The 140,643-nt window shown below is 51.5% G+C and overlaps 5 protein-coding genes across 8 annotated transcripts in view; all 5 read right to left on the bottom strand.

Annotated features, from left to right (window-relative positions):
- Positions 1 to 26,424, bottom strand: part of ITGAE (integrin subunit alpha E) — a 61,921-nt gene extending 35,497 nt beyond the window's left edge. The window contains exons 1-5 of the mRNA XM_040244444.1: positions 26,340 to 26,424; positions 10,202 to 10,322; positions 1,904 to 1,995; positions 392 to 459; positions 1 to 50 (exon numbers count right to left, since the gene is read on the bottom strand). The exon at positions 1 to 50 is cut by the window's left edge and continues 68 nt beyond it. Coding sequence (XP_040100378.1) covers positions 1 to 50; positions 392 to 459; positions 1,904 to 1,995; positions 10,202 to 10,322; positions 26,340 to 26,373 — 365 coding nt within the window. The 5' untranslated portion in view covers positions 26,374 to 26,424. The remainder of the gene's footprint in view (positions 51 to 391; positions 460 to 1,903; positions 1,996 to 10,201; positions 10,323 to 26,339) is intronic.
- A 9,884-nt stretch (positions 26,425 to 36,308) lies between these two features.
- NCBP3 (nuclear cap binding subunit 3) lies at positions 36,309 to 61,734 on the bottom strand. The gene is made up of 13 exons (XM_040243727.1): positions 61,519 to 61,734; positions 59,494 to 59,559; positions 57,516 to 57,621; positions 49,940 to 50,065; positions 47,728 to 47,856; positions 47,439 to 47,515; positions 46,590 to 46,698; positions 43,895 to 43,994; positions 43,463 to 43,566; positions 41,341 to 41,629; positions 39,781 to 39,935; positions 38,284 to 38,445; positions 36,309 to 37,456 (listed from the first exon to the last, which is right to left on the bottom strand). Exons 1-13 carry the CDS (start codon positions 61,693 to 61,695, stop codon positions 37,221 to 37,223), a joined length of 1,836 nt encoding a protein of 611 aa, XP_040099661.1. The 5' UTR covers positions 61,696 to 61,734; the 3' UTR covers positions 36,309 to 37,220.
- Positions 61,735 to 67,003: 5,269 nt separating this feature from the next.
- On the bottom strand, positions 67,004 to 96,127 carry CAMKK1 (calcium/calmodulin dependent protein kinase kinase 1). The gene is made up of 16 exons (XM_040243728.1): positions 95,969 to 96,127; positions 87,802 to 88,203; positions 86,856 to 86,903; positions 86,041 to 86,094; positions 85,589 to 85,640; positions 85,204 to 85,337; positions 84,743 to 84,779; positions 83,889 to 83,910; positions 82,577 to 82,665; positions 78,535 to 78,734; positions 76,648 to 76,701; positions 75,855 to 75,928; positions 73,890 to 73,977; positions 73,560 to 73,688; positions 71,238 to 71,341; positions 67,004 to 69,001 (listed from the first exon to the last, which is right to left on the bottom strand). The coding sequence occupies exons 2-16, from the start codon at positions 88,159 to 88,161 to the stop codon at positions 68,929 to 68,931; spliced, it is 1,518 nt and encodes a 505-aa protein (XP_040099662.1). The 5' UTR covers positions 88,162 to 88,203; positions 95,969 to 96,127; the 3' UTR covers positions 67,004 to 68,928.
- A 4,344-nt stretch (positions 96,128 to 100,471) lies between these two features.
- P2RX1 (purinergic receptor P2X 1) lies at positions 100,472 to 119,133 on the bottom strand. The gene is made up of 12 exons (XM_040243731.1): positions 118,686 to 119,133; positions 107,802 to 107,949; positions 107,458 to 107,529; positions 106,906 to 106,975; positions 106,582 to 106,678; positions 106,189 to 106,269; positions 105,805 to 105,946; positions 103,320 to 103,447; positions 102,792 to 102,882; positions 102,321 to 102,386; positions 101,914 to 102,015; positions 100,472 to 101,798 (listed from the first exon to the last, which is right to left on the bottom strand). Exons 1-12 carry the CDS (start codon positions 118,820 to 118,822, stop codon positions 101,733 to 101,735), a joined length of 1,200 nt encoding a protein of 399 aa, XP_040099665.1. The 5' UTR covers positions 118,823 to 119,133; the 3' UTR covers positions 100,472 to 101,732.
- Positions 119,134 to 124,656: 5,523 nt separating this feature from the next.
- Positions 124,657 to 140,643, bottom strand: part of ATP2A3 (ATPase sarcoplasmic/endoplasmic reticulum Ca2+ transporting 3) — a 34,542-nt gene continuing 18,555 nt past the window's right edge. Inside the window, exons 12-22 of one of the 4 annotated variants that reach the window (XM_040243721.1) lie at positions 140,579 to 140,643; positions 138,930 to 139,148; positions 138,239 to 138,574; positions 136,411 to 136,631; positions 135,279 to 135,481; positions 134,620 to 134,705; positions 130,112 to 130,245; positions 129,548 to 129,665; positions 128,905 to 129,022; positions 128,535 to 128,636; positions 124,657 to 126,055 (exon numbers count right to left, since the gene is read on the bottom strand). The exon at positions 140,579 to 140,643 is cut by the window's right edge and continues 61 nt beyond it. In XM_040243721.1, the coding sequence (XP_040099655.1) occupies positions 126,036 to 126,055; positions 128,535 to 128,636; positions 128,905 to 129,022; positions 129,548 to 129,665; positions 130,112 to 130,245; positions 134,620 to 134,705; positions 135,279 to 135,481; positions 136,411 to 136,631; positions 138,239 to 138,574; positions 138,930 to 139,148; positions 140,579 to 140,643 (1,622 nt within the window). In that variant the 3' untranslated portion in view covers positions 124,657 to 126,035. The remainder of the gene's footprint in view (positions 126,056 to 128,534; positions 128,637 to 128,904; positions 129,023 to 129,547; positions 129,666 to 130,111; positions 130,246 to 134,619; positions 134,706 to 135,278; positions 135,482 to 136,410; positions 136,632 to 138,238; positions 138,575 to 138,929; positions 139,149 to 140,578) is intronic. The other 3 variants (XM_040243724.1, XM_040243722.1, XM_040243723.1) reach the window with 3 other exon arrangements.

The raw sequence follows: 140,643 nt of genomic DNA, 5'->3' as shown, positions 1-140,643 counted from the left end.
AGCTCTGAGCTGAGGCTGCGGGGCTGCCGGGTTGGCACTTGAATGCAAACCTGGTAGAACAGGGGAACAAAGAAGGGGAAAGCCAGAGTCACCCCTGACCCGGGCCACGGCCACACCCCCATGCCAGAACCCAGAGCCTCAACCAGGCAGGGCCCAGAACAGCCTGCTCACCCCTCCCCGGGGGGAGGACGAGTCAGTGCCAGCATCAGTGTGCTGGGCCACACAGTGTACTCAGGTCAGAGCCGCCACCAGCCCTGGGGTTGATCAGTGATATAGCTGGGCTCAGCCCTGAGAATAACACACCAGCCAGGACTAGTATCCACAGGGGTCAACCACAGGGGTCATCACCAGCTCCCCGAGGCCCTCCATCCCCTATGCCACGCACACTCACCAAAACACCGTGGTGGTTCCGGACAGCCGTCACACCCTGGTACCTCCCCTTTGGGATGGGGACATGCTCTGAAACAGTGAAGCCCAGGTAAGGGGGAGGGATGCTGAGAGGCAACCCAGAAGCCAAGGCTGAGGCCACAGGGCCGTCTTGGTCAAGGCCCCATGAGGACCAGCTGGCCCCTCAGAGCAACCTCTAGAAGCTGGATAGAGGAGCCTTCGAGGACAAGCCTCTCCCCCAGGCTCCTTCAGTCTCATTCAACACATGCCCCATGATGTCTGCTCTATGCTTGGCCTGTGACAGGTGGTGATAGGGATCCAGAAACACTGAGACCTCCTGCTGGTCCTGAGGGGCCCCTGGGCTGGTGGGCGGGCAGGTGGAGAAGCAGCAGCTGGTGTGTGTGTGCAGCACAGGGGGAGGAGAGCAAGAGGCTGAGGGACTGGCCGGAGAGTCCGATGAACCCTCCCCTCGCCAGGTCCCGTCCCTGGGGAATCTTATTGCCCCACAACCCCAGGGGCAGAGGTGTAGCTCCTTCCCCTCCCTCCCCACTGTGGACCTCAGCAGACTCTCATATTTGAGTCACAGGATCACTCAGCCACCATGCTGGACCATGTTCCCTTCTGAGGCAGCGATGGAGGCTGTTCGACACAGGGCCTCCCACATAGTCTAGGACTCCACCCGACACGGCTGAGCGGTCATCAGCAAAGATGGGCCTTCAGCTGAACTGGGTGGGATGGGGAGTGTTTGGTCAATGAATGAATGAGGTCCATTCCTTTGTTCATTCAAACGGCATTATTGAGCACTTAATATATGGCAGGTCCCATGCATTGGGAAAGACCCTGATGCTGGGAAAGATTGAAGGCAGAAGGAGAAAGGGACAAAAGAGGATGAGATGGTTGGATGGCATCACCAACTCAATGAACATGAGTTTGAACAAGCTCTGGGGGATGGTGAGGGACAGGGAAGCCTGGCATGCTGCAGTCCATGGGGCTGCAAAGAGTTGGACACAATTTAGCGACTGAACAACAACATGCTGGATGACAGGATGGCCACAATTAGACGGGAGGGGGAAGGGTTGGGTCCCACTGAGGTGCAATGAGGTGGGGCAGGTTGGGTTTTGGAATCAAGTGGAGTTGGGTTCACATCTTTGGTACTACCCAGATATGTGATGTTAGTCATACTGGAAGCCAGAGGCCTTCTCTGAACTGTAGCTTCCTCTTCTGTAAAAGGCTGTGGTTTTGAGAATTAAAAGTACACGAAGTACATAACAGAGTGTCAGGCGACATGGTGAACACTCCATACATTTTGGATTTCATTTTCACTGTTAGAATTGGGTCTGGAAAGATGGGTTAGGGGTTAGGGTTGGATAGGGATGAGATTGGGCACCAGGGTGGAAGGCTTGTTGTGGTGGAGGGACCAGATTAGGTGGGGCCGGGGCTGGAATGATTGGCTTGGATGAGCGGGATTCCTAGAAAGGAGGTCCTGGGAGCATTCCTTGGAGTGGGGCTGACTTACCTACTGGTTGGCAGTGGAGCTCATCCTGGATGAGAGAACACTGATGCAGGGGCTTTGCTGTTTGGCTGGTTCTGGGGCTGGTGACCAGGAGCCTGAGCAAAAGAGTCTAGCTTGTCAATGATCCCTTGTCTCCTCCCCACTGCCCAGGCTCAGTCCTTCTGTCCAGAGACCCACAGGTTCCCCATCTGCAAAACGATGGAAAAGACCAGACCAAGACAGGCAGGCAGGCTCCCCAGCCCAGGACAGTGGATCTGCATTTCAAGGGAGGCACAGGCTGTAACCTTCACATGGTTTCTAGCAGGCAATGGCTAAATACCTCCCCTCTCTGCCTGCTGGCCCACCTGACAGACATGGGGTGATATTGGTGGTAAACAAAGACTCTCCGCTCTTTGATGGTGGTGGTGGTGGTGGGGGGGCACCAGGAAGCCACCCGCAGCGCAGTTGCTTCTGTTGCAGGCAGTGCTGGCTTCCTAGCGGCTGCTGCGGGGGGCGGTCTGCCCCCACCTGGCTTCAGTGACCGTGCTTCCTGAGAAGAGCATTCTAGTGCCCCTCTCCCAGGGGCTGGTCAAAACTGGAGGTTCTGGGCACCTCGGCCTGGTTAAGGCAGCCTCAGGACACGTGATTCCAGATGGCAAACTCCGCCCCCTACCCAGAGCCCAGAGAGACACAGAGAGAGTGTCGGCCTAAATATTCTCAGAGTCCATGCCACCCAGGGAGATTAAGAGCTGCCCCACAACAGGGAGGTCTCTCTGTCTTAAGGGCTGTGAGTAGAGGCCACTGGGGAAGGGTAACAGGGAAGCAAGTCCAGGGTTTTACACCAAGGGCAATGCGAAGCCACAGAGGGCTTCATGAAAGGGAACCACACGCTTATACAGGTCACGATGAGCTACGGGGGGCTGGCGTCCAGAAACAAGGTTGCGTTGCCACTTCCTCACCTCTTGTTACTTGACATGTTAGGAAGTTATGAAAGATATTCACTTTATCTTTCACGTTGACAGGATAACAATAAAATCTATACTGTGTGTGCGCCCTCCCCAGCTTATCCCAAGCTGACTTCCACCCCGATAGGACTCCTGTCAAGGTCAGCGGTGGTCCCCACATTGCCAAGTCCAAGGGACACTTTTCTGTCCTCGTCTTCCTCAACCTCTCAGCAGCCCTGGACTTAAGGGCCCATCTCCCCCTTGAACCACTTTCTTCTGGGTTTCCCCTGACCTCCCTCACTATTCCTTCTAATCCTTGGCTTGTTCCTTTGCTGTCTGACTTTTAAATGTCACCTGGGCTGGGTGGGTCCCTGTATTCCTCACCACACACTGATCAAGCATAGCTATAGAAAATAGAACAATGACCCTTCCACTCCCAGAGAAGTCCATGTCCTAATCCCCAGAACCCACAAATAAGCTACTTTTTATGGCAAAAGGCACTTTGTCGATGTGATGAAGTTAAGGCTCTTGTGACAGGGAGTTTATCCTGGATTATGTGAGTAGGCCCAATGTAATCAGGCTTTCCCGATGGCTCAGCAGGTAAAGAATCTGCCTGCAGTGCAGGAGACACAGGAGATTCAGGTTCAATCTGAGAGTCAGAAAGATCCCCTAGGGAGGAAAATGGCAGTCTACTCCGGTACTTTTGCCTGAAAAATCCCATGGACAGAGGAGACTGGTGGGCTACAGTCCAAAGCATCGCAAAGAATCGTACATGACTGGGCGACTAAGCATGCACGTCAGTGTAACCACAAGGGTCCTTATCAGAGGGAGGCGCTGCTGGCCTTAAAGATGGAGGAGGGGGCCACAAGCCAAGGGATGCAGACAGTCCCTCGAAGCTAAAATAAGTGAGGGTACAGATAATTCTCCTCTTGAGCCCCTAAAGGAACAAGGCCCTGCTAACTCCTTGATTTTAGTTCAGTAAGACACGTGAAGGACGCTGACCTTCAAAACTTTAAGATCATAAATTCTTTTTTTTTTTTTTTCTTTTCGGCCACAGGGCACGTGGGATCTTAGTTCCCTGACCAGGGGTCAAAGCTGTGCCCCCTGCATTGGCGAGGCAGAGTCTTAACCACTGAACTGTGGTTTCTGTACAAATGTGTACTGTTCTAAGCCACTTAAGTTTGTTGTGAATTTTTAACATGTTTATTTTGGCTGTGTCGGGTCTTAGTTGCTATATGTGGGATCTTTTGTTGCTGAACATGGACTCACTAGCCGTGGCTTGCAGACTCAGTAGATGCCGCACACAGGTTTAGTTGCCCCACAGCATGTGGGATCTTAGTTCCCTGATCAGGGGTTAAACTCTTGTCCCCTGCACTGGAAGGTGGATTCTTAACCACTGGAGCACCAGGAAAGTCCCACGTTTGTGGTGACTTTGTTATAGCAGCCCTAGGAAAGTAATAAGTAACCTACTGCCCAAAGTCTAACAGATCTCTCAAATTTAGAATGTCCAAAACAGGACTGTGGTCTTGTCCTCCTGCGCCTGAACTGAACCTTTCCATCTCCCCGCCACAGGTGCATGTCACCCCTGACCACCACGTTATGGAGTCCGAGGCCTAGGAGGCAACTTGCTTCATTTTTTCACTCATACCCTCCATCAAATGCATCAGTAAACCCTACTGGTTTTTCCTCCAAATTATATCTAGAAAACGTCTCTTCTCTCTGTTTCCCCTGCCACCATCATCTCGCCTGATGTGTAGTAATAGCCTCCTAACTGTTATTTCTTTTTTTAAATTCAGTCTTATAAATTACACCACATCACTCCCCTACATCAGCAATCTCCCTTGCCCTTAGAAAGAGAGTCTGTCCATACCCCTTGCTGCAGCCAACAGGGCCTTGCACCATCTAGCATCTTCCCCAACCCTGAGACTCCCCTCCGGCTCCTTCGCTCCTCAAGCTCTAGCTCCACACTGGCTGGCTGCTGTTCCTAGGCTGCCCCCAGCTCTTTGCTGGCTTGGGCCTTCTGCCTTGCTGTCCCCTACTCTCCCCAAACCTGGCCCATTCTCATTCCTTGGCCTCGCTTAACTGTCACAAATGCTTTCTCCAACCAGCCTCACATCACAACCCAGTTTCTCTGCTTTTTATCACTCCATTAACTCCCTTCCCAGAACTTGTCCTGTTTGATGGCATCCTGTTCACTTTTTTACTGTTTACTATCTCCCTCTCCCCCTAGATGATAAGTTCCCCAAGGATCTTATCTATCTTGTTTGCTGTATTATTTAAGGCACCTGGAATGTGGTACAGAGCAGGGGCTTGGTAAATATTTGTTGAGTGATGATTGAATGACCGTCCAGGCAGCAGGTGAGGGGGCCAGTTTAGGGTGAGGTTGAGGAGGGCTGCATGCAGCTCAGCTCTGTGAGCTTAAATCTGAGTCCCCAGATTAGGTTGCCTGCTCAGCAACCTTGCCTCTTTCCCAGACCCTGCCTAGCCAGAGCCTCAGCCCTGGGCCCAGAACCTTATTCTCGCTCCCACACAAAGGTGGGCTCAGAACTGGGCTCTGACCCAGACCACATTTTGGTGGTGAAGGTACAGCCCTGAATAGCCTCAGGCCTCCTTCCTCCTTTAGACCTTGGCACAAGCTGTTACTTCCACTTGTGGTGCCTTTCACCTCCTTTTCTTGCAGAAGAGTCATCCTAAATACCAGCTCCTCAAGAAGCCTTCCCAAAAGAAGGAGCACCTTGACCCCTTCCAAGCCTTTTTGGAAGCCCCCAGTCCTGGACACTTACGCTTATCCCTGACTTTTGTTCCCGCTTAGACTGTGAGTTCTGGTGGGACTACCATGTACAGTTGCACAGGTTGCACACTGCAGAACCCAAGGTTGCCTTTCAACCATAGTCATGCAGTGCCGTGGCCTGGGGCCCAGTCTGAGCTGCTGCTTCTGCTCACCCCTTTAACCAGCCCCTCCATAGTGCGTGGTCTCTTGATCTCCAGGTTTATCTGCCAAGAGACTGGCAAACTAAACTCTAACTGACTTTACCATCAGCTGATAGCCCCAGAGACCCTATTACACCTGGGCTGAGCGCAGCCCATCTCCTACCTTCACCTAACTCTCACTCAGAGTCTATTCCCATACTTCCCGGGTGAAGTGAAAGTGAAGTCACTCAGTAGTGTCCAACTCTGCGACCCCATGGACTGTCAGGCTCCTCCATCCACGGAATTTTCCAAGCAAGATTACTGGAGTGGGTTGCCATTTCCTTCTCCAGGGGATCTTCCTGACCCAGGGATCAAACCCGGGTCTCTAGCATTGCAGGCAGATGTTTTCACCATCTGAGCCACCACAGGGGGAAAGCCTTATATATATCCCAGTCCACCTGCTGCAGCAGCCAAGTCCATGATGCTGCGAGCTCTGGCTCTTACATCTTACATAGAAATGACATGAGGGAGAGGGGACACATCCTTGCCCAGGGACCCCAGCTGGTTCCTCTGTGGCCCAGGCGGCCAGAAATGCATTTCCTGCCCTGTGAGCAGCCCGTGGTCTCAGGTTCCAAGGTTTGAAACCCTGAAGTGCCTCCCACCACATCCTCCTCCTCTGCATGTTCAAACCTGTGAGCCCCTCTCTGCTTCAGCAGGTGTTCAGGGAGGTTTTCTTGAGCCCAAGAGGGCTCTTCCCCAAGCCCTGGGGTGGGAGGTGGGGTGGCTCAGAGCCTTCTGCTCTGGGAACTTCAAAGACCCCTCTTCCGCTGTGGCCTTTTGGCTTGGCTTCTGAGAGAAGGGGGTTAAAGTCTGTTGGGCCTGAAGTGGGTGTGGTGAGGGCCTTGCTGGGGTACTGGTGGGAGAGGGGCTGGGCAGAAGACAGTCACAGATAACTCAGGCTGAAACCCAGCCTTGACCTTGATGAGCTGGGGGAGCAATCAGAATGTCATGCACTGCAAACTTTGTTAAAACTGAACGCTGATCCAGTGCAGAAGCCATGATCTAGCAATTCCACAGCTGGGCACCCTGGTGCCTGATAAAAAAAAAGATGCCCAGTGAAAGAAAATGCAGAGCTGTGCTGGTTGTCATAGCCCAAGGAAACTGCCAGAACACCTCTCATCAGCACTGTTCCCACAAGGGGAAACTCTAGCAATGACAATGGGTACCACTGCCACAGGCAACATTGATGAAATTCCTAGACTGGGTGTTGAGGGAGAGAAGCCTGACCGTATACCTTGTTTATGATACGTTCAAGAACAGGCAAAGCCAGTCTATGGAGACGGGGGAGGGGCTGGGGGGGGAGGGGGAGGGCACGTGGGGACAGGGGTTAACTCCCGCCCAGGATGTGCCTGGTAGGGAGCGCATGGCTGTAGGGGGCTTGTGGGGGGCAGGTCCTCTTCTGCCTCTTGTATGGATGTGGCTCACGTGGGTGGCTCACTTCGTGAACACTCGCCGAGCGGCACACTGACACCAGGTGCAGTTTGCTGTGCAACAGTGCAGCAGTAAATTTACCAGAACAAAACACAGCAGTGCTTACCTTTAATTCACCTTCCTGAAGCCAGAACATTCCTAACAACCTCACCGCCCTCCCTGCTTCAAGCCCCTCTGGCTCCCCACACCTTCGGTGCCTTCCTCCATCCAATGCTCATTGTGCTCGGCCTCAGCAGCCAACGCCTTCCCAGCTCCCTGACTTGCTCAGGCTGGCTTCCAGATTTCTGCCCAAGCTGCTCTCAGCCCTGACACCCTGCTCTATGCTGACTCCCTCTCCTATGTCTTCTAATTCCTACTCAGCCCCTATGTCCCAGTGACATTGCATATCCTCTGACTGAAGGACACACGTGGCTCCGTGTCACCAAAGCGCCTGGACATCCCCACAGAGCACTTATCCTTCCTCCCAACTGACCAATGGGTCTTTTTCCTGCAAGAGCCTGGGAGCTTCCTGGGGGCAGGGACTCTGTCTCCTCTCTCTTATGCCCCAAGCTTTACCTGGCCCTGAGCAGCTGCCCCATAATTACTGCTGAATGAATGAATGAGTGAATGGGCCCTGTCCTCACCACTGAAATCTAACGGTCACCAGCCTCTTCACTGGACAATGAGGAAACCAAGCAGGAGGTCCAAGCCTGCTTGGCTGGTGTGGTCATGGCCCAAGTTCAGGGCTATGAGGCTGCCTCAGGGGCCATCACTGCCCACCCATCCTCCACCAAACAGAGCTCCACTAAGTCCGACCCCCTGAGCAACTCTGCCCCAAAGCCGTCTGGACCCTGGGCTCATGGCTCAGGTGTGTGGGGTGAGCAGGAAACCCTGGACCACTGACCAGAAGCAAAGCAACTGAGGTGGGGATGAGGAGTTAGGGAACCAGCCAGGGGCAGCTGGGCTTTAGGGCAAACACAGGAAGGGCCCTGTGACCATCACAAACAAGACAGGGCGAGGAGAGGCTGCTGTAGATAAAGAGGTACAGCAACGACAGGCAACAGGAACCTTGGGTGAACCCTGGCCTCAAGACAAAGCAGCTTTAAATGGCATCTCAGCGACCACAGGGGACGTTGGAGGGTGTGTCGTGACCCTCGACTGCAAAACTTCTAAAACCAGACATATCTCTACATACCACCACTACCTCCAGCTGCTTATTGTCTATCTTCCTGAGCATAAGGATTTGTGTCTGTTTTGTTCACCACGGTACCCTCAGGGCCTGGCACACAGTAGGTGCTCTGTATGAATGCTTGTGAAAGGACTCTGGTGGTCCAATGGGTCCAATGCAGGGGGCCTGGTTTCGATCCCCAGTCAGGGAATCAGAGTCCACATGCTCCAAGGAGAAACCCCACATGCCGCAACTAGAGACTCAGTTCAGTTCAGTTCAGTCGCTCAGTCGTATCCGACTCTTTGCCACCCCATGAATCACAGCACGCCAGGCCTCCCTGTCCATCACCAACTCCCAGAGTTCACTCAGATTCACGTCCATTGAGTCAGTGATGCCATCCAGCCATCTCATCCTCTGTCATCCCCTTCTCCTCCTGCCCCCAATCCCTCCCAGCATCAGGGTCTTTTCCAATGAGTCAACTCTTTCCATGAGGTGGCCAAAGTACTGGAGTTTCAGCTTCAGCATCATTCCCTCCAAAGAAATCCCAGGGTTGATCTCTTTCAGAATGGACTGGTTGGATCTCCTTGCAATCCAAGGGATTCTCAAGAGTCTTCTCCAACACCACAGTTCAAAAGCATCAATTCTTAGGCGCTCAGCTTTCTTCACAGTCCAACTCTCATATCCATACATGACTACTGGAAAAACCATAGCCTTGACTAGATGGACCTTTGTTGGCAAAGTAATGTCTCTGCTTTTCAATATGCTATCTAGGTTGGTCATAACTTTTCTTCCAAGAAGTAAGACTGGCATGGCCAAATACATAAATATTTTTAAAATAAATAAATGCTTGTGGAGTGAAGGGCCATGGTATAAATCATCCTACAGCCTGCCTTCTCCATTTTACAATATGTTTCGAGATTGACTCGGTTCATAACCATTGCACTCAATTCATTCATTTTACCAGCTTTTGGTATCACATTAGATGATTCACACCTTATTTCTTTCACTTTCTGATGATGCTTATTTCAAAACAGCATCACAATCAATACCTCTACGAGTATCTGAGAATATCCCTGGGGTTGGTAACTAGGGGTGGGATCCCCAAGTCAAAGGCCATGTGCATCCTCAGACCTGCTTGATACGGCAAAATGATTCTCCCAGGAGATGATACCAACTTGCATTTCCACAAGTTCCTCCTTCACCACATCCTGGCCAACAGAATGTTGTCAGACAAAATGCTTTGCTTATCTACTGGGTGGGTATGGATGATATGTTTAAAATACAAAGTGATGTTTATTGATCTTAAACTTGGCCATAAATTGTGTCAAACCCTTAACGTGCATTAACTCAAACAGTCTTTGCAACAACCCCCACTGCAGAGATGAGAAACTGAGGCTGGGGGTTGAGTATCTTGCTATAAATACAGAGTGAAGCTGTCACCCAACCACGGCGGCCAGACCCACAGCCGGCCTTGCTTGTAACCACTACGCAGCCTGCCTCATAATTTCCATTAAAAAAAAAATATTTTTTTTGTCACTGCCCAAAATTTCTATATTGAGCATGTGTTACTTTTGTAAGAGACAAAAGAGCCTTGATAAACTGTATTTTAAGAGAGGTAGTTAGTCTCCCCCTCCTCCACCCCAGGAGAGGCTAGAGTGAGGTCAGGGGCCAGCCTGCGAGGACTGACCCTGGACTCATGGCCTCTCCCCTGCATGCCCTTCTGAAAGAGGTTCTCCCAAGCTGTGGAGTGGGGCGCCACAGCCTTGTCTTGGGCCTTCTCCAGCTCTCCGAGGACCCTCAGTCCTCACTGCCCATCCCCTATCTGCCTACCAGGTCTGCTTGGTGCTGGGGTCCTGATGCAGAAGGGAGCTAAGCACATAGGGGGCGCCGCCCTCGGGAGTCACCCAGGTCCGGACCACGTCCACATTGAAGGCGGCTAGGGGAGCCAGGCCTGAGGAGGAAAAAAGAACAATTAACAGGAGAGGCATCGTTATTCCATCACCTCCTGCCATGCTATTATCCCCACTTTACAGATGGGAAAAGCAGAACTCCCAGGGATTTGGGGTGTTTTTTGTTTTTCATAAGAATGGGACTGGAACACAGGCACATCTAACCCAGAATCCTTGATCCTCCAGCTAAACCAAGCTGTGTCTGTACCAAGGATCTCTGCCCCAGGAGGTCTTCTTTTTTTCCCCCCTTTGGCCATGACTTGTGGCATGCAAGATTTTAGTTCTCTGAGCGGGGATCAAATTAGTGCTCCTTGCAGTGGAAGGGTAAAGTCTTAACCAGGGACAGTCAGGGAAGTCCCCCGCCCCCCCAACCCCCACTCATCAACCAAGGGTCTTTTTCCATAGGAATAGGACTGAAATGCAGGTGTGTCTGACCCAGAACCCCTGACCCTCCTAGTAAACCAAGCTACGTTGGCACCAAGGCCCCCTCATCCAGGAAGCCTTCCTTGGTTCTGTCCCAGAGCACTTCCCACCTTCTTACACCTCCCATTGTTCACTTTTTGTACCTGCCTCAGAGCACATGCTCATCACTGCGTCACGTACCAAAGGTAAAATAGACTGTGGGCCCAGTGGAGAGGATCTGCTTACATTCTGCCTACATACACCTCCATCAGTTGACCCAAGAGAAAAGATACATCCTCAAAAATACCTATTTGTAACAGTCCCAAACTGGAGCAACCCAAATGACCATCTGCTGGGGAATGGATAAACTGATATTTTCAGACAATGAATACTATTCAGAAGTAAAAAGAAACAGACAGTTGACATGCACAACAAGATGGGTGAATCTTCCCTGGTTGGTCCATTGCCTAAGACTCTGAGTTCCCAATGCAGGAACCTAGGTTCAGTCCCTTGTCAGGGAACTAGATCCCACATGCTGAACTAAGAGTTCCCGCAACTAAAGATCCCGTGTGCTGCAACTAAGACCAGGCACAGCTGAAATGAATAAATAGAGAAAAATAAATATTAAAAAACTGTAGCAAAAAATATTGCCTGGAGTAGTGAGAGTAGGGGTGGGAATTAACTGAGAAGGGGCAGAGAGGAGCTTTTGGGGTGTTGGAAATAGCCTACATCTCTATAGGCATTTGGATTACAAAGACATGCATTTGTCAAAAATACATCAAATGATCCACTTACAATTTGTGTGGCTCACTATGTAAATTTTACCTCAAAAAAAAAAAAAAAGAACCATAAGCAAATATTGAATTCTAGTTAACATGTATGAAATGTTTAGGGATAAACTGTGCTGATGCCTGCAGTTTACTTTGAAATGCATTAAAATGTGAGACAGCTTGATGGGTGGATAGCTGGATATATTTATGGATGGTAATTTACATAGAGATGGATATAAATAAATGTTTTTTATATATATTAATTACAGTTGTCAATATTTTGTTGTATTTGCGCTATCACACATATTTTACATATATGTGATATACAAAAATATATATATTGTAAAATCTGTACATTGTCAAGTTGTTAGGGGAAGCACACCGATTGAAACCGCCCACCCTGGCCAGGTACCATAGTAACCATTCACATGAGTTGTTTTATGCAGGAAATCCTGGTAAGGAATACAGAACTAATAAGCCACCACCAACCAGAAGAGTTTGGAAAGGTCAAAAGGAGACACCGCATGTCCGTCCACTTCCCAGAATCCCTCTCGCTAGCATCCATCTTGGCTGAGTGATGCGTGCGCCACCAGGAAAGACTCTGAGTTAAAATGATTGGCCAAAGACCACCGGAAACAAATCCCATCACCATAAAACCCGAGACTGCAAGCCACACGGCAGACCTGTTCTCCTGGGTTCCCTTACCCTACTGCTCTCCACCCGGGTGCCCTTTCCCAATAAAATCTCTTGCTTGGTCAGCATGTGTCTCCTCGGACAATTCTTTTCCGAGTGTTAGACGAGAGCCCGCTCCTGGGGCCCTGAAGGGGGGCCTCCTCCTTCCTACAACAAAGTCTGTCATATGTGGTTGTCCATTGCACAAGTTTTTCAACTTTTCTGTATGTTTGGAAATTCTTCACTAAAAATTTTGGGGGGGAACTTGGGAAGGCAGAATTGATATGGATAGATTGCTCCCCAAAGAGGCTGTGCCAATTTGTACTCCAACAACAGAATGGAAGGCCTATTTCCCACAGCATTGCTTGACTGTGCAGACCTCTTCATCTTTGTTTTAAAAGAGTATCTCAACATTTTCTTCCAAAACTACTTAATTAGGAGTGAAGTCAAGCCTCTTATTATAAGTTGTTTTCTGTCTATTTCATGTACATTACCCATCTTAAAGAGGTCTTTATTGTTTTCTTTTTCATTCTTTTGGGCATACAACATAGCATGTGGGATCTTTAGTTCCCTGACCAGGGATTAAATCCACAACCCCCACAGTAGAAGTTTGGAGTCCTAACCACTGGACCACCAGGGAAGTGTTCTTATTTAATATGCAAGAGCTTATTTTTCCCAAAAGAAATTGCCAACGTGTTACTTAGCCATTTGTTCGACTTCCTTATATTTTTTCCCAAACCTACGTTTATTACGTAGTCAAATTATTTTTCCTCTGTCACTTGAGCTTTGAGTCATGCTTTCCCACCAGAGATTATTTTTTTAATTTACTATTATTTTCTCCGGTATGTTATTTGTTTCATTCTTTTATGCTTACATCTTTGATTCATCTAGACTTTTTTCTTTTGGCTGTACCATGAAGCTTGTGGGGTCTTAGTTCCGTGACCAAGGTTCAAACCCATGTCCCTTGTAGTAAAAAAATACAGTGTCCTAACCACTGGGCTGCCATGAAAGTCCCTAGAGTTTATTTTTGCATATACCCAGCTTTAATTTTTCTTCCCCCCAAATGAAATTGTCCAGCGTTCCTTCTCAAATAGCTTATATTATTCCCATAGGTTTGAAATACCACTTTATCATTCTCAGAATTCTCACATGTAATTTGGTATCCCCAGGGACTCAGTTCTGCCCCACTGACCTCACTTTCTCCTGCTTGGACACATTCATTAGTCTCCTGACTTTCTCTTTCCAGATTTGTCCCTCCAGGTACATCCTTTCCATACCAGTAGTCAGAAAGAATTTTCAAAGGCATAGTTTGACCATGCTGTGCCACAGCTTAAAATTACAGTATATGTTTGCATGGAAAAAAAAGGCAAAGTAAAGCTCAGTCTATAGACTTATCTGTTCAAATACTGCTCAGTTAACAACTTTTTGTCACAATGGCTCTTGACAAGCTACGCCACTTCTTGAGTTTTGCTCAATTTTTTTGTTTTTGATTTGGCCACACCCCACAGCTTGCAGGATCTTAGTTTTCAACCAGTGATTGAATCCAGGACCACGGCAGCTAAAGCACCAAGTCCTAACTACTGGACGGCCAGGGCGCTCCCAGCTATGCCGCTTAAAAAAAGGACATTCCTTTTTTTTAATGTTGATACGATGATTTTTTTTCACCCCTGAATACACCAAATAAACATGCCAAAAGGAAGTGTATTCTGATGTTACATTTTCAGGCAAAAACATATGCACCAATTTACTTACATGAGAGTTTCTAGCCCAACAATATCATAGGAAACAAATCTGCATCGCTTGCCATGTTTGAAAGTGTGAAAGTGAGAGTGAAGTTGTGTCCGACTCTTTGCGACCCCATGGACCTTAACCTACCAGGCTCCTCTGTCCATGGGATTTTCCAGGCAAGAGTACTGGAGTGGGTTGCCATTTCCTTCTCCAGGGGATCTTCCAAGCCCAGTGATCTGAATCTGGGTCTCCCACATTGCAGGCAGATGCTTTACCATCTGAGCCACCAGGGAAGCCCCAGGTTTGGGTAAACCTCTTATACTGTGTTTTGCATATGCATGCCCATCCAGGAGGCTGAAGAGACAGTGTCTTCTATGAGTCTACAGGCTACTGAGTGCACAAGCTATTTCCCTGTGTCTTGAAGTGATTTTAAGGTTTAGTATTTATTTTGGCCTCAAAATATTTCTCTGTGATTTTATTTTTAAAGGGAGTTTGAATGTAAGATAGCCATGGGTCCCCACAAAGTTAAAAAAACAGTAAAGAAATGGTACAGAAAGGAAAATGTGCTTTTTCAGTAATGACCCCCTCTCACCCATCCTCCACCACTCAACCCTAAGTCTTCATTTCCTCCTCTAATGAGGACAGCAAGCCTTCATTACAATAAGTTGTATCTAGAAATTGTAATTTTATATTCAAATTATTGGGTTTTTAATATACACTTGTTTTGTTTGTAAATTTATAAATTTTTCCATCATTAAAAGTTATTTAGATATTGGGGTGGCTGGAATGCATCACAGTTTTTCATCTGAAAAACTGATGGAAGTTTTTTTTTTCCCAGTTAATGGCTTTTCACTTGGCATTAGAGATTTTAGGAACAAAGTAAAATCCTTAAACAACAGACAGGTATAAACTATTCTTTTAACTAAAGAAGAGAAGGAAATACAAAGTTATGACTATGTGGTTCTTCACTCCCTAAGGGAGATATAACCATTTAAAATATGTATGTCTCCAATAACATTACTTCAAACTATATAAAGCAAAAATTGATTGAACTAAAAGCTTTAACAAGTCTTTCATAGGTACAAGAGCAGACCAAAAAAAAAAAAAAAAAAGGAAAAAACCAAACCCAGTAAGTATCTAGAAGATCTGAACAACACAATTAACAAACTTGATATAATTGACTAACAGATAATATTATAGCCAACAATGGCAAAGTAAACATTTTTTTCAAGTACACATGAAATATCAAAATTGACCATAAGTGTGCCGGGTCATAAAATAAACCTCAGTAAGTTTCAACGGATTTACATAATCCAGAGTATGTCCTCTGACTATAGTAGAATTAAACTGGAAATCAATAACAAAGAGAAAGCAAGAAAAATCTGAACTTCTTGGAAAATAAGCAATGTACTTCTAAAGAATGTAAGGTCAAAAATGGAGACCTTAAAATATTTTGAACTGAATGAGAATTAAGATAGGACAAATCAAAACATGTGTGATACAGTTAACAAAGTGCTTAGAGGAAACATATGGCATTATATGCATATGTTTTTTAAAAAAAGAAAAACTGAAAACTAATTATCTAATATTCCATCTCAAAAAGCTAAATGAAAAGCAAGTCAAACTCGGAGAGGAATACAGGAGGGAATAAAGATATGAGCATATCAGTGAAATAGAAAACTAACCTACATAGAGAAAACCAAAGCTTGGTTTTTAGAAAGAGTGATAAAACTGATAAATCTCTAGCAACACTGATTAAGGAGGAAAAAAAGAGAGAGAAAGAACATAGAAATTACCAATATGAATGAAAAGACTACATCGGAACAGAGCCTAAGACATTTATGAAATAAGAGGATAGTATATAAACTTGGGGCTTCCCAGGTGGCTGTAATGGTAAAGAACCCAGCTGCCAATGCAGAAGATATAAAAGAGATTCGGGTTCGATCTCTGGGTCAGGAAGACCCCCTGGAGGAGGGCATGGCAACACACTCCAGTATGTTTGCCTGGAGAACCCCATGGACAGAGGAAACTGATGGGCTACAGTTCATAGCCCAAATAAAGGCAGCCAAATAAATAAATAAAATAAAATTGATTAGTTAAAAAAAAATCCTAGCAAATTATTGTGGGGAGGGGGGAGATGTTAGCAAGCCATTTAAAAAATGTATGTGAAAATGCAAAGGGCAATATAATTATGACTGATTCGAGTTCTAGGGCAGAAACCAACACAACACTATAAAGCAATTTTCCTCCAATTAAGTAATGAATTAATTTTTAAACAAGGAAGACAGAGCTGACATTTTAAAAAAAAAAGGGAAGAAAGAAAGAAACACAATGGGAAAGAATAGTCAGGTACTCTTGAAGAAGAAGAAGAAAATTTTTGGATTTATCATTTATCAATATTATTAGAAATTTATAGTCATTAAAACAGAATTATATTGGCATGCTGCTACTACTGCTGCTGCTAAGTTGCTTCAGTCGTGTCCGACTCTGTGCAACCCCATAGATGGCAGCCCACCAGGCTCCGCTGTCCCTGGGATTCTCCAGGCAAGAACACTGGAGTGGGTTGCCATTTCCTTCTCCAGTGCATGAAAGTGAAAAGTGAAAGTGAAGTCGCTCAGTCGTGTCTGACTCTTCGACTCTTCATGATCCCATGGACTGCAGCCTACCAGGCTCCTCCATCCATGGGATTTTCCAGGCAAGAGTACTGGAATGGGGTGCCAAGGATAGACAAATAGATCAATGGAACAAAGAGTCCAAAAACATATGGTCACTTGATTTAGGACAAGGGTGACAGTAAGGCGTCACTTACTCTTTTACAGTAAGGTGAAAGAATGATCTTTTAAATAAATCGTGCTGGGTCACTTGAATATCAACATTGAAAAAAATTAATCTTGACTTGTGTTAGACACAAAAAATCAATTCCTGATGAACTGAAGATTTAAATGTGTGTTTAGATGGACCATATATCTAACTATGAAAAGTGAAAAAGAAAGCTTTTAAGAGAAAACAAAGGACCTTGGGGTAGACAGATACTTTTTAAACAGATGACAAAAAAACACTAGCTATAAAGAAAAGCATTGATAAGCTGAACTTCGTTAGGCTTAAGAACTGTTTATCGGAAGACATCACTAAAAGAGTAGAGAGGCAAGCCACAGAGACAGAGGAGATGTTTGCAATACAAGCATCTGACAAAAGATTTATGTCAGAATCTGTGAAGAGTTCCTACAAATCAATATGAAAAAGGCATGTAAGCTAACAGAAAGAAGGACGTTTCACAAAAGAGACTATCCAAATGGCCAGTAATCATATGAGAAGTCTTCATTAGGCTTCACAGAAAGGCAAACTGAGATTATGTGATACTGAAACAATGCAAGATTTTATGGGTCCTTGCCCCCCACCCTGACACCTCTGCCTGCCTTTTGTCTGTGGAAAACTTTAGTCAAAGAATAAGTTTTATCCGAGAAGCGAGAAATGCAGAATCAAGGGGAAACTGACAAAGGAGACTAAATAATAAGAACGTAGTCATTAAGCATAGTCAAGGACCTTTAATTCTTTCTCAAGGACTATAGGTAATGCTCTGAGCCATGTCCTATGAGCTGTCTTCTAGACACACCAGGCAGAGAAGTTAACTACACGATGACCAGGCTGTACCCAGGACAATTCCTGCCACAGTTCCAAGAATTGGCCACAAAGAAATGAGAACAAACGGACCCCGGAACTGAAGATTTAACTGTACCTAAAACAATGAAGATGATACTGGTCAGACCACTGATGACCAATTTGAAGATGACTATCAGAGCTGACTGCAGTTTCTGCATGTAGCCACCCCCAACACCCCGTTCTTCTGTCTATAAAAGCTCCTGCCCCACTGGTTGCCGGGATGGTGGGGAGGGGATTGGACTTTGGACAGACATCCACCTCCCCCCACCCTCCAGCTACTGGCTTCTGAAATAAAGCAAACTTTCCTTTCCACCTACTTTGCCTGTTTACTGGCTTTTGAGCAGCGAACAGCCGGACCTCACACACACTCTTTCGGTAAAAATACCACTACATAACCACCAGAATGGCTAAACCGAAAAAGATAATACCATGTGTTAACAATAATGTAGAGCCATTAGAATAGTCATATACTGCTGGTGGGGGTGTAAATTTGTATAACCCCTTTAGAAAATCGTTTGGCTATTATCAACTACAGCTGAATATATGCATAACTCATGACTCAGCGATTCTAGCCTTAGGCATAAATCCAATAGAAATATGTTCATAAATTCATGAAAAGACATGTACAAGAATGTTCACAGCCTCACTATTCATAATAACCCCAAACTGGAACAACCCACATATCTATCGACAAGCTGCAGTATATTCACCAATGGAATTACCCTACAGCAACAAAAATAATTGACTACAAGGTGGGTAGATCTATAAACACAATGTCAGATGAAAAACAGTGGGGACGAAACAGAACATGTATAATTTCATTTAAGTGAAGTTCAAAACAGGCAAACTAATCCATGATATTAGAAGTCAGGAGGACAGTTACCCTTGGGGGTAAAGTAATGACTGGAGGGTCCACAGGAGGTGTTTATGGATGTTGGTAATATTCTGTTTCTTGAAATGGGTATCAGCATGTGGATTTGATTTAATTTGAAAATTCACTGCTCTGACTTTGCTCGTTTTTGCGTGTGACTTCAAAAAACAGCCTACCTTAAAAAATAATAATTGCAGGAGTGAGAAGGAATAAATTAGGAGTTCAGGATTAATACACTGCTATACTCCAGTATTCCTGCCTGGCAGATCCCATTAACAGAAGAACCGGGAGGGCTACAGTCCATAGGGTTGCAAAGAGTCGGACACGAATGAAGCACACATACATAAAATAGATAAACAACAAGGATTTATTGTATAGCACAGGGAACTATATATATATTTAGTGTATTGTGATAGCCTATAAAGAAAAAGAATGTATATGTGTAATGTCTTATGGAAAAACCTGAAAGAATTTTTTGGCCAACCCAATATAATGGAATCATTTTGCTGTACACCTGAAATTAACTCAATATTGTAAATCAACTATGGTTCAATTTAAAAAACAATAATAATTGCAAGTGTCTGAAACACACTTAATATGTAAAAATTCCAGGGATTCTTAATGATACTTAAAAGACAGTTGTTGTTGTTGTTCGGTCGCCAAGTTGTGTCCAAGAGGAAACAAAAATGAAAGAAATCAAAACACTACATTGTTCACCATCAGCAGTGAAATGAGGGCATTGTCCCCTAACTCTGAAAATCGACTATTAAAGGGAAAGTATTAATCTTCTTGCCTTTCCTGTATGCACTACATTTCAGGGTCACCAAACAGTCTTAGTTGGTGAGAAAACGTTCTTTAAGGAAAAATCATTACCAACAAATGGGGAAGGAATAAAATCATAAAAACAGAATTTTGCAGAACATCCCTGGGCAATCCAGTGGATTTGGATTTAAGTCTTAATTTGGAGTTACGTTTTCAGTGCAGGGGGCACAAGTTCAATCCCTGGTTGGGGAACTAAGATTCCACATGTAATGGAGTCAAAAACAAAAAAAAGCATATAACTTTGCAAGTCATAATGAAATACAACAGTGAATTCAGGCCACAATCATCAATGGACGAAACCGCTTGGATGAAAGTTTGATCGAGCACCTCACAATTAGACTGACACCCCCAGCCCACTAGTTCATCTTAGCGCCCTTAAGAGTGGGTCCCCCAGGCATGTGTGCCCCCTTGTGTGACTCCCCAGGGAGAATACTGGGGCCCAAGACTCTGCGTTTCTAACAGCTCCCATGTGATGTCCAGGCTGCCAGTCATCAGACCACACCAAGAAGCAAGTCTTTAAAATACCTCCGCAAAGGAAACTGGAAAAAGGAGCAAGCGAAATGCAGGAAAAATGGCAAAATCCTCCTGATTTTTTGGACTGGGGTCCTTAACTTGTGGGATCTAATGCCTGATGATCTGAGGCGGAGCTGATGTAATAATAATAGAAGTAATGTGCATAATAAATGCAGTGAGTGTGCTTGAATCATCCTGAAAACATCCCCTCATCCCAGCCGTCCATGGAAAAGTTGTCTTCCACAAAACCAGCCCCTGGTGCCAAAAAGGTCGGGGACGGCTGGTATAAAGTGTGTTCGTCAAAAAAAGTTAAACCTGCGTGTAATGAAGGCATTAGCCCTAACTGCCAGGTTCCAGGAAATAAAGGGGGTTAAAGGACAAATCACTCTGAGAGGAAGCAAACACGCAAATCTTTCATGAAAATGTGTTGTGCAGGACAAGCGTCCGAGCTCTGCAGTAAAGCAAAGATTTGAAAAAGACACACAGATGCCCAAATGAGCAAGGGGGTCCCTCTAGACTAAGAAAGGCATAGCAACCGCACATGATATCTGGGCCTTGTTAGGTTCTTGATCTGAACTCATCAACTGTTAAAAATAGACATGTGGAGACAGTCGGGAAGATTCGAATACAAGCTGAGTATTAGCAAAAGGAGAAGCAGGAGGCAGAGGATGAGAGGGTTAGATGGCATCACTGACTTAATGGACATGAATTTGAACAAACTCCAGGAGATAGTGAAAGGCAGGGGAGTCTGGCATGCTGCGGTTTATGGGGTTGCAGAGTCAGACACAGCTTAGCAACTGAGCAACAACATTAGACATTAACAAAGAATTACTGTTCATTTTGTTAGGTGATGAGAACATTGTGACCGTAAGAGGATATCTCCTATACTTTAAAAATTTGTATTGAAGCATTTGAGGGTAAAATGACTGATGGTGGGGATTTTCCTTCAAATAAAGCTTCCAAAGCATGAAAATGCAAACAGATCACCCAAGTATCTTCTTCTAAAATGCAGGTTCTGATTCAGGATGTGAGGGAGTGGGGCTGAGATCCTAGTCTAACAGGCTGGTAAGTGATGCCAGGCTGTACCTGGTCCCAGACCAAACTGTGAGCATCAAGGCTTTAACATACTTTGGTAAAGCAGACAGGAAAATGACAGGTGAAATCAGTGCGGCAGGTGTGACAAGACCTTGATAGCTGTGTCATCTGGGTCATGGGCATATTGGGTTTACTGATGTCATTTACTTTTGGCCACACCACTCAGCATATGGGACCTTAGTTCCCCAACCAGGGACTGAACCCGTGCTGCATGGAGTGGAAGGGCAGAGTCTTAACCCTTGGACCACCAGGTAAGTCCCCTCATTTTCTTTACTTCTGTACTCACTTGAAACTTCTGTTAAAATCCAATCTTCCAAAGGCTGAAGGTGCAGGCTCCCTCTAAGGGGCACTGTCTGCTCTTACCTGTCAATTCTCATTCCTCTTCCCTGAGCCCGACACAAAATCTGTACTTTATTGCTTTCCCTTTATACCCCTGCCTTGCCCAGAATGATGGGTGGTGACTCATAAAAATGTATCATCCGCTAAAATAAAACTTATTTTAAAATGATGGGGCAGGTAAAAAAGAAAAAACTAAAAAGTGAAGTGAGAACTACCCACTTCTTACAAAGAGTGAGTGGAAGGCCTTCTTTCCCCTTTTTACCATCTGTGTGACTCACAGACATGAATTGAAACCCCTGTGAGAAGTCTAGCCTTTCTTCCCGGACATCCATGATATGTCCCTGCCCAGCCCAGTATCCCCTCTGCCTGCTCTGTTCTCCAGCTGCTAGATACCCCACTTCCTGAACACACTCTGCACGCCTCCCACCACAGGGCCTTTGCACGGCGGCTCCCCCTGCCCCGTGTGCCTTCCTCATCACTCTCCCAGCTCCGCCCCATCCTTTGGGGCCCTGTTCAGGCTCTCCCTGTCCCAGGAGCCAACTAGATTCTTGACCAGAATGCCCTTCTGGTCTCTGAGCCCCCTCAGCATCCTGGGCTGTCTCTGTCTGGCTCTGACTAAATCCTGTCTGGGTCAGAGTGATCTGCGATGAAGTTTGTTTCCCCCAGACAGTAATCTGATCTGTCATCCATGACACCCTCAACCACAAAGTCCCACCTGACGCAGTGCCAGGCCCAGATTAGAAACATCAGATAGGGCCAGAGACTTCTGATATCCACCCCTGCACCCCCATGTTTAGCTTTGTTCAACTGAGGGGTCTTGGCTCAAAATCTCTGAGGGGTGGGAAAGGGGAGGAGACAAGCATAAAGACACTCACGACCACCTTCCTGGACCACCTGCTCTCTTCCAGGCACCATGCACAGGTCCTGGGGCTCAGGGAGGTCAGGGGGTTGCTCTGTGGCCCATCCGCAAGTTGAAATTTGCGTCTGGGGCCCAGGTCTGCCTCATTCTAAGGTCTTCAGTAAAAGCCGGAGGCCCTGGGGACAAGGGTGTTGGTGTAAATAGAGACCAGGCTCCCCGTGTGCCAGCAGCTGAGAACTGGGGCAGAGCTCTGGGTTAGCGAGCTGGTAATTAGGTCAGTGAGAATATGTGTATGTGTGCGTGTGCGTGTGCGTGTGTGTAGATGTGTCAACTGGTCTGCTGAGAACATGTGCATGTGTGTAGGCTGTGTGGGTGTGGGTGTGTGTGTGTGCGTGCATGCTAGGGTGTCACTGAGTCCGCTGAGCTGAGAACATGTGCGTGTGTGTGTGTGTGTGTAGGTGTGTCAATGGGTCTGCTGAGCTGAGAACACACACACGTGTGTGTGTGTGTGTAGGTGTGACAACGGGTCTGCTGAGCTCTCTCAAAAGGCCAACCAGACGTGAGTTGCCTTGGCAGAGCAGACTCTACGCCCAGCTGCTGCCACAGTCCCTTTACCCAGACTGTGCATCCATCAGGGACCCCCCCCACCCTTCCCACTTCCCCCCTAGACTCAGAGAAACGAGCAGGAGCCCCGGAGGGAGACAGTGCCCGCTTTCCATGGAGCCCCTGAAGGACCTGCGGTTGCCTCACTGCCTTCTTCTCAGCTATGATGTGGCAGCGTGCGCACCAGCGGGGCGACGCCGTGTGCAGGGCCCGACATACCAAAGGCCCTGTAGGTGGGTGCTGATATCAGTGCTGTAACCACAGAGGGCCCGCACGTCCTCTGACGTCTTGCTCTCCGGGTGAAGCCCCCTCTAGCGCTGTCAGAGATGAAAGCCCGGCTGAACCAGAGTCTGTCACCCCACCACCCACAGGGCTGCCTCCCCAAGCTGCCTCAGCCACACGGGCCTGCTGAGTCAGACCCCACTCCATCCTGTCAGCCCCACGGCCCCCCACCAGCCCCCTCTCTCCCCCATCACACTGGGCCATTTAAATACACATTCTTACAGTACTGTTCCCAGCTTAGCAAACTGAACCTGGGGGGCATGGTTTCCCAAAATTAAGCAAGAAGCCAGGCCACAGCCGAGCCGTCCTGACGCCCAGCCGAGAGCACCCAGAGAGGTCTGCAGGCTGCCTGTCCCATGGGGCGGCTCACCCTGCGCTCAGCCACCTGGGCCCTTAAAGTTGAGCCTCATCATCTCAGCTCCAAGCCTCATGCCTGCCCTCCGACTCCCTCTCAGGCTACCCGATGGCCACGGCCAGCAGGTCTGGGGGAGACTGGGCTAGGTTCCACGCAAAGTGCTCGCGGTTTCCTCCTACCTCTTCCCCGTGTCTCCTCCTCCCCACGTCCTCCTGCCCCAAGTCTCAGCAACTGCCTCTTCATGAGCCTCTGCCTCCCTTTCCTCCAGGACACTGCCTTCTACACAACAGGCAAGTCTCATGGTCACCTTTGGGCTCGGGGCCTACTGGGGTTCCCCCTACCCTCAGGGTGCAGCCGGAGCTCCCTTAGCCTAGCATTCTGGATCCCCCACACTCTCCACCGCCTCCCTGACCACCCGCATGGCCCCTGTCTACACTCCCCAAAAGCCAGCCTCCTGGAGGTCAGAGGTGTCTGGCTCCCGAGTGGCCTGCCCTCCACACCTGGCCTGCCCATGCACACTGCATTTGTCTTACCTCTCTGCCTGGGGACACTTTCCCCATCCCCATGTGTTGCCTGAAGGTGTCCTTAGTGGGCCCTCCAGCTGGGGACAGAGGGTCCTGGTGTACATGTGGCCTGCAGAAGCCATGGAGCCCAGGGTGTCCTTGCTGTGGGGGGCAGACGACATCAGAGCAGACAGCACTCTGATCCCCACTCAGATCTCACCCTGTGTCTCCTTAAACATAATCCTTATACCGGGGTCTCTGTCCATACTGCTTCTCCTGCCTAGAAGCTCCCTCCCACCCCTACCACCTGTCTGCACTTGCTAAGGACTCCCCCATCCTACGGGCCACCTCGGACACTACAGTCCTCCACCCTCACTGGCTGAGGTTTTCCATCACAGACTTGCCCTTCCATCTAGGTTGTGCCCTGGGCAGAGCCTGGTCTGGAACCTGCCCGATTCCCCCAGCAGGACTCAGAGGGGTCCCCAGGCTGCAGCCTGAAGTTAATACAACAGCTAAGCCAACCCTGGACTTCTGGTTCCTGTACCACTGAAAGGTTTTATAGACCCATAGCATAGTTCCCTTCTTTACCCGAGCTATGTAGATGCAGTCTCTAAGAGCCTGGGAGGAGAAGTGAATGGCTGTGGTCACTGAATGAGTCAGGGTGAAGACTGACCCAGGAGTAGCAGGCTGCAAGGAACAGCTACAGGGCTTCACCGCAGTGGGAAGGGTAGAAGGTCAGATCAGGAACAGTCTGGATTCTCTCCAGCCTAGCGAGGTGCAGCCAGGATGCAGGGCCTGGGCTCACAGTCTGAGGAGTTCCTACTCCCTCCCTTGGCCTCTCCTTGTCACTTTCTCAGACTCTATCCAGCTCTTAAGATTCAGCACCAGTCTCACCTCCTCCAGGAAGCTCTTCATGATTAGTCCACCCCTAAGTCTCAGGACCTCATTCTTAGAGCAGAATTGTCACGGCTCCATTTCTCCCAATCGCACTAGTGCTGCCAGGGCCCTGCTCTTGTCCCTGGCCCACAGCATAGCCAAGCTGCAGGCTCATGGATCTCATTGCAACTCTGCTCCATCTTGCTCTCTACTGTCCATCCACCTGGGGGGTGCCTTGGCCTCAGAAGGGGTTTTGTAAAGCTCATGCGACTTGACATTGCCGAAAAAGGTGCTGGGGCGATAACTGATCCTTCCAGGATCACAGGAGAAAGAGAGGAGCAGAAGCCAGAGTGACACCAGGGTTAGTGTCCCAGGCCATGGGGTATTCTGGAGCTTCTAGAGCAGGGAGGCAGGCAGAGGCCTGGGCTTAAGCCTCATTTCCACCAGCACTTGCTTGTAACTATGGCCAGTCACTACCCCTGTCTGGGCCTCAGTCACCTCTTCCATACTGGGAAGGAGTGGACCAGGATCTCATCTAAACATCGTCTATGGACACGCTTGGTGACGCAAGATCAAAGAAGCATGAGACCTTCTCCACACGCCACACGTAACTGAAAGTAAAGGGAAGTCTAAGCTGTAAAATAAGGAAGAGGAAGGTCAGCAAAGTTTTGATCTTTCCATGATAACTATTTTGATGTTTTTTAATAATCAAATATTAAAATTTGGCCAGCCTCTTGGGTGGCCCGGCCCTGTGTGGGCGCTATTAGTAATTCTGAGCACCCCCCAGGCTGGCCTCAGCTCAGCCACGGTCTGGCCTCACTCAGCAGCCTGCATCAATCCTTAGGGGGAAACTGAGGCTCCTAGGAGCTTTGAAACTACATCTGCCTGATGCCCGGACTTATTCTTCCATCAAAATCTTCTGACCAGCACAGGAGGCCGCCAGGAGTCCTGTCAGATTGCTAAGCAGGACCACCTGGCCTCAGGTTTGATCTGAGCAGCCCCACCCAGCAGCGGGGCTCACTGACCATGCTTTTTTTCCTCCCTGGTTCCTGGTTGTTGGGCGCAGGCTCCTGGCTTGGCCTGCCCCTAGGGGCTTCCATGAGCGTTTTAAAGGCCAGAAAGGGACCCCCTAGGCAGTGCGGAGAAGTGCCCCCTCCCCCACACAGGTTCTTGTAGGGCCTTAACGTCAGGAACAGGAAGCTGGCCCCCCCTTGCATTCATCCTCCACCACACAGCCCACCATCTCTCATCAGCGGTCACCTGCTCACAGGGTCCTTACCCCCTCCTCAGCTAAACCCTTCCTGTGTAAGAGAAGGGGGCTCGCTGGGCAGGTGGGCTTGCACTCTCTGAGGAGAAGCGCGGCATAGACCTGAGGGGCTGCCTGACATGGATGCCTGGTTGGGGAAAAGGGGACGCATGGAGAGGGGAGGTGGCAGGAGGAACAGGAGGCAGAGCCCCGGAGTCCAAAGGAGTCCAAAGTCAGAGGGAGCCTCAGGGGCCCTTCCCAGCCCCAGGGGAGGGTCTGACCCACCGAGCAAGAGCCTCCCTCTGGGGGGAGGCCCCACCTCTTCTCTAACCTTGGGCCCTGAGCCCCACCAGACGCACAAACAGACAGGCCGAGCTAACGGCACAGCAGCCCCTTGAGGGGCAAGGGGTGAGGCCGACTTACTGGTCACGCAGAGCAGAGAGTGAAAGAGCCACATCCTGGCGGGAGCGCAGGCAACGGCCGAGGCCTCAAGGGCTCAGCTTCCCTCCTGGGCTCCTGGGCTCGAGCGGGCAGGAGGCGGGGACAGAGGCACACCCACAGACCAGGACCACAGACAGACGGGCTGCGTGGCTTCCTCAGTAGAGGAGGGCTGGGTCCCGGAGCCCAGAGACACCTGGCAGCCCTGCTCCATCTCTACCACTCTTGTGGAACTGGGAGCTGAGGTCTGGCCTGGGAACAGGGCCGGATGACGTCAGGAGCGGGTATTTGAGGTACAGGAGCAGTATGAACCCAGCGGTGTGTTGTTTATCATCCTCGTGGAAGAGCCCAGCCCCCTTGCCCTGCTCCATCACCCACCACCCACCTCTGCCCCAGCCTGGCCCAGGGTCCCTCCCACAGGAAGCACCCTCCACGGTTAGAAACCCGCCTCCACACTCAAGGCCCTGAGACTGCGGAGGGCCAGGTGAAGGGAAAGGCCCCGGCACTGACTGAATCACTGCCTCAGTTCAGCTTTGGCCGCATTCTCTTCATTTTTGTTTTTAATTTTAAAAATAGTTTTATTTATTTCTGTGCTAGGTCTTCTCTGGTTGCAGCGAGCGGGGGCTACTCTCTAGTCTCAGTGCACGGAGTTCTCATTGCCGGAACACGGGCTCCAGGGCATGCCAGCTTCAGTAGCTGTGGTACAGGGGCTCAGTGTTTGCAGCTCTCCAGCTCCAGAGCACAGGCTCCGTAGCTGTGGTGCGTGGCTTTCGTTGCCCTGTGGCACTGTGGGATCTTCCTGGACCAGGGACTGAACCCATGCCCCCTGCATTGGCAGGGGGATTCTTAATCCACAGCTGCTGCTGCTGCTGCTGCTAAATCGCTTCAGTCGTGTCCGACTCTGTGTGACCCCATAGACGGCAGCCCACCAGGCTCCCCCGTCCCTGGGATTCTCCAGGCAAGAACAGTGGAGTGGGTTGCCATTTCCTTCTCCAATGCATGAAAGTGAAAAGTGAAAGTGAAGTCACTCAGTCGTGTCCGACTCTTAGCAACTCCATGGACTGTAGCCCACCAGGCTCCTCTGTCCATGGGATTTTCCAGGCAAGAGTACTGGAGTGGGATGCCATTGCCTTCTCCAATTCACAGCTGCGTTCTCTTTATATCCTGACTACAGCACCATGGTGTAGAACCTAACAGAGATCTGGGCTACCAGAACAGAAGTGAAACTCCATGCATCTTTTAGCACATCTCTGACTCAGCCCAGAAGCCCAGAGAATTGCACTGCCGACAGCCCGCAGTCACATGTAAATGCCAACTTCACGCTCTGTCAGAGTTTCTATGTGTGCCCACGTCTGTCGCAGAAGTCTCTCCCGCACCTTTGCTTCCCAGACAGTTGGCTGTGCAGAGCAGCACTGTCTCACGGAGCCCAGCAATCAGTGTCTGGACTTACACAGTCCAACTGTGGTTACTGTGTCCTTTAAATGTCCCCAGTCACTGAGGAACTGAATTTTCCATTTTATTTAATTTTGTTTACAATCAAAATGTCTCTCTCACCTGGATGCGTGTATCTGCAGGGAGAGCACTTCACAGTGTTAATATAAGGGTTAAAACACAGCAGATGGGATGCCCTGGGAGTCCAATGGCTAAGACTCCATGCTCTCAATGCAGGGGGCCCAGGTCAGGAAACTAGATTCCATATGCCACAGCGAAGATCCTGCATGCTGCAACTAAGACTTGGCACAGTCAAATAAATACATACATATTAAACAAGGAAATTAAAAAAAAAAAACCCACAGCAGAGGACGGTGTTGACTCGATGACTAGATGAATGAATGAATGAACAATTTTATCTTGTTCCTCACGATGAAAGCCTGCTTGGCTAAAGTTCTGTAATGACTGAGGTCACGTAACAGTCTTACATTGCTTGCTTTGGTCTGATAAAATGCCTCCACCTAGCAGGACAGTTCCCGGATGTTACATTGTTGTTGAGATTATGATTCATCATTTTCCACACTATATACCACCCAATGGAGAGGTTAAACAGCTGAGAAAGCAAAGCTCCAGGTCTGATGAGTCATCCGCCAGGTCACAAAGAAGATCGTCCCAAGGTGGCTTAACCCTGTCGTGGGCTGGGGTCCTGGCTGTCTTCCCATACTCAGGGCCCAGTGCCTCTCTCCCTCCCTGTCCCCAGCTCCCAGGGTGCCTGGCAAAGCAAGGAGGGGCTTGCTGGCCCAGAGAGGGAGAGACCAGCCCCAGACCACAGAGCAGAGCAGAATTAGGGACAGGCTGGAACCCAGGACTGTGCCCACTGGAGGCTTCCAAGAAAAGTAGGCCTTTGGTTGGGAGTGTGAACTTTGGGAGGTCTCGGGAGGCTGGGCAAAGTTGATGAGAGGATGCTGAAACAGGTGCGGAGCCATTTTCTGCATCTTTGGAGACTTCCAGACTGCTAACTTGGCCTGCATCCTTCTGAGATGCATTTTCCAAGCTGTGGGTGTCTGCACAGCAGACCACTGGTCACAAGCATGGAGAGGCCCTTCCAGTCCTTCTGATAGTAACTGCCCACAAACCCAGACTTCAGGTCCCAAGGCAGAGCCAGGCTATATCATGCTCCCAACTCACAGAACCTAGTGCAAGGCATTCAGGAACTACCTACGTATCTTAAAGGAATGTGAAAATGGCTTCTGAAGTACATTTTACGTTAAACAAATGTTAAGGGACCAACTTGAGGGACATTCTATAACATAACTGGACTGAACTGTTCAAAAACAAATTGCAAGCAGATTCTTTACTGTGTCTGAGCCACCAGGGAATAAAATTAAACAATTTCTGAATCTGATAAGACTACTGTGGTCATATGAAGGAAAGTCCTTGTTCTTAGAAAATGTACACTAAAATATTTAGAGGCTGAAGTTACACATGTATGCAAGTAACTCTCAAATAGTTCACGGTTGGGGGGATAAGGGTTAAGGGGGAAAAGAGGGGAGGAAGAAAATAGCTTTGTTCTACCCTCAAAACTATTCTGTGATTGTTAAATTATATCACAGTAAGAAGTTTAAAGAGTTAGAGCATAGAGGACACGTGTTTAGCATGGGGTAGGCCTGATGCTCTGTCTGCGAGTGAGTGAAAAGCGAGCCCGTCCACACTCACAGGTGGGGGGGCTATTCCCACAGTCCTGTCCCACCGCCCCCAGATGCAGCAAGTGTTTCTCATCACTTGCCTCTGAGTCCTAGGATGCTAGGAAGAGGGCATCTGGAAGGGTGAGGATGTTACTGAGACCAGCAAAGGACAGAGTTGGCAAAGGGGCAGCGGGAAGACTGACAAGCAGCCGTAGTCACTTCTGCTGACTGAGCGTCCAGAGTGGGCACAGGCTCGGTGCCAGGGGCCTCCACACAAGCCCCCGCTGACCCTCACAGCCACCCTGCTCGGTTACCCTGATTGCACGGATCAGGATGCTGGCTCAGTGATTGATAGGTTAAGTAATTTGTCCCAGATCATATGTGGTGCTAGTGGTAAAGAAGCCACCTGCCAACGCAGGAGGGGCAAGAGATGCAGGTTTGATCCCTCGGTCGGGAAGATCCCCTGCAGAAGGAAATGGCAACCTGCTCCAGTATTCTTGCCTGGGAGATCCCATGGACAGAGGAGCCTGGGGGGCTACAGTCCATGGGGTCACAAGGAGTCGGACACAACTGAGTGGCTGAACACACACACACACTCTCTCTCTCACATGCTAATAAGTGGCCAAGCTGGGATTCAATCAAAACTGTTTTCCTCCAGATCCAGGACTCTGAACGACTATAAACCCTACTGCCTCCAGACCCATGGGTCTAAACTCCTCCCAGTCTATGAGCCTTTAAAAAGCAGGGACTTCATTCCACACAGACACTGGGATCCTTGCAATCCTGGATGCCACGGACAGAACTGGGTCACCCCTCCCACATTTGTATGTTGAAGCCACAACCCCCAAGGTCACTGCATTTAGAGACAGAGATTTTAGTAGGGCCCTAATCCAATAGGCTTGGAGGTCTTAGAAGAGGAAGAGACGTCTCTCTCTCCAAGTTCATGCGCCAAGGAAAGGCCACGTGAGCCCACAGAGAGATGCTGTCTACCAGCCAGGAAGAGAGGCTTCATGAGAACCCAACTGCTGGCACCCTGATCTCAGGACTTCTACTTCCAAAATCTGAGAAAATATATTTTTTATTTAAGCCACCCAGTCCATGATATTTTGTTACAGCAGCCTGAGCTGACTAAGACATGGGCTACCTCCTAAAAATTCTCCCATGTGAAAACATCCATGTGTGCGTGTCTGCTGGACAAAGAGAGCTGAGTGGGAAGGGAACAAGGGTGAGGGTCTCCGTGTCCTTCCATAACTGGGGCTGGGCAGGCGGGGGCGGGGGCTGGGTGGTGCTGTTGCACTGGGTCATGGAACCAAGGATCCAAGGGCTTAGGCATCTTATTGCTCAGTCGCTCAGTCGTGTCCGACTCTTTGTGGCCTCATGGACTGCAGCATGAGGTCTTCCCTGTCCTTCACCATCTCCCGGAGCTTGCTCAAACTCATGTCCATTGAGTCGGTGATGACATCCAACCATCTCATCCTCTGTCAGCCCCTTCTCCTTCTGCCTTCAATCTTCCCCAGCATCAGGGTCTTTTCCAGTTAGGCGGTTCTTCACATCAGATGGCCAAAGTATTCTAGCTTCAGCTTCAGCATCAGTCCTTCCAATATTCAGGACTGCTTTCCTTTAGGATTGACTGGTTTGATCTCCTTGCAGTCTGAGTGATTCTTCAACATCACAGTTCAAAAGTATCAGTGCTTCGGCACTCAGCTTTCTTTATGGTCCAACTCTCATATCCATACATGACTACTGGAAAAACCATAGCTTTGACTAGACGGAACTTTGTCTGCCAAGTAACGTCTGCTGCTTGTCCCCAACTCCTTCCTGTCCAACTTCCACTCCAGATGCTCCTTGGGAAAGCTCAGCAAAGATCCTAGAACTCACATTAGCACTAAAAGGAAACCTGGAGACATCCCCGTCAAGCCTGCCATCTGACAGACAGGGACACAGAGGTCCTGAGAGGTAAAGGGACTTGCTTGGTCTTTTCCAGTATGTAGATGAGACAGAATGAGCCCCCAGGGCCCCAGGTCCGGCCCCAGCTGCCACCCTATTTGACCGTCCTCAGAAGACATTCCACCTGAGCAAAAAGGGCTGGCTGCCTCCTGGAGCACACGAGTCCTCTGAGGAACCCTCGTCAATAAAGAGAGGGGACGCATTAAGCGCGAGCCCTAGGAAGGGAAGGGAAGGCTGTGTCAGCTCCCTTGTCAATGGTGTGAGCTCTCTTGCTCTGACTAACCAACACTGGTTGGGGGCGGAGGTGACAGACAGTCTGAGGTAACACAGAACGTCAACTACTGAAGACTCTGTCCTCCAGGAAGGGCCTCTAGAATTGCTCTAACAAAACCAGCTAAGAACCCCAGGGCTGAGTGCTTACTGTGGTGTGTTAAAGACCACCCACACCCTAGTTGTGTCTGGAGCAGAGCAAAAAAGCCCACTGCAATGCCTCACAACTATTTGAAACAAGGTTTTGAGTGAGCATTTCCCTAACTGCTCCCAAGAACATCAAAGCTCTGTGAAACATTCATAGAATTTCATTTTTTTAAAAAGCTACAGTATTTATTTTATAAACATGTAAGAAAAGTTCTACATTACTGCTTGTCAGATTACACAATAGTCTGCTCTGAAGCCAGTATGCTGTTCTCAAGATCAAAGACATTCTGTCCTTTTAGTTCTTAAAAAGAAAAGAAGTGGGTTGACTTCTAATTTACTTGTTACGTTAGATTTAAAGCAAAGGCTTATACATCAACTAATTTGGGCAGCAATTAATTAATCTGTGAAGCTGTCATTTTCTGTTAACCTTCATCTAAACTGCGTGTTAGCACTGCACTGTAACTCTTCAAACCGCCCAGCCTGACAGCAGGAAGGCTACTCTAGGCTAAAGGGCCGTAGACAGGGATGAGTTCTGTTTCTCTGTGTCCTGTTTGGGCTGCTGTCACTTCCTTACCCCTTGGATCAGATGCTAAAAAGTGGCCTGTCTCTTTGAGGCCTCTCTTCCACCTGCCCGCTTCCCTTCCTGCTGTCCTCGGTACAGATGAATGCTTTCTGAAAAATATTCTCGACTAGCTACCTGACTCTTCAGCAAATTCTTTATAAAGCCAGGGAAGCTTCAGCTCATAGATAGCCAGATCATTAAGATGTGAATTTCATGGAGACCTCCTTAATGAGATTCTTACAAGAGTGCAATTTATGCACTTGTGGATAACCTCCCTCTTTTTTGAATCCAGTAGTCTGGACTTGGGCGAGCTCCAGAAGATGGTAAGGGACAGGGAGGCCTGGCATGCTGCAGCTCATGGACTCACAAAGAGTGGGACACAACTGGGCGATTGAGAAACAAGAAGTCTTGGCTAGAAGCAGACCAGCCTGCAGACAAAAACGCCAGAGCTTGGTTGGGTTTCCACAATTTATTCATTTTCCCAAACACTCTTTAGGCATCACTCTGGAATGACCTGGTAGGAGGAACAGAGATCAGAACACGAAGATGCCTGCTCATCAGAGGCTGCTAGCAGGGGACAAAACACCACGTGTTACATGTGCAAGGCAGAACCACAAGGCCTGGCCTGTAAGACAGTGCCCGGCCTTCAGAGAATGGAGCTGTCCCTTGTAACGCTGGCGATTTACACAGTCGGCCTTGCGTAGGGGGGACCTGCCAGGTGCCAGGCATGGTACCCAGATGGGGGACCCCCATGAACAAGCTGGATGCGGCCCTGCTCTCATGGAGCTCACAGTCTAGCAAACAGACAAATAGGAAGAGGAAACTGTGATGCAATGTACAGGTGTGCTGGGGTGGGGGGGTATGGAAATCTGGTATATTCCATACATATCTCACTTAAGTAAACACAATGGTATTTGTCTGAAAAAGTTAGGGAGGGGAAAAAAAAAGGTGGAAAAAGCAATTTTAAGTTATTTGGGTCACAGAGGATGAGATGGTTGGACAGCATCACCAATTCAATGGACATGAACTTGGGCAAACTCCAGGAGATGGTGAGGGACAGGGAGACCTAGTGGGCTGCAGTCCATGGGGTCGCAGAGAGTCAGACACGACTTGGCGATTGAACACCACCTGTGCCTCCATCCCGAGCAGCCAGGCAGGAGGCCCTGAGGCGAGCTCCAGCCCCCGCTACTCCTGTGGCCTGTCTCGGGTCCCCAGGGCCTCTTCAAGAGCAAGCGGCTCACCTGAGTGTGAGTCTAACACCTGCTGTTTGCACAACACAGCCCGAATTGCAGGTCCATCACTTCTTCTGGGGCTCACCCAAAGAAATCTGTGACCTGCTCCCACATGGGCAGGCAGCAGCGGCACTGGGCCTCGTGATAAGGGTCTTCAGCAAGGTACCTTCCACAGGGTTTTGGAGAGGAATTTTTATCACGCTCCATTTTTATCCCAGGCGTGACCTTATACCCTGACCCTGGAACTTAACGAGACTCCTTTGTGGCAGTGTCATGGGACACGTAACCCAGTTTTGGAAGTTACAGGTAGCTTCCCGTAGAAGCCTCTATGTCCTTGAGGATGAGGGAGAGGAGAAGCAAAGTCCGACAGAGTCAGACACAACTTAGTGACTAAACAACTATCACAAAGGTGATGCAAATTACATCCCAGCTGCAGTGTTCAGAAAGGAGAAAGGCAGGGAGAGGAAGCAGGAAAGAGGCTGCCACAGGGGTGGAGTGGGAGAAGACAGTGGCTGAACTGAGGGGAGGCACTCACAGGGTCAGACTGGAGACGCCAGGGGAGGAGAGGTCCCATCTGGCGGCGGGCTCCACAAGCTGTCCTGGGTAGCTGGTACCTCTCCCAAGATGGAGAATGGAGAAGAGGAATGAGGTATCTTGCCATTATCATCAAGCAGCAAAAATGTATCTAAAATCCCACATTGTGTCAAGACTAAAATGAATAGAGAGAAGTTTGTAGCCCTGCTGCCCTCATACATGAGGAACACCCTGAGCTGCTGGCCAGGGACAGCCCCAACTGCCCATCCTCGCTCCCCAGCTCCCAAGGAAGGGCCTGGCATCCAGAACATGTGTCGGACGCTGCACCATCTGAATGCCAGAGTGTGGGCTCGACAGTGAGAGGCTAAGGCCCATAACCTTGGGAAATACATCTTTAAAATGCAAGGCTCTTACAGCTTCCTGGGTAGCTCAGCTGGTAAAGAATCCGCCTGCAGTGCAAGAGACCCCGGTTCAATTCCTGGGTCAGGAAGCTCCCTGGAGAAGGGACAGGCTACCCACTCCAGTATTCCTGGACTTCTCTGGTGGCTCAGATGGTAAAGAGTCCTCCCACAATGAGACCTGGGTTCAATCCCTGGGTTGGGAAGATCCCCTAGAGGAGGGCATGACAACCTACCTTCGGCATTCTTGCCTCGACAATTCTCATGGACAGAGGAGCCTGGTGGGTTACAGTCCATGGGGTCACAAAGAGTTGGATACGACTGAGCACAAAAGTAATTTTCCGGGCTCTGTGTGTTTGTGAGAACTGCAAGGCTGCTGAAGTGGGCACTCTTGGTTAGGTCAGTCTCCACTAGACACTACCCGACTTCCTGAAAGCCTGCCTTGATCTCTAGCAGACTAGTGAGGTAAGGCCCTGGGACAAATGGGCCTGAACTGCTGGTGGGAGGGGGTCCGGACTGGGAAACACAAGAAGTGTAAGAAGGGGCATTTTCTCAACAAACATTGCAGAGAGCACGTCAGAGGGGACCCTGACCCCAGGGACACCTCACTAGAGGACCCAGAGGGTGGAAGGTGATGGGGTTAAGTCCCATCCACAACCTCATGCACACCCTCGGGGGTCTCCTTGACCTTCCCACGGCCTGCCACAGATGCTGGTGCTGGCCAGCCCGCAGTGGCCACCGCTCTGGGGATAGTGAACCACCGAGACACACTTGTGAAGCCAGCAGCTCTGGAACCAGCCCGTTCACTGGCTAGAAGGGGAAACTGAGGCCTGGGCCCACGAAGCAGAGCCAGTAGTTGGCATCTCTGACCACAGCCCCTGCACTTCTGGTGTGACTAACCACCCCAAAACCCTCCCTCCCTCTTCAAGAACCTGGCTCGCAGCTCCGTGCTTCAGAGGCAAAGAGCTGAGAAACCTCAGCGACCTTCGGTCTCAACTGGCAGAGAAACCAGAACCAGCTCTTTCCAGGAATCTTACCAGAAGCTGAAACATCATGGTTGTACGTTCTCATCTTTCTACAGGGAGGGAAAACAGCAGGTTAACCAACAAAATACAGACAACACCGTTTTTGCTGTAACTCTTGAGCCTCCTCGCCCTTTCCTTTCTTTACTAAACCACAGCATTCATTCCACCTTCAGTCACACCACAGTGGCATTGACCATTAGTGTGACTCACTGGCTCAGCAGCGAGCAAAGGTCTCTAGAGCCCCGAGCCACACTGGGTGCTGAACACTCCAGGCAGGTGAAGGGTTGTGACATCACACAAGGAGCAAGGGCTTTATTCTCTCTAACTCCTAAGCTCTACTGAATTGAAGTTAAAACACTATTTTTAAGCCTGCAGAGGAATACAAACACTAAATACTTCAAAATAAAAATCAAGACAGGAAGACCAAAGAATCTAAGGCCTTTTCATGGTTAAAATAATCTGAAAGGAGACTAGAAATAAACAAACTAAAATTTCTATAACTATTATCTTATTTGCCAGTTTTGAAGATGTCCTCAGGTGCCAGAACTTGGGAGACAGAAAGAATAAATAGCAGTGCATCACTTCTAAAGTCATCACAGACAATAGGTTCCCATCTCAGGGGATAGGTTTTTCTGCTTTCGGTGGCCAAAAAGCAACTTAAACTCTATGTATAACAGACAGACTCTACAATTAGGATCCTTTAAAAATAATGAGACGCCTCTCTTTGCCGTCTTCCAAAGTATATAATATATATTTAACAGCACATAAGAAGACACCACTTGAGCTTCCCTGGAGGCCAACAGGAAGTATTTTCACATATAAAAAATTAAAAATTTAAACTTTCAAATCATCAGTATTTTTTAAACATAATACAGACTTACAAATTGTTCAACATTAACCCATGACCCCACCCCTAGCACGAAAATCCACCCCAAATCCAGAAGTCACAGTTTTTTGTTCCTAAAAACCCCACAGCACTGAACTTGATCTTCACTTCAAGCTGATTGCTAACGAGGCTCCTGACAGAGATCCCCGGGGAGGAACGAAGGGCGGTTGGCGCTGCAGCTCTGATCTACCCGGGCGGCACGGCTGCACCTCTGAGGTCAGGTCCATGTGAGTCAGCCCCCACACTAAGATCCTGGAAGGGTGAGCTGGCAGCTTCCCGAGTCTCTTCCTCTCGAAGGCTGTCCGATAAGCACCTGGGAATTGACTTTTCTTGGAAAAAGGGTGCTGGTAAAGCTGTCAGGGCCAAGGCAATAGTGAGAAGTTCAGTTCTCTGCTCTTTGGATGAACTGTGTAAAACTTTTCTCTTAAAAGATACAATGTTAAAAATATTAAGAAAAAAATGTCTACAAAATCTGGAGGGCTGCCTTTTCCTCAATGAGTAAAGCTTGTGGGGTGGTGGGAAAAGAATCAAGGGCCCAGAATTGTAACTCTGCAGCAAAAAGATTAGATGGATGCCCTTCAAAACAGGTCACGTTTCCTAAGATGTCTTGCTGAAGTAGCAAGAGCTGAGGGTGACTGCATGAGCAAGAGGGGAGGGGCGCCAACTCCCAAGGGGGGGGGGTCCTACTGTGCGCCCCGCCCTACGCAAGACTGTCAAGTTTCAGGGCGGCCGCCTAGGCTCCCAGGGCATCAGGACTCAGCGTCTGAGCCAGAGCTGCTTTCCCGACTGACTTCGATCTGGAGAGATGGCAAGTTATCTAAGCGGCTCTTCTTTTGGCGAGACTGTTCTTTCTCCTTAATCAGTGCCCCCCATGCCCTCTGCAGCTCCGAGTCGTCTTCCTCTGTGCCCGGCGCCCTGTGATCCCCTTTCTTCGGGTTCTTTTCTTTGGTCTTGGGTGCAGATCCTAAGCGAGTCCATAAGCTACCTGTGTGGGTGAGAAGGCATTTCAGCTCTGGCAGTCGATGCTGAGCAAGAAGGGCACTGCAATGCCTCACATGCAGGGAACACTGGGGGTGGGGGGTTCTGGGGCACTTGCAACCAGGGAGCAGCCCTGGGCAGGTCCTCCCAGTTCCCTGCCGGCAGACAGGGAACTGGACCCGCTGGGAGATTCTCCCAGCTCGGGGACACGCCCCCCCCCAACCCCCACACCAGACATCAGAATGAGCTGGGAGGCTGCCTGTGCTCCCTCTGCCCCTGTCTGCTGAGACAACTGCCTGTGCACAACTTCCTTCCGTCAGGAGTGGGCCATTCCCAGGCCATCCCCACCTACAACATGCTGCAAATTCATGGACCTGCTACCCTGCCAACTTTTGAGATTCTGCCCACTCTCTGTTCACTTTCTAAAGTGTTAGTATTTGACAACAGAGAAATACATAGTTTCATAGGACAGTCACACGATCAGGCAGTTAGAAGTTTATTTATAAAGTCTATAATTTATATGGAAAAATGATCATGATAAAATGCTATATGAAAAAAGTACAAGATGTATACAGGCACAGGTTGGAACAGCAGGGAACTGAAAAGTATTTGTGTTAGACACCAAGACTCAGGGGTGAGTCTTGTTTCCTGCTTTCTATGTTTTCCACACTGTTACCATTATTATTACGATGATGATCATAATGGAAGAGGGAAAAATAATGTATTTTTCTCCTGTGCCGCTTCTGTCCTTGTTTTAACCAAGTATTTCCAGGCTGCACCCGTGGTCTCCACTCTTACCCAGTTCCCTCCCCATCAGTTCCCACTGTTACCAACCTGACTTCTTCTCTCGAGTATCAGAGTAGAGGCCTTTAACATCCTGCCTGGGAACACCCAGCCTACTATGTACATCAGAAAAGGGCTCTCTCCGAACAACTGGATTACTACTGAAAGTCTTTTCCGGAGAATATGGTCTTTTTCCTAATCGCTGGCGTACATCTAGAAAAAGAAAAAAGCACTGCTGTGACCAGGTGACTATACTTTGTCATCTGTACTGCCAACCTGAGATCTCCCCGAGTAAGGACATGGGGCCCAGCACTACCAAGCTTCTAAAAGCCTTCCCTCTATACAGCCTGGATTCTCCCAGGAAAATTCAAGTGAGAACCCACAGGGGCTCGCAGCAGGGGGGAAACCTTAGCTGACTGCTCCAGAAAGGAATTTTTGAGGCAGAATTGTCTTTTTTTTTTTTTTCTTCTTTAAATAGTAGAATCAAGAGCAAATAATTAATGAACAGTGCAGCTAATGAGAAATACTGTAAGCTCCCCGAGGGTAGAAGCCCCATTCTTTGAACATATAAGAAGCTAGTCAATAAAGACTATTACATTGAACAATAAAGGTAATGAGACTGACAAAAAGCAAAGGATCAAGGGTAGCTGTCCCAAATCAAACCTGCTTTTCCTCAAACTCCTCCAGAATCTGCCAATCCTCCGGAGCCCTTTCTCACAATAATAGCAACAACACAAATACTCATGAGCAAGTCCCTGTGCTGGGCCTTTTCCCACCTTGCTCTGCTCCCTGAGATCAGCAACCCCATCTTTCAGCCCCTCAGGCCTGAGCCCCACGGCTTCTTTCCCTTTCCTCCCAGGGCTGAGTCTTCCTCCTTTACAAGGCTGGACACTTTCATCAGAAGATCAGGTTGCTTTCCACTGCAAAGAACTCAGTTTGCTGACTGAGATCCTGTTTCCTCTCTGAGGCCTCGCTCCACTACCACCTGCTCTGAGACGCCTTCCACAACAGGCTGTTCCCCAAAAGACCCACTCCCCTCTTTGCTCCCTCAGCCCACTGCTCACAGTGCCTACCGGACCACTCACTCTGTTCAGCTTCAGGTGGAATTACCTGAGCATGTGCCCTTATGCTGCTCCATCGGAGTCTATGATGAGCTAGCAGCCCGAGAAGACTTATGACACCCCCAGTGGCTAGCCCGGGCACACAGCGGGTACGGCCTGCTATGTACGTGTCTGCACACATAAACTCACCAGTTCAAATTCTTAACCATTTATACAATACTTCGACCTAATTTCGATTACCCTTATGTATACCAATGACATACAGAGTAAAATCACTGTTGGGACAAAAATATCAAAAGCTAATATTGCAAAAATCTGATTAAATTTCATGCCCTCAAGTTCCAGTACCTAACCCAAAATTTAGAAGTGATGAATCAGGACAATTAAACTGGTCCCCAGATGACAGTGTTTTATTCAAGAACCTCCCCTGCCGCTTTGCTTTCTGGGACTCAGGATAGAGCCCAGAAACACAACTGAACAACAATACCTGTTTTAGTACTGCTGCCAGCTGGCCGTGGACGTGTGTGCTGACGTTTTTCATCTAACAAATGTCTGACATCTGCAAATTTCTCAGCTGGCAATTTGTTACCAATTCGGTTTTTTATATTGCTTGTGGATAAAGTATCTGCCCTCATGGAGTTCCTTAAAAAAGAGAGGCGGGGGTACAGTAAAGCAACTTGAACTGTGGGGCAACACTCACACGACAATCTTACGCACTGTGGAAAAAACAATTGAAGAAATCCAATCTAATATGGCCAACATTCACTTAATAACACCATACACCATAGTTATTTGCTCACAAAAGTCAGGACCAGCTTGCCAAAGAGGCCAGTTGGGGTGAGCAGCTCCCCGAGTTTTCCAGGGTGGTTTCCACACGCAGTATCTGGGAGCAATCGCAGAGCACATAACTGTGCCTGCCCTTCTCCTGGGACACAGGCCTAAGCAGAGGCCTGTGAACTGGTTGTAGTCAAGATATAAGATAGCCTACAATCCCTTTCTTTAAAGAGAAGACCTCTCCTACTGTGTCAGGGCAAGGGCATTATTCTGGCAGCATCTGCCATTGGAAAGTTCTCTAAAAACTAAGGATGTGAACAAAGCCATACAAATCAACCAGCTTTAAGATTCTTCTTCCCTTTCCCCAAATAACACCATCAGGAATTCTTAAGAGAGCACCCCAGCCTCCAGCCCCATGCTCTCTGCCTTCAGGAATCTGCTCAGCCTATGGAGACATGCCTATGCTCTCAGCCCCACTAGTTATCAAAGAATGCATATTAAAACAGCTGTACTTCTTTGTCCATGAATAGCAAAAATCACAGTGATAATACCTAAGGTTGGTGAATATCTAGGTAACAGGTGGTAATGTGAGTGGGTAAAATCTTTTAGGAAGGAAATTTAGCCATACCACATTTTAAGGCATGTGCACTGTTTTGCACAATAACTGGAATGTATCTAGGTAGTCCAACAGTAAGAAAACAGAAATCTAGGGAATTCTCTGGTGGTCCAGTGGTTAAGACTCTATGCTTTCACTGCTGAGGGCCCAGGCTCAATCCCTGGTCAGGGAATTAGGATCTTTCAAGCTGCAGGGTATGGACAAAAAAAACAGAAATCTAAAACACCTGGAAACAAGGGACTACATACAGTTGAAAAAAGAGCAAATGTCTACACTATATTGAATGGAAAAAGCGTATTTCAAAACAATATAAACAGTATAACTTAATTTTTGTACAAATGCATCTATAATTTCCCCATATGTTATATATACACAAATAAAGCTGACAATAAAGTTATTCACCCAACTGCAAACAGTCACTCTCTTAGGGAAGGATGAGATTACAGGTGACTTCACCTTCTGTATCATTCATAGTTTTTATAACAAGAATCACTTCTTGTTCATTAAGAGGAAAAGCCAGATGCTTTTACTCAAATTCTATAAAGTGCTGAAATTAGAACTGATAAAAGTGATTATAAAATTAAGAGGTACTAAAGAAGTTAGGAACTGGATGTCGATGAAATTAAAAGCTAGCAGTGATAAAAAGAAGAGTCTTACCTGATATTTTTCAGCTGAGATTCCACCTCATCAGCATACATGGTCATCTTCATGCTCTTCTTTGGTGAAGGAGTGGAGATCATCTTCAGCTCTAGATCATAGTCCATTTCGTCAGAGTCTGAGCTGCTGGCGCTGGACCGCCTGGACGTGCTCCGCTCCCAGGGCTGTCTGAGGGCCGGGAGCTCCTCGTGGTACTCCACCACCACTCTGTCGTCGGCATCCATGTCCTGCTCCTCCTCCTCCTCCTCCTCTTCCTCTTCAATAGGTTCCTCAGGAACATTCACCAGTCCTAAGGAATTTAACCAAAAATCACTATTAGTATAAGCACGAACACTGACACCCGATTTTCTGTTCTACATCAGTGACCTTTTTAGAAGATGAGATTCCCAGCCTAAGAGTTTACTGGAGCACTGGCTCTAACAGTGCTGATCTGGTTACCATTCTGACCCCTACAACACATGAACATCTAGGTAAAGGATGGCCTAGCAGCCTGAGGCAATTTTATAAAGTTATCTACAATACAGACCCTCATCATTATTCACAAATTCCAGATTTATGAATCTGCCAGTTTTATTCGTAATTCCACAACCAACACCCATGGCACTTTTGCGGTCATTTGTGGACATGCACAGGAGCAGCAAAACATTGAGACACCAGCCATGCAAGTTCCCAGGTGCAGGGAAACAACGTCTGTCCTGCCTTTCTGTTGCAGCTCTCAAACACTGTACGCAAGTGTGCTTCTTGCAGTCCATGAGCGCTACTTTTTAACACCTTTGTGATTTTTATTGATGATTTCCCTGTTACAAATAGCCTCTGAGCATAATATCAAAGCTGTCTAGCGTTTCTAAACACAAGACGGCTGTGATATGCCTTATGGAGAAAACACACGTGTGAGACAAGCTTTGTTTGGGTGTGAGTTCCAGGGCTGCTGTCCTTGAGTTCAACGTTAATGAATCAACATGGATTAAATAAGGTGTCCTTAAGCCGAAACATATATCAAATTAAGGTTCTATATTTGTCAGTTGACCAAAAGTGTCATTAAGAGTCTCTGAATGGTTTTCAATGCTCACAGTGACTTTACAGAACATAACTGCCGTAAATAATGAAATGTACCTTTAAAGGTCATGGAAAAATGCTTATAAATGGAAGAAGCACAATATAAAATATATGTCCACAACAGTTATATTTATTGTGAAAAGAGACAAATAAGAAAAATGTAAAATGAAATCAGTTCTTATCTTTTTGCTTTTTAATTTCTTTGACATGAATACTACGATTATATGATAAAAATATCTTTAACTGAAATTGGAAAAGCTTAACTGTCTAACAGAAAAGTATGTGCATTAAGATGTAGATTTCAAAATATCCAAGTTTGGACATTCACATTAAATTAAAATGTATAGATTTCACCTCTCCCTGTCCCTACTACAAAGATAAAAGTGTATGCCTGTTATTCTGTGTTTGTATGCTGACTTGGCTGGTTCTACAAAGTGTGTAGATTTTCACAGATCAGTTTCAACATAAAAACAAATCTCTATAAAACATAATGAAAATGGTTCTTTAAGAGTAAGCAACAAAAGAAAGAAAGCGTGGAAGAAAGGGAGATTTAAAGGGTGGGAAGGTGGGAGCCCCGGGGAGACAGAGGAACAGAAAAAGAAGAGAAGAAAAAAGACAGACGGAAAAAACAAAATGAAACCCATGTTGTATCCCAATTCACCGCGGCATTCACGTGCACAAGCCAATAAGCAAAGAGTACCAGACACAGCAGCTTATTTTCATCATCAGACAAAAGAACAATAAAATCAACTCGCTTAACAAAATAATTAAAAATTTTTTCATGCAGCTTGTTATTAATTAGGAAAATTAGATTCCTTAGGAAAAGTTTTAATTTTTCCTACATTTTGCCTTTATTGTTAGAATAGCTTTTATAAAACCATTGACCTCTTTGTATGGGCAATTTCAAATTAACTGTGACTTGACTTACTTTCCTATATGTTGGCAGAGGGTGAGGGCAAGGAAGAGAGGATGATAAAGTTTGGAACCTTAAAGGACTGTATTAAGGATAAAAATGTCATTTCGGGAGCCAAACATGTGTCTACCCAAGAGCTGAGCAGGCAACTACCGGAATGTCGGTGTTTATAGGACGTCAGGCCAACGTCGTCCCCAATCAGGGCTCTCTTCTTAATAACATCCCGCTGAATGCGACGGGAATGGTATCTCCGCTTCCTGCAACATCGCCAAAATAAGCACAGAATCAAAAACCAAGAGGAAGGGCCTCGACGTCCACTAGTTAATGTCAATTACACCTTGACGCAATGTTAGATGCTGACACAGAGACATGTCGCATGAAACCGAAACTCAGCATTCTCACACTATTTACCACAGTTAAAAGCTTGAGCTCTTTCTTCTTGTCTGCCTTCACATCCATCCACACAGGGTGTTGACAGTCCACTGCAGAATACCCACCGAAGAATACCAACTAATGGAGATCCCTGAAGGATTATGAAAAGCTTAAGTACTATATAAACTGTTGTATTTAAGGTTTTGGACTCACCAAGAGTTACTGAGGATTCCTTTCATGCCTCCGTAATTTGGATTCCCATATTTCATGTAATACTGACTTCTCCTTGCTGCTCCAAGTTCCTTTTTGTCATCTAAAAATTAATTACAACAGTTACCAAGGACTCCCTATGAGTGTGAAGGCAACGTTAAATGGGTTTGAACAAACAAAAAGAATGTTTTTCATAGCTGGGATCAGATCAGCACACTCTGCCTACAGAAGAGAGAGATGCACTAAGACCACTCTGAGTCCTCCTAAAGCAGTGCAGTGTCGAGAGGGCGGGGCAAAACTCCGAGACAAATGAGGTTAAGCTGCTGTTGGGGAGCTGACTTCAAAGAGAAAATACCAGGAACAATAACAACAACAACAACAACACAATTCCCAAGAAGCATAAGAGAGTGTAGGTTATCACCAGTGTTCAGGAATCAAAAAGGCTTTTAGAAGAGGTGGCATTTTCTTTGCCCCCCTGAAAGATGATACTCATTTCTGAATGACAACATGCCAGTAACACAGAATCAGGGTCCAAGAAACAGGTTATAAATGGGTCCATGTATCTGGTGAACCATGCACTCAAATAAGCAAAAGGAGAAAAGATCCCATTTATCGAGGTAAAACGCCAGTTAACAGGAAGAAAAGGTGGTCAGTGAACACATATATTTTCACAATATAAAGGCCTCTGACTACTCCCTGGGCACTCACTCACTACAAAAGATGAATACCAATGCGAATGTAGCCAGTGCTACAGGTAAACCTAGTGGCATAAACCAGAATGTGCACCCCACAAAAAACACGCCCACCAGCTCCTTGGAGCAATGGCTGGTTCCACATCTGGGGCTAGGAAAGTACAAGTTGAGACTGGCAAACCAAGATGGCTCCCTGTGCCATAATAGCAAGAAGGTACTCAAAGAATCGGGCAGGCGTGTCAAAGAACAGTGTGAAGAGGCTCTACCGATAAGATCCAAAATAACCTGTGAATCAAAATAATGACAGAAGAGGTGATAGCCCATTGAATAAAACTCCACGAATCTGAACTAAATAAACAAGTAAATGCATTAAAAAAAAAAAAACAGGTAAATACATCAATAAATGGGTAAAAAGGGAAAGCTCTTCCTTACAGTTAAGTGCCAACTAGTAAATGAGAGAGTTAAAAAGTCATCAATGGATCTAAAGTATGGCAATATGATGAGGAACAGGCTATTTACATAGCCTCAAAGCATCTCCCCACAAAACTGCAAATTATAAATGGAAAAAGAGTAACTTTACAGTGAGAAACCTGGCGGCTGTTACCTTAACCAGGAGATAATGGTTAACATCCCCAGGAAGGGGACAAATAAATACAATGTGCCTCCTGATGTGTGATGTTACACACTGAAAATGACACAACTTCTATGGTATAAAATGCACAACTCCAACTTCATTAGAAGGAGACATCAAACAAACCGAAACTAAGGGGCAGCTTACAAAATAATGAGCCTGTTCTCTTTAAAAATGTCTCAGTCAAGGAAAGCTAAGCGGAGGAGCAGCTCCATGTTCAGGGGCACTGAGGGGACACGGCAGACTGAAACGCCCAGTCCAGGAGTGGGTCCTAGTGTAGCAGGGAAGGAGTACAAAGAATAACCCAAATTTATTTGACAATCACCATCGTCGCTGTCATCATCATCATCAAAGACTGCCAACATACTGCACTCAATGTGTGCCAGGCAGTTTTAATATACACAGCAGAGGTACTGGTAAAATCTGAACACAGACTATGAATTGGATAATAGAATGGCACTAATGTTAAATTTCCTGATTCTGATGACTATGTGTAAAACAAAGTCCTTGTTCTTCAGAAATACTTACTAAAGTATTCAGGGGTGAAGGGTTGTCATTTCCAATTAACTCTCAATTGACTCAAAACCACTCCCCCCACATTACTAATGCACATCAAAATCACTGTGTATAAAAAGCCTTATGAATTATTAATAGGCTTTTAATTTAATTCTTCTGAGAATTAGAGCTGAAAGGTACTATTAGCAACATCTAGGAAGACACTGCCATGATACATGAAATTTTAAAAATTTTCATAGTTCAGATGATAAATTGGCGGAAAAGCATATGGGGCAAATCAGCTTTAACAGAAAATAACTTACTTTAGCCAGATATCACAAAAGTATACAAATAGCTATTATCCACTTTTAGTGTCTGAAATTTCAACTCAGGCAGCAAGTCATCGATTTTGTTAAGTGTAGAATGTTACAGTTTGAAGGATCTTTGAGATTACTTGGTCTAAGTTCCAATTCAAAAGCGAAGGCATCACTTAATAAAAATCACTTCATTAAAAATAAAAGTCAGGGGCTTCCCTGGTGGCTCAGTGGTAAAGAATCTGCCTGCCAATGCAGAAGATACGGTTTAGATTCCTGATACAGGAAGATCCCACATGCCAAGGGAACAACTGAGCCCCTGCACCACAACTAACTGAGCCTGTGCTCTAGAGCCCAGAAGCCACGACCACTGAGCCACACACCACAACTGCCGAAGCCTGGGCACCCTAGAGCCCGCGCTTCGCAACATGAGAAGCCACCGCAACGAGGAGCCCCCAGTGGCCAAAACTAGAGACAAGCCCGGGCAGCAAGGAAGACCCAGCACAACCAAAAATAAACAAATAAAATTACTTAAAAAAAAAAAATCAATACCAATCATCATTTACCTTTTGTAGCAAATCTCATGAATAACCTATTTCCTTTAGCAAGTTTGTTAGCTGGACGAAGATCGTTTCTTAGCAGAGACTCTTCTTCTACCTGCGACAACGTGTCCAACTTAAGAAAAAAAGAGCATTTTCGATATAAAAATTAAAGCCTTTTTTCATGTTCATTCAGTAGCAAAGACACCATGGATTAAGAAAGCAATCTACTTATAATAAAACCCATAAGCATCACAGCACCAGCTCCTCTGCAGAATGTCTAAGTCAGAGGTCTTCCCTGACCACCTTGTCTAAAAGAATCATCTCCATCATTCTCTATCCGCTTACCCTTCTTTACTTTTCTTCATAGCACTCATCACTTCCTGACATTACATTACATATCTGCGTATCTGTGTATTGTCTGTCTTCCCCACTAGAATGTAGGCTCCAACAGGGCAAGGACTTTGTTTTGCTTGACGCTATATCCCCAGCACCTAGAATTTGGTATATAGTAGGCACTTAATAAATAATTTAAAAATGAATACACTTTAATATTTCCAACAATAGTACATATGCCATTAGGAGATACACCATTACTTGCTATTCCTTAATTTTACTGATTAGATAGCACTGCAAAGTCTTTCTCAATAAAACCATTTTCTTTCATACAGAAGTGTGAGTACTAAGATCTCAAGATGAATCATTACACCCACAAGAACTTAAAAGGCCAAGAGCCTGGGCCCCTCTCAGGAGGTGCAATGGTGCAAGTCAGCGGAAGAACACAACGTCCTATCCTAAGCCTTTAAGGCTCAGGTATCAAGGCTGTAGGCAGCTGTTTACAGTGAAAGTTCACAAACACCTGTGCCCTCTACTGACCTCTACATCACTTGAGTTCTCATCTTCAACTTCTCCTTCTTCAGCCTCATCATCATCAGAACTGTCTTCCTGCTTGTCTAAAATGGAATGTGAGGGACAAGATGAATCTTCACTCCATCTCACATACATTAAAAGTCTGACATTGTCTCCTCCTCTTTATTAATGATCCAAAGCATCATAGCTTGTTTCGGAAATAACTGGCAGAGATACTACGTTGACACTGCACAGAAATTCAAACTGTAAAGAATAGGACCTTCAGCCCCAAAGCTCCTCCTCTGTGGTCAGTTACCTTTTTTACTTTTCTCGGATGGCTTGTCCTCGTTGGCATCCTTGCTTCTTATCTTATCCAGGGCTGGCAGAGAGCTCATATTGATAAGGGCTCTTGTGGCCGTCATTTCATCCAACCAAACCACATTACCTAAAATAAAATGTAAAACAACACATCGCATCCAAGCGATTAGGTTTCTTGAGAGCAGAGACTACATTATACTCATTGCTACAGTATCATTCAGCTACGGACTCGCATCAATAAACGTACAAACCAACCAGTGAAAGAAGTACAGAACCTAGTAGTAAAAACTTCTTTAATAAGATTAGCCTAGAGAAGTATTCCAAACTGGGTCCTGCAAAGTAATGGTCAAGAACTCCACGAAAAAAAGTTCTGTACATTGAAAATGCCTGGCATACAGTAAGTGTTATACGTAAGTGCTAGCAGTTTCTGATAATGATGATGATGATGATGAAAATGTCAAATAAATGTCATTTATCCCTTATTCTTCTGCCCCTCACATGGAAGCCCTCTGTTCTTGTCATCCAGACGTGCTAACTGATGTTTCCCTACTGTGAAGTGCGGGTGATGAGGGCACCCACGGCATATAAAGGAGGAAGGACAGCCACTTGGCTTTGCGGCAACCAATTTATTTTGCTCCTTTAAGAGAATTTAGCAAGAAAAAAGGTCTTGAGAAGATCAACTTTAAAGCAGCATTTCTCAAACTTAAGTTACCCCTGTATCTCAGTTTGGGAAATGAAGGTCTAAAGATTCTCATTTTTTGTTAATAATATGCTACATTGTTGTTGCTGTTATTTAGTCACTAAACTGTATCTGAATTTTTTGTGACCCCATGGACTGTCACCTGCCAGGCTCCTCTGTCCATGGGATTTCCCAGGCAAGAATATTGGAGTGGGTTGCCATTTTCTTCCGCAGGGGATCTTCCTGACTCAAGGGATCAAACTTGGGTCCCTTGCACTGGCAGGTAGATTCTTTACCACTGAGTCACCAGAGAAGCCCAATCTACTACATGATCTTGAGCAAGTAATTTCTCTCCTCTTTTCTGATGTACAACATGAGAGAGTGAGCTGGATGACACTAAGGGTCCCTCTAATATTGCTTAGATAGATAGTTTTAATTAGTTAAATCAGGTGTTAGCAAATCCAGCCCATGACCCATTATTCATTCATTCATCCATCTTCCATCCATTTATCTACTTATATTTGTACTTTACTTATTCAGTTATAAGTAACATACAATAAACTACACACCTGCCACCTGTTTTTGCAAAGTTTTACAGAAAACAGCCAGGCTCATTCAATTATATGGTCTATGGCTGTTCATGCTACAATGGCAGAGCCGGGTAGATTCCACAGAGACTATATATGGTCTGCAAAGCTTACAATATCTTTTACCCAGTCTTTTATTTTTATTAAAAAAAAAAAAAAAAAAAAAAGGTTTGCCAACCCCTGATCTGGATGGTCTAAGTTAAGCAAACAAAAAAAAGGAGAAAAATCTTTTAACTCAGTCAGTCATGTTTCTTCTTTTGGTGATTTAACATCTAAAAAAACCAGCCAGAAAAACTGGGAAAACCAGGTCAGCATGCTGGCAGAAAGTGAAACCAGACTAGAAGTGAGTCAGGACCAGAAGCCAACAGAGTGGGTACTGAAGGTCAGGCTAGACTTGAAGGAGGGACACAAGTCAGAAATCACAGTTGGCTCACAAGTGGAACAGCCCCAGATTAGGACCAGCAGATGAAGCTCGAGAGAACAGAGACCAGAGCAAGCAGAGGTGAGAGGTCTGGCACAGCGTCAGAGGGTTCTGGTCTAGTTCCAGGTCAGAGACAGCACTCTGAAAAGCTGTTGCAATGACAAGGCTGAAAGCCCTGAAAAGGCAACCCCAAGTCTATGCAGTTGGACTCATGCCTTTGCTGGGAAACTGTGGGTGTCAGGAGAGGTCTCAATTGTGTACCTGGATTCAGATGCCAGCAACCAACCTCCCAGAGGCCTGACCACCACCTCTGAGCTGCCTCAGAACACTTACGGAAAATGATATGGCAGGCTGGCTAATGTACAAGGACTCTGGTTCTCATCAGTGGGAAATTTTTCTCTCCTGGGCTGAAGGCAGAGGTTAGACATAATCTGGCCACAATCATTCACCATTTGAGATGGCAAGAATTCTTTTTAAATCATATACGAAAGCATATTCAGCAGAACACTTTGGGGGTACTTACAGGAGGTATCATCCAACCACTCGATGTGAGCTGGAGGATATTCTTTAAAATAGGAAAAGACATCCTGGGTGCTCATCTCATCTACTCCGCAAATGTAGATTGTCTCCAGTCTCACTTTGGGGATTGCTAGGAAAACAGGACACAGAAAAGATGAGAGAATTTCCCACCTGCTGCTGCACAGCCCACCAGTACCCCTTTATGACAGTTCAGATAATACGTATTTTAAAGAGAAATACACTGGGACTTCCCCAGCAGTCCAGTGGTTAGGACTCTGTGCTTCTACTGCAGGGGGGTACAGGTCCCATCCCTGGCCAGGGAACTAAGATCCCCCATGTCACATGGCAAAAAAAAAAGAATATGCTGAAAGAGATGACAATTATTTCAAGAGAAAATAAGACTTGACAGCAAGGCAAACTTTAAGTTTTTATCACACAACAAGAGCATTAAACAAATGACTTAATTCAGAATGGGCTTATTAGGCTGAGAAAGATTAAACAAGTAGTGCTCATAATATACACGATACCTTCTCCTCAAAATGACCTGTAGTAATTAAAGGAATATCAAATGCAACAGGATTATACACTGAACTTGATAAACTGACTCTGACATTTTTTAAAGGTATGTCAAACAGAAATGCGTGTTAGTCCAGAAGGTTCTGAAAAGAAGAAGAGACACTGCCCTTGGATGTCAAGCAAAGTCTGAAACTGGAGTAAAGAAATCCTACAAACCAGTAAGAAAATGACAGTCCCAAATAGAAATGGGGAAAGGACAGGAGCAGGCAATTCACACAAAAAGAAAGAAGAAAGGCCAATAAACACGTCAAGAGATGACTGGCCTTACTACTAATCAGGAAAATCCATCTTAAGACAAGATAATCAGTTTCCACTGACCAGATGTTTAACTGAAGTCTTTTAGCATTGGTTAGTGGCAGAATGAGCCACTGCCTCTGCTGGTGGAAGTGTGAACTGGCACAGCCACTCTGAAGGGCAACTCAGAGTACCTATTACAAATGAATTAATAGGCTTAGGAATTCTCTTCAATATCTGTCCTAACACATGGGTTCACAGAGTGGCTCACACAAAGATGTTCGTTGCAGCACTATTTTAATAACCCAGCAGCTATCAAAGTAATAAATTATGGCTTATCCATATCAAATGAATCATGGTTTATCCATATGATAGTCACAGGACAGTAAGCAAGCAGTTAAAAACAGAGATAATTTATCACATACCATGGAAAGATTCTAAGACACATTACTGAGTAAAAAAAAAGATGCAGAAAAATACATACATTAAAAAAACATAAATATCCCCATACACTTTCTAAAGGTACATATTTATTTACACAAATATCTAGAAAAAAAAGGCTGGAATAATTCCGTCCACACTGATAATAGCTCTTACCTCTAGGAAGGAAGAAAGGTTGAAGGCTGTGGTCAAAAGGAACCCCAGCATTACCATAACTGTGTGTTAACTTTTTTAGTAAACACTTGAAGCACATTTTTTAATCTTTTTAATTGTGAAATATGCAAATACATCAACAAAGAAAAGATATTTTTAAAAATACCTTAGATCCACCACCTAGCTTTATGCTTGAATTCCTAAAACGATGTGAGGCAAAAAAACATTACATATACCAGGACCTGTGTAAGCTCTCTGTATCCCTTCTCTCCCCGGCTTCTCCAAAGCAGTTCTGTCAAGAATTCAACATCTACGACTCCTAAGGATGCTTTTATATGTCATATATTTTATTTAAAACAAATACGAAATACATGTGAACACTTCCAGATAAAAATTCCTTTTTGTGTGTGTCATTTTGAAGAGTAAAAGATAGGTTTAATGGGAGCCATTCAGTGTGGCCAGAATAAATTGGGTAAGTATCTTTCTGCCAACTCAGATTCATGAAAACAGAGATATCAAGATTTACGAATCCTAGCACTAATCCTTCTTAGTGCCCAGCAGTACAACAATGAGCAGAGGGACTTCTCTGGTGGTCCAGGAGCTAAGACTCCGAACTCCCAATGCAGGGGGGAAGGACTGATCCCTGGTCAGCGAATTAGATCCTACATGCCTCAATAAGAGTTTGCATGGTGCAACTAACACCTGGAATAGTCAAACAAACAAATACATAAATAAATATTTAAAAAAAAGAAAAAAGAAACACGAGCAGAGACCCAAACGAGATGGAAGCCACACTGGCCATGCAGAGCGACTCTAACATGCAGGGTGGGAAACTGCAGGGGTAGCCCAGGGAAACTTCTCAGTTCTTCAAACTAAGTGCCATGGTTTTGGAAGAAAAAAATCCTATGAGAAGTAAAGAGCTGGTTCTGAAGAAGGTAACAAACAACAAGGAGAGCTCCCGGTGAAGGCAGAGGAAACAGACTAAGGAGCAAGAGAAAAAAATCTTGCAGATGCTGATACAAAGAAGGATTTAATTAATCATATGTGAGACAAGCTCAAGATACGATGGAAGCCTGCCAAAGCAGAATGTCAACACTTCGTCACCTTGCTGACAATGTCACTGCTTAAAATAAAACAAAGCAACAAAGACGGCACCTAGATTTAGGCCCAGCTGATGAGCAAGGACTAACTGCTGAGGTGGCAGTAAACAGATGAACTGGGGAATGAGAACTGGGTATTTACCGAGTGCTGACTACAAGCAAGGGGGTAAGGGAATCATCTTCCTTTCCAACAGGGAAGATCCCAATTCCTGACAGGTAGCGGTACACAAAGGGCTCTTTGGTGGCTCAGACAGTCAAGAATCTGCCTGCAGTGAGGGAGTCCTGAATTCGATCCCTGGGTTGGGAAGATCCCCTGGAGGAGGGCATGTGGCAACCCACCCAGTATTCTTGCCTGGGGAATTCCCATGGACAAAAGAGCCTGGCAGGCTACAGTCCGTGGGGTCACGAAGAGTCAGACATGACTGAGCAACTAAGCACAGTACACAAAACTCAAGTTTTTAGGAAAGCAGATTTCTGATAATCCAAAGAAGTAGTAGTCAGTCCAAGCCTAAGATCAGAAGGATCAAAAAACCTGGAAGACACTAACTACAGTAACTCAGAGTATGAGAGGTGATCCCAAGAAAAGAGAAAGCAGCAAAGCTTAGCTGAGCATGACTTGCCAAAGAACACCTATGGGAGATGGATAAAGGGCAAATTAACAAATATAAGAGAATAGATGTAAGAATCTGAAAAACTGTGTCAGGCTCTAAAGCAACACAGAAAGTGCCGATGACAGACTATCAACTGAAGAGAAAGAAAGCAGCATGACTACAAGGGGAAAACAAAAATAAAGTCCACACTCAGAAGAGATTAGAAGGAAATCCACAAAATACTGACAAATGACTGGGTTTGGGTGGTGGACTGTGCGCAACTTTTCTTCTTACTTCATTCTCCAAATGTTCTTTGGTGGACATGAACTGTCTGTCTAACATCTAAAGAAGAAAAGGTTATAGTCCAGAGCCAACAGGCTCAACAAAAATGCTGATGGTTGGTTTTATTTACAAGTGTTTGGAGCAACACTGCTTTGGGAAGATGGTGCAGGAAAAAGGGCAGGACTGTTGATCAGTTTTGCTACAGTACTAACGGACAGCAGCAGCTATCATTAAGTAAGAACCAAAACCCAAGACAGGTGACAAGGGCTTTAGAAATAGTGGCCTCGCCCTGTGGCATATGGGATCTTAGTTCCCTGACGAGGGATCGAACCCATGCTCCCTGCATTGGCAACAGAGTCTTAATTGCTGGACTGACAGGAAAGTCCCCAAGGAATAGTTTTAATAGATTCAAACCATCTAGTTTAGAGTTATACCCTATTATACGGACTAAAACATGAAGCAGTGATTTCACAATTGGGTAATAATCTCTAAGATTATTGCAGGGAAGGAGCAAGGTACCTTAAATCCTTGAGGACTGATCCCACACTGACTTTCATAAAAGAAGAAAACAGAAATCCCCAAACAGATCAAAAAAGATTGTCATTCTCAGAAATTTTAAAAATACAGCTTAGACAGAATCTCTGATCCCTTAAGAAACCAAGTCTTTCCCATAGGAAATGATAAGCCAAGCAGCAAGCCAGCTGACCTCTTCTCTTTCCTGATTGGATTAGCAGGCCAAGGAATTCAAAGAAGACCACAGATGGTGTTCTACCTCAAGTTTATTAAGGCACATAATCTAGATCCCCATGACAATAAAATGGGAGACGGGCCAGAAAACAGAATAAGACTGTCATTCACAGATCTGTGTGTCGTGGCGTGATATGGGATTATCCTGTTTGACATTTAACATGTGGAAGCCATACCAAAGGGAGGAGCATAGCTAAAATGTTGAAGAGCAGAATCAAAATGAACACAACTCCACAGGCGGAAACGGGGTCTTGAAATCATGATGGAACTTAATCGGGATAAATGAAAAGGCAAGTTTTTTAAGGACACAATGAGAAAGACTCTTTTGACAGGTGCGGTTCCTGGGGGAAAGAACTGGTGCTCTGGTTGGCTAGAAGATGACTACTACGAAGTGGCCAGGACAGACACCATGGTCAGAGTCCTGCCAAGCACTCCACAGATCCAAGCACATCTGGAATCTGCACCTCACCTGGCGAAGCCCAGCAAGAAACTGCGCAGGCTCTAAAGGAGGGAGACCAGAAAGCCTTGTCACGTGAGAGAGTCCAGGGCACAGGCTGTCCATTCCTTCACCTGCAGAGTTACTGTGTGAATGAGGGAATGACTTAATGTTCTTCTAAGATTATGCAGTAACTAACAGAAATTACTAGAAAGCAATTTCTTTTCAACATGAAGATGTATCCAAAAACAAGACTGACCACTTCATAAATAGCTCGCATGCCACCACTAGGAACTGTTCAGGCAGAGGCCACAGACCGCTGGGAACTTTGCCTAAAGGCCTGCAGAAACCGGGCCAGATATGGGACCCAGATGACTCCTAAGGTCCCTTCCAACCATGAGGGCATTGACCTTGGAGATAAAAAGATCCAAGCTGGTTAACACCCAGTCACTCAGGAGTAGCAGGTCATTCAGTACAGACTGGTCTAGCACACTGCATCCCTGAAACGAGCAGAGACGTCAGGAACACAGGCTTCAGTCAGACCAGCCTTCTAAGTCAGCCTTGCTACTTACTCCCTGTGGGACCTTGGACAAGTTTCTCAACCTCTCAGCATCTTCCTTTCCCCACCAGTAAAACAGAAATGATAAAGCTTTCCCTGCATTGGGGCTGCTGAAAGGGTACATTAACCACACAGCAGAGTGACTGGCACGTGGGGAGCACTTATAGAATGGTATATTTCATCACTGTTGATGTTAATAAGAAGAAATAACCCGGTACCTTACTGTGGCTGCAGGAATCGAGATGTTTATTCCAATGTCCCCATTCTCACAAGAGGCTGGGCCACTTAAATGGCTGTCTGGAAGATGGAGAATGCCAGATAATAATAATAACTAACATTTACTATGTGCCAGGCACCACTCTAGGAATCCTAACATTTTGTTAGAACCTCCCAACAACCCTGTAAGAACTAAGTTAACCTGACTTTCCAGATGAAGATACTGAGGTTCTTAGAGGCTAAATAACTTGCCTAAGATCACAGAGTTAGAAGGTGACAAGTCAAGATTTGAATACAGACAGTCAGGCTTCAGAATCCATGTTCTTAGGGTACAGTTAACCCTGACTGTACAACAGAATTACCAGGGGAGATGAAAAAATAGTAACTCTGAGATTTATCCAAACCTACCCCCTACTCTAATTTAAATTGATCTGTGAAAGGCAGCAGGGTTCTCTGGAGTTCAAGAACACAGTATAAACCATGCTGCCTTCTGGGCCAAAAACAGGTTGTAATGAGCCATTGATAGTTCAGGGATATCTACGGTCTTTTATGAGTATCTTCAGAATCATGAGATCAAGATTGTTTTTCAAAAAGCATTTTTTTAAATTAAAATTTAACCCCAAAAGAAGAGGTCCTATTCAGGAGGGTATCATATTCCCATTTTATGAACAAAGAAAATGAAACCTAGAAAGGTTCACTAACTCCCCCACATTCACTAAAGAACTGAGACTGGATCCCAGGAGGGCTCTGGGCTCAGAAGAGCCCAGCACAGGTGGGAAGAGAGATTGACGGGGGTAATCAGGGACGCTGCAGAGGGAATGACATCTGAACCAGACAAAGTGTGGGACAAGGAAGGACAGACCAGCAGGGTGACCGGCATGAATGGGATCAGAGGCAAGACGTCACACGGAATGCGCCCAGGACTAGAAGTAAACAGGCGCGGTGCGAAACCACGGTGCGTTCAAGGTGGGGCTGTGGGAGAGGCCTCAGACGTCTGTGTGGGTCCAGTGTGCAGGCACATGAATGACCAGCTGCACAGCTGGCCCTGGCCTTCACAGGACTTTTCCTGAAACAGACAACCACTCGAGCAGATGCCTGGAAACCTAGCCTGCGAGGCAAGCAAGGTCATGTTTCCAAATTGAACACGATGCAGAATAAAAACAGTGAAGCAGCATCCAGAGTTGAGCTACTCTGACCACTGGGAAGGACCGAGGAAGCCTGGGTCTCTGCTATCATGTCATACATTGTAAGGCAACAGAGCAAAACAGTTAAAAGCAAGGCTTTAGAGTCAGATAAATCTGGGTTCTAATCCTGACTCCACTTTTACTAGTTGTGTAAACCTGCGCATTTATTTAATTTCTTTGAGCCTGTTTCCTTCTTTGTAAAATAGGGATAAAAATATATTCCTCGTGGGGTTGTTGTGAGAAATGAGTACGAAACAAATATGTAATGTGCTAATTAACACAGTGCCTCATAAGAGAGCAAGTTCCCAACAAATAGCAGCTATTCTTTCATTCATTCAACATGTTTTTATCAAATAGGCAAACCTAGAGAAACTCATACAGCAGAGCACAGACCTTTAACATGCCTTCAGATGGCTGCCTATTAAGCCCTTCGCCAAGTCTCAAATTTGCAAATACAACAAAGGGAGATCATTTGCATTTATGGAATAATAAACATGGCTGTGAACTCACTAAAAAGGAAGCAATAATTTTCCCTTCTATTTATAAACTGTCTTCAAAATCTGGGGTAGGTTATTATATTTAAGAATTCAGGGTGAGTTTCAGGAAGCAAAATACTTAACCTTAATAAAACACAAAAATAAAGTAAAATCACAAACCTGTATCAACAGAAGTATTAACGGTATCCCTCACCAATCTGACTCCTCTAAAAGAGTCTCACTGTGATACACTCCTGCTACATTTAAAGGCAAAGAAAAGTGAACACTTCTACAATAAAGCAGAAAATGAGTAAGAGTCCCACAGAGCCACAGTTCTAATCGCCGATCTGCCACCAACTCCATGAGGTTCTCTGGGGCTCCTTACAGTCTCCTCAAGTCCTGACACAGCCAAATGAATACACAAACACACACACACACACACAAAACACTGAGACACAGCTAACGCAGCTCATCGTTAACAGGCCACCTCCAAAGGGGCGAATTCACAAGTTCCACGTGAGGTGAGGCCAGAAGCACAAGGCTGTGGCAAGGAAACTGCGGAAAACTCCCCCCAAACACCCTGTACCTTTCTTCATCATGTCTCGGTCCAAGGCTACATTTCTTTGGGCAAGATTTACTTCTGATCGAAAATGGAAGCGCTTGGCTCGCTGCTCCTTCTTTTCAATCGCTTCCTAGAAGGTGCAGAAAAAAAGCCAAAGAAGTGAAATGTGGAGGAGTTGAATCACAAACATCATGTGACACACCGGCAACAAGCATCTCAGAAGGTATGAACAACGCTGCGCCTTGCCTCCTTGGTGCAACGAGCAGGGTACTGGCAATGGCTGGGACAGTGGACGCTAGCAGTGCTGCGATCTGCCGTCATCTCGAGGACGACTCGGTGCCTAGCAGTGTATCTGTGCAGAAACCGAGGCACAAAAAAGCTACAATGTTGGCCAGGGGCACTTCAGCTGGTAAGGGGCAGATCTTCTCAGCGCTATTTCTAGAAGCCCCACCACCGCCCCCATTTCACATCGTCTGTGTGCATGGTAATCACACCTATCACATTATGTCTGCCTGAGCAGTCCACTCCCTAAAGCTTTTTCTGTGTTTAAAAATAACACTGAAGCCAAGAAACTCTCTCCTCTATTCTAAACTTGTGTCCCACAGAATTGCCAGTTTTCATCTTGAAGTGACAAGAAGCACTGATGCTTTCTGAAAAACCAAATAATCAGCTTCCTATTTTTTTTTTTTCCCCAAGAGCTAAAATATACCCAGGTCCAACTGTGGGTTTCTGATAGCTCTTTGGAACCTTCACTAATTGTATATTGACTTTGCCACACTAATTGAAGGTCTGACTCTAGAAAGCTTCTGGGGATTGGTAAGGCAGCAACACTTCTGTTATTTCCCAGTAGTTATATTAATTTTCTCCACTGAAGTCTTCCCACTGGAAACAACTAGTTTACCTTCCTTTGGTAACAACCAAAGTACCAATTCTTGGCTACCACCCTTTCCACTATATATTTGTTTCAAATAATGGTAAATTGTGTATGCTTAAGAACAGGATTGCATACTGCTTTTTCAGTTTCAGTAAGAAAACACCTTCACTTCATTCTATTTCCCTGTCAAAAAAGATGATCGGTTCTTTCTTTTTGCCTTTAAGCAATTTGAGACAGATTGAGACCCAGATAAAACACAAAAAAATAAGCATGACATACTTATTTTTATTTTTGCTTTCATACATCCAATATAGTAACACAGTGTTATTTATTCAGAGTTTTAATTCAACTCTTTAAATGGCATACATTAAAATCAGAAAGAATGTTTAAGCTGAATATCAACACCAATTAAAGCAACAAATAAGTACTGATTGTAAGGAAAATAATGCCTGGTTCTGTGAAGAGCTGCAATGAAGCTGGTAATCTAGTAACAGCTATCACCAGATAAAAGGCAATACTCCCAGGCAGTGAAAACAGTTCAGTCCGCTTGGCCTTCAAAGCTTAGCCACATATTCATGAAAGCCTATTTTTCTAGGCCTCAATCAGTGAGGAATAAAGACATTTACTAAAGGCCTACTATGTGCCAGACACTTTTATGCTTTGCTTCATTTAAAGTGGAAACAGTTTACACATTTTTTAAAAAATGGATAGGGACATCCGCCTGCCAATGCAGGGGACCCAGGTTCTATCCCTGGCCGGGGAACTAAGATCCCACATGCTGCGGGGCAACTAAGCCTGTGCTCGGCAACAGAAGATCCCACGTGCCACAACTAAGACGTGACACAGCCAAATATATATGTATGTAAAAGGAACACACAGAACTTTTTCTTGGACATGGTTAAGCACAGGCATCTAGTGATTTTATCTTCTCATGGATTCAAGAACACACAAATGCTGCCTGAATGTTCTCAGGCATCATTGTGAAACACAAAATATAAACTTAAAAAGGCTTAATCCAACAACAAAAAAAGGTGGTAAAGAATAACTGCTGTTCTACAAGTCCTAGGGACTTGCTCATTAAGTTCAACCGCTTCTCAAAATGAATAAATGAATCATGGTGTATCTTACCTTGGAGGTGACATCAATTCCGGTGATGAAGCTGCCAGCCTTGTTTTCATATCTTCTGCTTGTGTCCTAACACCAAGGGAATGGGTGAGAAATGCTAACAGGCAACTGAGGACAAGCGCATGATAAACAACAGCCTGACAACCCATTCCTTCTGGATAGTCTTCTTTTCAGCAATCTGTTCCCTGCCCTGACAACCCTTTATTATGAGGAAGCCTGTCCCAGCGACTCCATGGTAGCAATCAACTACTCTACCAAGAAGCTTTTCCTAAATCAGAGCCTGCCTGTCCACAACCTAAAGTAATTCCATCTACTGAAGGTATCCATGTAAATGAAAATCCAAAGGCATTCGTGAGAAATATCCACGGTGAGGTACAGTCACTCATCTCCCCGGCTCAGACTAGACAAATTCATTGTGCCAGGCCACCAGATGGGGCACCAGTCTTCACTGAAATGCAGAAAGTCCAGGCTCACCTCGACCCTCTGGGGGAAACACTACACTGTGCAATGAAAACAGGATGAGACTCGGCAGCCGGGGGACTCAAATCACAGCTCTAAGCTTCGCTGGTTACAAGACACTGTACAAGTCCCCTGGCTTCTCTGGACCTAGGCTTCTTCTATGGCATCTGCCTACCTTTCTGACCTCTTTTACTGCTCTCCCACTTGTGCTACAGAACTTTCTGTTCCTCCAATAAAACAATCTTGCTCCCATCTCAGAGCCTCTCGGTTTACTAAGTTGCCCCTGCTGGGAACAAACTCTTCCAGATCTGCACATGGCTGGCTCCTTTCTGTCACTTAGGGTCCAGCTGAAATGTCGCTGTCTCAGAGGACTTTCCTGGTGATCCTGTGGCATTCTGCTTCCTGCTCTCTACAGGTTCCCCCTGCACTCTTCCACCCCATTAACGTGTTTTATTCTCTCCACAGCATTCACCACTGTGGGAAATTATTAGTTAACTTGTGGCCCCCAACTGGAACATACACTCCAGGACAGAGTCTGACCTGGATCTTGATCAAGTGGCTAGGACTGTGCCTGCCACAAAGTGTGGGGATACAACAGTACACGTCCAACGGAATGAATGAAGGGATGACAACATCTACTTCCCAACTTCCTTGATATTTAAATGATAACATGCGAACCACTGTGTTAACTGATGTTGCCAGAGTCACTATAATTTACAATCTGTAGTGCTCCTACATTTTTAAAAAACCTTCTTCCATGATTTCAGTCTAAAAGCAACACTTGCAGACATGTGGCAAAAAAGTGGATCAGGTCAGATGAGAAATTAAGTACCAATAAAGGAGAGGAGCCACGCAGGCCTGAGACCAGCCCTAAGAACATCAGACCACCAAACCACAAGCAAAACATCTCTCCTCATCCTACTGTGACAGAAGAGAGGGATCAAGGACCACGGCTGGCTCGCTGATGCTCTGACTCCACGAAGGGTGAGACGCTGGAGGCGCGGTGTAGCAGTGGAGGCGCGCGGGGACGAGATGACCCTCAGGTCACAACAGAAACACTGAGTTTCTGCAGCTGACAAGCCCAGCCCTCTCGAGGGAAACCGCGGGTGCTCTGGTTAACAAACACCAGCTAAACCGGAGCAGGATGCCCGCGCCCCGCTCCCCGACAGTTCCTTCTGGGCCGCTCCAGGTAGTGTCCCCGCCCGGGGGGGGCTCCCTCTTTATCTCAAACCGCACCCCCCTGACAAGCCCTAACCCTCCTCACTCGCCCTCTTGCACAGAGCGGCTCGGAGGGGCAGCGAAAGGGGTGTCCTCAGCTACCCACCCCAATCTCTCCGACCCCTCCTCCTCAAGCCCCCTGAACACCCGTTTCCGGGCGCCCGGGCGTCCTTTCTCTCGCTCCCCCGTCTCTGCTCCAGTCTGGCGCCCCCGCCCCCCGGGCGCTCGCCCCGGCGCCCCCCTCCCCAGACTTCCCCCCGGCCCCGGCCGCCTCCCCTTCCGGCTCGCTCAGGCGCGGGACACTGGCTCTGCGACCTCCTCCCCGCCCCCGCCCCCGCCCCCCGCCCGTACCGGGATCAGTTCTTTCAGCGAGCGCCGAACCGGCACGACCTCTAGTTCGCCCTCCTCCACCTCCATGGGCTCCGGTTCGCCTCGGTCCAAACCCGCTTCAGGCGACGGGAGCCCCAAGGCCGGCCCCGCCGGGGCCTCCGCCTTCACCGACACTCGCAGGCCCCGCACGGCCGCCATCGCCGCCCGCCGGCCGCACCACTGAGAGCCCGCCCGGCACACTGCGGGCTAGAGCGTCGCTGCTACTGGCCACGGAGCAGCCGCCGCTACCTAGAGCGTCACCTTCTGCGGCCAGAAAGCCTTCTTAGGCGCTGGCGTCCCCTGGTGGCAGGAGGGACGCGGGGCCGGTTGGAGCTGTGTCTGGTGAAGAAGAGGCGGGACCGACTGGAAAACCCGGGCAGGGCCTGATGGAGGGAACGGTGCCTGGGCGGACTGCCTAGGGCAGTCTGGGCTTGGATGAAGGTGAAAGAGGAGAGTGAAAAAGCTGGCTTAAAACTCAGCATTCAAAAAACTAAGATCATGGCATCCAGTTCCATCATTTCATGCAAATAGATGGGGAAAAATTGGAAACAGTGACAGGTTTTATTTTCTTGGGCTCCAAAATCACTGCGGATTGTGACTGCAGCCACGAAATTAAAAGACGCTTGCTCCTTGGAAGAAAAGCTATGACAAACCTAAACAGGTATTAAAAAGCAGAGACATCACTTTGCCGACAAAGGTCCATCTAGTCAAAGTTATGGTTTTTCCAGTAGTCATGTATGGATGTGAGAGTTGGACTATAAAGAAGGCTGAGCACCAAAGAAGTGATGCTTTTGAACTGTGGTGCTGAAGAAGACTCTTGAGAGTCCCTTGGACTGCACGGAGATCAAACCAGTCAATCCTAAAGGAAATCAACCCTGAATATTCATTGGAAAGACTGATGCTGAAGCTGAAACTTCAATACTTTGGCCACCTGATGTGAACAGCCGACTCATTAGAAAAGACCCTGATGCTGGGAAAGGTTGAAGGCAGGAGGAGAAGGGGATGACAGAGGATGAGATGGTTGGATGGCATCACCAACTCAGTGGACATGAGTTTGAGCAAGCTCCAGGAGACGGTAAAGGACAGGGAAGCCTGGCGTGCTGCAGTCCATGGGATCTCAAAGAGTCGGACACGACTGATCGACTGAACAACAAAAACGATTATGTAACCTCTCCCTACTCACCAGGGAAGGGGGCACAGTTCTTGAGGTGCTCGCCTACTGTGTCCCCCCTTTGGCTGGAAAAATAACAAAGCTACTCTATTCCTCTCAAAAAAAGAAAGAATAATTATGTAACAAGACAGAGGTGTTAGCTCCTGTTACAATGGCAATCTTATTGCAATACAAGTAGATCAACATCACACACCTTAAACCTATACAATGGTATTATGCCAATTTTATCTTAAGTTCTAAAATAATTTAAAAAAATTTAAACCATCTAGATGCTGAAAGGATTATGTACTGAATCCAGTAAAAAAAAAAAGAGAAGTGATTGCCAAGCACTGGGGGAGATGGTGGGGAGGGGAGGTGGTGGTGGTGGGGTGGGGGATAAACAAGTAGAATACAAGGAATTCTTAAGGCAGTAAAACTATTCTGTATGAAACTGTAACGGTGGATGCATGACATACATTTTTCAAAACTCACAGAATGTGCAAATCAAAAAGTGAACCCCACAGTAAACTGTGGACTTGAGTTAATAATAATGTATCGATATTATCTCATCTGTTATAACAAGTGTACCATATTAAGGCAAGATTACTAGCAGGGGAAATTGGGTCAGGGCTGGGGTCAGAGGGTGTATGGGACTCTGTACTTTCTACTCAATTTCTCTGTCAACCTCAAACTGTTTCAAAAAATAAAGTCTGTTTGTTAAAACAACAACAAAACCGTGACACCCAGATTACATCCCAGACCAATTAAATCAGAATCTCTAGGGGTGGATGATTTTTCAAAAGCTCCCTAGGAGGGACTTCCTGATGGTCCAGTGGTTAAGACTCTGCACGCCCAATACAGGGGGCCTGGGTTCGATCCCTGGTCAGGGAACTAGAGTTCGTATGTCTCAAGGAAGATGCCACGTGCCATAAATGTGACCTGGCACAGCCAAGTAAATAAATAAAAATTTTAAATAGTTAATTAAAAGAAAAAAGCTCCCGAGGAAATTCTAGCATGTAGCCACATTGATAACTTGCTGTTTAGGCTGAACTGAGAATGGGAGAGGGCAAACCACAGCTGGGAGCCCTCTCTCCCTTTTCGGGTGTAGTTTCTCAGGAAGGTAGGTGGAAGTTGGCAAGATTAGCTGAAAGAAGACCAGAGTGCCTGAGAATATGTGGATCCTCTCCCGGGAAAGCTCCTCACCTCAAGGCTGATCCCCTGGACCTGGCGGAGACTGAGGGTAGAGAAGTTTAACCAACTCCTTCCCTTGTTTCGGTTCCCTGTGGTTGTGAGATCATTCCTTCAGTGTGGACCTGTGCCTGGGCCAAGGGGGTGGGTCTTGAGACCAAAAGACCAGTGGGTCAACAGGCTGTCAGTGCAGAGAGTATCAGCCAAGAGCATGTGCTGTGACTAAGCCAAGCAGTGACCAGCCCTGCTGGGGACGGGGCAGAATGAACCAGGCAGTAAGAGGGAAGACGGAGCCTGTGCAGAGGGTGTTTGAGTGAGAAGGCAGAAGGGGTTCTTTTTGAATGCCTGGGAGTATGAAGCAGCAGCCTTCAGAGAGCCAACGGAGTAGAAATCGGCTAATGGTTAAGGGGAGACGTGAGCTAATTAGAAGGGTGAGGAGCGGGAGGTGATGACCAGCAAAGGCCAGAGATACACAGGCCAGAGAAGGAGCTCCCTAGGGATCAAGTGGAGAGAATGGGATTCCCGAAGTGGGAGATGGGTGGGAGGGAGGCCCTGTTCTTGTGATTCAGTTGAAAGATGCTTTTTGAATGGTCTTCACCACGGCAGATCAGGGAGTGACACAGTCAGTGGACAAGGCTGCAATGCCTGAGCCCTGTTCCAGTCTTGTAGGAGATGGACCAGACACCAGATCACATGCCAAGGGTGTCTCTGGGACAGTGAACCAGGGAAGGCTTCCTGGAGGAGGTGACTTGGAGATGGTGGGGGTCTAGGCAAGGAAGGCAAGATGGGAAAGGCCAGGAAGCTGACCACAAAGCTGGCACGGGCTAATGATAAACTGTCAGCTTCTCTGGAGAGTGAGAGGACCCAGACTTCTTTCCCTGGGTCATCCTAGCTGGAAAAATGGATGTGTCTGAGACCCCAGGGGGCAGATCCGGGGGGGGGGGTGTGCAGGAAGGGACAGGGACAGGGACAGGAAGTGGTCATTTAAGCATGGACACCTAGACCATCAGGAGGCCTATGCGGTGCAGGGAGCGACCAGGGCTTTGCTCTGCAGGTGGGACAGAGGACACGCTCCTCCAAGCTCCTCTGGGTCTCCTTCTGGGCCCCAGTACCACCCACCACATTGTTCCCTGGCCTCCCTCATGGAAGCCCAGGGGCCCAGGAGGAAGCCCCATAGATGGGTCTGCTTGTTTGCCTGAGGGGAGGCTATGTGGATGTGCCAGTCTGTGTTTAGGGGAGTGATTCTAGAACCTGTGAACTGTTTATATCGGTCCCAGTATGTGTCTGGATGTTCCCTGGGAATACTGGGCCTCTCAGTGGCCTTGACCACCCAACCCTCCTCTCCTTCAGGCTGAGACCATATAGGATGATAGAGGTTCGGGGAGGAGAGACCAGGCACAGTGCCTGTGGAATTCGGAGCCCAAAGACATTCTCTGCAAAAAATCAGGACCTTCCATGGTAAAGCTCGGACTTGCCCCAAGCCTTCAGCTGGGCACCGTGGCCTGGACTCACCTCCACCCTGTGGTTAGGCCTGGAAGTGCAACCCCCATCTCAGATTTTTCCTAGTTCTTACTGGTGTGCAGAGCTCTTGGTTTTCCTGACAGCTGACAAGGGAAGACCTGGGTGGGGGTGGGGGCAGGAGACCTGGGCTCTAGCCTGGCTCTTCCCTAACTCACGAGTGTGACTCTGAGCCTGTTTCCTGACTTTAGTATGCCACATAGAGTGGTTGTCCTCATGGCGAAATGACATCGCAGTCCCATTTAAAGCTCCTGGAACACATGACAAACTGGACTGTCAGACCCAGGCAGGAGATTTGGTGACCAGCGCTGGGGAGGAACCAGCCTGAGGATTTTTCCGACCACAGAATAGGCCTTGGAGGGTGGGGCCAACAGCGATGAGCAGAGGCGGGAATGGGGGATGGCCACATCCGGGAGAGGTGAGTCTGAGGGGCCATGGGGAGCAAGGAGTGGCTGGAGAGGGGGTGCATGGCGCACGGGTCAGGAGAGCATACAGGGAGGCCTTCAGGGCTGATGGCAATGGCCTCAAACCCCAGGCTGAGCGCTGTAGGGAGCTCAGAAGGGTTCTGAGAGGGGTGGGTATGGTCAGGTGGGTGCCCAAAGATCGCTGGGTGCTTTTAAGAGGATGGACTGGAGCACTGACCAAGGCCAGAGACCAGTGAGGAAGTGAGAGACGGTGGGTCCAAAATTGAGGGACGGGGTAGATCATTTTCTAAAAAAATATGTATTGGCTGCCCCAGGTCTTAGCTGTGGCATGTGAACTCTTAGTTGTGGCTTGTGGGATCTAGCTCCCTGAGCAGGGATCAAACCCACACCCTCTGCATTAGGAGGGGCAGCCTTGACCACTGGATCAACAGGGAAGTACCCCAGTGATGACTATTCTCATCATGGCTATGGACAGGCCTCCTACGAGAGGGGAGCTGCTGGGTCCAAAACGCTGGTGAAAGTTGCTCAGTCGTGTCCTACTCTTTTCGACCCCATGGACTGTTGAGTCCATGGAATTCTCCAGGCCAGAATACTGGAGTGGGTAGCCTTTCCCTTCTCCAGGGGATCTTCCCAACCCAGGGATCGAACCCATGTCACCTGCATTGCAGATGGATTCTTTACCACCTGAGCTACAAAGGAAGCCAAAAAGCTGGTACCAGGGCCCGAGGCTAAGGAGCACCAGGAGGACACTGGCCTGTGTCACAGGGACTCCTGTGAGAGCCCACTTGGGACTTGAGCCCCGTGAGGAGTAGCACTGGCTCCCCACAAGCGGACTTTGGCCTCCCTGGGCCTCCGTGAAACAGGCAGGATGTCCTTAGGGGCTGCTGACGGGCTCCCACACACCCTGTTCTTTCCAAGCAGGAGCTATAGGCCCCACCAAGGAGACCGAGCCACATCCGGAACTGTAGCCCCTCACTCTTCAAACCAGCGCTCACAGTGCAGCATTGGCGATATCGTGGTGGGAAGGAGCTGCCTTCCCAATCGCCCCTCCCTCCAGCCCTCCAGCCTCCTCCACACTCAAGAGTTCCTCCCCCTGTTTTCCTACTCAGACCCCTGCAGAAAAGTTAGCAAAGCCGGCTGGTGAGAAAGAGCACATCCAGATGCAGAAAATGTACATACAAGTCTGTTTTTTTTTAACTCAAGAAAGGGCTTTTATTGATTTTAACTCACTTCCTGGGAAGTTAATTTTTAAAACACTCTTATGGAGTTTATCCATCCCTTGTGCTACCTTCAGAAACAATGATGCCAACCAAAACCCTCGGCAATGGGGTGAATATGGGCCCACCCGGAAGAAGTTGGGTCCACCCCAATGAAGCTGGGCCCACCCCAATGAAGCTGGGCCCCAGTGAAGCTAAGCCCACTGTGAGCCTGCAAGGTGGTGGTGGGGTGCCCTTGAAACCCCTCCCCTCCAGGTCCCAGCACACAGATGCTGAAGGCAAACATGCTGCTCTGTGAATGGTCTCTCATGAACTCCATAAAAGTGTTCTGAAGAACAGTACCAAATCATTGTTTAAGCCCCGGGTTGCAATGACTTAGGGCAAAGGGGCAGGGAGAGACGTGGACCCAGAGACAGCGGGCCGCATTCTGCTCAGAGCCTTAAATAAACATAGAAAGTACGTTACAGATGCACGTGCCAGTGCAAGACATGCTGTGTGCAGCAGATGGGCACACACGGGCGCCTGTGCGGAGGAGCGACGCACACCCACAGGCACCGAGAACACGCGGGAGGCACCGTTCCTCCAGCCCCGCCTTCTTTCCTCTCAACAGAGCACTCCTGCCACACGAACCCAGTGCAGGCGACTGAAGCCCCTTGTTTGGCTCATGTATTCAGGGCAGGCATCCGAGTCCTGCTTTATTTTCCTTCAGGGGGTCAGTCTCTTGAGCATTTGGTCAGTCCAAGGCCGAGCCGCCAGCCAGGCACTGATCCCAGAGAGAAGTCAGCTCCAGCTCTGAGCAGGCGAGATGACGACTGTCGGGGTGAGGCAGTAACGAAAGGCCCACCTCTCCGTGGGCAACTGCCTGCGTGCACACCCCACCAGGGCTGGGTCTCTAGCGCAGCCTCCAACCTGGGCAGTTGGTCCTTTGGGCGCTGGAATGTGAGGGCAGCTTCTGGGGCCAGATGGGGAGGCCGGTGCGGGACTGATGATCTGATTTCTGTAACTTTACCATCTGCAAGGCCACAGGCCTGTGAGCCCAGGGCCCTCGGTCAATGTCAGCCCTGGTGTCTTTCCGCAGCCGCAGCTCTAGGGAGCCACCGCGGGAGAGAGGAGAGAGACAGGGAAGAGTGATGCTCTCGGTTCAGGCCTCTCTGCTCAAAGCCTCAACTTGGCCCCTTCTGCGGAGAGGGCTGAAACACGATCCAGGACGGTCAGTCCAAGCCACTTGGTGGCCAAGCAATGGTGAGCACGCTGGGGACCACCCACAGCTCATTAGGCGTTCCCAAGCAGGGCTGTGCACCTGGCTCCCCACCAGATGACAAACAAAAGATAACGAAAAAGGAATCTGGATTCTCCAACATTGGCCCCAGCCCCAGCGAAGCCCAGGACTACCCACCGAGGACTCAGAGCCTCCACGCCAGTGTTCTCCGCAGACACGGGCTCCGACAGCGCCCCCCTGAGGTGGGCAGCGTGAGCCCCTTCTTGAGCGTGCGGCCGCTGAGCCACGCCCACCTGGCCTCTGCAGGCTTCCCCCTCGCCTTCTTGGTTTCCTGCCTCCTGCCCCTGGGCCTTGCCAACTGGCCGGGCTGGGTTTCTAAGGCACCACAGGCACCGAGCTTCCCCAAAGGATGAGTCCCGCCAGGGAGAGCCAGGACGAAGAGAAAGGCGTTGTGGGAGCCCTTACCCACCCCCTACACCCCAGGTGACACACATTCCGATCCTGTCCCTGGACACGTGCGCGCAGAGGTCATGCAGACGTGGGGAGGAGGGCCGGGAGAGGGGCCACAGTCCTCAGCCCCCTGCCGGCAGGGGCGGCTGTTGGCATGAGGGCGGTGGGCCTTTGGAGGCGCGGGATGAGCGTGCTGCCGGGCGGCCCTGGGTGCATGCGGGGGGCTCACGACGCAGCCTCGTCTTCTTGGACGCCGGGTAGCTCTGGGCTTTTGCCTCCTTCGCCAAACCCGTCTTTCCTGTTCAGGGGACACCAGAGGCAGAGGGACCTCAGAGGTCAGAACATACATGCAGGAGGACACGCTCATACACACTCATAGGCATTTTTACTCCCAAGCTCATCTCAGTCTCGCCACCCTGCATTGTGGTCCCTTGCTGGTTCCCCCACCCACAGTCTCACCCCACAACCCTCCATGACTCCCTATTGCTTGGAAAGGAAGTCTAGACTTCCCACCCTGACTTCTGGAGCCTTGCCAGATATGGCCTGGCTCAGGCCCCATGGTCCAGAGTAGAAGGGCTTTGGTGTTGCTTTTTCTTTGTTCACAGGACAGATTCTACCCATCAGCCTTGGGATTCTGTCCCATATTCAGTAGATTCTCGTTATCATCCTGATATCCCTCCCCCCCACATACAACCCCATGCCAGGGCCTTAAAAAAAAAAAAAAGATTAATAAATGAGTTTTGATATCTTTAAAAAGGATCCATCCCATTTAATTCTACTATAGAGTTATCCCAAAGCATAAAGAACAGAGTCAATCAAGGATAAATGTTGGGACTCTGATGGGGTAAAACCTGCTTTTCAAAACTAAACCTGTGACATGTGTACATGCTAAGCTGTTTCAGTCTTGTCCAACTCTTTGAGACCCCATGCACCATAGCCCACCAGGCTCCTCTATCCATGGGCTTATCCAGGCAAGAACACTGGAATAGGTTGCCGTGTCCTTCTCCAGGGGATCTTCCCAGCCCAGGGATTGAACCTGTGTCTCCCGCAGCTCCGGCATTGCAGGCAGATTCTTTACCACTAAGCCACTGGGGAAGCCTGTGTCACAGAGTTAGAATTTTATAGCTAGGAAGTGTTAAGCCCCATCCTCTCACAGTCCAGATGAAGGAATTGACCTGTCTCCCTACTAACGTGTCCATAAAAGAACAACGGCTGCCTTGCTCGGTTGTACCCTTGGCGTTCAGCCCTGTGCCAGTCATTGACCTGGGCTGGATGCTCCTTAGCCTGTGACTGGCCTGTCCCACCACCAGGGGGCGCTGAGTCATAGGCACTTAGCTAGAGACCAGATGTCTAGGTTTGCTTCTCTGGTCTTGGTTCTGTTGGCTGTCCAGGCGTAATTAGCAATAGCTTGCTCTGTCACTCTCAAAAGTGGCTCCATTTGGACGGTAGATATATGGTCCCCTACACGAAACCCAATTCCAGCATTGTGGCCTGCAGATCCAGAGGAGGCCAAGGACTCCGTTTCCCAGGCCTGGCTACTTCACGGGAACAAGCAATAAGCTCAGGACAGTCAAGGCCTCTCCCAGGCACCCCCCGCAACCCTCCTTTGTCAAGAGGAGAGCACGAGGTTGGTACAGGGACCTCCCTGAGGGTGAGCAACCTCTGTCAGGGAGCAGACACCAGCTCGTCCACAATGATGGGACTCAATAGTCTAAAGAGCCCACTTACAAGAGGGTGGTCTTACACGAACAAAGCCAACATCTGGGCCCCTGGATGGCACAGGCGAAACTGCCCCTTCCTGGGAGGCTGAGGTACGTGGACGGTGGCTGCTGCTCGCCTCCCCAGGGAGCACGCCTCCCTGCAGCCTGTGAAGGGGCTGCAGGGAGGAGGGGCTATGCCTTTCCACATGCTCTTCAGAGAAGGCGTGCTCCCCAAGGCCCAGGACCCCTCACTGCCTTCTCCCTGCGGGTCTCTGCACTCCAGCAGGGCTGGCCGGCACCCCAAACGGACTTTTATTTCAGTGGAAGAAGGCGGAAGTGCTGAGGACAGAGCTCACGGAGGTTTGGGGAACTGCTTTTCGGTCCTCTCCCAGGAGGTGGTGAATGCACAGGCCTGGCTCTCAGGAGGGAGCCTGCAGCCATGGGGGTTCCTCTTTCCTGGCCTGTCGTCATTGGCCAGCCTGTCCTTACTTGCTGGATAAACGTTTACAAAGTGCTGACCGGGCGCACAGCCTCAGCAATGACCGGAGATTGCACAGGCCACTCAGAAAAGCAGCGAACACTCGCCCAGACCAAGAAGAGGCAGTCCCTGCCTCCAAGACAAGCCAGGCTTCTACAAAGAGCCAACCTGAGGCCTGTCTGGAAACCTCAACTAGGCTGCCAGGGGCTGAGAACGCAGGTGCAGGCGAGGCCCTGCTGTGAGGCCTGGCTGAATCCCCAGGCTTGGGGCTCAGCCTGGTGATGCTCAGAGTGACAGCCACAGCCCCCACCCCACCCCAGGGAGCACCTGGCAGGCCTCAGCCCACCAGTACTTACGACAGTAAGCTTCCTGGGGCGGACATGGATCGCTCTTCCCTCCGTGCCTGGGGCTCGAATGGGTTGCCAAAGGAACGCTTTCTCAGCATGGACTTAACCAGGATCTGGGGAGGACGCGTCAGCATGAGGAACACAGGCCCCCAGGTTCCCAGACACACAGGCAGCCTACACTCTGGCTTCCAGACAGGGAGGTGGCTGGGTGGCTCTGCTGAGGTTCCCTTTCCTGGGGCAGGACAAGGAGAAGCATCCCAAGCAGAGGAAAGGGCAAGAGCATGGAGGGAAGGTGGTTGAGGGTGGATTCTGGAAACGGTGAGGAGGCTGGTGCGTGGGGGACACCGAGGCCAGTAGCAGACCAGGAAGGGTCTGGAACACCAGGCAGAGGGCACAGGAAGTGCAATAAGGAAATGCCTTCTGGCTGCGCAGGAAGGATGGAGTGGAAGAGAGGCTGTCCTGGGCTGCACAGGTTGTACGGGGATATCGACAGGGGACAGGCCCCTATCCCTGGCTCTGTGACTTTGTCCCTCCTCCCACTATAAGGACAGCTCCATCTCCCCTGCTCACGTGCACACAAACTCTCACACATGTGCATAGACCCAAGGCTGCCTTCATCTCTTCCTTCCTTCTTTCTATCAACAAGTATTATATTGAGCGCCTACATATGCCAGACACTATTCTAGGCCCAGGGGGCACACTGAGTCAAATATTCTTGCCATCATGGAGCTTATTGGAAAAGGCAATGGCAACCCACTCCAGTGTTCTTGCCTGGAAAATCCCAGGGATGGAGGAGCCTGGTGGGCTGCCGTCTATGGGGTCGCACAGAGTTGGACACGACTGATGCGACTTAGCAGCAGCAGCAGCAGCATGGAGCTTATATTCTAGTTGCAGAGACAGGCAATAAATAAGACAGATAAGTAGAACATATGTTCATTAGTGGCAAGGGCTCAGGTGGAAAAAATAAAACAAGGAAGGGGGATAAAGTATGACAAAGAGGAGGATGGAATTTTTGATAAGGGGGCCGAGAAGGGTCTCTTCTCATGACAAGATGACTCTGGAATGATGACCTGGAGGGAGCGAGGAAGCGGCTCTGTGGACACTGGGGCTGGAGTGTCCCAGTCAGAGGGAAAGGATGTTCAAAGGCACTGGGGCAGCAGCTTCCGTGGTGCATGGTTGGAACCAAGAGAATGAAGGGAAGAGAGGAGGTTGGCAGGGATAGAGGGGACAGGCAGGCCCTGCAGGGTCTGAGCTGAGAAGTGACCTGACCTGCTCACCAGACCACCCTGGCTGCTGAGCTGAGCATTTACTGTAGGGGGCGGGGCAAGGGTGGAATCAGGGGTACAAGCTGGGAGGCAATTCCACCGGTTCAAGAGAGACATGATGGTAGCTAAGACCAGGGATGTGGCAGTATGGACACCATGCTGCTGTTGCCGCTAAGTCGCTTCCGTCGTGTCCGACTCTGTGCGACCCCATAGACGGCAGCCCCCCAGGCTCCCCCATCCCTGGGCTTCTCCAGGCAAGAACACCATGGGAGCTGCTAATTCCAGGGACTCCATACAGCCCTGGAGCTCTGTGGAGTGCAGGGACCTTTAGCCTGCTGGCCCTAGCTGGGCCTGGACCCAGCAGGGAGGCATGAAGTGTACAGACCAGACCTCACCCCCGGCACAGGCCCCAGCTCGCTCTCCTGGCATTGTGCTCACCCTGACTCACCACGAAACCTCAGCACAGGGCAGGCCATGACTCTCAGTGTCCTCTGCACCCCCCACCAAAAAAAAAAACAAACCAGATGGCCATCAGGGGCTATGTTAATAACTTCCAACTGTTAAGGTGGAAGATGTCCAGAGGAGGATGAGAAAATCTAAAACTTGACAGGAGAGCGGGGGGAGCACACAGGTGGGGTCTGCCTGACGTGCGGGGGCCCTGGGGTCACTTCTCCAAATCAAAGGCATCCGAGGCCTTTCCCCTGTCATGTCCTTGGCACCTAGTCCAGTGCCTGGAAAATAGCAGAAGTTCAATAAACCTTAGGAAGGAAGGAAGGAAATGCTTCTCCAGTCGTGGTGAATGTTCACACTCAGCAAGGGCCAGTATATTTAAATCATTCAGTCTCCTCACCACGCCTCCCGGTCTCTCTACCATGAAACTGAATAGCGTGACCTTGTTCCCGTGTGTCTGCAGTGAAGCAGTGGCCTCGGGCCCAGCAACGAGGCTGGCCAACCAGGAAGCCGTCGGTCCCGTCATAGGGCCCAGCAAAGAGCAAGTCTCAGGTGGTGCCCACACCCGCCGCCAGGCGCTCCCAGGAGTTGGCGCCTTCGGCCCCCATCCACTTACCACTGTGGTCCAGCTGGGTATGAGCCTGACCGAGTTCTTCACCTCCTCCTCCGTCACCTCCACCATGCTGCAGTGCTCCTCCTCCGAGGGAAGGGGCTCCTCCCCATTCTTGGTCACCCAGGGGTGCAACTGTGGAGGAGAGGATAGGGAGGGTCAGGGCCACCGGGGGTAGACACTGGCCAGCAAAGGACCAGGCATTCCACCAGTAGCCCCCTTGAGGGTCCAAAGGCCACAAGCCCCAACCCAGCACACACATGCCTCCAGTGTAAGGTTCCCCCACTGGGGAAGCCAAGGCCTGCATTCTGCAGCCCAGCCCCTCTGGTTCCCAACCTTGATGTCTGGCACCCCAATTCTCGTTTCAGGGTTCTTGTCTAGCATCTTCAGGATTAAGTCCTTGAGCTCTTCGCTGACCTTTGGCCTAAAGAAGAGGAAGGAAGGAGACGAGGGAGAGACAGCTGATGGTCCTTTCCTTCCCACCTCTCCACCCTACCCTGCTCCGGTCTTCCCTGAATTGACACATGACTCAGTGGTAAAGAACCCGCCTGCCAATGCAGGAGATGCCAGAGACGCGGGTTCAATTCCTGAGTCAGGAAGATCTCCCGGAGTAAGAAATGGCAACCCACTCCAGTATTCCTGGAAGATTCCATGGACAGAGGAACCTGGCGGGCTACACTCCATGGGGTCACAAAGAGTCAGGCATGACTGAACACCCACACACAGGGCAGAAACGCTGCTGACCCTCAGGTCTCAGAGAGCAGGACAGGAGGGACGCCCCCGAGGCACCAAGGTGGAAGGAGAGAGTTTCAGAACAAGGGTACGGATATCCTTCTGGCCTGAGTACGACATAAAGCAGTCACCCTCAGGGGGCAGAGGTCACAGACACACAAACAGGCTCCCGTGGGTGTTAGACAGCCGCCCGCAGAGGGCAGAGATGATGAGGATAATGTGAGAAGAGTCACTTTATGAGACTCCAGGGGGCCTCAGCCCCACTCAACCCACCCCCATCTTCTCCTTTCCTCCACCAGGGAGGCAGCCAGGGAGGATACTCGCTGGACAGAGAAGGAAACCAAGGCCCGCATCACCCCACCTCACCCCTACCACCCCGACCCCCGCACCAAGAGTGCAGGCAGGGCTGAGGCTCGTGGGGATGGGCGCAGGGCTCAGCCCACATCAGCTTCGACCGGCTCTGCCCAGGCTGCAGGCTTCAGTGCTGCTTAAACTCTTGGCAGAAGGAACCTACTCCTAGGACTATGACCTTGGCTCCCTCTGCTGGCCTAGATTCCTAATCCCTTTTAAAACTCCTTGGCTGGGGAGGATACACAGCAGGAGGAAGGGCGAGAAGACCAGCAGTCAGAGGAAAGGGACGGAAGCCAGTGCTGTGGGGGGTGCAGCTGGCGGGCGGGGAGCCACGTGGTGGGTGAACAGGGGCTGGGACCCGGGGGTCCTTGGATGCCCGGGCCAGGGCGCGCCTATTCTTGAAGCAGGAGATAGGGTGAGATGTGTTGTGCTTTATAGGGTCGCTCTGCCTGACCGTGGCGGCTGGACGAGGCGGAGGACTGAACCAGGCAGGGGGTGCTCTTGGCAACGGAGCCGAGAGAAATGTGAGCGGCGGACTCACCAAGGCTTGGAGCCAGACAGGGAGTTTTGGGTGAGAGGGGGTAGGAGCACAGAGGACAGCTCCCAGGTTGGTTTCTGACCTGCCTGGGGCACTCTGAGCAAAAGGGCCCTAAAATGTGAAGCACCAGGGTCCACAGGCCAGCTCCATGTTAACCAGCATCTTGATCAGAACCATAAATGAGCACAGGGGCCTCTCCAAACAGTCCCTTTGGGCTCAGAGACCTCAGTTGCAAAGGAAGGGGGAGGGCGGAAGGAGTGGCTTCAAGTCCAAGGCCCACTGAGCCTCCACTTTTCCGCCTGTAAAATGGGGGAGTGCACTGGCGTCATGAAGCCCCCCCACCCTGTGTGGAGAAGGTAGAAGTTCCCCGGGGGTGCAGAGTCTACGTGGGGGTGATGTCACTGTTCTATGGAGGCCTTCAGTGAAGGAACAGATGAACATGTAACCTGGGGTCATCCTGCCCCACTCCTGGACTCAAGAGTTCCTGTCTGTACAAAGAGATCCGACCCAGGTGTCTGGGACCCTCTCACATCTACCCCTATCTGCTCCCAGAGAGCAGCACCCCCACCTCCAGGTCTGCAGGCTGGGGCGGGGCCCTGGAAGGACAAAAGCTCTGCTAAGACTCAGACACGCCTCCCTGGGGGTGACCGGGGCCCGTGGTGGACAACTGGACAACTCACTCCTCAGGGAACACGACGGCCTCGTTCTTGATCTTGCGGTGCAGGGCCAGGATGTAATCATCGATGAACGGGCACTGCGGGGGGAAAGACAAAGGATGCGTGCCCAGCGCCTCAGCCTACTGGGGGCAGCTCTGGGCTCCTCACGAGATGGGGGTGGGGGGGCCTCATCAGGGTCTGGCCCACAGGAGATGCCCAACAAACGTGGACTAAATGAATGTGTCATGGAGGGAACCAGGAGCTGTGTACCCGCCAGGGTAACAGCCACTCGCAGCAAGGCCTGCACAGCCGAAGCCTAAGGTTTGGGAACGTGCTCCCTGAGATTCCGTCCTGTGCCTCAGCATGGTCCCTGTTGTGGGAACGCCTCTGGACAGGGATCTCGGCCATGTCAAGGTCGGGTGTCTGGCCTAACTCAGAGCAGGTGTCAAGGACAATTTGTTAAAAGAATGAAGGATTGCGTGAATTTGTGAATGAATGGATGGCATCAAAGGATAGGACAGGGAGCACTCAGGCTGGAGTGGTGTTAAGACCACCGTCCAACCTCCACGGGAGGTCTGCTGACCCAGGACTCCCGCACATGAATCCATCCCCTCAAGCGGACAAAGGGACATGAGAAAAATAGAAACGCCCCTTTTCCTTCCATCATTTCTGAGCTGAGTGGGCTCTTTCAAAGTCACTTTACTTCAGGACACAAAGGCACAGCCTACATCTATCATGCACTCTGGCCCAGCTCGCCCAACCCATGGTACCAGGGGTGTGGGCCGGCCCCAGCTCTGCCAGCCCACCCAGCACTCACCTTCCCATAGACAAAGCAGTACAGCGTGACCCCTGTGGCCCACACGTCCAAGGCCTAGAAAGAAACAGTTCACATCAGTCCCCTAAAAGGAACAGACACACCCCTTGCTCACCCAGACCCGGTGGGCCATAGGAGAGGGCAAGCTGGAGGCCTCCTTCCCCAGTCATGTATTCACTCAACAAACACCCCCAGGCCCTTGTTCTTTGCCAGGCCCTGTGCTGAGCCCTGGGGACATGGCTATGGCCAGAGCAGGGCCCCTGCTCTCCAGGGTTTCCAAGTCTCCTTGGGATGGGCCCAAACCAGACGTGTTTCCAACAGTGCAAAACCCACTTCGCCTACAAGGTCACATTTGCAGCACCTATAACACTGATGCACCCCAGAATATTGAATTTACACTTGCTAAACCAGCTGTGGCTTTGAGAAGTCATCCCTCTTGCTGATGATCCACTGGAGAAGCCACCATCCACCTTCTTTCTGACACCAGAACAGCCTCTGGCCCTCAGTCACCTCCACAACCCCTTGGGGCTCCCCTGCACCCTGGATTCAAATGTGCCCTGTCTCTACAAGTTCCCGCTTCTGGAGCCCCACTTCCTCTTCTCATATCCACTTTCTCTCTTATGTGAGTGATCCTCAAATCTCTACCTACACATTCCTGAATCCAATCAGGCAACACCAGACAAATGCAAACTGATGTCATTCTACAAAATAACAGGCCTGTTCCTTCAAAAATGCCAAGGCCAAGCCACTCTTCCAGATTAAAGGACCCCAAAGAGACAGGACAAGGGAATGCAGTAACTGACCCAGGATTGGATCCTGAACCAGAAAACGAAAAGGCATTAAAGGACGCAGGATGGGGGTAACTGATGAAATCTGAGTAAGGTCGCTTAGGTAACAGTCTTTTATTGATCATAAATGTCCTGACTTTCATAACTGTACTGAGGTTATGTAACAGAATGTCCTTGTTCTCAGAAAACATCCCTGGCAGTATTTAGCCATAAAGGGGGGATAATGTCTACATCTTCCACAAATACAGGGAGAAACAGTGAAAAGGCAAATGGGATAAAATGACCTATATGGGAATGACCTAGTATGTGTATATGTATAACTGATTCACTTTGCTGCACACTTGAAACTAACACAACATTGTAAATAAATTCTACTCTAATAAAAATTAATAAAAATTAAAATTAAAAAAATCTCTATTTACATCCCTCTCTTGACCTCCATATCGACACATGTGTCTAAACTCCTTGACCATTTCCTCCACGGCAGAACCACAGCGGGGCCAGCCAGCACTCCACAGAGGGCAGCAGGATGTGTGCCCGGGGACACGCAGAATCACAGCCTCTGCTCTGAAAGCTTTGCCACTGCCTCTGTCATTTAGGACCAAGCCCAAACTCCAGAGCCTCTAAACTCTGCCCAAATGCCACTGCACCCCTCAGTTCTCTGGTATGTTCTCTGGACCCCACCTCCTGTAAATTCTTCCCATTCTTTAGGGCCTAGTTCAAATACTGCCATAGCCCAAGAAGTCAGGGGAGCCTCCGACATCCCCCTAGACAGGAGCTCTCCTGTCCTTTCACCATGACCAGAGGGCAGGGAGCCGGGCCATCCGAGCTCTGACTGTTCCACATCCTAGCCCAGAACTCAGCACAGAGCAGCTAGTGGGAAATTTCTGCAGGGGGCCATTGTGCTGGAGAATGAGAGGAGATCCAAGCTGGGGTTCTTGTTGGACTCCAGGGAAAGGCAAACCCGGGAGAGAGGGCCGTGTTTGGTGCTCACTCCTGAGACACGAGGATCCTGGCTCCCCCAGGTTGGACATGGGATGGCATGACAAGCTCTCCCACCCCTCCATCTAAACCCCAACCCAGACCAGACCCTGGGGGCCACCTTTCCACTGAAGCTCTGGCCGGAGTCAGAAATGGCTTCGGGGGCCATGAACGCTGGGGTCCCAGCCGTGCTGGACAGCCGAGCGTCGTTCCCCTCGAACTGGTTGCTGACGCCGAAGTCAGCAATCTTCACGTGCCCGTCATCCCCCAGCAGCAGGTTGGATGGCTTGATGTCCCTGTGGATGATCTTCTGGTAGTGCACTGCAGAGAGAGGCAGCTCGAGCGTCGGACTGGGGCCCCTTCACCCAAAACTGCCCCCTTGGCCCTCGCCTGGTCCTGGAGGTGGCCTCAAACTCCAGGAGAGAAGCAGCTAGGACTTCCTGGCCCCTGCACACACTTGTCTCATGAGAACCTCAGAAGAGGATGTCAGGGCCCCCTGCTCAGCTATGTAGTGAAGACACTAACTCAGGCTGTTAGTAATAGAGCCAAGCCTGGACTCCTAGGAATCTTGGGACTCCGAGCCCGGTGCTCTCTCCATGGCAGTCAAGGCCCCTGCCATTGAGTGGACGTCAAAGGAAACTGGGGGAAGAGGGTCTCCATAGGCCCTGCCTGGGGCCACCCCCACCCCATGTGAGTGCTGTCTGCAGGCTCAAAGCCCATCAGAATCTTTCTATACTTTGGGACTTCCCTGGTGGCCTAGTGGCTAAGACCCTATGTTCCCAATGCAAGGAGCCCAGGTTCGATCCCTGGTCAGGGAACTAGATCCCACATGCCACAACTAAGAGTTCGTATGCTGCAACTAAAAGGTCCTGCATGCCACACAAAGACTGAGGATGCTGTGTGTCGCAACTGAGACCTTGCGCAGCTAAATAAATCAATTAAACAAACCTGCCTCCAGTTCCATCCCCTACCCAGCCTGTCACAGCTGCCACTGCTTCTTGGACTGAGAGTAGGCTTGTGGGGTGTCCTGCAGAGCCCTCAGCCCTGGGACTCTGGGCCAATGGGGTTTGGAGAGGGAAGGCATGTCAGGCCTTGGGACCTCCAGGATGAACATGGCTGGAATAATGGCACCTTCTCTAGTAGGCTGAGTGCCCACCTTGCTTCCTGGGTCCAGCATTGCTGGGAAGAGACAAGCAGCTCAGACTGAGATGACCAGAGATATCCCAGCAGAGAAAAGGCACTGATTTCACCCACAGCTCATGCACTTATGAGCTCGCCACTCAGCAAATACCTTCCCTGGACCAACACATCCCAGGATGACGGAGACAAGGGAAGATGGAACGGGAAGCAGGGCAGGGGAGGGGAGAGGAGAAGGAGAGGGTGGCTGGGGGCAGGGGGCAGAAGGAGTGAGGGTCATATAATACTAACAACAGAGGGGCTTCCCTGGTGGCTCAGTGGTAAAGAATCTGACTGCCAGTGCAGGAGACACAGGTTCGATTCCTAATCCAGGAAGATCCCACATGCCACGGTGCAACTAAGCCCGTGTGCTGCAACTATCGAGCCTGGTGCTCTAGAACCTGGGAGCCACAACCACTGAAGCCCACGTACCTGGAGGCCCTCGACCCACAAGAGAAGCCACCGCAATGAGAAGCCCGCACACCGCAACTACAGAGCAGCCTCCGCTCACGGCAACTAGAGAAAACCCCAGGCAGCAACCAAGACCCAGCACAGCCAAAAACAAATACATAAATAAAAGTTATTTTAAAAAAAGAATTAAAAAGATGGTAACAACAGAACCCGCGACCCTACAGCACTCTCCTCCTATGTGTCAGGTCCACATGAAGCATTTGACACACAGCCATTCGAGCATGGGGCTCAGAAGGCTCTGTATTTGACCATGGAAAGTGGGCTCAAATTCTAGCCTCTCCCAAATTCTAGCCTCTCCGTTGAATTCTCAGCTCTTTACCCAAATGGACATCCCGTAGACATCGCAATATATATCCCAATATTTCTGGATCACATTTTTGTTTTTTGGCCATACTATGCAGCATGCAGGATCTTAGTTCCCGGACCAGGGATCAAATCCATGCCCCCCACATTGGGAGCATGGAGTCATAACCACTGGAGCACTAGGGAAGTCCCTCAAACACATATTTAATTCAGAACTTGACCTTTCTATCTGCAATCACAAACAACCCTGTTCCTTGTCTAGTCCTTCCCATTTGGTTAATGGCCATATTACCAGTTGCTCAACCAAAAACCCCTCTTTCCTTCAAATCTCACATCCAGTTCATCAGCAAGTCCTACAAGTGGACCTCTCAGATATATTCCAGACCCGACTGCTTCTCCTACCTGCACGGCCACACTGGCCCTGTCTGCAAGAGTCAGGCCCGAGCCTCCCAGAGCACAGGGAGCCTCAACTCCCCCTTCTCAGGCACGGAATCACAAGGCGGGCCTTCAGCACCCCATGTCTCCATTTGTCTGCCTGTCCAGCCCCTGGTGCTGTCCTATCCACTCCAGAAAACCCTTCGTCGACCGTGATTAGCTAGGTCTTGATGAGGCTTTACCCAAGAGTCAGATGGGATCAGCTTGGCTTTTTTTTTTTTTTTTTTTTTGCAGAGACAGGATGAGAGACAACAGGCTCAGGACAGGAAGTGGGTGGAAGCCAAGCTGGTGTAGGGTTGTGTCTGCCACAACCACACCAGGCTGAAATGCCCTCCTCCCACACCTCTAAGCCCTTGTAGGGACTTTCTGCAAAGCTCTCTTTCTCTGTGCCTCAGTTTCTCCATATGTACAAAGGCAGCATTAACATGAAGGCACTGGAGTGGCTCAAATGAGATAGACATTTGCTGCAGGTCAAACCTCAGCTGGCCCTCACCTGATCCCCTAGGGAGAGAAGATGCTTCTGATAAACCAAGCTGAGGTTTCAGAGGGGGGATGTATCCCACTCCCCAAACCAGGCCAGGACTCTAGGTGCGTGCAGGCCCCCTTCTCCCTATGACCAGAGTCACCCGGTGCTGGCCACCCCACCTCCTTCACATCTGCTCCCCACTGCCACAGCCCTAATCCAGGACTCACCATCTGTCACTTGGGCTGCAAAACCAGCCTCCTCCCTAACCAGTTGGCCGCCTCTTGCCCACATCCAGCCACCACACAGCTGCCAGACAGAGCTTTCTAAGACACAAATCCGATCACTCCTCTCCCCTGCTCGAAGCCCTCTGGGTCTCACAAGGCTGACAGGATGAAATCATGAAAGTCCTTTGCAGAGACATTCCCAGCCCTCGAGGTGTGGCCTGGACAGTTGCTTCCAGCATCATCTTTCCCCATCCCTAGCTCCCTGGTTAGACTCAACCAAACTGAACTAAACTCCCCCTTCTCACATAGTACATGCCTACTCCCCTATATGCTGCTGCCACGTGGTACACCCTCCCACCATGCCTCAAACTGGCCACTGAACTCCTATTCATCCTTCAGTACCCTGCTCATAAGTAGTCTCCTCTAGGAAGCCTCCCTTGGTCCCTTAGTGCTCTGACAGCTCCTGTACCTCCCCAGCCTTGGCAAGCACTGTTTAGGTTCCTGTCTTTCCCACTAGGCTGCGAGATCCTTGAGATCTCTTCTGGGTCTTTGACATCTACATGCCCCCAACTGGCATTTACTAGGTACCAATAAATGGACAAATGAATGAATAAATGAATTCCAGACAGAGGCTAAGCTAACATCACCTGAAGAGGAGGTGATGCTGAGCCTGAAGGTGATGCTCAACCTGGAGGCTGAGCTCTCCATCACCTTAGGGCGCCTCACAATAAACCTACTCTGCTACCACCCACCGGTTCCATGCCAGGACTGCCTCTTCCTCGAGCAGCTGGACACAAACTCCTTCCCACAGCTCTTGATGCCCTGTGAGAGGCTAAGCTTGAGATACAGGAAGAACATCGACCTATGCGGTACCTGGCGCATGCCCAGTGAAATCTGCCGCTACCCTACCTGTTCAGGACGTTTCGGCCCCGCCCACTGGCCCACTGACCCGCCCCCAGCTAAAGATGATTGGCAGATTGACACTGACTGACAGGAACGACACAGAGCGGCTCAGCCTGGGCTCCAGCCCTTCTCGTGTCCCCGTCTCGGGTCCCCAGCCCAGGGGGTTAGGCAAGCCCCTCACTCACAGTATTCAAGGCCCAGGATGATGTCCCTCAGGTAGAGGCGAGCTTGCTCCTCGGGGAAGGGCTTGTCGCAGGGTACTTCCATGACCGGCCTGTCGGTAGCGCGGGGCGCGGGAGGGGGGGTGTTTAGCTGGAATTAGGATGAGCAAAGGCAGATGGCCCGTTCCCCTTCACTGGGCCCTACAAACTCCCTGGGACCTTTCAGGAGCTCTCTAAGCTCGATGGGTCCCTGGAACACAAGATAGTAGCTTTTTCTCTCATATAAAGAAAATTTGAAAATACACATAGATGCAAATATCCCTTTTCAATCGTTACAATTTCAAATTATGTTTATCTTACTTCTGATTGGCTCGGTATGTCTTCTTCTAAGTACTTAATTATCAACAATCAGACAGTTGCAAAGATTCCATTTACAGCTGTGTTTTTCAAACTATAGGTCCAGGACCAAGAAGGGCATGAACTCAATTTAGTGGGTGGCTACCGCTTTTTCTTTTTTTTTCTAATAAAGTCCTATATACTAGAGTATATCACATGTAATAAGGATATATACTGTTTTAGAAAACTTTGGTTTCAATTACAGATATGAATGGCAATGTAAAACTTTATTTCTTACTTGGAACAGAGATCAAAAATGCTGAAAGCCCCTGCCTCTTCCCAGAACTGGTCTTTAGAGGCTCCCAGACAGAGAGACAAGTCACAGCCTGTATTCAAGACCTCAGTGGTTAAGGAGCCCAGTCCACCGAGCCCTGCACCCACTATCCCCTGTCTGCTGCTCTGCACATACCCTGAGAAGGGTAGACAAGGCAGACATGAGTTAGAACCCTAGATTTCATCAGTGACTCGCTGTGTGACTTTGAGCAAGCCATTTACCCTCTCTGAACCTCAGCTTCCCCTCTTGTAAAAGGGAGTGAATGGAGCCCCAGCTACATAACTCACAAAACGTGTAAAACGGAAAGAACTCTTCTGTGATTTGAGTACAGGTGAGAGTTGAGTTTCATCTCTATACTTTTCCTTTCTTCTCTCGCACCGTCATCAAAATCTTCTTCCAGTTCTTCAAGGCCTGGCTGGAAATCCACCCCCTCTTCCTGAGGCCTCCCTGACTATTCCAGCCTCACTGACTCCAGCAGCCTTCAAAGAATCACCATCTTGGTCTCTCGTTTCCCACCCATTTCCCCCACCCCACCCCCTGAACCCAGACCTCAGCTCCCTAAGGACAGAGCTTGGGCCTCTTTCTTTCACTAGAGTAGCTGACCCTAGGATTAGGGATATGGGGAGGGGGAAGACCTATCCTGCCTGAACGCGATGGGGAACTCACCCCTTTCTCAGGAGGTCAAACACTGAAAGAAAAGAGAGGAAAAGAAGAGTAGGTAAGTTGCAGCCAGGCTGAAAACACAGCTGATGCCAAGATCCCTGCCCCTTCTGGAGGGTGGGAGAGGGGGCAGGCATCCAGGCATACTTGAGGGAGAGACAGCAGAGGGGTCCCAGGGTAGCAGAGAAGATAAATGGCTGAGAACAGGTCTACTATGAACTTGCCTCACTGGAACCTTAGGTGCCGAGTGAGGAGCATCCTCATGAGCCCCTTTAACAGGGGAAATTGAGTCTCAGAGAAGGGGCAGGTAGGAGAGGGAGTGGAGGCTAAAGCCTTGGCCTCTAACTCCTAAGCCTGTGTTCCTTCTGGCCCATTCCCTGAAAGCCTCTAAGCCCAACCCTGAATCAAGCACCAGGAACTTAAATAACAGCATCAGTATTACTATTACTAACAATAACAGCTAATGTGTCTTGCATGTAATAACTCATTTACTTCTCACATCAACCCTATTATGTAGATACCATTACTACCCCCATTTTACAGGTGAGGAAACTGAGGCATGGAGTTATCAGATAGGGCCTGGGAACCCACATCACATAGCCTACTTCTTGTATCTGCCTAATCCACTGTCTCCAATCAGTGCCGTGGGGGTTTGGGAACACTGGTTGACTCTACTTGGATATCCTAAGTCTGGCTCAGCAGGGCTGGGGAGAGAATCTGGGGCTTGAAAACATGTCTTTCCTCCCTGTCCCCAGGAGGTCAGTGCATTTCACAAGGCCCATCTGAAGGTCAAGTGTGTCCCTGGGGAGCCTTTGGACCCACCCGGGTAAGCTACTTTGGGGATGAGCTGGGTCACTCACCCAAATAGAGATTGTCCTCAGCTGGGTCATCCAAGACCTGGTGAGAAGGAGCAAACACGAGGGTGGGACTTGGGGAGGCTTGGGATAGGGGTGCTTGCCAGCCCCAGGACCCACCGTGTGCTCTGCAACCACCCCAGATGATGGAGCAGGAAGTGTGCCAGCACAAGGCTCATGGGCCTCAGAAACCACTGGCCCCTGACCCTGGTCCACCACACGGCGCCCTGTCCCTCTCCCCTTCTGCCATGGGGCTTACTTCTTACCTCTGGAGCAGCTCGTCCCCCTCCATGAGAACCTGAGAACATTCCAGAGCAGCCTCACCTGACCCCAGAAGCCTCCTGGCCAACCCTATCCCAGTTCTGGCCCTGCCCTTGGCACACGCCCCTTGGCAAAATCCCTGGGTCTATGCCAGGTGCCCCCTGCACCAAGGGCTACTCCATAGGCCTCACCGGCTCACTACCTACCTCGATCAGCTTGACCACATTCACGTGGTCCAGCTTCTTCAGAATGGCAATCTCCTGGTACACCCGCTCCAGGGGCAGCAGCTGCTTGGCTGGGCCTCCCTGGGCAGCCTGGGACCCTCTGGGGGGAGGCCGACCTGTGACCCAGAACAGGAGTCCAGCCTGTCACCGGAGGCTGGGCCTCACCACAGCCCTGCAACCAGCCTCAAGCAAGAATCTTGCAAGACCTTGGCCTTGGCCTCAACCCACCAAGCACAGTCCCGCCACCAGGCCTTTGCTCACTCTCTGCTTGTCCACCCCCAGTCCTAACGAAACTAGCCTCCGAGGTCTCCTCCTCCTCCGCCCCCAAGCCAGGAGCTCCCATGCACAGGACCAGACAGATACGCACGTGGGAAGCCGTACTGCTTCAGTAACTTCTTCTTGGAAAGAACTTTCATGGCCTGAGGAGGGAGGGGCAGAGATGTTACTTACGTGGAGCCACCAGGAACTAGAACAGGCTGGTTACATGTGAACTGAGGTCCAGAAAGGCTCATGGGCACGTGGCACTGAGCGTGTGGACTGGCTGCAGTTACACTGAGTTAGGAGGTGGCCATGACTGAACCGTAGGCCTTACCCCTGTTTCCCATAACAACCCTTTCTGGAGCTCTCCCCTCGGAGGCATCCAGCCTCTGCTTGCATATTCCGAGGGTCAAGAAGCTCATTCCCTTTGCATTCCGCTAGGGACAGGGAGATTACTCCCTTCACAGGCAGCCTTGTCCACCGTCTTGGCACAGCTTCTGCCCACCCCCAAGTCTTCCAGGGCCCAGTGTAGGCGACACCTCCCTCCTTCCCCAGACTTACATAGTGCCTGTCTTCACTTTCGTTGTAGGCCAGCCTCACCACGCCATAGGCACCCTGCAAAGAGGCATAGGTCAGCCCCTGCTGGACAGGGCAGCCTACCCCAGGACTAGGGGGAGAGGAGATGGGGAGCCTGAACTGCCCCTGCCCCCCATCTCCTCCCACATCCCATCTCCACCCTGGCCTCCAGTGGGCATAAATTTCAGGTAGGCAAGGAGAGGGCTCCATGCCCTGGTCACTGCCCCTGCTGGGCTCAGCACAGCTCTATGCCTTCCCCAGTCCCCTCCATCAAACTCTGGGGAGAACTTCCCCAGTGGTTCAGTGGTTAAGAATCTACCTGCCAGTGCAAGGGACAAGGGTTCGATCCTTGGTCTAGGAAGATTTCACATGCCATGGGGCCACGAAGCCCATGCACTGCAACTACTGCGCCCACACTCTGGCGCCTGCAAGCCACAGCTACTGAAGCCCGCGAGCCTAGATCCATGATTGACATCAAAAAAAGCTGCCGCAGCGAGAAACCCACACCCTGCAACAAAGAGTAGCCCCTGCTCAACGCGACTAGAGAAAGCCTATGCAGCAAGGAAGACCCAGGACAGCCAATACATAAATAAACGTATAAAACTCCAGGGAGTCAGGAATCAAGAATTATCTCCCATCCCCTGCAGAGGACAAAACTTCCCTCACATCTAGGGTAGGACCTTCTTGGCTCAGCCTCACATTCCCAGAAGAGGAGAGGTGATTGTGGAGGATCCAGACAGGCTGGCTCCGCAAACCCCCAAGACAAGCTCCCCCTGCTCTTGGCCTGCCCCCAGGCCTACCTTGCCAATCTCACTCTGCAGCTTGTACTGGTTCAGCTGTACGCAGTCCTGGTGGGGAAAAGAGAGGGGCCATCAGGTAGAGCCTGATCCAGAAGCAGCGCTCCACGTGCACTTCCAGGGCCCAATCCTGGCCCCAGGCCCCTCCCCGCCAGCCCTGGGCCTCGTCAACATTTCAAGTTTAGATGGGGAAGTGAGGTAGTGCCAACACCAAAAGTAATACTGAAAGCGACAAGAAGACTTGGATAACGTTTGAAAATGTGAATGGTGAACCTTGCTTATGCTTTGCTCCCTGAGAAGCAGTGGAAAAATGCCCTAATTTCCACCTGGATACTGGGGGCTGGGAGACCCTGATGTAAGAAACCCACGAGCAAGTATTTCTAGAAGAAGCTGAATGAGGTGACTATGTAGACAAGAAAAATGAGGACAACCTTGGGACAGGAGACCAGAGCCCTGGCTCTGGCATAAAAACCTCAGCCTCTAAAATCTGTAGATTGCTTGGTACTTAGGTTCACTTTAGATCTAAGAGGCAAAGACAGAGCCAGTGGGAGCCCAGAGGCTGGTAGCATGCTGGCAGTTTCTGAGTCACAGCAGACTCTATGAAGTCAGATTAAAAGTGGGGGACTCGAGCTGGGGAAGACTTGGGGGACAGGAGAACACACTGTCTATCTTCAAATCTCTAAAGGGACTTCTTGGGGAATAAGGGAGGGATCTATTTCCTAGGCTTAGACTGGGAGTGGGAATGGTGGGCTTATAGGAGGCAGCAACCGGCTCAGGTGGAGCTCCCCTGGGTGGGAAGAGGCCACATAGAGAGGTAGTGAGTTTCTCAGCTCCGGGGGTATGCAAACCAACGTCTGGACAGCTGTGTGGCAGGGGTAGGAACAGCAAAGGGTCTTCACTGAGGACTGCTGAGAAGCTCATGGGCACCCCCTAGCTCTGCTCCACCAACCTCTGCGTCCGAGATGGCCACGCGGTGGGACTCAATGGTGGGCCTGCGCCAGGCCCGCGGGGAGATGTGACTGGCAGGCCCTGTGGCGTAAGGCCCAGCCTGGGCCTGCAGGCAGCTCCCCGATGGCCGCTCCTGCAGGGAGAACTTCCTTGTCGAGAGGCTGGGCCGGACTGCAGGGTGTCTTGAAGGACCGCTAGGGATCACAGAGGCTGCTCTGGCCCGTGACGGAGGGTCCACACAGTTCCTGGGAGGCTCCGGGCTGCCATCCGTCTCCTCCAAGTGGGTCACATCAATGGCTGCCACTCGCTCCACCAACTCAGCTCGAGGGTCCTGGCAGCAGACCGCCGGGCCCCCCTCCATTGCCACAGTCAAGGGGGTCCTCAGTGCAGCTTTATGGGGAACCTGAGAAAAGAGGGCAGAGAAGGTTCCAGTCCTGGCCACCGAGCAAGGAGGTCAGATTCCCAGGCCCTATCCCCACCGTAGCCACAAATTATGAGTCCCACCTCCATGCCTTTTGCCCTGCTTGTTCCCTCTGCCTGGGTCGCCAGCATCCAAACTGAGGTCTCCTTCCTCACTAAAGGAATGCCAGGGGGCTTCCCTGATGGCTCAGTGGAAAAGAATCCGCCTGCCAATGCAGGAGACACGGGTTCGATTCCTGATCTGGGAGGATCCCACATACCGTGGAGCAACTAAGCCCATGCGCCATAACTACTGAAGTTGAGCCTGAGCTCTAGAACCCAGGAACACTACTATTGAGCCCACGTGCCACAACTACTGAAACTCAGGGCCCTAGAGCCCGTGCTCTACAACAAGAAAAGCCACCACAATGAGAAGCCTGCGTGCTGCCACTGGACAATAGCCGGCGCAGCAATGAAGACCCAGCACAGCCAAAAATACATACAGATTTTTTTTTTAAAGGGATTCCAGGAACTCATCTGGCTCTGCTGCACACCAGCCCTCTAGACCTCAGTATTCCCATCTGTAAAACAGGCACATTACCCTTGCTGGCTTCACAGAGAAGCAGGGAGAATTTGATATTCTGGAGTCAGAACAGACAGACATGGGCAGAACTGGAGGCCTCGCGGCACTGGCAGGAACAGAACCCAGGGTCAGCTCGGGCCCCCATCCAGCAGACGGCCCAGTGACTCACAGCTCCACCCCTTGACAGCAGAGCATTCCAAGGCTGCTGCCGCCGCCGCCGCCACCGCTGCGCTGCCTGAAGCTGCGCTGAGCTCCTGATGCTTCAGGGCCCCCTCTCCTCCCCTGTCGCTGCTTCCAAGACTTCCCTGGGGATCCAGCCTCTCCCACCCTGGCACCTTCTCCAGGGAGGCCTCTCTAGGGCCACAGGGCACGTCTCCCATCACTGCCTTCCCTGCCCCAGCAGAGCCTGCAGCCCAGGACAGGCTCCATTAGAGGAGGGGGCTACTGCTCTGATGACAGTGAAGAGAAACTTCACTGCACTTATTTCTCCTGGTTTTCCCTTCCAGTTTATTCATGTGGCCAAAATGCTCACCTCATCTGTTCAGGTTGAGATGCTTCCCTGGCCTGGCCTTGCACCCTAGTCCTACTGCAGTCTGAGCCCCCAGCAAGGCCCCAGACCTCTCCAGCTTGAACACCAAACCAACCTCCAGGGTCCAGTCCCAGCCCTCACATTCAACCACATCCCTGGGCTGAACCCTGACCCAGGGCTGAACCCGGATACGCAGGCTGGGGCTCCATTTCTGCCTAGGGCTGAGCACAGGCCCCACCCGACTCAGTGCCCCTCCCCCTTCCTGAGACTCAGTATCTTCTCCGGAAAAGGAAGTAAGTGGACTCCTGACCCTCTGCCCTTCCTGTCTGGTGGTAACTTGCACTGTCACCACAAAACAGTTTCGAGAACATGGTCCTTACCTCTCTCCTTATTCCCCCATCACCTTACTTTGACAGATGTCAAGGAGGCTGGGCTCGCTGGAGTCCACTGGCTACGGAGGAGCCTGGGCTGGGTTCCAGTCCTGCCTGCCAACCTACCCAGGGCAGCTCCTTCCCAGCTCTGACCCTCAGTCTTCCCATCTGTACTACAGACACAGGACCTTCCCAGATTCCCAAGCCTACAACAAGACTTGGAAATGGATTGTGGGTAAGGGCATGGTCCAGACCCCCTGTGTCTGACACCCAAAGTATTGAATGAGTGGTAGCCTGGTGGAGCTGATGTTGGCATGCAGAAAGGAAGGGGGAAAGGAATCTAGACTGGCAACAGGAAAAGATATGGACGCTGGACCTAAAGGAGTGAAGGCAATGTGAGCATCGTGGAGGCCGCCCTGGAGGAGGTTAGAGCGGCAAATAGACTAAAACATTGGGAAGGCTTCTCTGAAGTAGGTGAGGAAGTAAGTAGGGCTGGCGCATCATGGAGGCCTTCCTGGAGGAGATGGAATGGGATTAGAGCATCAGAAAGGCTTTAGGAACCAGATGGTTGCAAGACGGAAGAAGCCAGGGCTAAAAGGAACCCTCCAAGCCTGGCCCACCCTGCCACCCTTCCCCCTCACTCTGTAGGTTCTTTTTCTCCCACATAAACTCCACAGATTAGGGTTCTTGTCTGCCTCGTCCCCATAAGACCATTAGCCTCTGCAGCGGTACCTGAGGCATCGTAGGAGTTCAATAAATATTTGCCATAGTGATCATTACAGTCCTGGCCTCATTACACAGATGGGAAAGCAGAGAGGAGAGAGGGAACCCCAAGGAGCTGAAGACCCCAGCCCACTGCAGGGAACGGATGGCAGTGTCTGGAACGCTTGTCCTCTGGTCCCCAGCAGGAACCCAGGGGCCTGAGAACCATCACAGGCAGAGGCCACAGGCTGCCGAGCCCAACAAATTTGCAGATGACTTTCCCTGAGACTGTCAACCTTTTTTTCTCAGATGAGGAAAGTAGAGCCTCGCAAGGGACAGGGGTGAGTCTGGGGTCACACCTCAGGTCAGGGCAGACCCTTCCTGCTCCACTTTGGGGCCCTGTTCCCTGGTTTAGGACCCAGGCTCTGAAGCCAGGCTGCCAGGCCAACACTCCTTCCTGGCGGCGTGCCCATCCACGGGCAGGTGACTGACCTCTGTGCCTGGGTTTTCCCCATCTGCAGAATGGGGTGAGCAGCAGTATCACTGCCCAGGTGGCTGGGAGGAGTAAAGGAAGGAACGCCCTTACGAGGCTCAGAACCGGGCCTGCCCCTAACGGAGCCCCGTAAAACTGAGTTGTTGCTTTGGTGTTGTTGTGATTGCCTGGGACACGCGGTGGCCCAGATGGAGGCGCGGGCGGCAGAGGCAGCTGTGAGGGCTGACGTCAGGCCCTCCACACTCCCTCTTGCCTGGATCAGATTCAGGTGACTAAGCACAGCTATGCAGGAGGTGCCCCGGGAAGGCCCCAGGTTCCTGCCTGTGTCCAGGCGACAGGGCCTGGCACCCCGTGTGTGAGGGTGTGTGTCAAGTGAGAGAATATGGGCGAGCGGGGCTGTCAGCTCTGGGTGACAGTGTGTGCCGGGGGAGAGGGTTCTGCACACAGGAGCCCATCTGCCCGGAAACAAAAATCTATGGCTGTGGTCTCCATTCAGTGGTTAAGCATGTTCATGCGCATTGTGTGTCTTGAGGTCTTTGTGTGCCCGTGCCCCAGGACTGGGGGAGGGGGGTGGGCCCTGCACCCGCTGGGCGCCATGGGAACCTGATCTCAGAAAGTAAAGTTGGAACTTCCCACGTTCCCACCCAGTCACCTGTCCACCAGCCTGGGGCTGCCTGCTAGGCTGCGCTGTATGTCTTGGGCAGGACCCACCCCTCTCTGGAAGCTCACCCAGGGCATTTCTCAAGGCCCTCCCCAAGCTGAAGCCTCTGTAGACACTGTATGGAAACTGACTCGGCGGCTAGCTAGGAGCCACATGGGCAAAAAGAAGGACAGACAGGCTGGCAGCCAGGCCCAGGGCAGAGCAAGGACTTCTACAGGCATGGGGAGCCTCCTAGGGACCAGCTTGGTCCTGCAGCTGAGAATGGCCAGACTCAGGCCCTTCCTCACTGAGAAGCGCGACCCCCAGCTGTCCTCCCAGACTGGGGCTATGTTGCCCTGGACACATCATTCAACTTTTGGAGCCTCAGTATGCTCACATGTGAATAGGATAGATAGCCCCCATCCTGCCACCTCCCAGGGCTATGGGAGGAAGTGAATGAGACTATGGACATTGAAGCAGATTGTGCTTCAGTGATGTGGGGCTAGGATACGTCTCTCACAGCCACCGAGAGAGAGCCTTGTTGTGCATACAAAGTGCAGCCTCAAGGACTTCCCTGGTGGTCCAGTGGCTGAGAATCCGCCTGCCAATGCAGGGACACAGGTTCGATCCCTGATCCAGGAAGATGCCACATGCCTCAAGGCAACTAAGCCTGTGTACCACAACTACTGAAGCCCGCAGGCCTGTGCTCTGCAACAAGAGAAGCCCATGCACACGACTAGGGAGAGGCCGCTGCTTGCTGCAACTAGAGAAAGCTCACATGTAGCAACAACGACCCAGTGCAGACAAAAAAAGAAAAAGAAAAGCTACTCTTAAAAAAAGAAAAACAAACAAAAAAGCCCACAAAGTATAGCCCCATATCTACCCCTGGCTCCAGGATGGCCTGGCACATTACCCAGCTCAGACTTCTCCTTCCAGGCTATGTCCCTCATCCCCACCTCATTCCCAGGTATCTGGCTGCTCCTAAGGGAAGCAGGGGGCTTCCCAGGAGGCCCTCCTGCCTGCCAATGCAGGAGACACAGAGACTTGGGTTTGATCCCTGGGTCAGGAAGATCCCCTGGAGGAGAGAATGACAATGCCCTCCACTATTCTTCCCTGGGAAATGCCATGGACAGAGGACCCTGGCGGACTACAGTCCATAGAGTCGCAAAGAGTCGGACATGACTGAAGGGACTTAGCCCACAGCACATAGGGGATGCATACCCTGGCTCCAGACCACACAGGACCAGGTCTCCTCTTCAAGATAGAACCTCATCACCTTGGTCCCTCAGAGGAAGCCCAGAAGAGGACAGAGCAGGCATATCTTGCTCTCATCCACACTGGTTCAAGCAGCCCCGCCTGGGATGAATGTCTTCAGACCTCGCCCTGAATTCTGGAAGGCTGCTGGGAATCTCAGGGCCAGGTTGAGCAGGGGCCCAGCTACCATCTAGGCAAGATAAGACATGGCCCTGGTTGCCAGGGTACAGGCCAGAAGGGAAAGCTGTAAGGAGGTGGTGTGGTCCCCTGGGACCAGACATAGAAGGTGGCCTTGGTATCCCTGGGCTGCCTCACAGGAGCTGTGTTTATGCTCCTGACAAGTGTCTGGATGGCCCTGGCAACGGGTGGCCTCCTCGGCTCCCGCCTCCGCCTGGGATGACTCAGTCCCCTCGGGGGAGGCCCAGGCGTCTGGTGCCAAGTCATGCTGGAGGATGCCTGCTGTGACAACGCCCCCTCCCACCATCCCCAGGGAGGCCCCAGCCACTGAGGTAGGATCTGCGCCTAATTCAGCCCAGCAGCCCTCAGCACATCCTCAGCGCCTCCTGCTGATGTCCTCCAGGCCCTCCCTCCTCTCTCTGCCCCCCGTCATCCTCCAAACCAGGTCCACGCCTCCAGCCCAACTCCTTCCAGCCAGCTGCCTCCTCCCCTTGGTGCTCCCCGGCAGCTCCGTTCCAATTCAGCTCAGCATTTCCCTCGAGTCTGCTCTTCCTCCTCTGTCCCCATCACAGAGATGAGTGCCACTGTCCTCCCAGTTCTCCCAGGCCAGAAGCCCGGCAGCCCTCCTTATCACCCATTGTTTCCCTTTTGCCCATCCTTAACCCCCGAACCTTACCCCACTTACTCTCCATTCTGGCCGCAAGTCTCAAACTGCAGACTCTCTTGTGCTGCCAGCCCTTCGGACAGGCTGTGCCTTCTGCCAGGAACACACCTCCCTCTCCTTGGCTGCTGGAGGACAATTCAGACATCTCCCTGATCTCCCCACAGCTGGGTGAGGTCACCAAACTTAACTCCTTAAAAAGTCCAGATCCAGCCCTCCACTTTCCTTCCCCACTATTTCCTCCATACCTGCCACCCACCCCCAGGCTCACATCTCAATCTCACCCCACCCCATCCTCCATACCACTTCCTAGAGGGAATATTGCTAACATTCAAGTTAATTTGGTCTCAGTTCTTCCAGACCTGGCCTTCCAGGATCTTGGAATCTGAAGGACAGAAGATCAGGAGACCTCGCTCTGAGCAGCGAGGAAACTGGGGCTCAGAGGCTGGGAAGCAGCCAGGGAAACCAGAGCCATTCATTCACGTGAAAAAAACCTCAATTGCGCACTTGCTGAATGTGCCCAGGCACGGAGCTAGGTGCCAGGAGATAAAGCAACAAACCAAAAAGACAGAGTCCCTGCTTCAGTGAAGTTTAATTTCTAGAGGGACAAGAAGCAACAAACAAGAAAGCTGGGAATTAATAGATGGCATGTCAAGCGGTACCTGCTGTGGAGAAAAAAATTACAATCGTCTGAGGGGAATCAAGAGTAAGGCCCAGGGACTTCCCTGGTGGTCCAGTGGTTAAGAATGCACCTTGCAATGCAGGGGACATGGGTTCCATCCCTGGTCAGGGAACCAAGATCCCACATGCCGCTGAGCAACTAAGACCACGTACCACAAACAGAGTCCATGAGCCGAAGATCCTACAACGAAAGATCCCACATGACTCAAACAAAGATTCCATGTGTCAGAACTAAGACCCAATACGGCCAGATAAGACGGTGATCATGCTATCTGAGGAACAGCAAGGAGGCCGATGCCCTTGGAGTGTGGTGTCCGTGTGTGAGAGGTACCTGATGGCAAGCTGAGTTCCACCTTGATGAGAAGGCGCAATCATTCACTGTGCCTGGTCTCAGGGATGGCTTCCTGGAGGAGGTGACATTTAAGCTCCTGATCGCTGAGTAAGTGTTTCAGAGGAGGCGATGGAAGGTCACACTGTGCATGACAGAGAGCCACTTCCTGGCTGGGACTCAGGGCTTGGCCTTGGGGGTCTTTCTGGACAGAGACCAGGAAATCTCGAAAGCCAGAGGAAGGGTCTGAGTAGGGGAGTGACTGCGTTGGATGTGATCTAAAAAAAAAGATCCCTCTGCCCTCTGTGGGGACTAGGGGTAACAGGCCAAGGAAGAGGCAGGGGTCCCCAAAGTCTGTGGGCCTAGGATACAGTCTGGCACTCGGTGGGTGCTCCATCTGTGTGCTCTAGAGGGAAAAGTGAGGGATGTGGGGGCGACCAGTGCATCCTCAAGGACACAAGCCGTTTGCTCCTGCAGACTCCCCGCCCCCGTGGCGGATAGAAACCCCATATGTGCCCACCGACACATAGTCCTGTGACCTGGGACATAACCTTCTCTACTCCTGTACCCCGAAGACACACATACACACACCACTCCCGGAGCAGCCGCACGCCCATGTCCGCGTGACCCGCCCTCACACACCACTCCATCCAGTAAATGCACCCCCCTCACACACACAGGCACACTCCTATGCCCACGTGACACACGCACACCCGCCTCCAAACACCACACACAGGTCCCCGAGCACGTGTGCACCCTCCGAGCTACCAGTTCTGCGCCTGTCAGGCCGCAGCCACCGCAGCCTCCACCTCCGCCGCCCCCCTCCGCCCCCGCCCCAGCCAAGAGGACTGCGCAGCACAGCAGAAGCCACGAGAGCGTTGCATCTGTCCCATTCATCCTCCAACCCCAGCTCCCGCAGGAAGACTCGGGGGAGGGCCGTGTGGGCGGAGCGCTCCGCGCAGATCCACACGTGGGTGCCCCGGTCTGGGCCCACTCCTCATAGGCACGGCCTCCCACCAAGAGCAGGGGAGGGGGTAGTGCGCTGGGTGTGGACGCGGTCCCGCAGATCAGAGCTAGGCAAGGGACGCAGACGGCGGAGCGCCCTCGGAGATGCGGTCCCGGGTCCCGGGTGCCAGCGCAGACAGATGCAGGCTCCGGGAGGCACCCCAAAGACTGGGCTCCGCAGACCGAAGGGGGAGGATCCCCGCATGGACTAGGTATGGGCTGTCTTCGCAACCTCCCAGACCATCCCTTTACCCTACAGGCTCCGGGCAGAGGATCAGGCGTCAGTCTCCCGCCTCCCGCTACCCCCCCCCTTTGCCCCCCCCCATCCCCCAAGCCGACCCCTACCTCAGCGCCCAACAACAGTCTCCGCGGCCCTGCGGGCCGCCAGGCTCGCTCCCGCGGCGCGCACCCCGCCCCGCCCGCCTTCCCAGGGCCGAGATCACCGAGCTCAGACCCGCGGCGCCGCGGCTCCAAGGCTGCGCTCGCTCCTCCGCCAGCTGCCGCGCCCGGCGAGCGGTCATTGGTGGAGCCGCGCGGCCCCCCTCCGGCGTCGCCCAATCAGAGTCCAGGACTCTCGCCCGGCTCCCGGAGGGGAGGGGCCGCGGCGGGTGGTGGCTCCGGAGCGTCACCTCCCCCTGCGGCGGGACCGGCCTCGTCACGCCCCCATCGCCCGGCTCCAGGGTACCTGGGGTCCCCCGAAATCCTTCTAGGACGTGCCCCGCGCCCCTTAGCGGGGCCTGGAGAGTACGGGTGCTTCCCTACCCTTTGTTCCCCCAGCCATCTCGGCCTGGCAGGGGCAAGAGCGCACCCCCCGCCCTCGGGGGCGGGGATGAGGCGCAGTGTGTATTAGGGGAGGGGCGAAGCGAGATCAGCCACTGGATGGGGCCCAGGCCTAGGGCCAGGGAGAAAGGCCTTGAATGATAGACTCTGGAGTTTATCCTTCTGCCGCGTGGGGTGTTGGGGAGAAGGGAAGCGGTTCTAACAGAATGCTGGGGTCAGAATCGAGTTCTCACTTGGGGAAGGGACCTATGAGCAGGCAACAGGAATAGCCTAGCTGGGGCAGGAGGTCTTGACCCTCGAGGTATACCGCCCACCTCTTCCCTGGCGAGTTCATCAATTATTGGTTCAGTTACGTTCTGTACTTTTATACCCTCTGGCACCTCACTCCACCACTTGTCCGAGCCCCATATCACACCCGCAAACCTAGCCTCTTGCGTCCCTGTCTCAATCTGGAGCCAGAAACCTGGGAGTCTGGATAGCCGACCCCTTTCCTGTTCCAACCAGTAGATCACCAAGCCCTGCCCGACTTACTTCTTAAATATTCCTGGAATCCAGCCACTTGTTTCTACTTCTCTGTCCCTCCATTATCTCAGATCACAGTCTTCTTGCACCCGAATTGCTATAGCCGCCTCCTCTTGGGACTCCCAGCCCCAAGCAACCTCATCGCCCTCCCCCCCCACCCTCACCCACTTGGCTTTTCTCCACCTGGTGTCCAGAACAATATTTCAGAAACACAAGTCCAACTGGTCAGCTCCTGCTTAGGAATCTCCCATGGCTCAGCAGTACCCTGGGAATAGATCTAATCAGGCTCTCCATGACATCAGTCCTAACCACCAGCTCTACTCCTTTCAGGGCTTGATTCAATGCTCCTTCTACCAGCAACCCTTCCCTATGACCTCACTGCACAGCATGGGTTAGCAACCCTCCTTAGGGAGTTCCTTGGAAGTTTACCCCATCTGTTTACTTGCCTGTTCCCTTCTCTGAACTGTGAGCTCCTTGAGGGCAGGACTGTGCCTGACTCATCCAGCACACAGCTTGACACATTGCATGAAAGATGTTTGTTGAGTGAATAATTAATTTTATATGGCAATCAAGGGATCAGATGTGTGGGGTTGGAGTTCAGGGAAGAGAGCTGGGCCAGTGAGATGTTTTGAGGAGTTATCAGGAAGATCCCATAGTAGACCCATGGGAAAGGGTGAGATAACTCAGAGAAAATACACAGGGGCTGAGGACAGACAGTTTTAGGGGGAAAAAAATCTCTGTAGTAGTATCGTGTTAGATGCTCAGTCATGTCCGACTCTTTATGACCCCATGGACTGTAGCCCACCAGGCTCCTCTGTCCATAGAATTCTCCAGGCAAGAATACTGGAGTGGGTTGCCATTTCCTTCTCCAGGGGATCTTCCCAACCCAGAGATCGAACCCAGGTCTCCTGCACTGCAGGCAGATTCTTTACCATTTGAGCCACCAGGGAAGCCCAAAAATCTCTGCAGTAGGCAGAATCAGTTCTGACTTATGTAACAGAAATTCCACATAAGAGCCTCAGGGTAAACAGTCCTGAGTTGGTATTGTAAGCAGATAAAGTAAGGAGTCCCAGAGAAAAAGAACCAAATGTAGCATTTTGGCATAAGAGAAGTCCTTTGTGCCCTAAGCCGCTTTTGTGATCCAAGCCTGGCCACAATGCTTGTCTTTGAACAGGTCTCCGTAATGAATGAACAGGTCCCAGTAATTAATGATTGTAAAGGAACAAAAGAATGCAGGATCAAACAACTGTTGTCAGGCAAAGAAGTAGCAGCAGCAAAGATGATAGATACATCAGTTGTAAAGACTCCCCAGTTCCGTTTCAATGGTAAAGATTAGCCTGAAGCACTTTCTTGAGCTGTTTTGCAGAATTGAAACCCCCTTCAACCGCTAGATCAACCTAAGGGATGACCTTGAGCTTTTCTGACCCTCCTGTCAACCTTTGCCCCAGTTCTATGATGCGGAAACTCCCCAAGCCTCTTCATGAATAATAAGCATGTGCCCTAAGCTTGAAACTTCCCCAGTTTTGCTCTTCCAAGAGACACTGTTACAGAGAAAGATCCCCAGTGTTCTCCTTACTTGCTACAAGTAGTAAATCCTTCCTTCTCCCACTCTTGGGCTTGGTTGTGTCTTTTCGCTGGACACCCACTACAAGATGAACCTAGTTTGGGGGCAACAGTTCTGGTCTAGCTCTGCTCCACAAAGACCTCCCAGATGTGACTCTTTCTACTCACTGCTCCAGCAACCTCTGGATTTGACTCTTGTCCTCATGATTCAAGGTGATGGCTAGAGTTCCAACCATCACATACGTATTCCAGGCAGTGAGATAGACACAAAGATAAAGAAGAGGGCAAAGGATCTACCAGCTTTCTTTTAATGACAGTTCCCAGAAGGTGTCACAGGACACTTCTATAAACATCCAATTAGCTATAACTTAGTCACATGACCAGAGCCAGTTGCAAGTGGTGGCTGAGAAATGCAGCTTCTAGGCAGCCACATACCCAACCAAGAACCAAAGGCTGTATCACTGTAGAGACTACATATCTGGGGACAGCTTGCTGACTCCACCATTGACAGAGAGGATAGATGGAGGGGCAGAGCACTGCTGTGTACCAGGCTCCATGCTAGGTACTTTACATATCTTAGCCCAACCTGAGTAGAGGCTATTATTATCCCTGACTCACAGAGGCGGCTTGAAGAGTTAAGCAACTTGCCCAAGGACATATAGGGGCAGAACTGCAATTCAGAACTATCTTTTCCCTATATACCAGGCTGGCTAGGAAAATCAGGGGAGGGTGGGACCTAGGAGTTGCTGAAAGGAAATCTTTCAACAAAGCAGGGCTTGGCCAACAGTGTCAGAGACTGACAGGCCAAGCAGGATATGGGCTGAAGTGTCCGCTTGGATGTGGCAACAAGGGCACTGCTGGTAACCTTGGCAAGGGCATCTAGAAAGGTGGTAGGGGCTGGAGGCCAATTGTAGAGGGGGGGATGCAGAGGGAATACGTGTAGACTGGTCTTTCCGGAATGGTGTTGGCAGTGAAGGGAGGGCGGGCTGAGCAGCAGGGAAACAGAAGGGTGAGAAGGTAGCAGGGTGGAGAAGCAGGGCAAGAAGGAGGTGGAAGAGGGGAGCAGACGCAGGAGTGGGAGAGAGAGGAGAGACAGCCTCTAGTGGAAGGTCTCCAGTCTGGGTGAGGTTTGGAAATCAAGAAGGAATCCTCTGCTCGCTCAGGAGGGAAGGAGACAGGAGGTGCAAAACCCGGCAGATCCAGAGAAGGAAGGGAGGGAAGAAGAGGGAAAGTTCCTGTTTTGTAAAATCCGAGACACAGCTGTTTGCTAGGGAAGAGGGCAGAAGGCCAAGGGCCTGAGGGCAAGGGGTGGGGCTAGCCTATGCCATCCAATATGGTAGCCAGTAGCCACATGTGGCGATTTAAATTAACACAAATGCAATTAAACATCCAGTTCCTTGGTTGCCTGAGCCACATTTTAAATACTTAATGGCCACACATGAATACTACATTGGGCAGCACAGATAGAGAACGTTCTGTCACTGGTGTTGGACAATGCTGGTCTAGACAGAGCATGGTGACGGGGGTGCCCAGAGACCCCATGTGGCCGGAAGGTCATGCCCACAGTAGGGTCCCTGGAGACCCCTTGCACACTGTCTCCATTCAAGAGCCGCCTCTCCTCTTTGGGACTCCAGCACAATTCTCTCCTAGGACAGCCAGCCCCGTCCTCAGCCCAGCTTTCATGAGGCCATGCCTGGGGTCTCTGCTTGTCCCAGTGCTAGGCCTTTCGAAACCAGGGGAGCGGCATGCGGAAGACTGGGAAGAGCGCCAATGCTCAGGGCTGTGCCAGGACAGTGGCCCATGGATAAAGGTGAACCAATCCCCAGAACTGCCTCTGCGGGGCTCAGGGCTTAAGGGTCAGCTCACCACCTCCACGGAGAGATCCCAGGAGGACCTCAACGATCACTCAGCTCAGCCCTGAGTTTCACAGCTGAGAACGCTGAGTTTCAGAGAAGGAGGGAAAGAAAAGGCAGAGGGCAGACGTTTGAACTCATTCACCATTCCTTTTATTATCCTCCACCCCTTGATTTCTCAGACCTTGTGTTAACAGAGCTGAGCAGTCCTCGGGAGCTGGGGCTAGGTCACAGGCAGAGAGCCCAGGATTTGGCTGAGGCTCCCACCCTGACCAGAGGTAGCTGAGTAAGGATCCATCACTAAGAAGGGCCGTCCTGGCCTCACACACTTCAGGATAACACATCCCCATGGAGGCGACAAGGCGTGGACCGTGAGTCTGTGCCTGGGGGTGTAGGTGTGTTCAGATGGCTGTGTTTGCAGGGCCCAAGCTGTTCAAACACACAGTGTGGGTGGGAGGAGGGTGTGCATGTGGGTGAGTGCACGTGTGTGTGTGTGCATGAGACACTGTGTGGCTTGTGAGCACACTACACACCTGCTCAAGGCCTGCACCTGCTGGGCAATGCTGGCTGCAATGAAGTCTGATACCCCATCAGGAGCAGCTCTAAAACTTAGGTCCTGAAGGGTTATGCTATCCTCGGAGACTGTGACCAGCCCTGGCAATTCTGGTTCGGGAGATCTGGGGTGTGCCCAGGAGCCAGCTCTGTTTTTGGATTTCTTTGTTTGTTTTTGGCCTCGTGGCTTGTGGGATCCTAGCTCCCTAACCAGGGAATCGTGCCCTGGCCATTGGTGGTGAAAATCCTAACCACGGGACCACCAGGGAATTCCCAAGTGCCAGCACTGTTGACAAGCATCCCAGGGAGATCTGGGGCCAGTAGGAAGCAGGGCTCAAGGTTAGCCATCCAATAGAACTCTCTGTGATGCTGCAAACATCTCTTGTGGTTCAATAGGGCAACTGCTAGCCACATGTGTATTTACCAATTGCAATGTGGCTAGTTGGAGGAACTGAAGTTTTAATTTTATTCAATCCTAATTAATTTAAATTTAAATAATCCCTCGCAGTTAGTGGCTGCCACCGGGGAGACCAGAGATCTGGAGACACGAGGGAGCAGGATGGATGGATGAGGGCCCAGAGGGACAGGCACAAAGCTTGGGGCAAGGAGTGGCTAAGGCTGGGGAAGGCTTCCTTGGGAGGGTTGCAGAGTTGGAGCTGGAGCCCAGAATTGTGAGCTTCCGGCAACTTGGTATCTGCCTGGCTGAGAGGGTGGGAGAGCTCCTGGGGAGATCCTTCCACCCTGGCGGGGGGACCCCTCTGCCCTGGCTGGGACCCCACCAGCTTCCCAGGGAGCAGGGCTCCCCTCCTGCTGCGTCCAGTAGGAGCCGGGGATGGAGGTCAGGATGTCTTCATGTTCTCCTGCAGAACCAGGGTGGAGCCGGTGGCCGCGGGGTCTCGCTCTCCCTGTGTGAGCATCGGGGTGTGGGGGCTGGCGGTCAGCCACCTGGAAGCAGCTGGGTCCCCAGCACAGACATGCGGGCCTGGAGCCTCTGAGGGGCCGAGTGGGGAGTTCTCTTACCGCCCCTGGGCCCATGTCCTCCGCATACTTGAACTTCTTCTGCTTGTAGTAGTGCCTCTTGGGCAGGATGTGGAGCAGAAGGAGGTCACAGAGAACCGTGGCCTGAGGGGGGCGGGTGGAGGACAGAGCACAGGGGCCTGGGGACAGGACCCTGCACACCCCACCTCCGTCCCTGCTCACCTCGGGGCCCAGGCTGAGTCCTGTCTGGACTCAGGTCCCCTCCCACCTCTGTCCTGCCCAAGCTCTGGGCCTCGGTTTCCTCAGACAGGCTGTGGGTCTACGGAGGTGGGGTGGGCTCAGAAAGAGTGAACAATTTCAGTCAGGTTTTGGGGTGGGAGACTTGTTGCTGAGGTGTGGGAGGAGAGGGACTGACCCCAGCACAACGACCGCATGGCCTCAGCACTTACCACCCCGAAGATGCCAATCCCAGAGCCGATGGTGGTCATTGTGGGAATGATGTCAAACTTCCCAGCCTGGTGGCAGGGCCCAGGGGAAAGAAGGGTTAACGGTCAGAAAGGTCTGGTGGACAAGGCCTTCCTCAGAAGCCCTAAGATCAGGCCGGGGGCAGGGGACCTCCCCACCCTCCAGTGTTTCCTGACCCCATAGCCCACTGCCCACGGTTCTGGCTTTGCATGGGGTCGCAGCCACTGGTCAGGAGCCCTGGGTTTTGACCTTGGCTCTGCCACCCTGGACATGAGGAGATGGAGGGGCAGTGTATTCATAGGCTGGAAGGTCCTGCCTGCAACAGCACATTATCAGATATGGAAGTGCTGAATGAGGCCCATCCAACTTCCCATCGCCTAAAACCACAGACACCCCAGAGACACCAGCAGGAACCAAGAATGTGTCTCAGGGCGCCCTTCACACCAGACACTCACCTTGCCGTCCACCAGGATGTCAAAGCGAATCCCAAACACCTTGAAGAGATCCCGGTAGTTGGTCCCATTCTCCACGAAGTGCCTGGCAAACCTTGGGGAAGGGGAGAGGTGGCAGGAATGATGGAGAAACGTCTTGGGTCGAGAGTTCCCAGAGCATCAGGGATGCAGGAGCCCTTAGAGGTCCATGAGGAAGCCCCATGTCCCCCAATATTATATAGAAGGGGAATTATTGGCAGGAATCCAAGCCTCATTCCAGGAATGCTGTATTCAACCGTCACCCTAACTCCTGAGGTTAGCAATTTCCCCAGCCAGTCCTGGACAGGTGGGCTTCAAGGGAATGGAGAGCCAGGGGTGGGGCTCAGGCCTCTAAGCTTGTGCTCCCTGCTTGGCCAACCCCAGGAGGATGGGAGTTTCCCAGGCTCCTCTGCTCCCCTCCTGGGGACAGCTGCTTGATCTCAAGGGATGAAGGGAGTAGAAAAACTCATGGGGCCCCAGGGAAGGATGCACTGGTGGGGACCCGGCAGGCACCTGAAGTTGAAGCCTTGAGACAGTTTTTTCTCCTCATACAGCCCATGGAACTCGTAGACGGGTTTGCAGTGCCGCACGTGCCAGTCCAGGTCACAGTGCCAGTCGATGGTGATGCCCACCACCCCACCCTGCCAGGGATACAGGAGCTCAAGATCCAGGGTATAGGATCAAGAAGTCCTGCCTGGTAACTGGTGCCAGCAGTCTCTTGAAGAGGGAACATTTTTGTTTAGTTGTTTGAGAAGAGACCCTGAGAAGCTGCTTGAGGGTTGAGGTCCTGTCACCCTCTCTGGCCCTAGCTCCCGCCCATCACACTCCAGTTTCTAGAATACACCAAATTCTTCCTACCTCAGGGCCTTTGCACATGCAGTCACCCCTCCCCCACCTCCCATTTTCACAAGGCTGCCTCTTTCTCATCCTTTGGTCACTTCTCCTGAGAGGCCTCCCCTAACCACCACTTCAGTCTCAAATATGCCCCTGTGATTCCTTCTGAAGTGTTTTCTTCTAAAACATGTTTTACTTTATAGCCATATATTTATTCTCTGTGATTATTCACCCATGACCATAAACTCCACAAGGGTGGGACCGTCTCATTTGCACTGATTCCTGAGTCCTAGTGTGGGAGGCAAGGAAATCACTATTGAATTAAAGAGAGTTTGTAGGGACTTCCCTGGTGGCTAAGACTCTGTGCTCCCAATGCAGGGGGCCCAGGTTCGATCCCTGATCAGGGAACATGCCAAAACTGAGAGTTCCCATGCTGCAACTAAAGAACCTGCTCGCCGCAAGGAAGATCGAAGATCCCGTGTGATACAATAAGACCCGGCATAGTCGAATAAATAAATAATACATACTTTTAAAAGTAAGTTTGTAAAGACATGGGCTGGGAAGAAAGAACCTGAGAAAGTGAAGCTTCTCTGGGCAAGGCAAGAATCAGGGACAGGTGGGGCTGGGCTGAGCAAGAGGAGAGTCGTGTCAGGTCAGAGCAGGCGTGGAGCTAGGCAGATAAGCCGGAGGCTAGATGCTTGCAGACAATGGTGATGGGTGAGAAGTTCCCAGTGGGAGTGGCAGGGAGATTTTTAGGAAAGGGGAAAACTATTAACATTCAGCTTTCTGGTCCTGTGTGTTGCTACAGAGTAAAACCCTTGCGGGGGTTGGCAAACTGAGGATTGAGGGCCAATTTTGTTTACCTATTGACTGTGGTTGCCTTTGCCCTGGGTTGTTGGAATGGAGACCATGTGATCTATGGCTCATACTTATTCTCTGGCCTTTTAAAGAAAGTTTGTCGACCCCCATACTAGTTAAACGTATAGTGAATGAGGGCTTGCCAGGTGGCTCAGTGGTAAAGAATCTGTCTGCCAAGCAGGAGACGTGGCTTCGATCCCTGGGTCGGCAAGATCCCCTGGAGAAGGGAATGGCAACCCACTCCAGTATTCTTGCCTGGGAAATCCCATGGACAGAAGAGCATGGCGGGCTACAGCCCATGGAGTTGCAGAAGAGTCGGACCAGACTGAGCGGCTAAACAACCACAAATGGTGAGTGAGTTGTTTTGGGGGGTGATGTCACAGAAAGGGACTGATTTCCATCTCTGAGTCCTGCAGGAGCCTGATGATGCAAATCACGGGCAAACATGTCCCTTGGATGCCTCGGGCCAGGCAGCACTGAAGTGCCATCCTGTGTGTGAACTCACTTGACCTCAGGACAACCCCACAAGACTTGTACTATTATTTCTCCCACTTCACAGGAGTACAAGCTCAGAAACACTGAAGGGAGGGAACTTGTCTGAGGTCATGTGGCTTGTTCAGGCCAGAGCCAGGATCTGAACCCAGACAGGCTGGTCTGTGCTCCTTATAAGGTTCCCCTCCTCTCCGAACCCCACGCGACTGCACATCTGAGAATTCCTCCAGAATCCCAGTAACCCCAGGCAGGCACAGGACTTCTCAAGGGCATGGACCATGGGATTTAAGTTGCTTTTATCTAATATTTAAAAGGCAGGACTTCCCTGGTGGTTCAGTGGTTAAAAATCCACCTGCCAATGCTGTGGGACAACTACGCCTGTGTGCTGCAACTTCTGAAGCCTTTATGCCCTAGAGCCCATGCTCTCCAACGAGAAGCCACCGCAGTGAGAAGCCTGCTCCCTGCAACTAGAGAGTAGCCTAAGCTCGCATGCAGCAATGAAGACTCAACGCGTCCAAAAATTAATTAATGAACGAAAAAGAAAAACAGCGGCCCCTCAGAAGACATCCAGGTCTCATCTGCCTACGGCCATTCATTCTGGGCACCTCCTCAGTGCCAGGTCCATGCCAGGGCCTGCCGAGGACACAGGCCTGCATCTCAGGGGCCCCAATATTAAGGGATAGGTCTGTATATATGGTCAGCCAGAACCAGGAACTTGAGGGGATCGGGTGGTCAACTGGGCCTGTTAACCCAGGTCAAAAAATAAGGCCCGGTGATATGAGGTCCAGGCCTCCCCACACACCAGGCACTATACCTTCTCGGCCAAGGTGCTGAAATTCTGGCCTGACTCCTGTACCACGTAGCCGAGCTTGAAGACTGGACACAGAGGGTGCAAGGTCTTGTGAAAGAGGCAGGTCTTCATGTAGCGGGCATCCACCTCCTCTACCAGGTTGCGCCTGCGCGGGCAAGAAGGCAGCAGCATGCCAGCTGGAAGGGCACCGACCCTGCCCAGGAGCTCCATCCCAGGCCCCAGAGACGCTCCTCCCACAGCCCTTGGAGCTGAAGGCAGCCGCCCCACATGCAGGGGCCCAGCCGAGCTTCTGCCCCCAGAAGGAAGTCAGCTGAGTGCAAGGTGACAGAGGTGACAAGCAGTGGCCTCCAAGGGCCTCCTGCGTCTCTGCCCACTTTTCCCACGAACCTGGTGACCTTGAAGCGTGGAAAGCTGATGCTGTTCTTGATGAAGAGAGTGAAGTTCTCGGCCTCTCGGAGAAGGGCAGGGCTGGAGGAGACCGCACTCACTCACCAGTCCCTCCCCAGGAATCCCTTGCAGGCCCACAGGAGCTGGCCTGGGGGACTGGGACTGTGAGAACCCATGGGATCTTCCTGGGTCATTGAGGGGTGCACGTGCTGTAATGTGGACTCCCAGGCCCCTCGATCAGGGGCTGGGGCATCTTTGGCCTGGGTGGCACAGTTGGGGTGTGGGTGGGGTTGGAAGCAGTGGGGATAGACCCTTCCCAGAGCACAGATCCAGATGCCCCTCTATCTGGGCTGGGGACCCTGCTCCCCACCCCTGGGAAGGACAGGGCGTTACCACGGGATGTCGTCGTCCACCTCCACGGGGCACCAGCCGAAGATCTCGCAGGTCTGCACGGTGTCGTTGAAGGCCACACACTTGCCCGTGCGGATGCCTGTGGCGAGGGTGGAACCCCTGGGTGCCCACCCCAAGCTGGGGCTGCAGAGGAGACTCTCCAGGCCCCACTCCTGGGAGCCCCCAGTGATGGGGCACCCAAGAGCAGAAGCCTGAAGACAGACCTTCTGGGATGGGGGAGGCCAAGGTTGGGGTGGCAGGAGGGGAGGGGACAGGAAGGACTTCCTGGTGGAGGAAGCCTGGAGCTGCAGAGGGGAACGGCCTTACCTTGGGCCTTTCTTTCTGCCTTTCCCGGGGTGCAGCCGCTATTATTTGTGCACGTGCCCCCTTCTGGGTTCTGGGGGAGGAGAGAGCTGCTGGCCCCAGGCCCCCTGGGTTGGGTCCTGAGTAGATACACAGACATCCCACCCACCCCCGCCCCCAGGGCCCTAGGGATGGTGTGGGGCAGGATCTGAGATCCCTTCAGGGTGACCCTTGTTCACAGCCTTCTTTCCCCAGTCCCCCCGCCGCCTGGACCCCTCTGGGCTTGTGCCCAGCTGTCCCAGGGCTGATGTCAGCTGGCAGGGATTGGGGGGGAAGGTGTTGGGGACTGGGCAGGCACTGAGGCTCAGCATCCTGCTTGACACACAGCTGGGAGGGAAGCCTCAGCTCTGCCAATGGTGGGTCATCACTCTGTGTGAATCTATGCCTGAAATTCCATCATTATGGCCCCGCAGGGAGGCTTAATCAAGCTTTCCCTCCAATACTCAAAGGGACCTCCTCTTCCACATCACTTTTTTCTGAAGGTTCAAGAAACAGGGAATGGGTAACAGTCCTCACCTCTGCACAGTGACCTTGAGCCTGCCGGGGGGTGGCGATAAAATTGGTCATGACCACAAAGGAGCTGTCCCCCTGGAAGTGAGAGGCAGGGGGAGGGCAAGAAGGGTTCTGAGCTGGGAGAAGAGCCTGGAGAACACCAGCATGGTCCCAGCCAGCCCCCGGAACCCACAGGACCCCCAGCAGCCTCTACACTCATGACATCAGAGTGGGGTGACGGCACGGGGCTGCATCTGTGCCTCATTCGCAGGGAAACTGAGGCCCACAGGGAGGCGGGACAGAGCCTAACCCAGCTCTGAGCCTGCACGCCCTGTGGGTAGGAGGTGCCCCCCGAACAGTCAGCTCACCTGTGCTGGGAAGACGTAGTCGGCCACATCCCAGACCTGGGGGCCCAGGCTTGGGAGCTGTGTCACAGCCAGACCTTTGAGTTTAACAGACACACTGCTGATGAGGCTGCTCGATGTCTGGTAGCCCTTCTCGTAGACAAACACCCACCTGGAGGGAGATGAGGAGGGCAGAGGGGCCAGAGCTGGGCAGGGCCACTCCAGGATGGCACGAGGCTGTGGGCCACTGCTACTTCCTCCCTCCCCCAGGGGGGGGATGTCCTTTCCCTTCCCGTCCCCAAGGGCATCTCTGAGGCCACTCTACCCCTAAAGCTTCATGTGGGGCTGGAGGCGGGTAATCTTCACTGCCTCCCTGTGCTGGAGCTCCATCCTTCTTTTCACTAGGAAAATGCTAATTCCCAGGGAGAAGAGCCCCTGCATGTCTCTTTCGGCTTCTTTTCCAAGAGTAGGGTTTGTTGGAGGCCAAGCTTCTTGGGAGCTCATGCGGTAAAGAATCTGCCTGCAGTGCAGGAGACCTGGGTTTGATCCCTGAGTCAGGAAGATCCCCTGGAGAAGGAAATGGCAACCCACTCCAGTATTCTTGCCTGAAGAATCTCATGGCCAGAGGAGCCTGGCAGGCCATTGTCCGCGGAGTCGCAAAGAGTTGGACGACTGAGCAACTAACACTTTCACTTTTCAAGCTTCTTGGACCCCAGTCTTCATCCCTATCTCCTTCCTTCCTGAGTCGCTCCCACTGAGAAACAGCAGAGCATGTGATGGCTGAGAGCCTGACCTTTGGTGTCCAAGTCTGGGCTTGCATCTCACAGGCTCTATGATTTGGGGAAGCTATTCAATTTCTCTCTGTTTCAGTTTCCTTATAAAATGTAAACAAGAGTACCAACAGTACTTGTGCTGTGAGTCAATGCCTGGAAAAGCACTTAGAATGGAAATTGACATGGGGTAAGCGCTGTATAGAGAGACATTGCTGCTGCTGCTAAGTCACTTCAGCCCTGTCCAACTCTGTGCAACCCCACAGACGGCAGCCCACCAGGCTCCCCCATCCCTGGGATTCTCCAGGCAAGAACACTGGAGTGGGTTGCCATTTCCTTCTCCAATGCATGAAAGTGAAAAGTGAAAGTGAAGTCGCTCAGTTGTGTCCGACTTTTAGCGACCCCATGGACTGCAGCCTACCAGGCTCCTCCGTCCATGGGATTTTCCAGGCAAGAGCACTGGAGTGGGGTGCCATTGCCTTCTCCAGACAGATATTGGCTACTATTATCTCAGCCATGCTGGGAGCTCCTGGGGAGGGGGACTGAGTGGAAGGGAAGCCAGAGAGGGCAAATGGCCCTTTGAGGGACTTATAGCATCTGGCCCCAGGTGAGGCCCTGGTGGGAGTGGCTCAGGTTGGAGGCCTCCCAGCTTTCCTGGGAAATTCTGGCCTTCCCCTCCCAGCATCAAGAACCTCTCCTCGTGGGACTTCCCTGGTGGTCCAGTGGCTAAGACACCACGCTCCCAATGCTAGGTGCCTGGGTTCCATCCCTGGCCAGGGAACTAGATCCCACAAGCTGCAACTAAGACTTCTCATGCTGCAACTAAAGATCCTGCATGCTGCAACGAACACCCAACTCAGCCACATAAATGAATATTTTCAGAAAAGAACCCCTGTTACTTTAGGTTCTTCATTTTTAATCTGGGAGGTTTCGTGGGGCCAACCTCCTTCCTAGCCCCATGGTGGGGGCACATGACCACAGCTTGCTAAGCAATGTTCCATTGCCCTTGCAATGGCAATGGGTCTAAGCATGGGCACAGAATCCCAAGGAGTTTCAGCAATGAGGCCAGAATTTTTCTGGGAATTACTGGGAAAGAGACATCATCTCGGCTGAGTGGCTAAGCCAGGTGGTTACAAGACCAAAACTACGGTGAGTCATCTTTGTTATCTCATGAAGCGAGCAAGCCTGAGAATGAAGCCAACTTAAGAGAAAGCCAGGCCGGGAGACGGAGAGGACTGGACTGCTGACAGTGCCGTTTGAGCACCTGGATCCTGCCATACCTGAAGCATGTTGAAAAATCTACTTCTGGACTTTCCAGTTACATGAGCTCATAAATTCTTTTCCTTTATTTAAGCCAGTTTGGGTTTGGTTTCCGCTGCTTACAAATGAGGGTTCTGGAGAATACTCCTCTCCAGGGTGTGGTCCCCTTCCTCCAGGAAAGAATCTTGGCGATTCACTGTAAGAGTGTGAGTGTGTGTGTGTGTGTGTGTGTGTGTGTCCATGGTACCCATCAGAGTGTGTAGTTGTGTATTTCCAGGGCAAATCTGTGAGCAAAACTGTGGCTGTGACTGAGTGTTGGGAGGTGTGTTTCTGCCTCTGTCACTGCTCACACTACCTTTAACCCACCTGTCCAAAGCAGAGCTCAAAATCCCTCTTCTGTCCCCCAGAACTCAGGCCCCAAGCCAGGATTCTCCCGGCTTCTTATTCTTAGAGCCACTGCTGGCTCTCTGGGGGTGTCTCCCTGCTCCAGGCCCCAGGAGGGCAGCCCACCATGTCCTCCTATCCCTCCTCTAAGCCCCTTCCCTGGCATCCCCCTCCCAGACCGCAGCCTGGCGCTGGCCCCCAGGAACTTAAGCACGGTCACCCCGCCCAAACTTAAGCATGATCACTGCTGCCCCCTGCAGGCCTCAGATGGCAACAGGTGAGACCCAACGGGGGTTCCTACTGCTCAGCGTCCTGAGCCTGCCTCTCTGTCTCCAGCCTCATCAGGGAAGGTGGGCCGTCTGAAGTCGCTGTTGTCAGGGAAGATGGGGAGCTGCCCCATATTCTGAACTCACTGCAGGAGAGGTCACAGGCCCGCCTCTTGGCAGTTCCCATTCCTGACATCTTAGCTTCATTTCTCTCTTTGCCCAAAACCAACTCCTCATGTAGAGATGGAAAAAGAGGCCAAAGGGAGTGTAAAATCAGTCCTGAATATTCACTGGAAGGACTGAGACTGAAGCTGAAGCTCCAATACTTTGGCCACCTGATGCGAAGAACCAACTCATTGGAGAAAACCCTGATACTGGGAAAGATGAAGGTGGGAGAAAGAAGGGGACAACAGAGGATGAGATGGTTGGATGGCATCACCGACTTGATGGACATGAGTTTGAGCAAGCTCTGGGAGATGGACAGGAAAGCCTGGCCTGCTGCAGTCCATGGGGTTGCAAAGAGTTGGACACAGTTGAACAACTGAACTGAACTGAAGAGAGTGTCCCTTCTGTGTCTGAGACAGACCCCAGGCTCGAAGCCCGCAGCCCAGGATTCTGCCCCTTTTTCTGCAGAGCAGCCTGGCATCAACATGTCTACCGGGAGCCACACGGAGGCTGTGCCCTGGGGCCAATGTTGCCATTCCCGGTTGTGTCTGCCCCCAGGGGCTGTCAGTCCCGGGAGGCCCAAATCTGGCCTCAGTGACCTTAGTTCTGATAATAAGAGAATGACAATGGCACCCTCCGGCCCGCCCCTCCAAAGCCATGCTCACCTGGCCTGGGTCTCGTAGTCACCGCCCCAGGACGGCCACCGAGGGGGCCTGATGCCAAAGACCCCAGCATCTTCAGAAGCCCCTCCTCTTCCAGAAATTCTCTTTCCCATTCTTTCCTCCTTACCCTCCGCAACACCCTGACCTGGTCTCTCTTCTCTAACAGCCCCTTGTGGGAGAGGTCACAGGGCGGAGTGGCTGAGGGTGCGGCCTCTGGAGCCGCAGAGGTCAAGGTTCAAGTACCAGCAGCGCCACTCACCAGCTGTGTGGCTTCAGGCTAAAGACTAAACCTCTTGAGCCCTGGATTTCTCAGTTAAAAAGGAAGTGAAGGCACCTGCCTCAAAGATGCTGCTGACAGAACAAATGCAGCCACTCACTGAGCCTGGGCCTCAAGAAGAGAAAGCGTCTGGGTGATTGGAGGATGCCCCCGTGAGTTCTCTTTAAGGAAATCAGCACAGTGCTTGGCATGCAGTTAGCCCATAAAAAACAATCCTATTTATTTACGGTTTCTGGTTCTCCTTCACTAATTCCTCCTTAAATGTCAATCTGCCCCGTCCCCTGGCTTCTATTCTCAGCCCAGGCGGAACCCTGTGTGCACCACTGCAGGCACACTTTGTCCCTGATTTTCTATCTCCGCTTCTGCACTCTCCTCTGAGCTTCAATCCCACACATTCATTTAGTCATTCAACAAGTATCTATTTATCAGGCCCTGTTATGTGCCAAGGACCGCTCTAGGCATGAAAAATACAGAAAAGAACCCAATAACCCCCAATTCTGCTCTCAAAGAGCTTATCCAAATGTTGAAGCTCCAGCTGTGAATGTTTGATGACACACATTCCTTCCCCTTGCCCTGGGCCCACCCTGCCTCCATCGCACAGTTGCCTCCAACTTAACTCGACGAAAACAGTCTGGAATTTCCTCGAAAAGTTAAATGCGGAGGAACTTCCCTGGTGGATCAGTGGTTAAGAACCTGCCTTGCAACACAGGGGACCCAGGTTCGATCCCTGGTCTGGGACTGAGATCTCACATGCCGCAGAGCAGCTAAGCCTGTGTGCCACAACAGCTGAGTCCAGGCACCACAAGCAGAGAGTCTACAAGGAAGATCTCGTGTGTGGCAACCAACACCTGAGGCAGCCCCATAAATAAATAGATAAATATTAAAAAAGAAGTCAAACATGAAACTGCCATTGACTCAGCAACTCCACTCCTAGTGAGAGAGTCAATTCCTAGGCAGTTTGATAAGAAATCCGGGGTCCCTGAGAAGGAGAGAGGGGTCTGGGGTTCTTCAAGAGGAGATGGGGATCTGGAATTCTCAAAGAGGAGGAAAGGACAAACATCTTTTTTTTCTCTATATTCCTTAGTCTTAGTCACATAAATCATTTTTTTCCTTTAAGCCTGGAACTGATGATTATACAACAAACAACTCAGTTTAAACTCTGTATTAAAGATTATAGTTTCTCCTTCCTGAAAACCTCCTGGCTAATGCTGTTATCTTAAAATGTAAAATATGGGAGTGGGTCTAGTAAGATATTTACAACCTTGAGACATTCTTTTGATTTATTGTAATAACTAATTTAAAAAGTATATAACTCCCTTGCTTAGAATAGCAAGGGGGACACTCTCCATCCCCCTTCTGATGCCTATGTCAGAAGCTCTCTCTGTCCATTTTCATACTTTAATAAAACTCTGCTACGCAAAAGCTCTTGAGTGAGTAAGCCTGGTCCCTGGTCCCAAAGCTAAATCTTCTTTGGAGATCAAGAACCTGACACCATTCACCATAAGCTACTACCAGGAACTGAATACCCAAGAAAACTGGAAACATATCCTCATAGAAACTCATACACAAATGTTCACAACATTATCCACAAGCAGAAAGTGGAAACAACTCAGATGTCCAGCAAAGTGTGGCATTTCCGTATAATGGCATATTATCCAGCCCTGAAAAGGACTGAAGAACTGACACATGTTATAACCTTGCAAACATGATGCTAAGTAAAAGAAGCCAGACACAAAAAGGCCACACGTTGTATGATTTTATCTACATGAAATATCCAGAATAGGCAAAGTAAGGGGTAAGGAGGTGCCATGGGGAATGATTGTTAATGGTGTGAAGTTCACTTTCAGTTTAGTTCAGTCGCTCAGTCGTGTCCAACTCTTAACCCCATGAACTGCAGCACACCAGGCCTCCCTGTCCATCACCAACTCCCAGAGTCCACCCAAACCCATGTCCATCGAGTTGGTGATGCCATCCAACCATCTCATCCTCTGCCGTCCCCTTTTCCTCCTGCCCTCATCTTTCCCAGCATCAGGGTCTTTTCAAATGAGTCAGCTCTCTGCATCAGGTGGCCAAAGTATTGGAGTTTCAGCTTCAACATCAGTCCTTCCAATGAAGTTCATTTGGGGGTAGTGCAAATATTCTGGAATTAGATAGTGGTGATGGTGGCTCAGTAGTAAAGAATCTGCCTGCCAATAAGGAGACACAGGAGACACGGATTCGATCCCTGAGTTGGGAAGATCCTCTGGAGGAGGGCATGGCAATGCACTCCAGTATTCTTGCCTGGAAAATTCCATGGACAGAGGAGCCTGGCGGGCTACAGTCCATGGAGTCGCAAAGAGTTGGACACGATTGAGCACAATGGTTACACAACTTTGTGATTATACTAAAAACCACTAACTTGCATATTTTGAAAGGATGAATGTTATGACATGGGAAACTTATCTCAAAACAAAAGTTCAGCTGGGCCAAACTGAACACCTCAACTCCCTACAGAACTTGCTTCTCTGGTGCCTTCATCCTGCAGGCAAGCACTGTACCTATCCCAGCCCCCAAGCTCACAGCCTGGACGTGCGATGCTCACACCCCTCACTCTGCCTCTTGCTCATATTATTTCATGGTGTCCCTCCATCCTTCCTGTCTCCCCTTGGCTTTCACCAAAAGACCCAGAGAACTTTTTGTAGGCGGAGGGGCTGAGACATAAGAGCAGCTGGATCAGACTCCAGGGCAGCTCTGACATGGGACAGGGCGGGACAGGTCAGGCGCTTGGTTGTACAGGGTGTAACCTTGGTCCACGGACTATCAAGCAGGCAGAGCATCCTTGGAGAGAGCCCAGACCAGACTCCAAGCCCAGGAAGGGTTGTGTTCAGAGCTGCAGCCCACACTGGGAGCTCAGGGGTTAATCAACACGCAGACAAGTCAAGCTGATGATTTGTCTTTAAATGTTTTGAATGAGTCGTCAGCCTCTAAAAAGGAAGAAATGTTCCTTTCACCCATAAATTCCAGTTTCCTACCGCTCTTGAGAAGCCGGGAACTCTGGCCATGCCGGTCACGTCGCTCAGTGCCGCAATGGTGGGCAGAAGAGGCTGAGGGGTGGCCACCCCCAGCGCCGGGCCCGCGGGATGATGACCTCTCTGCCTTGCTCACTGCTTCTTCCTTGGCCTCACCTTCTCCTGTCATCACTGCTGCTGCTTCTCAGATGTCCTGCCTCTGACGGCCCCACGCTACCCCAGCACCAGCCTGTCCTGGGCCTTCCCCTGTTAGACACCCTCCCATGGCCCCCCACCACATACAGAAAAAAGCCCATTCTCCTCAGCTCAGTGTTGAGAGGTCTGAGCCAGTGGCTCCTCCCTCCCCTCTCCCTTGGCTCCTTTCATGCTCCCCCAGCCTAGTCCTAGCAACTGTTTTGCTGTTCCCTCCCCAACCCAGGACCTTGGATCACACTCTGCTTTCCTGCAGAAGCCACAGGACTGAGGTGGGTACTCAACCAGGCTCCACCAATCAGGATACTCCCTTTCCTTGGCCACAATGATTGGTTCTGAGATGAGCACATGACCCAATCCCAGTCAATAAGAGTTGGACCTGGGACTTTACTGGAACTCTGGAGGAGGAGATCAGAGTTGTGTCGCAGGGCGGCTGGTGGCCTTTTTTCTACTCTGCGGACAGAGAGTCGTCTTGAGAATGAGACCTCCGTGGAGGAAAGCAGAACCGAGAAGAGGAGAGCCTGGCTTGCTTTTTTGGAGAACCCAATGAGACCAACCTGAATTCCTCACCATCCCATAGAATGTGCTGCTTCTGCACCCTCATCGTGGAGGATCCAGGCAGGCCTGAAGCCTGCACTGATTTTTCAGTTACACAAACCAGTCAATACCCCCAACTCTTCATTTTGATTGGGTTTCTGTCAATAGGAACCAAGAAGTTCCTGCTAATCCATCCCCAGCCCCTCTCTCTCTCCTGTCCACCCTGTGCTCTGCCTCTATCCCAGGGAAACTGACACAGCCCTAGATACAAAGATGCTGTAGAAGTGTCCTCGGATACCTCTTTCCCTGTGATAATTTGTATCTCTCCTTATCTCTGATAGGTGCACTCCAGGATCAGAGGCATGTGGCTTCAAGTGCTCCATATAAGGGCACACAGAAGGCCCATGGGAAAGCCAAGAGCAAGATTGCCTGGACCACAGCCTCCTGGCTTTTGCTCAAGCCTGGTTCTATCACTGTGTCACCTCCTCCAGGAAGCCTTCCCAGACTCCCCTTCCCACATGACATTCACAAATCCCCTTGAGACCCCCCTGTGTGTGCAGCCAGACCTCTCTCCTTCCCTGACCAGAGCAGGCCAGACAGGGACATGTCCCAGCATACCCCATGTGTGGACCTGCGAGGTCATGAATGACAGCCCACTGCCTGCACACCTCCAGTATGGAGAGCTCATCACCTCCCAGGAGACGGCTCTAACTGTAAATTAACTCTGAATTTTAAATATTATTCCTTTATTCATTTATTTTTGTCTGCACTAGGTCTTTGTTGCTGCGTGCAGGCTTTCTCTAGTTGCAGTGAGCAGGGGCTACTCTCTAGTTGCGGTGCTGAGCTTCTCATTGCTGTGGCTTCTCTCTTTGTGAAGCACAGCCTCTAGGGTGCACAGACTTCAGTAGTGGCAGCTCACAGGCTCTAGAGTGCAGGCTCAGTGATTGCGGCACATGAGCTTAGTCGCCCCGAGGCATCTTCCCAGACTAGGGACTGATCCTGTGTCCCCTGCACTGGCGGGTGAATTCTTAACCACTGGACCACCAGAGAAGTCCTAACCGTCTTACCATGCTCAATCGCTCAGTCATGTCTGACTCTGCGACCTACCGTGGACTGCAGCCCACCAGGCTCGTCTGTCCATGGAATTCTCCAGGCAAGGATACTGGGGTGGGTTGTCACTTTCTCCTCCAGGGGATCTTCCCAACACAGGGATTGAACCCGTGTCTCCTGCATTACACGCAGGTTCTTTACTGTCTTAACCACCAGGGGAGCTTTGGGAGGTGGGAGTAATTAAAGAAAGGCCATTCCTCTTCAGGAAAGAGCAAATTATTCAGCCTTCAGGCAACATCTTTACAGGGTTTCCCAACCCCCTGCTCCATGAAACAGTTGAGAAATCTAGACCTCAGTGGCTGTGGGTGCCTGGCTGAGCCGTCTGCGCAGTGATGGGAAGTGGCCAGATGAGGGCGCCAGAGACAGCAGGAGTGGCAGCCCCAGCCGGAGTTTGAGGGTCAGGTTAGGGGGTGTTTCAAAGGGACCCTGCCTTCCTCCCTCTGCTTTGTGACTTGGGCAGGTCAGTGCCCTTCTGTATGTTTCCTTTCCAGGATATCAAGGCCGACTTTGGAGCCACACAGCTGGGTTATGATCCTGATCCTGCCTCTTTGTAGCTGTGAAAACCTGGCTAAGTCAGTGTCTGAGTCTTAGCAACCCTAAGGAGTCCACGTCCATTTGGAAGCTGAGTGCACTGACTGGGGAGGGAGGGAGAGAGGTCCCCGTCCCTGGAGGCCTGCGTTCAGCACCGGGTGGTGCCCTGGGGCATATGCTGCAGCTGGGAGTGGGGTGGGGGGACTGTCCCCTTTCCCTCTGACGGTTTGTGACCAACACACAGAAGGAGGCATGGCATTGCTCCCAGTGCTGACCCGGAAGCAGAAACGGAACCACAGGGGCTGCAGGAGGACAACATTTTCCCAGTCTCTAGGGGCGAGGGGTCGACTGGGCCCGGCTGGACAACCCCTCCCTTCCCAGGAGGGTCAGGAGTGTGGCTAATGGTGAACCCATTAGAGAGGTTCGCCCTCGTGAGGTGGGAGAGGAGGAAGCTGGGGATCAGGAGGCCCTGGTTCAAACTGGGACTGGAGGCTGACTTGCTGTGTGACCTAGAAATTCCACTGCTCCCCTCTGGGTCCGTTTCCCTCACAAGTTCAGTGACACTGCAGATATCAAATTGGTTTGTGGACAGAAGGCTGAGGCTGAAAGGTTTCGGAGGGCTGGTCTGTGGCCGTGCTTCACCTGCTCGGTTCTGAGGCTTCGGGGACCGGATGGAGCCGAAGTGAGGCTGTTTCGGATGATAAGGCCTGGGGGGACCAGGACTATGTGGTCGCCATTTGGTTCCTGGTCAGCCCGCCCTGGTTTGGTCTCACGGCAAAAATGGGGATGTGGAGACCAGAAGGGCAGGGTTACTGGTGCCCCAGATCCCCCAGCAGGGGCTGAACCCCCTTCAGTGGCCCTGGGGCCTCCGGGAGCCCTCTGTGGGGTCACTGTAAGTGCACCTGCCCCCTACCCTGCTCACCGCCCCCCTACACACACACCAGGGCACTCAGTCCCAGAGACACATCCCACAGCCACACCCGATAAGCAGGTGCCCAGACACATGAAGGCACATTCACCCCACGCAGAGCTCTGGGTATGACACGCACGCATCCACACACCACGCGTGTGATCACACAAGCACCTGCTAAGACAGCCAGGAAGATGGCCTTTGTGTGGACCCCAGAACAGCAGCCCATAGGTGAGTCCCACCTACTTCTGCCCCTGCAGCCCTGGGAGGGTGGGATAGGTCCCGTGATACCCAGAAAGGGGCTGTCATCCCCGGGGCCAGAACCGACTTCCGACCTTCGTGTGACATGGCGCCTTTAAGGCACCAAGTGTTCTGAACCTGCAGGTGTCTCTGCTCAGAGTCTCGAGCAACTCAGGACGCCTCTAGTTCAGGCAGGCAGATGGGAGCAGGGTCTATCCCACACTGGCTTGTAAGGTGCGGCACTGCCTCCATCCCTCAGCAGTGCATTGGAAGGTCAGAGGTGGAAGGGCTCTGTGGGAAGCCACTCGAGGGAACCGTTAGCTATGAGTCAGTTCCTCAGAGCCCAACGGCTTAACCTCGTGTCCCCATATGACTGGGAGCAGGGCTGCCCCTCATCCCTGTGTCCCTGTCTTGGCAGCAGGTTAGCAGGTTCCCATTCCTTCTGAAGGGCACCAGAATGGTTTGTCGGGAGGGATGACAGCCACGAGAGAAAGAAGGGCTCTCTGGGGGTCATGGGAGGCATCCCAGAGCCTGGAGGACAAGCCCTGGCTGGGGGCTGGTGACGGGGGGCAGCGGAGAGGGGGGTCCACACTCACCCGACGACGTAGACCAGGACCACGAGCTGGATCAGGCGGAAGACGACGCCCACCTTCTTGTTGCGCACAAGCACCATCCGGGGGGTGTCGTACTCAAAGAAGAAGGCAGCCAGCTCATCCTGGATCCGCTGCGCCATGATGGCCAGGCTGGGGGCTGAGAACCGAGCCCCTTGCAAAGCCCTGGCTCCCCAGGGGTGAGCCAGGCGTCAATACTCACAGCCTCTACAGAGGCGAAGCTTCTAGGGGTTCCCCAGCCCCCCACAAAGAGCAGGGCGGAACAGGTGGGCCCAGAGGTCAGGAGTCAGAGGTCGGTTGGCAACACTTGAGTTGGATGGGAGCGTCCTTGGGTGGTCAGAGCTGCTCTTGGCCCCTGGCAGGCGATGGACTGTGGGCCAGCCGTGCCTGTGGACAAATAAATTCCCAAAGATAGATGGGGGCGGGGCTGGAGGGGGGCCACCCAGGCCCAGCCCCACTGCCCCTCCTGACTCGGCCTGGGCGGCCTGCTGGGCCTCCGGAAACAGAAGTTGTTGGCAGGAAACCATGGGCCGCACGTCATAAGGCAAAGATAAAGCCATCAGCCCCCCACAAACCTGGCAGAAGAGAGCTGGGGGCTCAGGCCAGGGCCTGGCTGGAGTGGCCTCTGGCTGAAGCCCTCCCCACACCAGGGACTCCTCCCATATCCAAACATCCTCCCCGCCCTCCCTTGGCCCCCAGGTGGAGCACGCAGGCCCTGGGGCTCTGCAGCCAGGAGGGCAGAGAGGAAAGAGGGCTGCTTCCTGTCCGGCTCCCTGACACTTGCTGAGCCCGAGGCAGGACCCCCACCCCGACCTCCCAGACCCCCTTCCATCCATCCGCCCCTCTGGATCTGAGCCTGGCCTGTGCCCAGTCAACTTCAGTGCTGGGCTGGCATCTCCGACCTCCCACCACTCCTGTCCTGGATTCACCTCCACTATCCTGAAACCAGCATTTCTGGGTGTAGGTACCCAGACAGGATAAGGGCCACATCTATTACATGTCATGGACGGGCTCCCCGAGCCCAGCTCGGAAAGCCTAATGTGAGACTGTCTCGGTGCCCACTCCCAGCTCTGCTGCCTGCTAAAGGGCCTGGCACCTTGCCTCACCTCCCTTCTTCCTCCTCTGTGAAACCGGGAGATAGTGAGCTTTCTTCATAAGTCGAAATCCCGGGGATGGGTCCTGACAACACTGAGGACCGAGAAACTGAGGCGGCTCTTGAGCTTGGGGTGCAGCTCCTCTGCAGTCCCTGCACACGCCCCCCGCCCAGGCTCTGAACACAGGTGTCCCCGGGGGCTGGGCTGGGTTGGGGCAAGTCCTGCGTGAGCTCTCAGAACACCAGAGCTGGAAGCTTCCCCGCAGCTCCGCCTGATTCTGCAGGTGAGGAAACCAGAGCTCAGAGAGGAGAAGTGAATTGCCCAAGCTCACCCTGCATGGTACAGAAAGCTCCCGCTTGAAGCAGGAAGGTCTCCCCGGCCCTCCCTCAGCCCAGGCAGGGTGTCCTCGGGGTTCCCTCAACCCTTCCCCCTACCCTGTCCAAGTTGCCCCACCCTGAAGTCTGATAGGAGTCTTCTTCCTGGCGGGGCTGTAACTGGGAAATCACTCTGGGCCCGGAGCCAGGCCCCAGGGCTGGGAATCCCAGCCTCTTGTCTGGGTAGAGCAGCCTTCTGGACAGCAAGGGACCCCCCACCCAGAGGGCAGGCCTGCAGCTCCTTCCAGCTGGCCCCCCAACCAGACCAATCACCCCCATTAAACAGCCTTATCTTGTGCAGAGCACCCACCAGTCTCAGGCTCAACTCTTGTCCAATGATGCTACCTGCAAGAGGGCCTGGTGAGGGCCAGAGATGCTGGGAGGCAGAGCTGTGGTAGCCACATCCCTTTGGCTTGATCTTGACCCCAGACAAAAGGATCTGTCCTCTTCCCAGCTGACCTCATGACCCTTGGACTAGCAGGCCCTGGACATGAATTGCTTGTGATGGGAGGTAGGGTGCTGGATGCTGACACAGTCTGAACCATTTCAGGAGGGTTGCTGGGACTGGATGAGGGGGTGTGGTGGGGGAAAGGAAGGGAGCAGAGAGGAAGATGAGAAAGGAAGGAGGAAAGGATGAGGGATGGAGGAAGGGAGGGAGGAAGGGAAGGAAGTCAGGCAGAAGTTCTCCCATCTGTGTCTGTGCCTTTCACACCCTCACATGTCTGCCCCCTCCTCCTCCATCTCTTTCTCCCTGAAGGAGCCAGGCTTGCTGACAGACAGATGGACCCAGGGACAAACCGGCTTGCCTGGAGCACACACATGAGCTCCTGTTACAGTCTTGGTTCTGACCCTGACCCTCAGAAAACAGGACACCCTGGAGAACGGTCTCATTCAGGGAGGTTATCATAACCCCCCCAAACAAAAAGAAATAAAAGAAGTTCTATTTCTTTCCCCAAATTCCTTTCCTTGCAAATAACTCTGCAGAGTAAGACAGGCAGCTGATAGAGTCAACATCCCTTCACCGGTTCTAAAATGCATCTTTCCATGGGCTGTGCTTTCCTACCCTCAGCCCCAGCTTCAGCATCCCCAGGGACAGATATCGGTGTTCGTTCTAGACATCCTGGGGCGTGAGGAAAGCCCGGAATGCCGCGGGCTTTTCTTTATAGCAGCCTTAGTTGGAGAATCACCATTTTACAGGTAAGGCCACAGGGGCTCTGGAAGCTGAGCACCACTGTCACATAGTGACTAGCTCCCATGTCTGCCGGTGGCCAGGAAGGAGGTTCCCCAAAGTCTGAGATCTTGGCCCAGAGCCCACCCCAAGACTCCAGCCCTTTAGAGCCGCCAGACCTGCCTTATAAGCCCAAAGGCCGAATGGCCGGCTCGGGCACTGGGCCGGGCCTTGTAGGGAGAGAAGGCATTGCTGCCAAGCGCTCGGCCCCAGGACGGCCTCCCCTGCCTGGCTAAATTTAGCGGCTCTGTGAACATGGAGGGGGCCTGTGTGCCTGTCCTGGAGGCCAGCCCAGGCCCTCAAGGGGGTCGCAAAGTCTCCAAAGAGTCTTCTTGGCCATTCAGCGTCCCAAGGTTGCAGAGGCCACACCACTGCCCGAAGAGGAGTTCAGCTGAAGCTCCCCAGACCATCTGGGCCAGCCTCAGTGTCCCAGGGACTCACCCGGTACCTCAGCCTCTCAGACACCGGCTGGAACAGGGCCCTGGGCTGGTCTGTCTGGACTGTCTGGGGGACGTGAGGGGAGAGCTGGCATCTCCCCACTGCCCGGACCTTGCATGGCTTCTCTGGCCTCTTCTGTCCCCAACTATGGGCCATGATCTGGCTGGAGCCCCCCTGCCTGAGTGTCCGGGGCATCACAGCCCCCTGGTTCTCCTCCATGCTTGGGGGTCATTCCCCCTTGGCCCTCAGACTCTTCCTGCCACTGGAACGTGGGGCGATTTGGGGCCGGCCTGGGCCCTTGCACTGCACACTTTGCAGGCACACACCCAGAGGTCCACCTCCTGCTGATGCTGGAGATGCTACACCCACAGCAGCCACATACCCACCGCCCCCTCTGGCCCCCACCTCTTTCCTCTTTCTTCTAAATCAAACTGCATCAGGGTGTAAATTTGTTGTTGTCATTCAGTAGCTGGGTCGTGTCCGGCTCTTTGTGATCCCATGGACTGCAGCCAGACACTCCTCTGCCCATGGGATTTTCCAGGCAAGAATACTGGAGGGGATTGCCATGCCCTCCTCCAGGGGATCTTCCCGACCCAGGGATGGAACCCAGGTCTCCTACATTGCAGGCGGATTCTTTACCGTCTGAGCTACCTTACATGCAATCACACATACCCATTTTAGTCACACGGTTTGATGAATCTTGATAAATGCCTGCAATGCCCCCCCACCCCCACCCCAATCCATCACTCATGAACCTTCCTCCTGCCCCTTCACTGTCAATCTTCTCTGGCTCCCAGCCGGGCTCTGTTGCTCTGTTACTAGGTTTGTTTTGCCTTTTCTAGAATTTCACAGAGCTGGAATCACTCAGTACGGGCTCCTTTTTGGTTCTGATTTCTTTTCCTCAGCACCAGGGTTTTCAGCGTCATGCATTCTGTTGCATAGATGGATGCGCTGGTTTTTATTGCCGGTGGGAGGGTGGTGTTGCCATTCCACTGTATGAACATACCACAGTTTCTTTTTCCTTCCCCCGCCAGTGGACGTCTGGGTTGTTTTAGTTTGGGACCACAGTGAATACAGCTGCTATGGACCCTTGGGTTCAGGTCTTTGTATGGACACGTCTTCATTTTCTGTGTTTGCTCTTCCACTTCTCCCAATGCAGCCCCAGTGGGCCTCCCTCCCAGACGTGGGGTGTAGTGGGGGGGGGGCACAGAAGCACAAAATCCTGGCCTCTGGAGGGAGCAGGAGGAAGGCCACGGGCATCTTGGTGGCTGCCATCCCTGATCCAGAATGAAGTATGCCGGGGCTTTCCCCGGAATTCCCTCCCGGGCCCACGCCCGTGAGGTAGGAAACCTCTGTTTACCTTGGCCGCCCTGTCTTGGCCCATCAGGCTCCATGCCGTGTGCTGGACAAGGCCGGACTTGGGCAGGCCTGAGGGGCGGGGTCGGAGGCAAAGCAGGCTTGGGCACGTGCCCCAGAGGCTGCCAGGAGCCCTGGAGCCTGCCTGTGTCCTGAGCAGACCCCCAGGCCCATCATAGGGCCACTCACTGCCTGTCTGTCAAGATGAGGGCTGGTTAGATGACCAAGCCAGAGTGAGCCATGCCTGACCCATCTAGTGGAGCTGGCTGAGGACGCCCGAGATGAGGTGTGTGTAAAGGCTGTGTTCTGAGATGGACCTTGTCCAAGGAGGAAAGCTCGTTTTCATTCCCAGGTCCTGCGGTAAGCTGTATGCCAAACCCTGTCCCCCAAATTAAACCTGGCAGCTCCTAAGGGCGGCTACAGCCTGCTCTGGTCATGGCCAGCTTCCTGGATGCCCCATCCGTGCTTTGCACGGGGCCCTCTTGCTCAGAGAAGACCTGTATGTGTGGCTTATTGCTCTGTGGCCACTGCTAAGAAATTCTTTGAGACTTCCCTGGTGGTCCAGTGGTTAAGACTTCACCTTCCAATGAGCAAGGTGTGGGTTGGATCCCTGGTCAGGGAGCTAAGATCCACATGCCTCAGGGCCAGAAAACCAAAATGTGCAAAACAGAAGCAATGATGGGGCAAACTCAACAAAGACTTTAGATACGCTCCACATCAAAAAAAGGAAGAAGAGAAATTCCTAATCTTTGAACAAGAAGCTCCGCATTTTCACTCTGCACCGAGGCCCACTGGTTACGGAGCTGGTCCCACCTCTGGCCCTGTGGGCAGGGCCCGAGTCCCCTTCCCAGGGCAGTGAGTCCTCCCTTCAGAGGAGAAAATGAGGGAGGCAGGGGACCCCGGCTCTTCCCTTCCCAGAGTCCCCAGTCCCAGAGGGCAGGGCTGTCTGGACGAGTCAGGAGTTCATGACAAGCAGCCTCATGAGGCCCCTGGACAGTGTGCACCTCAGGAAGCCCTGGGGGGATGCATTTGAGTGGGGCTGGTAAGGACCAGAGATGGATGGCACCTGGGGGAGAGACAGGACCCATGGAACAGCGGGGTCTGGGGTCCCCTCTGCAGGGAACACGGGACTCCTGATATTCAGGCTCCAGGCCCAGTCCTGCTTCCCATGGACCCCTCCCAGCCTTGTTTCCCCATGAATCACGTGTAAAGGCCTTTGATCACATGCACAAACTGTCAAGCGCAGTGCACCTGTGGAGAAGGCAGTCATGCCAGAGACTCGACTCTAGAAGTCAGGGTCTCCCCTGCCTCGTCTGACGAGATCATCTCTGGCTGGGGGCATGGGAGCCCCAGATCTTGCTCACGGATCCTGGGGGAGGGGGAAGTGGGGGTGGGAGCCCCCAAAGGAAGCATGGAGTGGGCAGAGGGGGGCCCGCTCCCCAGCAAACACAATAATGACCCTCACGGCCCCAGACACTCGACCTTTATTTTTCTACCAGACTGCAGGTCAGCAGGTGGGTACAGGCCCCTGCCCCTCCTCTCAGCCTTCCTCCCCTACAAAGACATGGAGACTGTGGGTTCTCTCACTTTCAAGAGAAGTGAGGGCAAAGGCTAGGGAGAGGGGCCGCTGAATGTTGAGCCCATCTGTCTGCAAGGCAGGCTGAGGGGGCTTCCGATTCTGGGGACCAGGATGGGACGTGGGTCTTGATTTACATATAAAAGAATCACTCTGTACTCTCTCGAGGAGGGGCAAGGACGCAGTCATTGCTCACTGCTTCTGTGCCGAGCTAGTCTTTGCCGGAGGGGCAAGAGATGAGTGCAGAGAAACGTGTGTCCCTCGAACGCTCTCTTCCCTCCACAGAGGTGATCCAGGTGCTCGCGGGTCCCTCCAGCAAGGACGGAGGAAGGAAATGCGCCCTTGATAACTCGCCATTCTTAGTGACAGACACCCTTCTGGCTCATGGGTGTGCGGGGGGCGGGGGCAGAGACTAAGGCCAAGGGTCACCCGGCCATGCAGAGGTGGGGATGGCTGAGCCCTGGGCTGGGTGGCAGGGCAGTGTTCAGTGACCCCAAGGTCTCAGGTCTCAGGCGGCAGGAACACAGAAGGCAACTCCATCCTCTGCTTGGCAGGGCAGGCAACGCAGAGATGGCGTGTTTCATTTGCTTGGAACAGAAAACCGAGTCTGCAGCTGAGGCGGGCAGGCTGGCCATTTCCCAGGAAAGGGGGATCCCTGCTCAGCCCCCCTCCCCGACTCCTGTGTCCCTCTCTGTGAGTCTTCAACTCCCTGCATGGATAAACAGAAACAGGCTCAAGCCCTCGTGAGTCGATTCCAAGGAAGCGGAGTGGAATGGAGGGGGCTGTCTGTCCTCGCTGTGCACGGCTGGGTCCGGATGTCCCCTCTTCACCCTGGGGCCGACCAGGCCCCAGACCAGGCACTCACTAAGAGTGAGATCAGAGTGGTTCCCAGAACTCCATCAGTGTAGACACGCCCGCAGGTCACTAAGGGCATGCCCCGCCTCAAAGCAGGGGAAGCGCTCAGAGTGTGAGTGTGCGTGCTTGTGGATCCGGGGAGGAGGGCTCTGGGCCAGCTCTGGGCCAGCTCCGGCCTCTGGACAGGTCCCTTGCAGGCTGCAGATCCTGGACTAGAGCCCAGAGACCCGAATCACAGAGCCCCCAGGCAGGCGGGAGTGGGGACGGAGACCCCAGGCCAGGCCTGGTGGTGAGTCCCGTGAGCAAGCAGGCGAGTGTGCAGGCGGGTGGGGGGTGGGGGCGGCGGAGGCGAGCAAACACTTGGGCACCGTCACTCTGAGGTACATGCTGGAGACTCCACTCTGCTCCCTGCACTCACTTCTGGCCCTTGTCTTCTGGAAGAAAACCCGATAGCGTGTGAAGACGTACGTGTGGGAGCACACATCCAGGCTGGCTCCCTCAGGCCCCTTCCGGCCTCCTTTTCTCCGCGGAGAGCCCCACTCTTCCACAGCATCTCTCAGTCGGCCCCCAGCCCTGCTCCATCCCTCTGGATATCCTCGGGGCTTCCGTCACCCCACGTATTCCATCAACACCCCCAGAGCATCCGATGTACCTTCTCTTGGTTTCCAGTTTGGTGAACCACCACCCACCAGGAAGAGGTCTGGGAACCAAGGCCACCCTGACGCCTCGCCCATCTCTCATCCTCTGCTGCCTCAAGGCTTCTCACCAACACCCTCCTGCCCCTAGCATCATGCCACAGACTCAGCCCACTGCTCCCTTCCATGGCTCCCTAACTGCCATCAGAATAAACCCCAGGCCCACCTCGCATCTTGAATCCTCCCAGATCGGTCCATATTCAATCTCTCCAGGCCTCCTGCCCCCCTCAGCAAGGCCCACAGGCCTCTGCCTGACAGATACTCAGCCACACCTGGGCACAGCCAGGAGATGGGGCAAGGGGACACCCCTCAACCCCCCGGGGCTGACCCAGCATCCACAGTCCTCTGCAGGACACACTCCTCATAAATCGTGGGGAAGTCACGAGCATCAGTCCTCTGCAAAACTTCCCTAAAAGGCCATCAGGCTGGCTTGGGAACATAACAGGGTCTCCCGTCTCACCCCTGCCCTGGATGCCTTTAGGAGACCCAAGGGACTGTGGCTCTTGGGGCAGAGCTGTCTGGGCTGCCAGTGGGCACACTCCACCCCATCTCTTTGATGTGGGCATAGATGCCCAGCCCTCCCCATGCCACTCCTGACAGCTGAGCATCACACTCACAAGCCAAGCCTCACCAGGACCACAGTCAACATCTCAGGTTATTGGTGGAGGTGGAGGCATTGCCTGGGACCAGCTCACCCTGGGCCTCAGTGTCTCCCCTCCCAGACCAGCTCTACAGGCCCCAGCAGCCTCCCTACCTCTAGCCTTGCACCCCATCTGCCCTCCATGGTGATTCCAGTTCTTCCTATGCCTCCGCCCTTCTGTGGCTTCCACTTCCCTGAGGACAATATCCAGGGTCCTTACCTTGGTAACCGAGGCTGCACTCTGAGCCCCAGCCCCACTAAAGAGCCCAGCTCCTTCTCCGCCAAGTTCAATCCTCCCCTTTCAAACCTCTGCTCAAACCCTACCTCTTCTATAAACCACCCCAACCCCAGCCTGGCAAGGATGCTCCCTCCCCTGTCCCGTCCTGCTAGGGGCCCGCTCCCTTTCCCAACCCGGCCAAATCCTCCATCATCCAGCAACCAGCACTGGAACAGTGCTTCTGGAAACAGAGGCTTCTCCCCTTGGCTGAGAAATATCCTCACTTGGGAGTTTTCTCGAGAAAATGTGCGGAACCTCTTGGCCAAAGAAAGCTCTTAAAGACATGAAGTTGTCTAAGCTGCCCGCACCCCCAGGAGGCCTGACTGTGGAGGTGAGCGAGTGTGGCCAAGGTCAAGCCTTCTGGGTGGACCACCCCCCCACTCCACGCTCCAGCCAGAGTTGGGGGTCCCGAAGACAGAATTTCAGATGACAGAGCTGGCTCCTCCTTCACCTCCCCCGGAGCGTCCAGCGTGCTCAGCTGTGTCCGACTCTTTGCGACCCTATGGACTATAGCCCGCCAGGCCCCTCGGTCCATGGGACTCTCAAGCATCCAGAGGGGGGCCCAGAAAGAACCCCGAAGCAGGCACAATGCTGTGTCCGGCTCCCCTCCCCGCACCCGTGGGCTGGAGCCTTGCTTTGGCTCCCACTCGCACCAGCTCCACTTTCCCCTTTGGCTGAGCCCTCCTTTTCCTCCACCATGTCTGGTCACCCTGTGGACAGACCTGGGGTGGGCCAGCTTCTCCAGAGAGTGGAGGCTGACTTGTTTTGGCCTTTTTAATAAGACAAAATATTTGCAGTACGGAGGGCTGGCCAGCATGGGAGATGGGGGCTGACTGATTGCCTTGGCCCCTGTGGAATGCCAGACACGTGATCTATTTATAGCCCCCCACCCCCACCCCCACCCCAGGCATCCCCCCCTGGGCCTGGGATACATTCTTGCCAGAGGTGGCCCTTAAGGACCCACCCAGCTGCTCCAGCACAGGCCTGGGTCATCTCTGGGCCTAACATGGGCCAGCAGCCTGGCCACAGACCCAAGGCCTTGGCTCAAAGTCCCAGGAGACGGAGTTTCTCACCCCTGCTTCCTCCCTCTCTGGGCAGTTCAGAGAGTGAGAACAATCCCGCCTCCCTGCCCTGGGAGGTTCAGAGCTGCCTGCTCTTTGAGCCCCTGGCAGAGGCGGGTAGAGACAGCATGCCCCAGCCCGCTCCTCCACACACCGCCCCCCACCCTGCCCTTCTGCCCTCCGTTCCCGAGGTAAGGCAGACCCAGAGATGGGAACTCAGAAAATGCCCCTTTCACCCACCACAAGGTGGTGCCAATGAGGCCGACCCAGTGTGGTCTGGGGTCCCAGAGGAGGCAGTCAGTGGCTGCCCAGTCTGTGTCTGGGAGGCTGTCCTGAGAATGCCTGCATTGCAACAGGCTCAGCTCGGAGAAGTCAGAGGGGAAAACCCAGAGGAGGGCACAGCAGGCTGGGCTGGGCAGGGCTGGCAGCGAGCGAGGAGAGCGAGGTGGCCCAGCCCTGAGCGGTGCTCCCGTCAGCCGCCCAGTGAGCCCAGGGCCCCAGTCCCTGCAGTGCAAGACCCTGCTGACACCCACTGCAGACTGGTGGCAGAGGCAGGCAGGGAGGCGGGCTGGAGGCGAGCCGGTAGGGGGGTTCTGGGGCCTCCACTCACCATCCACGTGCTTCCGGGACAGGTACTTGAGAGCCTCGTCGAGCAGGATGACAGGCAGAGATATCTGGAGCACCGCCACCCACTGGCGCCCATTCAGTGGGGTCACTTGGAAGATGAGCTGGGATGGGGGCGTCTTAGTTAAAGGAAGGAGTGCCCAGAGGCCCCCACACTCACCGCTTCACACACCCCTGGCTACCGTGGACTCCTCACAAGCACGTCTACGATGTGCCCCTGTCCCGCCTCCAGATCTGTGTCCCCTCAGTCCCCTCTGCCCCCGGCGCCCTCCCCCGCCCTCCCTGCAGGACCAAGTCCTTCTGTCCCGGTGGGAAGTGGAGGGATACTGCACTGGCAAAGGGCATCGTCTTTCCTCCTGCCCCAGCCTTGGGGGACCTCTTTTTTTTTTTTCTATTTTTTTCTCCTGTTCTGTTCCCCAAGTCTGGGGGGGATGTCCTGAAGTGGGGGACACATCTGGCTGACCAGGGTCTAGCTCCATGCAGTCATGGAGCACCGTCAGACCTCTCCCCCATCACAGCCACCAGGCAGTTTCACAAAGAGGCCCTGGAAAGGCCCAGCCTCAGAGGGGAATTAGGGCCCTGTGACCCCAGGAGCCGCAGGAGGGGAGCAGCGCTGGGCAGCGACTCACAGGCAGGGGTGGCACAAGCAGAATGAGGAAGTGCAGGGCCATAGACATGGCCACGGCCGCCAGCAGCCAGGGGTTCAGCCAGGGCGGCATCCGCAGCAGCGACTGGTTCTCCGACACGCTGTGGAGGGCACACGGGGCACTCACCTCAGGCCAGGATGCGGGCGGGCCCTGCTCTGGTCCCCCACCCATCCCCCAAGTGAGGTGCAGGGAGGAGCTGGTCTGAGTTTCAGCATCGTCCTTTAAGATCCGGCTCGCTTCTGGGAATGCAGCCAGGAGGGGTGTGTGGCTATTGCCCACTCAGCCCCCAGGGGCCAGTCCTGGGGCTCAGACCCCCTTTCTCTGACCCTCAGACCTAATCCTGGTGCTTTTATTTCCTCAGACCTCAACCATGTCTCCCTTGATCGCCTGGATAGCAATTCTAGCCCCCATAGGCTCTCAGAACCCTCCTCTGGACCCTTCTGACCCTCAGACTGTAATTCTGGACACCTCCAACCCCAACCCTGGGCCCCTACTGACCCTCAGCCCCCGTCCCAGCCCCCACTTCAGGCCCCCCTGCCAGCCCACCTGTTCAGGGCATTGCACATCTCAATGGTCACCAGCACAGACAAGGCCATGGTCGTGGGGAAGCGTGATTCAAAGACCTCACAGTCAATGCCGGCAAAGAGCGGGTTGTCCTCGGAGCACTTCAGGAAGTTCCTCTGGGGGCACCCAGGTGAGATGGGGTGCAGGCAGAAAGAAGAGTGGCGGGACCAGGGCATGGGAAGCCTCACCGGCCCCCTCACCCTCAGCTTACATCTGAGGACACCGTGCAGCCAGTGCTGCTGTGGAGAGGGCCCAGGGAGGGGTGCTCGCTCACCCAGGATGGGGACAGAGGGGCTGCACTGTGCCAGGGGGCAGGGCAAGATGCTCTGCGGTGGGGTTGTGCTGAGCAAAGGGGAGAGCAGCTGGTATGAGGCTGGACGGCAGGGGGCCCTGGAATCAGGGGGTGAGGGCCTGAGTATCAGAGGTGCAGGGGCTGGGGGAGGCAGTGATTAAATGAAGCCACCAAATGAGCTGGGCTTCCCGGGTGGTTCAGAGAGTAAAGAATCTGCCTGCAATGCAGGAGACCTGGGTTCAATTCCTGGGTTGGGAAGATCCCCTGGAGAAGGAAATGACAACCTACTCCAGTATTCTTGCCTGGAAAATCCCATGGCCAGAGGAGCCTGACAGGCTACAGTCCATGGGGTTGCAAAGAGCTGGACATGACTGAGCGACTAACACCAAATAAGTAAATGCATATGAAAATCGAACAGCAAAATTATACTTGAATAGAATTCACCTTTGGCTGGTAGAAGATGAGGCTGTGAGTGTGTGTGCTAAGTCGATTCAGTCATGTCTAACTCTTTGCAACGCAACCCTATGGGCTGTAGGAGCCAGGCTCCTCTGTCCATGAGATTCTCCAGGTAGGGGATACTGGAATGGGTTGCCATGCCCTCCTCCAGGGGATCTTCCTGACCCAGGGATCAAATGCAAGTCTCAGGTCTCCTGTACTAGCAGGCAGGTTCTTGACCACGAGTGCCGCCTCAGAAGCCCAGAAGATGAGGCTACTGGGGCCCTAGTCATGATTATTAAATAAGATTCCATTCACACCTCTCTTCATTTCTGCCACTGAAATCGAGCTCTACCAGACCTGCCCTTCGCTCACGACAAGGCCTAACACATGCACGGTCCGGTGCAGGCTTGCTATACAGCTTCTCCACAATGAACAAGGAGCTCTCAGGACTCGATAAGGGAGGTGGCGCTTGCCCCTGTGGCCCCAGGGGAGTTTTCTTCCTGCCCCTGAACCTTGCTCTCAGAAGCTGCTGTAACAAGATGCTGAACTGAGACCACTCGTGAGAACTTCCGTCTCGTTCTCTTCCCCACCACGGGGATTCACGTGAACATTCACAACCAATCTACAGCTCTGTTCTCCAACATCTGGCCCCTGGAATCTCCTCTGAAACAGTGATCCTTTTAAGATTAAAGTTTAGAAATGAGGGCCACGTGCTGCGAAAATAAGCCTCAAAGAGAAATCTGTAAAATGATCGGCAGCCTGACCTCCTGCCCAGGAAATCCATCCCTCATTCTCCACACGGCATAAACACGGGTAGAGCGACTCAGTCAGCCTGAAGGGACTGCTGGTTCTTTCCTCTCTCGTGCACGATGCAAAATGATAAAAGACCATGGCTTGGCTAGACTTCTCTCTTGACAAAGAGATGGAGAGTCTTATTTAAATCAACAGAGGGAATTTCTCCGAAAAAACTGAGCTCCAGTATTTGGGACAAATGCAGTTTTATTTGGCACTGATCACAGGGCAGAGAAAATGTCCTAAACTTTGAAACCGCCCAGCTGACCAAGAGGACAAATGTTCTTTTGGTTGTGTCACCACCATCAGGCCTCACCTCCAGATCTTGGCGGTAGGGACATTCCTCAAACGTGTACGCGCAAATGCCATGCACACACGTCCCATTTGGGGACATGTGTGCTTGCATCCCTATGCCCGCGCACAGGGAAGACAACGAGAACAGGATCACGTGGAGGTGTTTCAATAGATTAACATCCCGGGACTTCCCTGCTGGCACAGTGGGTAAGAATCTGCCTGCCAATGCAGGGGACACAGGTTCGATCCCTGGAAGATTCCAATTGCCACAGAGCAACTAAGTCCTGCACGACTGAATTCCACGTGCCCTAGAGCCTGTGCTCTGCAAAAGGAGAAGCCAAGACAATGAGAAGCCCACGCATCACAATGAAGAGTAAACCCCTGCTCACCGCAACTAGAGAAAGCCCAGGCACACCAACGGCGCCCCATCACAGCCATACAAAAACACCCTGCCCAGCTCCGACCTTCTGGGTTTCAGCAGTGAGCACCTGCACTGTGCCTGGGTCGTGGGCCGCAGTGTGGCCTCCTGCATTGTTTGTTAGAAGGTGCTCAGGGGCTGGAACTTCTGCCTCACAGTTTCATCGTGAGCACCCCTCCCCTGGGGGTGGCAGGCCTGTTTCTTTGGGTGAAGCTACTATTCTCCCTACTTCTTCCCTTGGCCTCCCTGGCTATTTCCCATTCGCCTTCACCTGTGAGCCTCCCTCTGGGTTTCATTAACATTTACATAGCTCTTGCCACGAGCCAAGTGTTGGTTTAGGCACTTTATACATACTGACTCAAGTAATCGTCTGGATAGCCCCATGAGGCAGGGTCTATTACCCAGTTTATATGGGTGGAGAAATGAACAGAGAGGTTAAGTAGCCTATTCCAAATCACACAGCTCGTGGGTGATAGAACCAGGGTGTGAACCTGGGCAGCCGGGATCCAGGATCTACTCTCCTGACTTTATTCAGCATTCCTCCAGGAATGCTAGTGGGGCTCCGGGCACCTCTCCTGAAATTCCAACACCTGAAGCTGAGAGTTCTACTTTAGGTCTAACTCTTGACCACCTCCGAGTTCCATAGCCTCCTGCCTTTTCTCTGCAGAAGCATGGCTCACTGTAAAGCGTGACCGCCCATTTCCCTGGCTCTCTCCCCCACCAGACGGGACACTCTCTGCAGATACTCTGCCATTTCAGTCACTGCCATTGCTCTAGCAGTTTGTGCCCAGCACAGTCAGTGCCTAACAGCCACTTCTCGCCCAAGTGGATAAATGAGAAATGGAATGACCCGAGGACAGTTGGGAAGGCGGCCCCAGGTGGCCTGAGGACGGACTGGTGGTGGGTGGGGGATGTGTGTCTAGCAGGACTCCAGGGGTCTGGCGTGGTGGCCAGGGAGAAGGTGGGACTGAGATGCACATGGAGAAGAGGGACCTGTTTGCAAAAAGGCAACTGATTTTGACTTCGGACTTGGTGAGTGCCCTGGGACCATGGGATATCCCATAGGAGGTATGCAGCTGGCTGTATGGGACTGCTCAGAAGGTTGACATGCGGGGAGGTCCCTGGGGATTTGGGGTTCATAGCCCAAAGGATGGTGATAGTGATGGGACAGGAGGAAGGCTGTAGCAGGACGGTCAGCACACCCCCACTCTCCACCTGCCACCCCCACTCTCCACCTGCTGCCCCCACAAGAGCTGCAGGGGCAGGTGTCTGATCCATCTGCCGAGGGCTGGGGGCCACCAGCCTTTGGGATAGGGGTCTGGGCCCAGGCTCTGCACTGCTGCCAGGAGGGGAGCCCCATGTGCTTGAGGGCTGGTGGGAGAAAGAAAGCACTCCCAGCTGCCTCCACCTAGCTGTGAACCCCGGAAAGAGCCCTCACACTGCCCCCGGCGGTGGGGAAGATTGAGTTTCCCTGATACACCCAAGACGGGGGCAGGAAGTTGGGGTCCCTCTCTTGAGTTCTTCTGTCTACCGGAAAATAGAAAGGCAAGCACACCAGAGGAAGGAAAGTCTACATCCAGGCAGCTCTCTCCTTTAAACCAGAAACCCACCACTGGCCTGGCCAGAATTGCTGCAACGGTTCTTTCAAGCAAAGGAGATGCGTTAACTGCTCAGACAGAGGGACAGATGGACAGACAGCAATTGAGGTCAGGATGGAGGTGGCGTCTCCTTGCTTGCTTCCAGAGCTGGGCTGAACTAAGCCAGGCCTGTGGTGTGCACCTGCCAGCCAGGGGACTTCAAGAGGTCAATGGGTTCTTTCCCCAAGAGACAGGTTGGCTATAAAAGCCTGGCAAATTCCTTCCCTCCACCATTGATCACTTCAGTCTGACCCTCTGCCAAAAATTCCACCATTTAGGTGCTCCGATCACTGAGCCCTCAATGTTTGCGAAGTTTCCCAATAAAGGTAAGGCTTCCGGGCAGTGAAGCCATGAGGCCCCCTGTAACTGAATGACAGGGAGAGTGAGCAGCATCTTCTCTGGCTCGGGGGCTGTGCTCCTGTCTCTAGGCTTCTGGCGGCTTCTGAGCTTGTTTCCTTAAGTGGTGGGTGTCTACAGGTGTGCAAGGGTGGGGAGGGACAGCCACTGGCCACCTGTGGGGTTCTGGATGCCCTCTATTCTGGAACTCCAACAACAACATGGGCTGTGAGTTCTACCTCTCAGATGACCCCAATGGGCTTCCTGGCCATCCCTTGCTTACCAGCTGGTAGAAGGTGACCTGCGGTCCCTCGGCATCATATAGGAACCACCAGGTGGCAGCAGCCACTGTGGCGAGGCCGACGTACACTGCGGGGAGGGCAGGAAGAAACTGGTTATAGGGGACGCCTGTGGTTTTCTGGCATGTTTCCCTTTCCCCATAATTTGCTGAATCTCTCTCCCTTTAGTATGTAGCACCTCCCTCAGGGTCAGCAGTGGCCCTGATGGGCAGTCAGCATCTGCTCCATCCCTGGCCACAGTGATTGGCAAGGAGATAAGCAGTGACACAGCATGGGTGGAGAACAGACCTGAGAATTTCATCCTATTTCTACAGGAGTCCTAGGATAAGACTCTTTCTTCTGCTTTATTTGGGATTGTAATGGGGCAAGTCTGAGGGCTGGAGCTTTGGCAACCATCCTGCCATCCCAAGGGGCACCTGCTTAAGAATGAAGCTCAGGCCGAGCTAAAATATGACAATGAGTCTGAGGGCTGGATCCAAACATGCCTGAAGCATACCTCGTCTTTTTAGTTACAAAAGTCCACATATAGTTTCTCTTGACATAAGCCAGGCTGAGTCATATTGGTCTGGAGTTTGTAAATATAACTGATACAAGGGTCTTAGGAAACTCCAGGAACCCCTATGAAAGCTGGGGCCCCACTCACCTCCAATAGCCAGATATCGGAAGAAGAGCCAGCCACTAATGAGGGCCTCTCGAGGGTTTCGGGGTCGCTTCTCCATTATGTCCAGGTCTGGTGGGTTGAAGCCCAGGGCTGTGGCAGGTAGGCCATCTGTCACCAGGTTTACCCAGAGCAGCTGCACAGGGATCAGGGCTTCCGGCAGGCCCAGAATTGCTGTGAGGAAGATGCTGGAACCAGAGTCGTGGGCTTGAGCCCCCAGCAAATGGAAGGTCCAGCTGCTACTCACACCCCAGGCCTGGGAGTACCCCCTACTGTCTCTGCAGCAGCCCCGCCCCACTCTGCTAGTTCTGATGTGTGTGCATGAGTGAGAAGTCGGTGCATACACTCTGGTCACACTGGGCCACCCCTGAACCCCCAGTCCCAGCTCTGGGGCCTGGACAGACCCGCCCTTTAGGCCTCTCCCATTGAGGACAGGAAACAAGTTCTCTTTAAGACACACACAGACACACACATGTGGACAGTGCATGCCTGAGCAGATACACATTTGTTCACAGGTGTGTGCAAAAAACCTAGTGCAGGACACACAATCCCACCAAACACAAGCAAACATCTACACACTTGCCCTGACGTGCACAGATGCAGAATTCTTACACGGCCAGGCAAACGTGCACTCGCCATTCACCACAGGCGTCACTCACACGTGAACCTAAGTGCGTACATGATTACATGCGAGCACAAATCCTCGGTGCTTGTACTCATGCCCAAAGATGAACAGGAAGTCACATGCACATGTGTACATACACCTCTCACTCAGGCACACACCCTATGTGCACACACGAACATATTACTGCCCAAAGGTGAGGTGAGTTCTCCCATCTCGCAGGACTCTGAAAGTGGGAAGAAGGATGGCTGGAGGGATGCCAGGGGATTTCTCCAGCACCACCCTGGGGACTAAGGTACATCAGGGGTTCTGGAGAATGATGGGGTGTCCTCGTTCCTGCCCATCCTGAGGTGAGACTCTGGAAAGTCCCAGTCTTCCAGGGAAGGACATGGGTCCCATCATCCCTGCAGCCCCATCCCAGAACCAGGCATTCTCCCTGTCTTGGGGATCCACAGCTGGTCCAGAGGGCTGGGAGGACGGAACACAGGGCCTCACCAGACAACCTCGCCGACGTTGGAGGAGATGAGGTAGCGGATGAATTGCTTCATGTTGCTGTAGATGGCCCGGCCCTCCTCTACCGCAGCCACGATGGAGGCAAAGTTGTCGTCTGAGAGTACCATCTCCGCCGCTGACTTGGCCACGGCCGTGCCAGAGCCCATGGCAATGCCGATCTCTGCTTTCTTCAGGGCTGGGGCATCATTCACCCCGTCTCCTGTCTGAGGGCCAGGTTAGGGGAGTTCACACCTGAGGAACTTCCCTGACACCTGCCTGACTCCCCTCCCTCAGCCTGTCGCCAAGTTTAGGGCTTGTCCCCGAAAAAGCAGACAGCTGAATGGAACCAACGGTGAGGTTATGAGCCTAGAAACTGATATGGGGCTGAGGCTAAGGACAGGGCAGGGAGTGCAGACAAGGACAAAATTGAGAAGAAGGTCAAGTTTAAGGTCAGAGAAGATGGTGAGGTGAGGACGGGAAGAAGGTGAGTCAACACTGAGGGCAAGGATGAAATCAAGGTGGGATGTGGGGTAGAAAATGAGACTTAGGTTAAGGACAAAGTTAAGGTCAAGTCAGGAATGAGGTGAAGGTCATGGCCCAGCTCAAGGGTCAGTTAGGGGTTGTAGTTAAGGTGAAGGTTGGCGCCAAGGTGAAAGACAGGGTCAAGAATGGACTCATGTTCATGATAAAAAAATTAGACTAAGGAAGATCAAGTCCAGGCTATGGACCCTATCAGGAATGATGTCATGGTAGAAGTTAGAGTTGATGTCAAGGTCAAGACTGAAGGCCAGATCAAAGTTGAGGTCAGCATAAAGTAATAGATTGTTGGGGGGCGGTCAATGTCAGGGATCAGATCAGGGTCCAGGTAAAGACTGGAACCCGTATCAAGGTTGAATTGAGTAAAGGATCAGTTTAAGGTGTTTAAGGTTGAGGTCAGGGACCAAATCAGTGTGAAGGTCAAAAATAAGGGCCAAGAACAAGTTTACAGTTGTGGTCAAGTCAAGGTTGGTGCCCAGGTCATTATCAGGTCAAGACTGAGCCATATATAAGAATTAAGGTCAACGTAAAGGACTGGGATAGGCTGGAGGTCATGATTATAAACTGAGGTCAACACAGGGGGGAGTGAAATCGAGGTTAAGAATAAGATCAGTGTTGATGAAGAGGTCAGCAATCAAGAATGAGACAGAGCAAAAACTGAGACCAAACCAAGTGTTCATCCAGAGGGGAAGGGATGAAGAGACTGGTATTACACGGTGCAATGCCACTGAACAATACGCGAAAAATCATGGCACTGAATCCGTCAACAACACGGATAAACCTCAAAGGAAAAAAGTCAGACACAAACAGCAAATGCTGTATGATTCCACTCATGTGAAAATCCATGAGAGGCAAAATAATCCATGATGCAAAAAAAAAATCAGAGCAGAGATTGCAAGTTGTGGCCTGATGGAGAAGGTGCATAAAGGAACCTCATGGGTTGACGGTAAAGTTCCCTCTCCTGTGTGAGGGCAAAGTGCACTGATATCTACAACTGAGTCTGAAATACATTAAGAAAGATGGGTTAAAGGTGGGTAGATGGACAGGTATGTGATAAAGCAAATATACCTATGCTATTTATAGACTCTAGATGGCAGATATTTACAGGCATTCACTATAAAAATCATTTCAATTTCTCTTTGGGCTTGAAATTTTTTGAAATAAGATGTTGGGAAAAATAAGAATGAAGCAGAGGCAGGGGTTGGCCAGTTGCTCTTTCTAAGCCCTGTGGTCAGTGCTTCCTACCATACCCCAGGCCGCCACCTCCCCCCAGGCTCCCAGCCTGTGGCCTCACCATGGCGGTGATCTCATTAAAGGACTGCAGGTTTTCCACAATGCGGGACTTGTGGGCGGGCTCCACCCGGGCGAAGCAGCGGGCAGTGCGGCAGGCATGGCGCTGCTGCTCGGGACTGAGGTCATCGAATTCGCGGCCTGTGTAGGCCTTGCCCACCACGTCCTCCGTGTCCTCGAAGATGCCAAGCCGGCGGCAGATGGCCACGGCCGTGCCTTTGTTGTCCCCTGTGATCATGACCACACGGATGCCTGCCTGGTGGCAGCGTGCAATACAGGCAGCCACCTCGGGCCTCGGAGGGTCCAGCATGCCCACGCAGCCCACGAAGGTCAGGTCCGTCTGTAGGGAGGGGGCAGATGCCAGCGGGGCCTGGACCCATCCTCAACCTGCCACCTGCCCAGCGCTGCAGGCGGACACACGGGCCCGGGGCCCCAACACCCACCTCGTACTGCACACCCACCTCATATTGCAGGTGGACACACAGCCTTGGGGTCCCAGCACCCACCTCGTACTGCACACCCACCTCATATTGCAGGTGGGCACACAGCCTTGGGGTCCCAGCACCCATCTCCTACTGCACACCCACCTCATATTGCAGGTGGACACACAGCCTTGGGGTCCCAACACCCATCTCCTACTGCACACCCACCTCATATTGCAGGTGGACACACAGCCTTGGGGTCCCAGCACCCACCTCGTACTGCACAAACTTGCTGCAGTCATCCAGTTGCATGGCCTCCTTCCTCGGGGGCATGTCTCGGGTGGCCAGTGCCAAGCAGCGCAGCGTGTCCAAACCTGAGCCCCAATCCTTGACCTTGGCCAGGATCTGCTCCCTGGAGGTGATGTCCAGGGGTACCGTGTGGCTCCCCACACGGACTGAGCTGCAGCGCTCAATCACACTCTCAGGAGCCCCCTGCAGGAGCGGGACAGGGGAGGAGACAACTCGGTCAGTCGGGACTCCCCTCCCTCCTGCTTAGCTGTGAGTTGAGGCCTAGATCTCAGTTAAGTTAGGTCATCCAAGGGGACACACAATAAGGGACGCAACAGAATCCATCTTTAAGAAGGTTGGTGCAGGAACCAAGTGGGCCCCACTGTGAGAGAGCCCAGAGGGTACGGGGGGGCTCACATAGTGTGATGCAGTGTGAAGCCCCCAGCAGAACAATCCCCCACCCCGGCAATTAGCCTGCAGCTGAGAAGGCTTGACGCAGCATTTTGCGGGACAGGGTGGGAATGGCATCCTCCTGCAGACCCCGCTGCCCTGCCAGGCTGGTGCTTCCACGATTCCAATTCTGTAGGGTGCTCTGCATCGGGAAGTGGGCTGAGCCCTGCTGGGGGACCAGAAACAGGGCCCAGCTGAGGGGGTGGGGGATGTGGCTCTGGAGGGTGGTGGTGGGATGCCAGGCTTCTCACTGGCCTTGGGGTCTCACCCTGGACCTCGTCCCAGGCCTGGAAAGAACCTCTGAATCCTCCACCAGTGCCTCCTCCCTCTCCCCAAAAGGTACCCTAAACACTAGGGGGGTTTTGTTTGTTTTTTGTGGCCGAGCCACAGGGCATGCGGGATCCTAGCTCCTCGACCAGGGATGGAGCATGAACCTCTGCAGTGAAAATGCAGAGTCTCAACCACTGGAATGTCAGGGAAGTCCCTTGATATACATACATACATACATACAATGTATATATACACACACGTGTGAATATATATATGTACACATATGGTCAAACACTAGGTATTTTAAGAAGCCCAAACTCCCAATACAGAAGCTTTTTGTTTTAAAACAGGTTAAACCCCCCCACTACAGGTTTTAAAGCAGATTTTAAAGATTTTGCTTTAATCTGACTCCTACTTCAGATTCAAAATCGGTGACAGGAAGGACTATGGACGAGAGTCTGGATGGAGCTGCTTCCCTTCCTCCTTAGGACTGTTTCCAAGACACAAAGCACCAAGTGTGGACACCAACCACTTCAACAGTCCCCATCAGAAGCAAAAGGGCTCCTGAGACAGTCCAGCCTGACCCGCTATTCAGACGGGGACCCAAGGCCCACGTGGAAGCATGGTGGCCCCGAGGTCATGCGGCAAGGCCGTGCCTCTCAGATCAGACCTGAGACCACAGGGAGGGACAGGCCTCAGCATCTGGCCCAGGTTTTACCTGCCCAACACCGGGTCCCCCTCCCAGTTCCCCGTGGCAGGCTGACCACCCTCACTCTGGAGGCATCCCTTTGCCGAGGGTCTCCCACCTCCCCCAGTGTCCCACAGCTGCAGGCTCTGGCTCGTCAGAGGGCTGGAGAGCAGGCCCCCAGGGACTCCAGGTGTGCAGAGGCCCCAGGCCGGTCAGGCAGGCCCACCTTCACAAACATTTTGCTGCCCTGGGCCACCAGGCCAGGGCGGGTGGGCGTGCAGTACACCGACA

The sequence above is a fragment of the Oryx dammah genome, unplaced genomic scaffold, assembly GCF_014754425.2.
Source record: "Oryx dammah isolate SB20612 unplaced genomic scaffold, SCBI_Odam_1.1 HiC_scaffold_8, whole genome shotgun sequence".
Taxonomy (NCBI): domain Eukaryota; kingdom Metazoa; phylum Chordata; class Mammalia; order Artiodactyla; family Bovidae; genus Oryx; species Oryx dammah.
Note: the sequence above shows the minus strand (reverse complement) of the source record. Positions and strands in the feature narration are given on the sequence as shown.

Coding starts and splice junctions, on each gene's coding strand:
- NCBP3 (XM_040243727.1), bottom strand. CDS start 61,695: ATGGCGGCCGTGCGGGGCCTGCGAGTGTCGGTGAAGGCGGAGGCCCCG. Junction 50,066..57,515: donor CCGAGACATGATGAAGAAAG/GTACAGGGTGTT, acceptor CTGTTTTCCTAG/CAATCCCCAAAGTGAGACTG. Junction 39,936..41,340: donor TCTCAGCTGAAAAATATCAG/GTAAGACTCTTC, acceptor CTCTTTTTTAAG/GAACTCCATGAGGGCAGATA.
- P2RX1 (XM_040243731.1), bottom strand. CDS start 118,822: ATGGCGCAGCGGATCCAGGATGAGCTGGCTGCCTTCTTCTTTGAGTAC. Junction 106,679..106,905: donor GGCAGAAAGAAAGGCCCAAG/GTAAGGCCGTTC, acceptor CCCTCGCCACAG/GCATCCGCACGGGCAAGTGT. Junction 106,270..106,581: donor GTGGACGACGACATCCCGTG/GTAACGCCCTGT, acceptor GGTCTCCTCCAG/CCCTGCCCTTCTCCGAGAGG.
- CAMKK1 (XM_040243728.1), bottom strand. CDS start 88,161: ATGGAGGGGGGCCCGGCGGTCTGCTGCCAGGACCCTCGAGCTGAGTTG. Junction 86,095..86,855: donor TGCAGAGTGAGATTGGCAAG/GTAGGCCTGGGG, acceptor GCCTCTTTGCAG/GGTGCCTATGGCGTGGTGAG. Junction 85,338..85,588: donor GAAGCAGTACGGCTTCCCAC/GTGCGTATCTGT, acceptor TCTGGGTCACAG/GTCGGCCTCCCCCCAGAGGG.